At 44.6% G+C, this 144179-nt stretch overlaps 1 protein-coding gene across 1 annotated transcript; it reads right to left on the bottom strand.

The window, feature by feature from the left end:
- Positions 1 to 89621: 89621 nt before the first annotated feature.
- NOL12 (nucleolar protein 12) lies at positions 89622 to 124870 on the bottom strand. Its single transcript, XM_040408271.1, has 7 exons — positions 124817 to 124870; positions 121156 to 121262; positions 117048 to 117153; positions 113081 to 113129; positions 95939 to 96081; positions 94031 to 94116; positions 89622 to 90946 (listed from the first exon to the last, which is right to left on the bottom strand). Exons 2-7 carry the CDS (start codon positions 121218 to 121220, stop codon positions 90778 to 90780), a joined length of 618 nt encoding a protein of 205 aa, XP_040264205.1. The 5' UTR covers positions 121221 to 121262; positions 124817 to 124870; the 3' UTR covers positions 89622 to 90777.
- Between the last annotated feature and the right edge of the window lie 19309 nt (positions 124871 to 144179).

The raw sequence follows: 144179 nt of genomic DNA, 5'->3' as shown, positions 1-144179 counted from the left end.
AAATATATACCCATTTCAATTATTTATTTTTACCAGTAAAACCAATATAACATCTCAACATTCACAAATATACATTTCTGACATTCAAAAACAAAACAAAAACAAATCAGTGACCAATATAGCCACCTTTCTGTGCAAGGACACTCAAAAGCCTGCCATCCATGGATTCTGTCAGTGTTTTGATCTGTTCACCATCAACATTGCGTGCAGCAGCAATCACAGCCTCCCAGACACTGTTCAGAGAGGTGTACTGTTTTCCCTCCTTGGAAATCTCACATTTGATGATGGACCACAGGTTCTCAATGGGGTTCAGATCAGGTGAACAAGGAGGCCATGTCATTAGATTTTCTTCTTTTATACCCTTTCTTGCCAGCCACGCTGTGGAGTACTTGGACGCGTGTGATGGAGCATTGTCCTGCATGAAAATCATGTTTTTCTTGAAGGATGCAGACTTCATCCTGTACCACTGCTTGAAGAAGGTGTCTTCCAGAAACTGGCAGTAGGACTGGGAGTTGAGCTTGACTCCATCCTCAACCCGAAAAGGCCCCACAAGCTCATCTTTGATGATACCAGCCCAAACCAGTACTCCACCTCCACCTTGCTGGCGTCTGAGTCGGACTGGAGCTCTCTGCCCTTTACCAATCCAGCCACGGGCCTATCCATCTGGCCCATCAAGACTCACTCTCATTTCATCAGTCCAGAAAACCTTAGAAAAATCAGTCTTGAGATATTTCTTGGCCCAGTCTTGACGTTTCAGCTTGTGTGTCTTGTTCAGTGGTGGTCGTCTTTCAGCCTTTCTTACCTTGGCCATGTCTCTGAGTATTGCACACCTTGTGCTTTTGGGCACTCCAGTGATGTTACAGCTCTGAAATATGGCCAAACTGGTGGCAAGTGGCATCTTGGCAGCTGCACGCTTGACTTTTCTCAGTTCATGGGCAGTTATTTTGCGCCTTGGTTTTTCCACACGCTTCTTGAGACCCTGTTGACTATTTTGAATGAAACGCTTGATTGTTCGATGATCACGCTTCAGAAGCTTTGCAATTTTAAGAGTGCTGCATCCCTCTGCAAGATATCTCACTATTTTTGACTTTTCTGAGTCTGTCAAGTCCTTCTTTTGACCCATTTTGCCAAAGGAAAGGAAGTTGCCTAATAATTATGCACACCTGATTTAGGGTGTTGATGTCATTAGACCACACCCCTTCTCATTACAGAGATGCACATCACCTAATATGCTTAATTGGTAGTAGGCTTTCGAGCCTATACAGCTTGGAGTAAGACAACATGCATAAAGAGGATGATGTGGTCAAAATACTCATTTGCCTAATAATTCTGTACAGGGTGTATGCAAATTGCTATTATAAAAACTTAAGCAGCAACTTTTCCAATTTCCAATATTTATGTAATTTTCAAAACTTTTGGCCACGACTGTATATCTAGAAGACCTCCAAGGGGACAAAGAGCATATATTTATACCCCTTGATAGGTCTGGTCTAAGATATCAAGTTGTGACGCTTAGACACCACACAATTCCCAACAGTAAGGCCTCTTTCACACGAGCGAGTGACGTGAACGCATTGCACCCGCACTGAATCCGGACCCATTCATTTCTATGGGGCTGTGCACACGAGCAGTGATTTTCACGCATCACTTGTGCGTTGCGTGAAAATTTTGCAGCATGTTGTATATTCTGCGTTTTTCACGCAATGCAGGCCCCATAGAAGTGAATGGGGCTGTGTGAAAATCGCAAGCATCCGCAAGCAAGTGCGGATGCATTGCTTTTTTTACGCACGGTTGCTAGGAGACGATCAGGATGGGGACCCGATCTTTATTATTTTCCCTTATAACATGGTTATAAGGGAAAATAATAGCATTCTGAATACAGAATGCATAGTACAATAGGGCTGGAGGGGTTAAAAAATATATATATAATTTAACTCACCTTAATCCACTTGTTCGCGCAGCCGGCATCTCTTCTGTCTTCTTCTTTGAGGAATAGGACCTTTGATGACGTCACTACGCTCATCACATGGTCCGTCACATGATCCATCACCATGGTAAAAGATCATGTGATGGACCATGTGATGAGCGCAATGACGTCATCAAAGGTCCAAAAGAAGAAGACAGAAGAGATGCCGGCTGCGCGAACAAGTGGATTAAGGTGAGTTAAATTACTACGGCCACACTAGAGCAGGACACACCACCTAGAGTGGCCGGCGTCTTGATTGCTTGTATACCCTGCTCTATTCAACTCCTGATGTTCCACCCCCTGGTGGAGAAACGTGTAGAGCGGTTAATAACTAGAGCAAATGTAATATAGACAGCGAGGGACTATGCTCGTTAGCTTAGCCAGAATCAAACTGAACCATCAATGTAGATCAGGGCTAGGTTTGCCAGTCCAATAGTAAGCATGCGGCCAGCTTCTTACTATCAATGAGTGCTTGTGTTGAGTTATGCATGTGGTGAATAGGGTCATCCAGGGAAGTTGGGGGCAGCTTGATCGTGGTTATTGTGAGCCACCTGGGATCCACTGCACAGTGCCTCCTATCCCCAGCTACCTACAAGTGTATAACCACAAACAATTGGGTTGACTGTGGGAGCTCCTTTGGGGGACTAGCTGATGCTTGATTCACTTCAGGATCATTTGCTAGCACCTACATCAGGTGTGACAATCAGCAAAACAGATTGTTCAGACCTATTATCTCCTCACCGCTCCCTACAGTAGTATCACCCACTGCACTCCAAGCAGGTCACTGTGTTATTGCTGTGACATAGGTCCTTACTGGTGGTATTAATACTTACCTACTCCACCAGGGTATGCACATATACACAGTGGCAGAGCTTTCTTTTAGTGGTGGGAATTGTGGTGTCTCAGCCTCACAACTACTGTTGAGCGAAGCGAGCTTCGGATGCTTCCAACTAGTATCTCAAGACCCAAGCCGAGTTCGGTTTCAAGTTTTAAAGTTTAAATCAATTGTGCTCGGATCGGCTCATGCTGAGAGGGTACCCTACCTAAGCCTATACTCCACCCCCCCAACCTAGAAGCAGCAGAGTTATGCCGGAACTGCTTATCGAAGGGTAGCCTAAAGGGGGCTACCCCAATGATGAGACCTGAAAGAAGGGAGGGCTCCTGGGTGGGTTGAAATCGTTCGAACCGACAAGTGGGGGGAGGAGGGCCAGGTTTAAATAGTGAACGCCCCGCCTCCCCTCACACAAATGCGGCACTCTTAATTGCCTACCACTTGTGCTCGGATCGGCTCATGCTGAGAGGGTACCCTACCTAAGCCTATACTCCACCCCCCCAACCTAGAAGCAGCAGAGTTATGCCGGAACTGCTTATCGAAGGGTAGCCTAAAGGGGCCAAAAGAACCATGCATAGGAGTTAGAAAACTTGATAACAGAAACTACAGACCAAAACTCGAAAGCCAATGATATTTCGTATAAGGATCCGGGATATTACGTATGGAACACACGGAACTGCGATGACCCAACCGTTTGATGACATGTACTGGCACCTTATGCATGGACGCCGCGGCTGCCGCGCCCATGCGGAAGGAATGTCCTGTGATCCAGCGAGGACCGACCCCTGGACCTGTCAACTAACCTGAATGTACGTAAGAAAGGCCGCAGTGGTTAGCCGGGCATTGCCTAGTTCGAGTACGGGAGAACATGCCGCTTGGACTAAATACTACGCAGCCAAGCCTCCAAGGCCTGCACCGGACACCATCTGCTGTCCGTGGGAAAGTATCTGACCGCCACTGGTTGCCCCGGCCGTGACGTCTTGGACGAGGCCAAGGTGAGGACATAGATGGACCCGCGCCGGATGAGCTGACCTTTCCGCAGGCACCCAGCCAGCGTATTGGTGCCCATGAGCTCGCCTGACCTGAGGAATCCATGGAAGGCCAGGTACAAGGCTGTTTCTACTAGAGCGCTAACCTGTGGCCCGAACGGTTTGCCCCTGCAGTTTGCCTGTCACGGCCTGAACAAGCTACCGGTAAATGGCTGACGCCCATGTCGTTTCACAACAGACATTTTGCGCAAACCCTTCAACGCCGCTTTGATCGGGTGGGCGGAGAAGAGTGACGGTAGGTCCGGATGTAGCCTGCACCAATGGTGCTGAATACCTGCCATGTATAGTTAACAATGCTATAGGACAGGTTTAATTGAGAGTGGCAAAAACCCCGACAAAGCCCAATAGGTGAGTGATAGGTCCCCAGCCAGCGGCCGGGTAGGTGTTCTCATATATCTGAAACAGGTGCCAAGCTGTCTTGTAAGCCCTCAGAGTATTACTGGCCAAGGAATTGGCCATCAGTCTCTTAGCTATGGTGAGATGGGAGACTAGTCCCAGCGCAGCTGGGCCTGGTGAGGAATTTTTTTTTTAATTTATTTTATTTTATTTTTTAATCTCCATGCGTGAGAGACTCTAATGGCGGAGTCCTGTGTGTAAACCTAAAGCGGAGAAGCCATGCGTGAGAGACTAATGGCGGAGCCATGCGTGAGAGACTAATGGCGGAGTCATATGTGTAAAACTAAAACGGAGAAGCTCTGCGTGAGGGACTCTAATGGCGGAGTCATATGTGTAAAACTAAAACGGAGAAGCCATGCGTGAGAGACTCAGATGGCGGAGTCATATGTGTAACCTAAAACGGGGAAGCCATGCGTGAGACTCTAATGGCAGAGACATATGTGTGAACCTAAACGGAGAAGCCATGCGTGAGAGACTAATGGCGGAGTCATATGTGTAACCTAAAACGGAGAAGCCATGCGTGAGAGACTCTAATGGCGGAGTCATATGTGTAAACCTAAAACGGAGCAGCCATGCGTGAGAGATTCTAATGACAGAGTCATATGTGCCAACCTAAAACGGAGAAGCCAGGCGTGAGAGACTAATGGCGGACTCGTATGTGTAAAACTCACACTGAGAAGCCATGCGTGAGAGACTCTAATGGCGGAGTCATATGTGTAACCTAAAACGGAGAAGCCATGCGTGAGAGACTCTAATGGCGGAGTCATATGTGTAACCTAAAACGGGGAAGCCATGCGTGAGAGACTCTAATGGCGGAGTCATATGTGTAAACCTAAAACGGAGAAGCCATGCGTGAGAGACTCAGATGGCGGAGTCATATGTGTAACCTAAAACGGGGAAGCCATGCGTGAGACTCTAATGGCGGAGACATATGTGTGAACCTAAACGGAGAAGCCATGCGTGAGAGACTCTAATGGCAGATCCGTATGTGTAAATCCAACACGGAGAAGCCATGCGTGAGAGACTCAGACGGCGGAGTCATATGTGTAAACCTAAAACGGAGAAGCCATGCGTGAGAGACTCTAATGGCAGATCCGTATGTGTAAAACTAACACGGAGAAGCCATGCGTGAGAGACTCAAAAATGTATATATTATTTTTTTTTTATTTTTTTTTTACCACTTAAGCAGCTCTCGTATGGGCACAGCTCTGAGTACGAGCATGAAGAGCATGGTATAACGCAGATCACCTGCACGGACTAACTAACATCCTGTGCCTAAATAACCCCCTTGGAACCTTATGTACGGCTGGCAGCAGGAAGCCAGCCACCGCCTATGATCTGCTCCCCCTGACCGAGCCTAGTACTCCTTCCCCTGATCCCTGCCTACCTAACGGCACGGCGGCCCGTGCCAGACTTTCTTGAAGATGAGGAGCCTTACCCCCCAGCCGCGTGGGGAGCTCACGCTGCTCCCTGGCAGAATGCACCAGTGCGGGAGGGCCGACCTACCGCCGGCTGGACACTCGTACCGCGTGGGGAGCAGCGCCACTCCCTGGCAATGTGCACCGGATCAGAGGGAGCCCTTCCTTTACCGTGGGCCCCGGCCCCTGCTGGTTTGAACCGTGTGCCGCGTGAGGAGCCGCACAGCTCCCTGGCATTGTGCGCCGGTGCGGGAGTGCCCCCCCTCACCTAGGGGCTGGTTATTGTGACTGGAACCCGCTGGGAGACTGAAGCCTAACTGGACCTACCTGTGACCGTGAAGGCTGACCTCCCAGGCCATGGCTGACCCACGTGCGTAGTCGTGACGCAACTATCCGTAGATGCCCACCCAGTGCCTGTAGTTAACGGGAGTGCGACCGAGTCTGTGGATGTGACCGACTAGCCCCTATAGTCGTGAGGGGACCCTACATCGAGAGTAGCGGTAACGGACCATCGCCTGTAGACGTGGTAGTATTACCTCATGAGTCTGTTGACATGAGACTAATGCCTGCAGTCGTGGCCGGTCTTAATAATGAGTCTGCAGTCGTAACGGATTTGTGCCTGCAGTCGTGGCAGGGCTTTAGAGCGGGTCTGTAGTCGTGACAGACTGATGCCTGCAGTCGTGGCAGGACTTTATAACGAGTCTGTAGTCGTGACAGACTGATGCCTGCAGTCGTGGCAGGGCTTTATAACGAGTCTGTAGTCGTGACAGACTGATGCCTGCAGTCGTGGCAGGGCTTTATAACGGGTCTGTAGTCGTGACAGACTGTTGCCTGCAGTCGTGGCAGGGCTTTAGAGCGGGTCTGTAGTCGTGACAGACTGATGCCTGCAGTCGTGGCAGGGCTTTATAAGGAGTCTGTAGTCGTGACAGACCTGGCAAAGCAACATTCCTATCTATACCATTATTATAATTTTTTCTTTTTTTCTTTTTTTCTTTTCCCCCCCACCAAAGGCCACGACTGTAGGCGCCACCCTGTAAGAGATGCGCCAGAGGCCTGGACATAATAGTCCACCATCCCCCGTCCCCCAAGCCTATGCAGGAGAAAAGAGGGGGTTGGCCCCCGCATGCACCACCCCTGACTCACCTGGCGGCCATGACAGCCACGAACCCCACAGTATCGTAAGTTAGCCCACCACCTGTGAACCTGAATAACCAAGAACAGACGTGTGAGTGAGCGCACGCCAGCTGGGCGACACTTCACTCATGCCACCGCTCCCTAGCTAACCACCGGATTATTGTGACTGCGCCCGAACCAACCCGCTGACTGACCGTATGGGCTTACGGGCGGCCCGGCTGCGTGCGCAAAGTGACGTGGCCAGCCCCCCTCCTTGAAGCCCTCTTTATATTTGATCCTTGAACATATTCCAAATTTTATTTAAATATTTTTTTTTTTTTATACTCCTGCCTTAGTACCTAGCCACTGTGCCTGAGCAGAGGAGCCCTGCACCTGGACTGCAGTACCAGTATGGGCCTGTAGGTGTCGACCATCCCCCGCCCTCTCTCAAGCCAGGACCTGCTGGAGCGCAGCAAGCCAGTGATTCCCTTCTAGGTTAGAATTAACCATTGAAATCATAACTTGTTATACAGTGCACATGTCTGAGTATCTGCTTATCTTGTCTTGCCTGAGTTTGGCGCAGTAAAGAAGACGAGTTTATTCTGCAGCGGATTCCTAGACATGACTGAAAGTCACATAAGCATGTCCACCTTCACTGCCTCGCTAATTGTAATTACCAGGAGACCGTGCATCAGGATCGGCTGTGAGGGATTTGCGCTCCGCCATGTGGAACATTGCATCCCGTGCCCACCGCTATCGACTATTTGTACAGGGAAAGCCGCGGCGTATTAATCGCCTATAGGTTTCGGCTTCCGTCCCCTGATCCTGCAGCTGGACCTCCGCTTACTGATTGCAGCTAATGAATAGACCCCTGTGTGAGCGGACGGCGTTTTCCTCTACGGCGGAACGTTCTGATACGGGAGTGAGTGATATATAACGCTGCGTCGTGGAGCCGACGGCCGGCGTGACCGATGCTCAGGGTATGCGAGCGGACGTCGTGACCCGTCGCTGCTGAGCCACAGGTGAGGGGTGCCTGCCTGGGGGACGCTGCATGTGGGAGCGGGGGTGCTTAGCGCAGGGCCTGGAGCGGATCGGGGTGCCTGTCTCGGGGTGCCGGAAGCGATCGGGAGTGCGGGCAGTCTCCAGCGCAGCTGGGGACCGGCGGCACGCTCGGCAGCCCCACATGTTATACATAGCGAGACGGGTGTGCAAGCCACCCTGCCTACCTAATCACTGTAGCGACGAGCTCGACGCAGCCGATCCCCCGATCCTCCAGTGACGCATGCCCTTCTCTGGCACCAACCCACAAGCCGATTCGAAATCGTTCGAACCGACAAGTGGGGGGAGGAGGGCCAGGTTTAAATAGTGAACGCCCCGCCTCCCCTCACACAAATGCGGCACTCTTAATTGCCTACCACCTACCAAAGTTATTTAACGAAGTCACGCGTGACTTCCTGAATAACTTACTTCGGCTCATCTGAGCAATCTAATATTGATGACCTATCCTGATTATAGGTCATCAGTATATATGGCAGGACAACCCCTTTAAGTTTGTGCATTGTGTAAAAGAGACAAAAATGCAATATTGATTCTGCCACTGGGTTTAATTGGAAGCTCATAAGCTAGGCATATGGCAACCCAGAAACAATTTGGAAGAGTTTATCAAACCCCACATTGGGGCTTCAATAATAGTATAAGGCCTCTTGTAAAAGGCCTCTTGTATAAGGCCACATTGGGGCTTCAATAATAGTATAAGGCCTCGGGAAAATGTGCGGGTGCGTTGCGGGAACACCCGCGATTTTTCCGCGCGAGTGCAAAACATTGTAATGCGTTTTGCACTCGCATGAGAAAAATCGCGCATGTTTGGTACCCAAACCCGAACTTCTTCACAGAAGTTCGGGCTTGGGATCGGTGTTCTGTAGATTGTATTATTTTCCCTTATAACATGGTTATAAGGGAAAATAATAGCATTCTGAATACAGAATGCATAGTAAACTAGCGCTGGAGGGGTTAAAAAAAATAAAATAAAATTTTAACTCACCTTAATCCACTTGATCGCGGCCCGGCATCTCCTTCTGTCTCCTTTGTTGAATAGGACCTGTGGTGAGCATTAATTACAGGAACAGGACCTTTGATGACGTCACTCCGGTTATCACATGATCCATCACCATGGTAAAAGATCATGTGATGACCGGAGTGACGTCATCAAAGGTCCTGTTCAGTAAAGGAGACAGAAGGAGATGCCGGCATCGCGATCAAGTGGACTAAGGTGAGTTAAATTATTTTTTTATTTTTTTTAACCCCTCCAGCGCTATTTTACTATGCATTCTGTATTCAGAATGCTATTATTTTCCCTTATAACCATGTTATAAGGGAAAATAATAATGATCGGGTCTCCATCCCGATCGTCTCCTAGCAACCGTGCGTGAAAATCGCACCGCATCTGCACTTGCTTGCGGATGCTTGCGATTTTCACGCAACCCCATTTACTTCTATGGGGCCTGCGTTGCGTGAAAAACGTAGAATATAGAGCATGCTGGGATTTTCACAAAACGCACAAGTGATGCTTGAAAATCACCGCTCATGTGAACAGCCTCATAGAAATGAATGGGTCGGTATTTAGTGCGGGTGCAATGCGTTCAACGCATCGCATCCGCGCGGAATACTCGCCCATGTGAAAGGGGCCTAAGGGTTCCTACAGGGACAAATTGTCTGGAATTTTTGACCACTAAAAAAAGGTATGTAAGTCTGGATGGTGTTTATTTTTAGTGTTCTTTATTTCTATAGAGAAGCTGGAAAAATGACAAAAATGTCATAGTTTCAATATTTGCACTTAAAAAAACACCACCTATTAGGAAAAAAAACTCCACTAGGGAAAAACTGTTCTGTGTTCTGCATTTCATAATTCCCACAGACTTTCAGTTAACATTTGGAGCTGATGTTTTTTAGCCAGAAACCACAGGTGCAAGAAACAACTCAGTGCGGAAAAATTTGACAAAATATGAGTTAATCCACCCTAAATGATAAAAAGGATAATATTAATACTGTAATACAGTTGCTTGAGTAAGGGCGAATCCAGCCCAAATTTTTTTTTATTTTCATAAAAAGTCTTCAGCACCATCTCTGGGTTGCAATATTCCTTCAGTGATCTTTCACCGGTATCATTCTCATGAACGTAAAGACTCCTGCCCGTATTGCAGACCACAAACAGCGGGTCCGCAATATACGTGCACTGGCCGCGTGCACTCCGTGCTATGAAGCCACGAAGTGCTTCCTTGGGTTTTCAGGTCGTGCCTCTGCACCTTAAAAGATAAGACATGTCCAATCTTTTACCGTATCTTGTGGATTGTGGACCCATTCAAGTCAATGGATCCTCATCCGCAGCACGGAGTGCATGCGACTGGTGCCCGTGCATTGCGGAACGCTATTTGCAGTCTGCAGCACAAACAATGAGCCCTTACATTTATGTGCATAAGCCCAAAGTCAGATGAAGGGCATAAATTGCTTTTAGGCCAGTATCAAACAAGTGTGTTCACTGCATGGAACATGCTTCACTATTCCCATAGTGAACTCTGCTCCTTTGACCTGAATTCATGGCATTATGTTCACTGTGGGAATTCATGCTCCCACACTAAGGGTACTTTCACACTAGCAGCAGGACGGATCCGACAGGCTGTTCACCCTGTCAGATCCGTCCTGCCGCTATTTTGCCTGACCGCCACTCCGTCCCCATTGACTATAATGGGGACGGGGGCGGAGCTCCGGCGCAGCATGGCAGTGCGCGGCGAGAGGCCGCTGGACTAAAAAGTCGGACATGCAGTACTTTTAGTCCAGCGGCCTCTCGCCGTGCACGCGCTGTGCTGCGACGGAGCTCCGCCCCCGTCCCCATTATAGTCAATGGGGATGGAGCGGGACGGAGCGGCGGCACGGCGAAATAGCAGCAGGACGGATCCGACAGGGTGAACAACCTGTCGGATCTGTCCTGCCGCTAGTGTGAAAGTAGCCTAAGCAGGCTTCACGCAGGTGTCACAGATTGTTTTTATTTTTACATGTTACAGTGCTTTGCATTTTTTTGTTCCTGTTTTTTTTTTTTTTTGCTGGCATCTTTTTTTTATTTATTTTTTAGCATTTTTTAGGCAAAAAAATGCCTGCTCCAGCACAAATCTAAACATAGATTCTCTTTTTTACATTTTGGGATGCTTTGCATTTTTTTAAGTTTTTTTGTTGGCATCCTTTTTTAGCATATTTTAGGGAACAAAATGCTAGCTCCAGCACAAATCTAAAATGTGCCATTAAAAAATATAAAGAGGGGGAAAAAGAAAAAAAGGCCATTGTGCTAGGTAAGTTACATTCATCAACAGCAATTTGAAATTGAGTAAAATTAGAGAGACAAGTGGGAAATGCAGAATAAAGGAAATACACCCAAAACTTGTTTCAGCCTGCTAAGATTCAAAACTCAACCTTTGGAAAGAAAACTCCAAACATAAGGCACATAGGAATGGCTGGAGAACAAGAATTTTATGCCCTGATCAAACTCTGACTGCATTCTAATAGAGATCTGTATGTGACACTGCTTTAAGTCCTTCACATGTGGCAGATGTTTTTTTGCAGAATTTCTATGACTGAAAATCAGATCCATTTATATAAATGTGCTTTGTAGAAATCCATGTGTTTGATGCCAAAAGATCAGCTGCATGTGAAGGCACCCTTACACACCATGAAATTGGCTCGAGTGTATTTTTATGAGCTAGTTTTTTGTTTTGGTCACCTGTGGTTTTTGTGGGATTTTTTTTATTTTTATAATTATCAATTTTTATTGTTTTGTCAGAAAGAGCAAATTGTACATATTATTATATTTCAAAATATCCAACACAAGCATATGTTCAATATTCATAGAAATAGGTTGTAGACATTATTCTTGAATGATGACAGTCATATAGTGTAAATCAAAACACTGAAGGGAGAAACACTATAACCATAACAACGGTTAGATATGGGTTAGTCTATGTTAAATATTGTATCATGTGTAGTACATGTGGTAAATCACAATTCTTGTATTGTAGTGGGAGAAAAACAACATATCAGGATTGATCAAGAGAAATTCCTGTAGCTTTTCCAGGGTGACCATATTTGGAGGAAGGTAGATCTCGTCCTTGTTTCCCAATGTGAGATTTCCTCGAACCTATAGATCTGGTCAACTTTGTTGATCCAGTGATCTATCTTTGGGATCTCAGTGGAGAGCCAGTGTGTAGGCAGGAGCATTCTGGCAGCAGCCAGTAGAAAAGAGAAGAGAGAAGCCTTGTGTTCTTTTGTTCCAGCTACTCCCAGGGAAAGTAGGACCAACTCTGGAGTACATGGAAATGCGGTTTTGCAAATTTGGTTGCTGAGCTTAATTATCTCAAACCACCATGATTTGATAAGATCACAAGACCACCAAATGTGGAGGTACGTCCCTTTGTCTTTGAGGCATCTCCAACAAATATCTGGAGACGCCGGTTTATAGCGGCAGGTTTTATCAGGAGTATTATACCAACGGAGGAGAATTTTATAACTATTCTCCTGAATACGGATGCATCTAGATAATTTATGTGGCGCTAGTAGAATCTTTGCAATTTCGGGGGGCGAGAAGGTCTTCTCTAAGTCTCTTTCCCAAAGGCCCAGAGCAGCTAATTTGGGGGAGGGGGGGGATGTCTTCAGGGCCCTATATATGGTTGAGATTGCTTTGAGGGGGGGTAGTAGTTGACTAAACAACTTCTCGAACCAGCTGACCTGTCTTGTTTTTGTGGGATTTTTTTGAGCTTTTTTTTTTTTTTGCAAACCTTTGGGACATTTGAGAAAAATCCTATAAAATTGTCTCAGTTGCACTCCACTACTGACCTGCCGTAGCGGGTAAAAATAAATCAGAATGTGATTGTTTGCCTGTGCTAGATACAGCAAGTGCTGTGCGTCACTTTCATAAATTCTGCGCATTGACTGATATTTCTACACAAATACAAATGTGAGGAAAATCTTGAATTAGTCTTGTGGATAAATCGAGGCCAGTGAGTCTTACCACTAGTGTTCTTTTCATGGTGTTTTCCCTATAGTAAAGATGTTGTCAAAACACCTGGAAAACATCCAAGAGCTACAGCATTCTGCGTAAATTAATATAAGCCAGAAAGACTAAAATAGACACCTAATGAACATCACTAGGAACAAAAAGTGCTTTTGTCTTAAAGTAAGACATACAATAGCTGGTATAGAGCTACACAGAAGTGTCTATCCCTGCACCACATTTACCATCCGGCTTGATCCCCTGAGATACATCTGGTGCACCATCTATAAAATTAGTAAATCTGGGCCAATATATTACAACCTCGTACAAGATCACACTGCTCACAAGTAATGTAGGGTGAAGCCATAAACTGATAAAGTACGTGCTTAGAACCTGGCCACACACATGCAGTGGGTACATCCAACATACAACCAAAACATTTGTTTGGCCGACATTTCTTTTGACTCCCTATAAACATGCACGTTCAACAGAGAGTGCACTTCAGTAATAAGGCACTGGCATACATCTCTTGCAGCAGCTAATCCACTGCAGAGGCAAAGTATTTGGCGTGTTAGAACTTAACACGCCTGATCCATCTTTCCTCCGACATCTGCTGTCAGGTGGCAGTCAGTAGGCCCTCAGACTTATAGGACCGCCGGCTGTTCCCTTTTTGTCTTCTGTATTCATCCTGGTGATTAGATCTAAATTTTGCTTTTTCTACGACATAATCCAAACCAGTTTTTTTGGTGGAAAATCTCTGTCTCTCTCATGCTGATTTGTTGAGACTAGTCTATTATAGGGTTTGGTTAAGCTAATTATCAGATAATGAAGACAAAAGACATGAGAGCTGAATTCATGTGTTCTTACATGGCAGTTTTACATTCTATTTCATAACATGGTCTTGAGCACGGGACCCCAGTCTATGACAACTATATGTCCTAATAGGTTACAGGAAAGGGGTTGATCTCATGAGATAACTACTTTATAGGGGTTTTGCCAAATATTAACATTATCCCCTAATACGGGGATCATCAGGGTCATCATAGCTGAAGCTTCTAAACTTAAGAAGGAACGTTCTAAAGTATAGTCAGATCTAAAGTATAAGCTTTTACATTTGGAACTAGCTATTCAAAGACAGCATTCATTGTACCTCATCAAAGCCATTAAAGACATTAAGCTTCCTTAGTGACCTTTCTGCAACTTACTGAGAAAAATTGGAGTTGCACCCTAGCAAAATTCTATAAATTAGCCAACAAACCGGATAAATGCTTACTGCCAGAATGCACACACGTCAATGACTTAATACTGTTTATCAAATTGAGAAAGCGAGAGGCCAGGTTACTTCTAACCCGTTAAAATTTATCAGCAGTTTTATGCTTTCTATCAAAAATTATACTCACCCCCTGTTGCTGACATAAAGTCTGTTCTCAAGGCATTACCTGTTCCAACATTATCATCATCCGATGCAGAGTTTCTTAATTGCGCTATTTCTGAGAAGGAATTAGGCTCTGCAATGATGTCCTTAAAAAATTGTAAATCACCGGCCCCAGACGGATTTTAAGCAATGCATTTTAAAAAGTTTAAGGACAATTTGCACGACAATTAAAATGCTTATGCAATTACCGTATATTCTTCCAGGTGGGCGGTTGCCTCCAGACAAACCCACTTCTTTAATTAGAGTGATTCCTAAACCCGATACGGTTCCCATCTCAATGTTGGCCTAAATTTTTTTACATCCGTTTTAGCTAATCGCCTTAACCGTTACCTCTCCACTGTAATACATTCTGACCAGGTGGGGTTGATCCCGGTTCAGCAAGCACTGGGTAATGTGCGTAAGGTGTGTAATATCATTCAGTGGGCTAATACAAAATTTCAGCCTATCTCATTATTGGCCTTGAACATCGAGAAGGCTTTTGCTAGCCTTTCTTGAACTTATTTTTACCAAGTGTCACGGGGTTCCGAAGGTGCACTCGGTCCCCCATTGCCCGCAGAACTGTTGCTTAGCTTTTGGAATGAGGTTCTGTGTTTGACCTCATTCCCAGGGCGGCTTTACTAGCTGGGTGGCTCCCTGCTCCTAGTCTGCCTTGAGCGCCGAGCTGATCACTCGGTGCTCGACTGGTTGGTCTGTCGGTCATGTGACGCTGGCCACGTCACATGACCCTCACTCCCCACTATAAATACAGGCAGCCTGCTGGCTACAGGTTGCCTGTTAATTTCTAGGTTCCTGGCTATTTGTTGGACTACTGAATATTTACCTGATCCTGTTCCCTGACGATCCTCTGCCTGCTCCTCCTGTACTGCGCATACATCCTGGTATTGTGACCTCGGCTCCCACCAGACTACTCTCTTAGGACTCCTCTTGTACTTCGCTACTCTCCTGGTATTTGACCCCGGCTTCTCCTGACCATTCTTTGCTTTATCCGTTGTACTGTGTAGCTCTCTTGGTTCTGACCCGGTCCGTTCATGTTCCGTATTTTGTCTTGTCTGTCTTCCCTGCACATATCCTAAGTTAGGGACTGCCGTCCAGTTGTCCCCTGTCATCAGGACTCGTGAGGCAAGTAGGCAGGCCCAGGGGTGAGGGTGGAGCGCAGTGGTCACTACCCTTCCCCCTGTGTGTGTGTGGACGTGACCGTTACAGATTAACAGGCCCAATAACCACTGTATCATGAATCCTCTTACTACCCTGACTGACCATGTCTCTAACTTGACACAGAGGGTGCAGGAGCTAGGAGAGAAACTCTGTTCTTGTGAGTTAGGGCAAGGTTCTTCCACTCCTCTGTCCTCCAGTCCATATTTTGAACCCCAGATCAAGCTCCCAGAACCCTTTTCTGGAGACCGGAAGAGGTTTCTCTCCTTTAAGGAGAATTGCAAACTCTACTTCCGTTTGCGCCCCGTGTCCTCCGGTCCCGAGAGCCAACGCGTGGGGATTATCATTTCTCTACTACAGGGTGATCCCCAGGACTGGGCATTTTCGTTACCCCCTGGGGCCAGTTGTCTAACTTCTGTGGAGGGGTTTTTTCAGGCCCTGGGTACCCTCTATGACGAACCAGACAGGGCCCTGGTAGCCGAGACAGCTCTTAGGGCACTGGTTCAGGGCCATCTCCCTGCGGAGGAGTATTGCACCCAATTCAGACGGTGGTGTGTCCCCTCAGGATGGAATGAACCAGCCCTGAAGAGTCAGTTTATGTCTGGTCTATCTGATAATTTAAAAGATCTATTGGTCAATTACCAAATTCCTGAGACCTTAGAGGAGATGATGACCCTAGTTGTCCGACTTGACAGACGAGTTAGAGAGAGACGACAAGAACGACAGTTCTGTTCTCAGATGGTGGTCCAGCCAGAGGCCTTTTCCAGGGACAACACTGAGGTCTCCACCGAGGAACCCATGCAGGTTGGCATGACCCGGGGTAATCTTCGTCGCAGATGCGGAGAGTGCTTCTACTGTGGAGATCCTGGCCATTGGATCAACAAGTGTCCTAAGAGGGATCTCTCTGACAAGTCTTCTAAGGCAAGACAACCTAAAGACCAGGTACACCCTGATTTTTCTAAAGGTAAGCTTTTGGTACCCATAACAATTTCTCTGGGGGTTAATAAGTGGCCAAGTAAGGCCTTTATTGACTCCGGTTCAGCGGCCAGCTTTATTGACTTTGAGTTTGCTTGTAAATTGGGTATTCCAATGTTTGCTTTGCCTACACCTATCCATGTCATGGCTATTGATGCTACTCCCCTGATTGGTCGTACGGTAAGGTCATGTACCTCTGAAATTTCTCTGTCCGTGGGTGTGTGCCACTCTGAGAGATGTTGTCTTCTAGTCCTGGAGAACCTACCGGTTGAGGTGGTACTAGGGTTGCCTTGGCTCTGTTTACATAACCCCACAATTGATTGGTCCAAAGGAGAGTTGGTGAAATGGGGACCTAAGTGTGACTCATGCTTGTCCGTGGTCCAGGCTGGGGTTTCAGTAAGGTCTAATACATTACCCTCTGTTATTAAGGAATATTCTGATGTGTTCTCGTCCCTTACTCCAGAGGTTCTACCCCCCCATAGACCTTATGATTGTGCCATAGAGCTAATTGAGGGTGCCGAATTTCCTAAAGGTCGAATTTATAATCTTTCAGGGCCCGAACGCAAGGCTATGGAAGATTATATTAAGGAGAGCCTTGCTAAAGGGCATATTAGACCTTCAGTCTCTCCTATGGGAGCAGGGTTTTTCTTTGTTAAAAAGAAGGATGGTGGTCTTAGGCCTTGTATTGATTACCGGAGATTAAATAAAATCACTGTCCAAAATAGATACTCTCTCCCATTGATTCCGGATTTATTTAACCAGGTTTTGGGGGCAACCTGGTTTTCCAAGATTGACCTGAAAGGGGCATACAATCTAATCCGAATCAAGGAGGGAGACGAATGGAAGACAGCGTTCAATACTCCGATAGGATACTTTGAATATCAGGTGATGCCTTTTGGACTCAGCAATGCCCCAGCTGTGTTCCAAAACTTAATGAACGATATTCTTAGGGAGTTCTTAGATAAATTTATTATTGTCTATCTTGACGACATTTTGATATTCTCTCCTGATTTCGAATCTCATGTGTCTCATGTCAAACAAGTATTAGAGGTGTTGAGGGAGAACCAGCTATCCGCTAAGCAAGAGAAATGTGTCTTTGGTGTACAGGAGATACTGTTTCTAGGGCATGTTTTGACTCCTCACGCCTTTAAGATGGATCCCGGTAAGGTTTTAGAAATTAAGGAATGGGTAAGGCCTTCATCCTTAAAGGCTTTACAACGGTTTTTGGGTTTCGCTAATTACTACCATAAATTTATCATGAATTTTTCTGTAATTGCTAAGCCATTGACCGACCTTACTAAGAAAGGGGCGGATTTGGAAAATTGGTCTACCAAGGCCATTTCTTCATTTGAAACATTAAAAAAGGCATTTAGTAGCGCTCCCATTCTGATCCAGCCTGATCAGGAGAGACCTTTTATTGTGGAGGTGGATGCGTCCGAGGACGGCGCAGGAGCAGTCCTTTCACAAGGTCCTGCTAGCCTCACTAACCTGAGACCGTGTGCCTTCTTCTCTAGGAAATTCTCTCCCACGGAGAGAAACTACGACATAGGGAATAGGGAGCTGTTGGCCATTAAATGGGCATTTGAGGAGTGGAGACATTTTTTGGAGGGGGCAAGGCATCGAGTAACTGTTGTCACTGACCATAAAAACCTAATGTTTCTCGAGTCCGCTAAGAGGTTGAATCCCCGACAAGCCCGATGGGCTCTGTTTTTTACCCGTTTTGATTTCTCCATTACGTTCAGGCCGGGAAGTAAAAATGTGAAGGCAGACGCATTATCTCGGAGCTTCCATGCTTTTCAACCCACTGAGACGCCGCCTGAATCCATCCTACCAGCAAACATCTTCTTAGCGGTTCTAACCCAGGATATCTCGGCTCGCATTAAGGCTGAACAACATCTGGCACCGGCATCCACCCCAACAGATAAGTTGTTTGTTCCCGTACAATTTCCCGTACAAAAGCTGTTGGGTGAGTGTCACGATTCTGCCTTTTGTGGACATCCGGATATTGAGGGCACTAAGGATCTGATTTCTAGATCTTATTGGTGGCCCACTCTGACCAGGGATGTCAAGTCCTACGTGTCAGCCTGTGAGGTTTGTGCCAGGTCTAAGACACCTAGGACTCGCCCTGCTGGTAACCTACGACCCCTACCCATTCCCAGTAGACCCTGGTCCCATATCTCGATGGACTTTATAACTGACCTACCGCTGGCGGAGGGTAAGACTGTGGTTTGGGTAGTGGTCGATAGGTTTAGCAAGATGGTTCATTTCATTCCCCTGTCTAAACTTCCGAATGCTAAAACCCTGGCGTCTATTTTTGTGAGAGAGATTGTTCGTTTACATGGCATCCCGGAAAATATTGTTTCGGACAGGGGTGTGCAGTTTGTGTCCAAATTCTGGAGGGCCTTCTGTCAAAGATGTAAAATTTCGTTGTCTTTTTCTTCCGCCTACCATCCTGAGAGTAATGGGCAGACTGAACGCCTTAATCAGTCTGTGGAACAATTCCTGAGGTTGTATGTTGCCGATGACCAGCAATTATGGGTCAAATTCCTTCCGTTGGCTGAATTTGCTCTGAATAACCGTGTCAATTCTTCTGCTGGGGTCTCCCCTTTCTTTTGTAACCATGGTTTTCATCCCCGTTTTCATTCTGGGTCGTCCGTCTCCTCCTCTAACCCTGAAGCTGATAAACTCTCCTCCGAACTGTGCACAGTTTGGGCCCGGGTTCAATCGAACCTAGAAAAGGCTCAAAGTTCTCAAAAACTCAAGGCCGATAGGAAACGTTCAAGGGGGGTGAACTTTCAGGTTGGGGATAAAGTATGGTTGTCCTCCAAGAATCTATCTCTCAAGGTAGCTTCTAGAAAATTTGCTCCTCGTTTTATTGGACCATATAAGATCACGGAGGTGATTAACCCGGTATCATTTAGGTTGGAGCTGCCCGAGTCATTCCACATTCATAATGTGTTCCATAAATCTCTACTTAAAAAATATTTTGAACCGGTAGTACCATCGAAAGCCTCGCCTCCGCCGGTTCTTGTTAATGATGCTGTCGAGTATGTGGTGTCTAAAATAGTGGATGTCAGGAAGGTGCGTAATTCCTTGCAGTACCTGATTCACTGGAAGGGGTATGGACCTGAAGAGAGATCTTGGGTACCTGCCAGGGAGGTTCATGCTCCTAGACTTGTTCGTAAATTTCATTTAGAACACCCTGAAAAGCCATCGCCTGAAGTCTTGGGTCCGGTGGCCCCTCGTAAAAGGGGGGGTGCTGTCACGGGGTTCCGAAGGTGCACTCGGTCCCCCATTGCCTGCAGAACTGTTGCTTAGCTTTTGGAATGAGGTTCTGTGTTTGACCTCATTCCCAGGGCGGCTTTACTAGCTGGGTGGCTCCCTGCTCCTAGTCTGCCTTGAGCGCCGAGCTGATCACTCGGTGCTCGACTGGTTGGTCTGTCGGTCATGTGACGCTGGCCACGTCACATGACCCTCACTCCCCACTATAAATACAGGCAGCCTGCTGGCTACAGGTTGCCTGTTAATTTCTAGGTTCCTGGCTATTTGTTGGACTACTGAATATTTACCTGATCCTGTTCCCTGACGATCCTCTGCCTGCTCCTCCTGTACTGCGTATACATCCTGGTATTGTGACCTCGGCTCCCACCTGACTACTCTCTTAGGACTCCTCTTGTACTTCGCTACTCTCCTGGTATTTGACCCCGGCTTCTCCTGACCATTCTTTGCTTTATCCGTTGTACTGTGTAGCTCTCTTGGTTCTGACCCGGTCCGTTCATGTTCCGTATTTTGTCTTGTCTGTCTTCCCTGCACATATCCTAAGTTAGGGACTGCCGTCCAGTTGTCCCCTGTCATCAGGACTCGTGAGGCAAGTAGGCAGGGCCAGGGGTGAGCGTGGAGCGCAGTGGTCACTACCCTTCCCCCTGTGTGTGTGTGGACGTGACCGTTACACCAAGTATTGAACACCATGGGAATTTTGGGGGCCTTTGTACATTCTTTACAAGCCCCAACTTTCACCCGTGATGCTAGGGAGGCTGGTCACTGTTGCAGCCTGCTATTGGATGCAACCGTCCCAACCCCCCCCCCAAAGCTGGATGTTTTGATCCACGCGACAGGGAGATGCAGCGGTGGCTGTGCAGGGATCTGGAGTGACGCGGGTGCCAGGGAGCGGGTAAGTATGACCTATAGGAGGGACCCAGTCATTGTGGGAAGAATTTTTAGAATTGGATAACCCCTTTAAGTTACCCACAAATACTGCAGTCCCTATTAACATTAGTCGAGGCACACAATATGGTTGTTCCCTTTCCCCTGCCCTTTTTGGTTTAGCTATTGAGCCATTGGCCATTATGATTCGTACCAATCCAAACATTGCAGGGGTAAGGATTAGGTCACACGAATATAAAGTAAATCTTTTTGCAGATGATATGCTTCTTACTGTTGCGAGACCCTTAACGACATTAACTAATCTATTGGATCATTGTATCTGTTTGGTCGCTTCTCTGGACTATGAATTCATACTGCTAAATCAGAGATTTTACATTGCAATACCTCCTCTTCAGTTCATGATTTACTTGCACTTATAGGGGTTCTCCAGAAATTAAAGAAATGAAAATATTTAAATATTATTTTATAATAAATATAACCACAAATACCTTTCATTACTTAGAATGGCTTGTTTAGTCTAGGGAGCAATCATCAAGCGAAATATCAGTACACACAAAACCTGTCCTAATCACACAGCAGGACAAGTTACTTCACCACAATGAGCTATAGTGCTGCCTCGTCCTCCTCTCTGCTCTGCTGGTCAGTAGTGTTGGGCAAGCATGCTAGGCCAAACACTTGTTTGGCTCGAGCATCGCGATGCTCGGCACATCGCGGTGTTCGGCCGAATACCGCGTATACTCGAGCGCAATGTTCGATTCTCCTCCCCGCGCGTTTGTTGGCTGCTACGCAGCCAATAAACGTGCAGGTAAGTGCTCCCATTCACTGTAATGCCGTAGCCATGTTGGCTGCTGACATTACAGTGATTGGCTGGCCAGAATGCGTCATCGGGTGCTATATAGCACCCGATGACACGTGTTCGGCTCAGTATTAGTCAGGGAGAGCTGGAGAGCAGAAGGGAGAGATAGTGTAGGGATTGAAATAGCAATATTTAAGTTTTTATACTTGTTATATACCCAAAAGCAATATATATTTTTAGCGCAACCTGTGCTAAATTGCTAAAACTTTTTAGAGACCCAAAAGTCCTTTTAAGGAATATAGTTGTATCTGGCAGCAATATATATTTTTAGCACAACCTGCGCTAAATAGCTTGCAATTGTTTGGGTGCTGCAGACAGCGACTGTCACGGCCTTTGATTTGCGCTGTGATACTGTTGCCACACTTGCGTTGCCCGCGGCAACGTGTTGCTGTGAGAGCATGCGGTGGCAGTGTCTCGGCCTTTTGGATGATTGCCGTGACATGGTTGCCACGCATGCTGTTGCCGGTGGTAATGTGTGGCTTAGTTTGCTTGTGTGTGCACTTCCCCTTTAAGTGGCTTCCTTCCTCTGTCTGGTGTTGGAAGGGTTAACCCCCTTCCTAGTGTTTTGTGAACACTGGGTTTATGTGTTTGTGGGTGTGGCTGCTTGGGCTATTTAGTCTCTGCTGGAAGCCTGTAGCTGAGTGTTCCTCCAGGCTTAGTGTGTGCTGGTGGTTCACTGCTCCTGGCTTTAACGTCTTTCCAGTGAGGGCCACCCTTGTGGTCATAGATGTTCTATGTTATCCCGGTGTCTCTTTCCCTTCCTGTCCTTATTTGGATGGAGTGGGTTATGTTCAGGGTGTTTGTATGTCTAGTTTGGTGTTACATGTCTGGAGGTGTTTGGTGTCCAGCATATTTGCTAGATATTCCCCTGTCTTGTTTTTTGCAGCTATGGGTGCACAGGTTCCAGTCAGTGTGTCTGTGGCAGGTAAGTGTGTTATTTGTTTCGCTTATCTGCCATCTCCATAGGCTGTATGTGTTCCCCTCTCCTTGCAGCTTGGCCAGTGGAGACTCCTGTTCGTCTGTGTTGTGGAGGAACAGGTCGTCTTTACCCTGCTCCTAGTCCAGGGATTTCCTGAGGGTTAGTAGGGCCCCGAGGTTCCGGAGTATGAGCCCTCCTACCATCTGGGTTGGCTCATACGGTTAGGAGTCAGGGCCAGAATTAGGGACGCTGTAGGAGGTGACCTGCTCCCTTATTCCTCCTCCTGGCCTTGTTGCTTCCAAGTTGCCTCCTCACCGCACGGTGGGGGGTTTCCCCCACTCCCCACCGTGACAGCGACATTATCTGCGCTACATCTCCTGTCTAACGTGTGCTCAGCCTAAATATATCTGTGACATCCAGTGTACTTTTTCTGTAGACGGTGTCCGCTGCGGACAGTTACATTACCTGCGCTACCTTCTCCAGTATAAAGTTAGCGCATCCGAAATATCAGTGACATTCACTGTCATTTTTTTCGCCGCTGGTGACAACGACATTATCTGCGCTACATCTCCTGTGTAACGTGTGCGCAGCCTAAAAATATCTGTGACATACAGTGTACTTTTTCTGTAGATGGTGTCCACTGTGAACAGTTACATTACCTGCGCTAAATCTCTAGTATAACGTTTGCGTATCCGAAATATTAGTGACATTCAGTCACATTTTTTTGCTGCTGGTGGCATTACCTGCGCTACATCTCCTGTATAACGTTTGCCCATCCTAAATATCAGTGACATTCATTTAGTGTCATTTTTTATTAGGCGGTGGTGACAGCGACATTACTTGCGCTATACCTACTGTTTATCGTTTGCGCATCCTAAAAATATCTGCGACATTCTGTGTACTTTATTTGCGCATACTTGCAAGCAGATATACCATTTAATATGCGCAAGGCGAGCAGTAAGGGACGGGGAAGTTGCCGTGCAGCTGATGGTGCACGCAGAGGCCGTGGCGAAACCGTGCCTGCTGCCAGAGAACAAGAAACAAACTCATCCATGATACCTAGCTTCATGTCTCAGTTTGCAGGGCGGCGCAGGACACCACTCTCGAAGTCAGACCAGTGTGACCAGGTGGTCGGTTGGATTGCAGCAGATAATGCTTCCAGTCGGTTATGCACCACCCTGTCTTCCACAAGTCCAGTCTCAGTAGCCAAGAGGCTGGTCAACAGAATCCTCACCCTGATCCTCCTTCCTCCCACCATGGAGTGTCTTGGCAAACAAGTAATACCACACTCTGATATTCCGAGGAGCTCTTTTCATCGCCATTTCATTGATTTGGCCCTCTCGCCAAGCCCGCTTCAAGAGGGACATTAGGAGATCTTGTGCACTGATTCCCAAACTCTTGAGCATCCACAGTCAGAAAAAGATAACGGTGGGGAACGGCAATTAGCGTTTCACAAGGTGGAGGATGATGAGGATGAGACACAGTTGTCAATAAGTGAGGTTCTTGCTAGGTCAACAAGTCAGGAGGATTACCAGAGTGAGGAAGTGGAAGAGGAGGTGGTGGACGATGAAATCACTGACCCAACCTGGGAAGATGGCAAGCAGAGCGAGGACAGCAGTACAGAGGCGGAGGGATCCGCAGCACCGCAACAGGCTGGAAGAGGCAGTGGGGTGGCAAAAGGGAAAGGGCGTGCCACACCAAACAGGCCCACAACTGTTCCACGGTACACCCTCTTACGAAAATCTCCCTTGCCAAAGGGCTGGTGTTCCGCTGTTTGGCACTTTTTTGAGGAAAGTGCGGACGATAAAAGAATTGTCATTTGTAACCTGTGCCATACCAAAATGAGCAGGGGCATGAACACTAGCAACCTCACCACCACCAGCATGATCCGCCACATGGTATCAAAGCACCCTAATAGGTGGGCCGAAACGCCTGGGTCCACAATCAGTGTCTGCGGGTCACACCACTGCATCCTCTTCCCCTGTGTTACGTGCTGGCCAATCCCCTGTCCAAGACACAGGCCCAGATGCCTTCCCCATGCAAATGGACCTTCGCAAGCACCATCAGCTAGCACATCCACTTCTGTGTCCCAGCGCAGTATACAGATGTCTATACGCCAGGCCTTTGAATGAAAGCGCAAATACCCAGCCACCCACCCACAGACCATAGCATTAAATGTTCACCTTTTCAAATTGCTGGCCCTGGAAATGTTGCCATTTAGGCTTGTGGACTCTAAGGCTTTCCGCAGCCTGATGGAGACAGCTGTCCCGTGGTACTCTGTCCCCAGCCACCAATATTTTTCACAGTGTGCAGTCCCAGACTTACACCAGCATGTGTCCCGTAACATCACCCGTGCCCTGACTAACGCAGTTATTGGGAAGGTCCACTTAACAACTGACACATGGACAAGTGCTTTTGGCCAGGTACGCTACATTTCCCTGATGGCACACTGGGTGAACGTTGTGGAGGCTGGGAGCGAGTCGTAGCCTGGGATGGCACAGGTGCTACCGACGCGGAAGGATTGCGGGCCCTCTTTCCATCAGGGTTTCCGCCACCACCTACGTTAGTGGCTGCAACCTCCCCTTCTCCTCCTCCACTTCCACCTCTGAATTATCATCTTGTAGCACCAGTCAGCCATCAGTGTAGACCTGCAGTGGGGAAGCGGCAACAGGCCCTGCTTAAACTGATTTGCTTAGGTGACAAACAGCACACATCCGCAGAGCTGTGGCATGGAATAAGGGACCAGACTCTCGCCACTCAACCTACAACCAGGCATGGTTGTGTCTGATAATGGCTGTAACTTGGTGGTGGATTTGAAGCTCGGCAAGCTCACACACATACCATGCCTAGCCCACATTTTCAACCTAGTGGTTCAGCGGTTTCCCAAAACCTACCCCAATTTGCCTGAGCTACTGGTGAAGGTGCGCCGCGTGTGTGCCCATTTCCGCAAGTCATCGACAGCTTCCGCAGGTCTGGCAACGCTGCAGCAGCGCTGGCAATTGCCAGCTCACCGACTGTTGTGCGACGTGAGCACGTGCTGGAACTCCACGTTCCACATGTTGGCCAGGCTTTGTGAGCAGCAGAGGGCAGAAGTGGAATACCAGCTTCAACATGATCATCGCCTTTCCAGTCAGCTTCCGCTCTTTACAAGGGACGAGTGGGCATTGATGTCTGACCTCTGTGAGATTTTACGCAAGTTTGAGGAATCAACACAGATGGTGAGCTGCGGTAATGCTATTATCAGCGTAACCATCCCACTTCTGTGTCTACTGAAACGCTCGCTGCTCACAATGAAGGTGGACACTTTGCATGTGGAAGAGGTGGAAATGGGGGAAGAAAGTACACAGGGTGATAGCCAGACCACCCTCAGTTCGTCTTCTCAGCGCGAAGTGGTAGAGGAGGAGGAGCAGGAGACGGTTGCCTCCTCTACAGAGGGTAGTACCCATGGAAGTTTTATTCCATCTGTTCAGCGTGGATGGGTAGAAGAGGAGGAAGAGGATGAGGAGATTGAGAGTCATCCTCCTGATGAGGACAGCAAAGTCTTGTCTGTTGGGACTCTAGCACACATGGCTGACTTTATGTTAGGCTGCCTTTCCCGTGACCCTCGCACATTGTACGCATTTTGGCCAACACCGATTACTGGTTATTCACCCATCTCTCAATCCTGTGGTGGAGAGGACAAGAAAAATGGTGCAATACCAGAAGGTCCTTGTGGAAAAATTGCTCCAAAAATTTCCAGCTAAAAACGCTGGCTGCAAAGTACATAGTTCCTTGGCCAACCGAGGAGGGGAGACAAGGGGAACACACAGCAGTTCCAACAGAGGCAGGGCAACACTCTCCAAGGCCTGGGACAGTTTTATGACACCCCGCCAGCACCCTCAACCTGATGCGCGGCCTAATGTCACAAGTAGGGAAAACTTTTGGAAGATGGTGAAGGAGTACATAGCAGACCGTGTCACTGTCCTCAGTGATCCCTGTGTGTCTTACAACTATTGGGTGTCCAAGCTAGACACGTGGCACGAACTGTGCACCCGAGCATCCCGAGGTGTTCTACTCGAGCAACCGAGCACTTTGGTGCTCGATCAACACTACTTGTCAGGAATCATGGTCCTGAATACAGATGAATCTCTGTGGGAATGGAGATGATAAGGAGGCATAAGAGGCGGATGAGGTGTGGCTAATGAGCAGCAGCACTTGTTTACAGTCTCCATTATCACAGCCTCACATTACCACAGTCTGTCCTCTCTGTACTTCATGTCTCCTCATGAACTAAATTCCCCAGAGATTCAGCTAAAGTTCTTATCAGCTTTATCCAGGATCATAATCCCTGACAAGTAGGAGAGGAGGAAGAAGATGAGGCAGCTCTTTACCTCAGTGTTGTGAAGTAACTTGTCCTCATGTGTGATCAGGACAGGTTTTGTGTGAACTAATGGGACAGCTGCCATTTGTTTCCCCTGATGATTGCTCCACAGTCAAAACGAGCCATTATAAATAATGAAAGGTATTTGAGAATATATTTATAATAAAGTAATATTTAAGTATTTTTATTTTCTTAATTCCCGGAGAACCCCTTTAACTTTGGTTTCAAAGACCATTATCTTCCCTATTTAGGGTTTAATTTACTAAAAATCTCTTGACTCCATTTTTAAATGGAATTATGTCCGCCTCATCCCTAAACTCTGCCAGCAATTGATTACCTTTAACTTTCCAACTCATTTGTGGATTGGCAGAATACAGAACGTCAAAATGGTGACATTACCTCGAATACTGTACTATTTTGACTCACTTCTTGTATCAGTCAGAGGCTCATCTCTCAAATCCTTTCAGAATTAAATCTTCCCATTCACGTGGGTGTATAAAAGACCACAAATATCCAGGTCTGTCATTCATTTACATAAGAGAGTGGGTGAATTTTCAGTGCCTCATTTATATAAATATTATTTAGCAGCTCGGCGATCTCAATTAGTACCTTTCCATGTACTCCCCAACCCCCCACAGCAGGTTATCTGACCTATTGATGCTATTAACTTTTATTTGGTCTCCTGATACCTCTTTAGGGGTGTTGATCCCTTGACAGACGCCATGTTGGTGACTTCCTGCTTAATTCTAAGCTCATGTCCAGAGCATGTTTTCCTTCTACTCACTGGACTTTTTATAGTTACTCAAGTCTTCAACTTCTTAACTTCCCTGATCCCAACAAATTTCTCTGCATAATACACAATATGCGAGCCGCCCTGCAAATACAGAGCCCTAAAGAAAGGTATCCTTTCCCTTATTTATTCTATTTTAACTTTTCCACTTTCTGATACCAAGTTATTTTTTTTTTTAATCTGTAGATTTTTATTAGCACAGAATGTGCGGGTTTTCAATAGTATAGAAAAAAAAAGAGGAAAAACATAAAATGGTACAGCATAGTTCAAACAGAGTCATTTAGCAGACCGTCAAAATGGGAATAAGCACAAAAAACATCACGTGCAGTAGTACAGGTCCCATTGTTATACCAAGAGATGTAACACATAAAACTCAGGACAAGGGATAAGACAACTGACAGAACACAAAGGGAAAGGGACAGGTAAGGGGGAATAAGAGCAGGGATGGTAGGGGAGGGGGAGAAACCATTAGGGGGATGCCAGGTATGTGTCCCAAGGTAGCCATATCACTTGGAATTGTTCCACAGTGTTGTTAGGAGACGCGGTAAGACATTCCATGGACCTGAATTCACGGACCCTGGCTAGAAGCATGGACTTGGTGGGAGGGGTAGTCTGTTTCCAGGATTTGGCGATCAGGGATTTGGCTGCAGTGCAGAGTGAGATAAACAGCCTGGAGGAGTACTTGTTCAACCCCGGAGGTGGTAGGTTAAGTAAATAGACCTTTGGGTCTAACGGTACGGGGGATCCAAAAAAAGGGAATGAGCCACATTCCTCACCTCCCCCCAAAATGGGGTGATATTGGGGCACGTCCAAAAAATATGGTACAAAGAACCCAAGTCGTTCAAGCACCGCCAGCAGGCATACGGAACAGTGGGGTTTATGGAATGTAGGAGTGCAGTGGTATGGTGCCAGTGCATTAGCAGCTTATACTGCGTATCTTTATACGTGGTGAAAATAGATGACTGGGCTACCCTATTCCATACAGTCTGCCAGGCACTGCGAGAAAGAGGTGATCCACGGGTGGTAGCCCATTTATCCATATATGCATGATGTGGGATCTCGCCCTCCGTGGATGTGGCCAAAAGGCGGTAGATGAGAGAGATCAGGCCCCTTGACCCGGTGCCTAGTCGGCACAGACGCTCAAATGGGGTAGGGAGTGACACCTTAAGCGAACCAAAAGTAGTGCTCACATAGTGAAGAACCTGGAGGTAGTGGAGTCCCTCCGTCGCCGGTACTTTTAATTGGTCCTGAAGCTGCGCAAAGGATCTCAGTGTCAGAGTAGAAGCGTCCACATTGTCCGCCAGGTGGAAGAGACCCAATGACGACCAAACCCGGACCATTGGAGCGGTTAAGCTGGAGGGAATAGCTGGGTTGTAAAGGAGAGAGATCATAGAGGAGTGCTGAGAGGCTAAGGCAAATCGGCTGTGGCAGGTGTCCCATATATGTTTGGTAAAGACCATAGGCCCCAGGAGGGGCGTGTGGGGGTCCGTTACCATAGCAGGGTGTTCGGATGAACCGAGGCAATCCAGAGCTTTTTGATTTCTACCCATTGAGTGTATACCTGTTGGGACGCCCAAAAAGGAACGACACGCAAATGGGAAGCCCACCAGTAATAGTGTATGATATTAGGGACCGATAGGCCACCTCTATCCGTGGCCGCGAACATTACCTTGCAGGGGATGCGGTGACGTTTACCTTGCCAAATGAAGTCGAGAATGGCCTGTTGGAGGAGGCGTAGTTCTGACATAGGGATTCGTACTGGGAGTGTCTCAAAGTAATAAAGCAATTTTGGGAGGAGGGACATCTTCACTGCTGCTATGCGGCCAAGCAGCGATATGTATAGAGGTTTCCATTTTTCAAGGAGGGTCTTAAGCTCACGAAAGAAGGAAGGGAAGTTACTGGAGTACAGTGAGGCATACGTTGGGGTAATTTAAACCCCCAGGTACTTCAGCGTGGTATCCGACCATCGGTAAGAGAAGTTGCTCCGGAGCAATGTTAGATCACAGGCGGGTATAAGGACCGGTAGGGCCTCTGTCTTAGAAGCATTGACCTTGTATCCCGAAAGGTCGCCGTAGTGAGATAGGGCCTTTTGTAAGTTTAGTAGTGTAGTGTGTGGAATGGTTCGGGTGAGGAGGACATCGTCCGCGTAAAAGGGAGATCTTAAATTGCTTATCCCGTGCTTTAAGTCCCTGAATGTGGGGGTTCAGTCATATGTGTGCTGCAAGGGGTTCTATACATAATGCAAAAATAAGCGGTGAGAGTGGGCAGCCCTGATGTGTACCATTAGATATATTAAACGGGGTGGAGGAGCTAAAGGGCAACTTGACAAGCGCCCAAGGGGCTGAGTAGAGGCTGAGAATGGCTTGTAGAAAGGGTCCTGTGATACCCAAGGTTCGGAGGGTTTCGAATAGTAAAGACCAGTCAAAGGCCTTCTCTGCATCCAGACTCAAAAAAACAGTGGGGGTCAAGGTACGTGTCGCCACATCTATCAGATTAACAATCCGGCGAGTCTGGGGAGCCACACATTCAGGCGAGCAGCGAGAATACAGGGGAACATTTTTAGTTTGGAGTAGTAATCATGAAAGCATCAAGCAGTCACATCAGGGTGGTATTGGGGGCAGCCAGCTGTGTCCTTTACTGCCTGGGGAGCACGCTTGGAGGCAGCGTCACGTAACTGACGGGCAAAGATAGTGTGGGCTTTATTTCCCTTCTCGTAATATCGCTGCTTGGAATAAAGCAGCATGCGTTCCACAGTATGCATGGTGGCATCCTTTAGTTTTGCGCTGGTCTCCACTAGCTCCCGGAGAAGGGAAAGGCTTGGCTTAAAGCTTAATCGGGACTGTAGCAAAGTAATTTGTGCCGTGAGTTCCCGAAACTGGAGCGTTCTGTTTTTTTTAAGTCACGAGGCCAGTCCTCTATATGACGCTGCAGCTCGCGGAGCCCCGCAATCTGTGAGGACACCGAGGTGTGGAGTTGAGAGACACAGAATCATGTAACTTCGTGTTCTTTCCCTAGTGTCTCCACCCCGGTGGCAATAGAGTGTAGGTTGCGTCGAACCGCGTAGATTTCAGAGCAGCATGTTGCGATGACCTCTGTAAGTCCCCTTTAGTGGGCAGCTGGGAGAACATGAAAGCCCAGTCCATGGGGGAGGACCACTGTAGGTGTCGTGGTCAGAATATGGGGAGTGTGTAGGGGTAGCATACCACTGCATGGAGGGGGTAGTCCCTATGTCATCCTCAAGGTCCAGAGAGGAGAGGGGGGCAGGGGGCACTGCCACCGGGGGTCCCCTTCTGCAGGGAGAGAGCACTGACCTGAGGGGAGGCCTCCCCCGCTATCGGCGGTCCGCCACGTGCAGGCATCTTGGGTGCGGGATTTTCCTGCTGGGCCCATGTCCAGAGCGGTGGTAGAGAGGCTGGCTGGTCTCTACAGCCATGATGATCGGCGCTGGATGCTCCTGCGTTGCCAGAGGGTCTTCCGCCTCGCAGTCCCATACCTCCCTGCAGCGCTGAGCGAGCGCTTCTGCAGGGGCAGCCAGGTCGGGCAGAGTACATGGAGGCTCGCTCTGACCTGAACGCAGGATGAAGTCTCGGAGCGTGCCTCGGTGAGTAGGGGTCCGGAGGAGGTAGGGCCCCTTGTGGGGGCTTCTTGGGAAGTTTCTTGCCCATGTGGGGGTCATGTAGGCTCAAGGCCCCTAATGTTGCGGCTTGGTGGCGGAGCTAGGCCCTCACGCGTCCTTCTCCATGAGCTGCTAGACCACGCCCCCTACCAAGTTCGTTTTTATGCATGGCTGGGAAGTGGATTTGGGGGAGACCCTCACACTGGAGCAATGGCATGAGTTTTGTTGAATAACCAGCAAGGAAAGCTGGCAAGTAACCCTAATGGAGACTTCTTTAAAGTAACTTTATAGAGTATATATGGTGCCTTCTAGATCGCACCCTATTTATCCAATGGTTTAATTAACATACACCGTCAGTTGCAAAAAATTCTTGTGTGTCCTGCATTTCATATTTCCTGTAGACTTTTAACATTTGTTGCTGGCACTAAAACAAATGAAAAAAATGCCACTAAAACCACAAACAGGCACAAAAAGCCATGAAAACCCTGTCATACTGATGCCATTTAGTGTCATTTGACCTCTAATGATAAGTAATTAGTTATAACCTTAGTCTATAATGGTGAAACCTGATTTGATCTAAAGAATAATTAAAGGGGTTGTCCACGGTATTTATATTGATGACCTAACCTCAGGAACACCCCCACCAGTCAGCTGTTTAAAGAGAAGGCAGCACGCCGTGCAAACACAGCCTTCTCTTAATTGTTTACCTGCTCGCTGTCACAACCACAGCGTCAAGTGTATAGGAACAAGCAATCCCTTTGAAGTGAATGGGACGACTTAGGTGTAATTACACCTGCTCACCACTTTGGTTGCGATGGCGAGCAGGTAAACAATGAAAGGAAGGCTGCGCTGGCACGGCGTGTGGCTTTCTCTTCAAACAGCTGATCAACGGGGGTACCGGGTGTCTGACTCTCGCCAATGTGATATTGACGACCTATCCTTAGCATCCCTGAGGAAGGAATACGTCTATTCCGAAACGCGTCGGAGGAATCCTGTACCTGGGAGGCACCTGTAGCTAACAGAGTGTGATGTCACACGGAAGCTTCTCGCTCCCTTGGATACAGCAGTGTAGCTCCCCCGACGTGTGCGAGCTACCGGCCAGAGCACATGTGAGCTAGAAGGAGCAGAAGACTCTTCAGCACATCAGGTCACCAGAGGAAGGGCGGAAGGAATCTCGCCCTATACAGGACTTACAGTACAGCAAGATTGGCAAGTACCCTCAGTATTACATATATACTATATTCCACATTGCCTATGTTTCACAGTGACTATCTAGGGCTCTGATAAAAGATTATCCTATGTTCTATGAGGCATCACATTACACATGACTTTACTAAAGGCCATTTGCGCGGGCTCACAATTATATAGTGTTTATCCTTAGGATAGGTCATCAATATAAATAATGTGTAAAACTCCTTTAATGAAGCATTCTTCTTGCCTATGCTTTAAAATAAAAATAACATGCAGAATTACCTGTTTTTGGTAATGAAGATCTTCTACTAAAATTTCCAGTGTGGCCCACATCAGCTACACTCCTTTGAAATGACTGAGTGGGAGAGGTACTTTGCTTAAGATTCAAAGATGACACTCTTTTCTGTTGCTCCCTGAAAGTTGATGGAATTCTTGGCTGTGACCTGGCAGGTGATGTGCTTCTTAATGGAGTTCTAGCAGGTGAGGTGGACCCAAGATGAGTCCTGTCAGGAGATGTGCTTCTTGGTGGAGTTCTAGCTGGTGAAGTAGACCTAAGATGAGTTCTGGCAGGAGATGTGCTTCTTGTTGGAGTTCTAGCTGTGGAGGTAGATCTAAGATGAGTCCTGGCAGGAGATGTGCTTCTTGGTGGAGTTCTAGCTGGGGAGGTAGACCTAAGATGAGTTCTGGCAGGAGATGTGCTTCTTGGTGGAGTTCTAGCTGGTGAGGTAGACCTAAGATGAGTTCTGGCAGGAGATGTGCTTCTTGTTGGAGTTGTAGCTGGGGAGGTAGACCTAAGAAGAGTTCTGGCAGGATATGTGGTTCTTGGTGGAGTTGTAGCTGGGGAGGTAGACCTAAGATGAGTTCTGGCAGGAGATGTGGTTCTTGGTGGAGTTCTAGCTGGGGAGGTAGACCTAAGATGAGTTCTGGCAGGAGATGTGGTTCTTGGTGGAGTTGTAGCTGGGGAGGTAGACCTAAGATGAGTTCTGGCAGGAGATGTGTCCCTTAGTTGTGTTATAAAACTGGAAGCACATTGTGTTCTTGCAGGAGAGACACTTCTTTGCTGTATTCTGATAGGAGACTCACATCTATTATGTTCTTTCACATATGTCGCGGTCCTTGAATAGTACTCTGTAGGAGAATTTGTTTTCTGTTGGGATTTTGAATATGAAGATTCACTGTGCTGCGTTTTTAAAGGGACTGAATTCTGTTGCAAGGTCCTAACAGGGGAAGAGCTTCTAAGTTGAGACCTTGCAGAAGAGCTTGTTTGTTGGTATTGTAAAGGAGAAGTGCTTCTTTGCTGGGATCTTACAGGGGAAGAACTTATTTGATGGCATCTTACAGGAGAGAAACTTCTCTGTAGTGATGGCACAGGAGAGGAACCTCCTTGAAGGAAATTTGCAGGAAAGGAACTCCTCTGCTGAGACCTTGCTGGTGAGTTACTCCTTGGCTGGGACTTTATAGAGGGAGGATTTTTTGGTTGGTCTTTTACAGAAGTGACAGATGTGAAGCTTCTATGTTGAGACCTTGTAGGGAAGTTTCCACGATTTCCTGAAAACTGCATTTCACCTTCTGCTTCAAAAATTCCAGACACCTCTTCATAGATATTTTTCAATCCCCAACCCTGAAGAATACAATAAAACAAATAGTAAGCCAAAATATAAAATTGAATTGTAGAAGAGAAAGTTAATGTGAATGCATAATGTGAAAACTAAACACACAGATCGTATGAATAGGTTGTAAGGTTATATTCACATGCAGCAGATTGGTTGCAGGAATTTCTGGGACTTTCCCATTCATCTAAATGGTGCATGCATCCATGTGCTTGCCACCAAAACAACATTCAGATGTTTGGAACTGATTTTCAGTCTTAGAAATGTCTGCAAAAAATCTCTGTGTGATTATACCCAATTCTGCAGATATACTCAGTCCATATACACAATATGAAGAAAAGTATTGGAACACAGCTCTTAATCATTGAATTCAGATGTTTTATTCAGTCCCATGGCCACAGGTGTATAAAGTCCAGCACCTAGCCATGCAGTTTGCCTTTACAAACTTGTGTGAAACAATGCAGTTCTAAAAAGCTTAATAAATTCCAGCGTAGTACTGTAATATGAGGCCACAGTTACAAGTCAGTTCATGAAATTTCTTCCCTTCTAAATATTCCACGATCAACTATGAGTGGTATTATTACAAAGTCGAAGCATTTAGGAACCACAGCAACTCAGCCACAAAGTGGAGATCAATAACTACAGAGTTAATCTCCTCTGGCTTTAACATCAGCACAAAAACTCCCCCAAGACTTTTCACAGTGCCAAATGTCAGATAGGGTGGTATGCTGGACTCTGGAGCAGTGGAAACGTTTTCTATGGATTGATGAATCACACTTCTCAGGCAGTCTGATAGAGGAGTCTGGTATTAGCATATGAAAGGATAAGGCCCCTTTCACACGAGCGTCATGTTTTTGGGCCGGATGCGTTCAGGGTGCGTTCAGTGAAACTCGCACTATTTTGCAAGCAAGTTCAGTCAGTTTTGTCTGCGATTGCGTTCAGTTGTTCAGTTTTTTCCGTGCGGGTGCAATGCGTTTTGATGCGTTTTTCATGCGCGTGATAAAAAACTGAAGGTTTACAATCAACATCCCTTAGCAACCATCAGTGAAAAACGCATCGCACCCGCACTTGCTTGCGGATGCAATGCGTTTTTCACGCAGCCCCATTCACTTCTATGGGGCCAGGGCTGCGTGAAAAAACGCAGAATATAGAACATGCTGCGATTTTACGCAACGCTCATGTACACAGACCCATTGAAATGAATGTGTCAGGATTCAGTGCGGGTGCTATGCGTTCACCTCACGCATTTCACCCGCGCGGAAAACTCGCTCGTGTGAAAGGGGCCTAACACTACCTGCCTGACTGCACTGTGCCCGCTGCAAAGTTTGGTTGACGATGGATAATGCTATGGGGTTGTATTTCAAGGTTGACCTAGGCCCCCTAGTTCCAGTGAAGGGAAATTTTTGCAGGGTGAACTGTAGTTTTATCTTGTTCAAAATGGGGACAAGGTGAACATAAAAATGGCGACACGTAGATTTTTTTTTTTTTTTTGGTTACAGCTTTCACCATGCATTAAAAAATATTTTTCTATTTTAATGGTTCTGGCATTTTGGGATGCGGCAATACCTGTTATGTTTATTTTTTATTGTTTATTTATTTTTCTATGTAAAATTAGGAAAGGGGGGTTATTTGAATTTTTAATGCTTTAATGGTTTTTTTTATTCTTTTTTTAACTTTTTACTCTCTCCACAATAACTTTTTAGTCCCCTAAGGAGACTGGAACCTGCGATTTCCTGATCGTTTGTCCCGTACACCACAATAGAATACTGAGCAGGCCATTCTGAGACATTACATGCAGAGTTGTGCCTTGTGCATGGCTTTACAGGCAGTTAACCATTAAGTCCCCAAATCTTTGTGGTAACCAATAAGAGCCCTGCGGTTCCATTGCGGTGGTTCATATCAGAAAGAAGTGGGAGCCTCCTTCCTCTGCCCAACCCCAAAGATGGCACGATCGCTGTTGACTGTGGCATCTGAGTGGTTAAATTACCAAGGTTGGCATCATCGCCGATCCCAGTCATTGAGGCTTGGTGCCTGCTGCATTATGCAGCCAGCACCTGCCATATATGGAGCGGGCTCAGTGCAGCAGCCTGCTCCATACAATCCCTTAAGAATAATGACATACATGTATGTGATTTTGCATTAAGAGGTTAATGCCTATGGATTTAGATGTAATATGTAGGTGTCCCAAAACTACAGAGAACAAATGAGTTAATTTCCTGCAGAACTGTTCCATCCTCTGCTGGAGATCGATGGAGGGATGAGGCTTAATGATCACTTGGTAATACTGCAGACAGGACACAGCAGGGAGGCTGCTGCTTCAGCCAGCTGTCTTACAGATTGTCACAGGACAGTGGGGAGGAAGAGGGGGGCATGGCTGATATCCTGGGACACAGAGATTTATTTATACATTTCTCAGTTTTAACTTTTAATATGAGACAGACAAGGACCGAGGTAATGAAATATTTCATATTTTTCTATACATTTTCTATGTTTAGTGTTCCTTTAGGAGGCATAATGTACACTGAGCGTTTTCCTCATTCATTGGGTAATCAGAGTTGCATTTACACTGTAGTATCATTGCTAACGAGCTTTACTAATAACGCTCATTAGCAATAATCTGTTCAATTGTTAGCCTGTATAATGGGTCCTTAACTGTGTGACTGGTACTTTCACTTTGTGCCGGTCATCTAATAACCCTTAACTACTAAGAGGTCATAAACACTCATTTACACTGACGAGCAAAAGGGTAACAATGTTTTGAACTTTTGACTTTCAGACTCCATATCTCACATCCACTACAGCTTTGAACGTAGGACTACCATCATTTTATAGACAAGCATCTTGGCTATCTCATACATAAATTGGACTTGCAACTATTTAGCATATGATTTGTTATGCAGATTCTTGTCATGTAATTGCATTGTTATTGTATTGCTCCTGGTGGTGGAACAATCTTTTTCTTCTTATATACTACAAATTACAACCTGTTCTCACATTCCCTAATAGCTCAGTGTGTTATTAGGTTGATTACCAAGCAAAAGGTTGCTCGTTCCAGGAGCAGCCATGAAGAAGATTTCCCAAGAAAAGAGAAACAGCATATGGAGTCAAAAGTTCAAAACATTGTTACCCTTTTGCTCGTCAGTGTATTCTTAGAACTCCTTGCACAAACCATTACACCACCAGCAGCCTGAACCATTGGCACAAGACAAGATGACGTAAGCTTTAATGTTCACTGTAAATTACATGTTATTACATATATTAAGCTTTTATAATTAGAATAACATTTCCATATTTTCTATTACGATTTAGCAAATATCAATGAAAATCAAATTTTACCGTAGAACTAATTTCATCTCTGGTGTCTGTGCAAGTCACATGGGTGACAGAAAGGTTTTCCCTCCATCTGAAAATAAATATTAATCATTATATCTAATACATACATGATACTGTTACTATTATTTCTGATACAGGCATTGTGAGAAGCTAGAGCTGGGAATTAGCAGATAAAGAGTAGCATTTCAATTTGTGTCGGGTATGGAAACATTAATAAATTGGTATTAAAATTGTGTTTAGCAACCTTCCTTTTCACTGTGTACCATTAGACACGTATATGGACTGCACACCGGTTCATACCTGTCTGAAAATGAAAAAGAAATATATACAGCATTGCCAACCTGAATTTTTCTTTTTTTCTGGACAACTAATTCAAAAATCAACATTTTTCATTGACAAATTGGAAAATCACCATGAATCATAAAGATTATACGCAATCCATGTCTATACTGTAGTTTAATATACTGCTATGACTGCAGTCATTAATGTGAGCCATAAAATGATGCTAATTACCATAACAATGACCTGCTCAAGTACCACCGCCCTCAAGAAATCATAGACGCTGAAAAAAGTGCCCTGTTTATATGGACTGTCCAGGAGTTTCTGGATGGTTGGGAACCCTGAATATATAGTACATTCTGTAAGGCCTCAGGAGGATGTATGAAGACACACAAAGCAGTACAGAACCATAGACACCCTGTGTGCGGCCCGATTATGACGTTATTGTACCCCTTTGCAGGTGAGAGAAGTTCTGTGGCACCGATTCACTCAGATGCACGTACGTAATATCAGAGGTACACAGAGGTACAGTAAGACGCCTTACAATTGGGACCTGTATTACAGCTCCATACCACTTGGAGGTTTTACCAAGCTATAATACCTTTGTGTGCATGAACCCTTGGTCTTTGTAGTTTATAGGATATTTCTAATGACTATTAATGAAAATCCAGGAAAATGTTGCTCTTGGTTTAGAACCTCACGTCAGTCCTTTGCAGGTCAGCTCATGTTGTTTGACCAGTGGCATTTCAGGTGTTGATCTAAATCAATGTTCTCAGACGGTCATCTATAAAGTGGACTTTTTGTCATGAAGTATACCTTTTGTGTCGCATGATTCAGAGCATGGGAATAATAGAGGCATAATATACTGATGCATAAGTGATGAGCGTCTCCTACAATGGCTTCCTGAGTAGCTTGCATTGCTATGACTCACCTGTCCTCTGCATTCCTGTTCTTCTCCCAGGTGTACAGTTCACATTGAGGTGATACAATGCATAAAGGGTTGTTGGGATCACAACTGTCTGAAGATGCAAGCACATCAAAATACAAGGAGTGGAGCTCGGAGAGGTCTGCAGAGCCCTGCATGTAAGCAGAACGTGACGTGAGACCCATGATTCTAATACAGCAGATTTATGAGCTAAAACATTTCCATACCTTATGTCTTGTACAATAAAACTGTTACTTGTGGAAAAAGTCCTGTGTACTTACCTTTCTTTTCATTCAGTTATGTCTCATGCTACCACCAGCTATTCTGACTTCTATTAAATCCAAATTGGACGAAAGCTGTAACTTAGCAGAATTGTCTGCTTTCCAAACGTAACATTTTTTTAAGTAGTCACTGATATTTTACACTTTACAGGAAAGATTCAGTGAGGCATAGTGAGAAGGGTAGGGTTCCCTGACTGTGGAGGATGCTCTGGGTGATTGGGTGACACAGAAATTACCCTTGTGAGGGCTGATGTCACACACCTGGATGACTCACTGTCCTTACACAGAGCCTCATTCAGTCGTCAGTGTTTCACGGACGTGTGCTGTACGTGTTCTCCATGGACAGCACACGCCCCCATTCATTTTAATGTGTGTAATCACACATTAGTGTTTTACCATGATCCGTGGGTCCGTGTTTTTAGCACGGATGCATGCTCTATTTTGTTTGTGTTCACTTTTCCATCATGCCCATTATAGTCTATGGGGTCCGTGAAAACCACGGATGCAACGCTGATGCCATGCATGTTTAAAACGTGTTTTACGGATCATTAGGAAGAGATGCTTTGAAGATTATTTTTCAGCTGTTGTGTCAGTGAAACACGGATGACACACGGACAGCAAAAAACTGACACATGGACCCAACACGGATCCATCACGGACATCTTCACTGAGACATCACTGACCACCTTTTCACTAGTTTAAGCATGGACACGGACATCTGAATGAGGCCTTGTTCATATTTCCGTGTCAGTGTCACATCCGTTAAAAAAAGCGTACTCTTTTCATCCGTGAAGGATCGGTGGTTGGTCTTTGTGTCCGTTTTTACTATCCGTGTGTCATCCGTAATTCACTGACGTTGCTCAGCTGAAAATTAATTTCCAAAGAGTCTTCTATTAGTCTTCAGTGAAAAACGGACACAACACGGATGTGTGCCAGTGATTTTTATGGACCCATGGACTTCAACAGGCGTGCTTGGTCAGCATCACGGATCAAAGTAGTTCATGTCTCCGTGATTTTTTTTACTGACCCACGGTCATTAAAAAAAAATACTGAAACGTGAACATAAACATTTAAATCAATGGGTACGTGTGCTGTCCGCAGAAAATGTGGAGAGCACACTTCAATGAAAAACGGAAATGTGAACGAGGCCGGAGGCTTTATCTGCACGGCTCAGCGGCTGGATTATGCCCCCTGCTGGGCTGTGTGCTGACCACTATGTGTGACAGCACCCATGGGCGTAGCTATAGGGGGTGCAGAGGTAGTAGTCGCTACCGGGCCCAGTAGCTTGAGGGGCCCCAAAGACCCTTGTGCCACATAAGAAGACACACAACGCACTGAGGGAAGGGGGGCCCAAGCTGAACTCTTGCACCAGGGCCCATGAGCCGTTAGCTACGCCCCTGACAGCACCCTTATAGGCTGGGTAATAGATTGCGTTATCACGTAGTTGTAACATGCCAAGCAACCAATTACCGCCACAAAGCACATATTTTACAGCAAATGGCCACACCGTTTTCACAGGTGAAATGCTTTATGCTAAAAAAAGGATTTCACATTTAAAAACCATGAGGGGCAGAAACTGCATTGCAAAACCACTTGAATTTGGAATAGACATGTGGGGTTTTGCATGTTGACCGCGCAGCAGATAAGCTACATGTGAATGCTGCCATAGACTATCATGTGGACAAGTGAAAAATGCTTATAGTGGAAAAACTCCCTTAAAGGGCATCTGTCAGCAGATTTGTATACCTATGAGACTGGATGATCTGGTGCAAAACTGCTTGGCAGCTGAAGGTATTCTGACTCCGATTGTTGTGATAGCGATCTATCCCTTTGTAAGACATCTATGCCTGGCTTGTATAAGCAGATATAATCACTGCGGACAATCCTCATCAGATAGCTGAACTCACCAATACCGTGTTCATCCACAAAGTTGCTTTATTCTGTACATTAGACAACAGGATACAGCAGAATGAATAGATCTCAGTATTATGAGGTCATAAGATGATACTTTCTTTAGCGTACCATGAAGAATACATGTGTCCCTGTTACATGTGGCCTGTTAGCTGCATCCATGATACAGGAAGTGCTGTACTCCAGAAGAAGGGTTGGAGCATTGCAAACAAAGGAAATCAGTCATAGATCTCAGGGAAGGGAACATAGAAAAAACAAGTGTATTACCAAAAAAGGCCACCATAGAAATATCCATAGGAAATGGTTCAAAGAATAAACTATATAAATTCACATCTATATTAATGTAAATATTAACTGTGTAACAGCATACTCCCTGTCTGGCATTGTAAATGTCACTATTTACACCATAACAGTAGTTATACAAATGCAAATAAACAACAGTGCAATTTGCTTTGATATCTGAAGACCTGAAAGACATAAAAGAGAACATGCATATAATGCAACAACTATAATGTAAGGCTTCAAGTTGTATTAAAGTTCAAGACACTTCCTTCTTGAAGTCACAGGTAGGATCCAGCAGCAAATGCAAGCAAGTTCATTCTCCAAAGGGCAAGAGCAGAATAAGTTCTGTGATAGGTCTGATGAAAGTCTTTACAGTCCTTTGTCTTGCAACTTTCACCTCCCCCTTGCGTACCTTACCATCATCACTAGGAACGCTCTTTACAATTAGTCCCATAGGCCACTCGATTCTTTCGGCTTGCTGGTTCTTGAGCAAAACGAGATCTCCAACTTGTATGTTAGGGTTCAGACATTGCCATTTCATGCGGTCTTGCAGAGTAGAGAGATACTCCATCTTCCAAGGATTCCAGAAGCAGTTGGCGAGGTGTTGTACTCGCTTCCACTGGTCGTAGCACAGATTTCCTGCTTTAAAGGGATTCTGTCATGACATTTGAGGCCTATAACCTAAACATATGGCCAGGTCCCTACTAATAACCTGAATCCGAAACTGTCCTTATTAAATGTTCCTGTGGCTCTATTAGCACATAAAACAGGTTTTTATAACCTGTCATTCACCTAACTAAGGTGCCCAAGGGGACGTCGCATCATACAGGGTGCCCGGCTGCAGCCATCTCCGTTTGGTGCCCAGCCCCGCCTTCCCACTAGAAATCACCGTTCTCCCTTTCTATAGAGCCGCCTTCCTCACCTCAGCGCTGCCTCCCTCACCTCAGCACCGCCTCTGAAATCATCCGCTCCCTCAGCCAGATCCCGCGCATGCGCACTAGGTATAACCTGATGCACCCATCTGGACTCCTGGCAGTGGCCTCACTTTGCTCAAACCTGCCTTGACCGCCCTATTGCAGCCATCCTCTCACAGCCGCACAGGATCTGGCTGAGGGAGCGGACCATATTAGTAGGGACGTGGCCATATGTTTAGGTTATAGGTCTCAAATGTCATGACAGAATCCCTTTAAAGTTTCCAGGTGAAACAGGACCCAAGCTTCTGGGTAAGCAGGGTAGCTGGGGTAAGGATAGTTGGGGTCTCTGGATCTGTAGACACTGGAACAAGTGGTCTTGAATTGATTATGGCAGATGCTTCTGAGAAGATGTGAAGCTCTTTTCTCTGACTTGTAGCAAGGGAAGCTGAAGTGTAGCAGCGTGGTATACAGATTCCATCTAAGGCATGTAGATATTGTTTCCAGGACTCCCACTTTGAAAGCTTGTCTGATGGCAGTGGAAGGGCCCCAATCTTTAATAGACTCTGAGAGCTGTCTAAGTAAGGCTTTACCTTGTATGGTGATAGGAGCCAAAAATCCCACTGGATCGTATAGGCTGTTCACCACTGACAGAACACCACGCTTGGTAAATGGCTTGTCTGCAGAGCTGACTTGAAAGCCGGAGGTGTCTTTTAAGTCCCACCATAGGCCAAGACTTCTCTGTATAGGTGGCATGTCCATTCCCAGATTTAAGTCTTTAAACTCTGTGACATGATCACCAGGTTGAAGGGCTTTTATAACAGCAACACTATTTGAGGCAATCTTGTGTAGTCTGAGGTTAGCCTCAGAAAGCATACCTTGTGTTCTTTGGAGCAGGTCTATGGCTTGTTCGTCTGTTGGAAAAGACTTAAGTCCATCGTCAACATAATAGTCTCTTTCAACTAAGTGTCGAGCATCCGCGCCATACTCCTTTTCTCCATCAAGGGCAGTCTTTCGTAAACCGTATATTGCAACAGCGGGTGAGGGACTATTTACGAAAACATGTACCTTCATGTAGTATTCAATAATCTCATTGTCCATGTTGTTGTTATGGTGCCACAGAAACCTTAGGAATTTCCTATGGTCTTCGCGTACAATGAAGCAATGAAACATTTGCTCAATATCAGCAGTTATGGCAACTGGCTCTCTTCTAAACCTCATAAGTACACCTACAAGGTTGTTGGTTAGATTCGGGCCAGTGAGAAGAAAATCATTTAGGGATACGCCTTGATGCTTGGAACTGAAGTCAAATACTATCCTGATTTGTTTTGGCTTACGTGGATGATACACTCCGAAGAAAGGCAGGTACCAGCACTCATCGTATCTTTGATACATGATTTGAGACAGGGCTGGAGGTAGGTAGCTGCTGTGGGTTATCTGGAAGTGGAGTTGAATGCATAGCAGTAACATGTCTGTCGCTACTGCATTCTGTGCACTTGATGACAACTTTACAGTCTTTAGCAAAATGGCTATAAGAAGCACAGCACTTGTAGCATATTCCAAGTTTCTGGAGAATCTCCTTGCACTCTTGTAAAGTCTTTGCCCTAAGCCCACTACATTTCTTAAGAGGGTGAGGCTTCTTGTGAATAGGACACTGACGATTAGGGTCTTTATCCCTGTCACCCACAACGCCCTGATCAGTAGGTGAGAGTGTGAAGGGTGAGATCTCGGTCCTTTTAACAGATATTGTTCTATTAAAGTCTCTACATTTAGCTGCTGTGTTATCATAACTTGATGATGATGAGGATGAAGCAGGCAAGTAGGGTTCACTGAAGCTGGGATCGTTTCTCTTCCAGGCTTGATCACTAATGAACCTGCACAAGTATGAGAATGGAGGAAAGGATACGTTATAGTCTCTTTTGTACCTTGAGCCCTCTTGTGCCCATTTCTCTTGCAGGCCGTATGGCAGTTTAGACACCACTGGATTGACACCATGAATGAGCGGTGTCCAGGGAGCTTAGTCCAGGTAGACGTGGGTCTGTTTTTGCCAACTCTAGCTCCATGAGGAGGTCACTTAGATCTTGAAGCTTGCAATAGTCTTTGTTCCCTATTTTTGGGAAGTTTTGCAGTCTCTTCAATAGACCGTTTTCTATGGCTTCAGAGCTACCATAGGCTTGCTCAAGTCTTGCCCATGCAGCAACAAGACCTGCATTTGGGTGGTCATTATGTACTGTTCTCAGACTTTTAACACGATCTGCAGATTCTGGTCCCAGCCACCTTATGAGCAAATCAAGTTCCTCCTTAGCAGTAAGGTTGAGATCAGCAATAGCAGCCTTGAATGTTGATCTCCAGGCCCTGTAGCTTTCTGCACAGTTGTCAAACCTGGAGAGGCTGGTGTTAATGAGTCATTCAAGTCTGATCTCTCACTCTTTGGTGCCAAAGTAACTTGTGGAACCCCTTGGGTGTGAAAGTTCTCTGGTGATATAGGGTGAGGTTTACCAGGGTAAAATGATGTTGCTTGAGAGTTTAACTGTGGTGTAGTCTCTAGGGCTTGTGCTGGCTGTGGCTTGAGCTGCGGCTTGTCACTGGAAGTCACCTTGTTGTTAGCATGAGTTGATGTGGTTTGCTGCGTAGATGTACTTTTGTTGTAGACTTGAGGCTTAGGCATATGGAGCTGAGAGGTCTTTGTGTTGAGAGTCAGAACAGTGCTGTTAGTAGGAGGTACAGGAGATGACTCTGTATTTTTGAAAATGTTATGCTTTAGTACGTATTCACTGGTGCGTTCAACTAGATCTTCCAGTTCTGCTGGGATAAGGTAGTCTGAATTAGTACTTTGTTCCATTGCTTTTTCAAGGACTTTCAGCCTTGCTAGGGAAGCTGCTTCCTCCCCTTCTATTTGCAGAATCTTTATTTGCGAATCTGCCTCTTGCTTTGAGAGCTGTGCTTTGAGCCTCCATCTCGGCTTGATGAGCTCCTCTTTGAGCTTCCATCGCGGCACAGCGAGCTGCCTTGTGTGCTTCTATCTCTGCTTGATGAGCTACTCTTTGAGCTTCCATCTCAGCATGCAGCTGCCTTGTGTGCTTCTACCTCTGCTTCTTTTCTGGTAAAAGAGCTTTGCGCTTTTTTTGATTCCGCATCAACGTGGGCCTCTATTAGCTTGTCGCTTATTGTTGAACTTCTGGAGCGAGAGGATCTAGAAGAAGTGCAGTGTGCTTGGTTGAGGTGAATCTGTGAGATCTGGTCTCCTGTAGTTGAGTAATGCGGAGCTCTGCCTTAAACTTAGCATTTTGCACTGTGAGATACCGTTGTTGGTTCAGTGCATTAGTCCTGGTCAGTTCTGTTGAAGAATCCTCTATATTAGAGTCCTGCAAGAAAGCTGAGTATTTTGCAGACAGCCGCTGGTAGCGTTCATATGCAGAAAATAGGCGATCTATACAATCTCTTAATTCAGCTGGTTGATCATTAAAGGGAGTCTGTCATCAACATTTCACCTTTGTAACCCTTCCCATAGGTTTCTAGCATCCTTACAGTTAATAAAAACGTTACCTTTAGCATCAATCCTAGACTTATAAAACCGGCAAAAAACATCTTTGTAGCATATGCAAATGAGGGCTCGCAAGTTATCCTCGTAGGTGCCCTGCTAGCTCAGCCTTTTCTTCGCTTCCCCCCGCCCCTTCCTTCCCTCCGCCCGCCCATCCTTTCCCTCTGCCCGCCCATCCTTTCCCTCTGAACGCCTATCTACTAACTTGTTGTTTCGCCGAGATCCTGCGCACTCAGTCCGTCGGCCGGCGCATGCGCACTGCGATGCCCATTCCTTGTACGGCATCACGAAGCCGGCGCATGCGCATTAATTACTGTGATGCCGTACAAGGAATGGGCATCGCAGTGCGCATGCGCCGGCCGACGGACTGAGTGTGCAGGTGCGGGATCTCGGCGAAACAACAAGTTAGTAGATAGGCGGTCAGAGGGAAAGGATGGGCGGGTGGAGGGAAGGAAGGGGCGGGGGGAAGCGAAGAAAAGGCTGAGCTAGCAGGGCACTTACGAGGGTAACGCCGCCCCTGGGCACTTGCGAGCCCTCATTTGCATATGCTACAAAGATGTTTTTTGCCGGTTTTATAAGTCCAGGATTGATGCTAAAGGTAACGTTTTTATTAACTGTAAGGATGCTAGAAACCTATGGGAAGGGTTACAAAGGTGAAATGTTGATGACAGACTCCCTTTAAAGTGTAACAAAACTGACATGCAGTGTGAGGTTCTGACCCATAGGTCTTACAGATTACTGGAGAACTCATCTCTAGTGGCTTCAAAGTTTTCTCTGAGTTTCTGTGTCGGTTTTATTGTATGTTTGGGTCTTACACTCTGTTCGGTAATATCTGCAGAATCTGCTCCCTGTACGTCTGCCGGTTCAGAGGCATGATGTATCTGCATTGGTTAGGCTATAAGAGTGTTCAGAGTCTTGTCTAGACATTTTTCTATGGTTTTGCGAAAAATGGTACTGTCTCTTTAAGAAGATGAACAGCAGCTTAGACAGGTGAGGTAACACAGTTCAATTTAGAGAAACAGTTTTCAACATTCACGTGAAATGTAGTAAGCTTGTGCGACCATATGCTTTCACAAGATGGCGGATAGCACTGAGCTTAATTGCAGATTAGGCACACACATACTGTATACGCAGCAGGCTGTAGGAATTCTATGCATCTTTTGACTATTCTGACTCCGATTGTTGTGATAGCGATCTATCCCTAGTGAGACCTCTATGCCTGGCCTGTATAAGCAGATATAATCACTGCGGACAATCCTCATCAGATAGCTGAACTCACCAATACCGTGTTCATCCACAAAGTTGCTTTATTCTGTACATCAGAGAACAGGATACAGCAGAATGAATGGATCTCAGTATTATGCGGTCAAAAGATTATACTTTCTTTAGCGTACCATGAAGAATACATGTGTCCCTATTACATGTGGCCTGTTAGCTGCATCCATGACACAGGAAGTGCTGTGCTCCAGAAGAGGGGGGGAGCATTGCAAACAATGAAAATGAGCCATAGATCTCAGGAAAGGGAACGTAGAAAAAACATGTGTATTACCAAAAAAAGGCCACTAGATGGCAGCATAAGACTAACCATAGAAATATCCATAAAATGGTTCAAAGAATAAACTACAGTATATAAATTCCCATCTATATTAATGTAAATATTAACTGTGTAACAGCATAGGAGGCATCTGTGTTGGTCCCATGTTCATGAAAATAAAGTTTTAATATATGAAAATGAGCCTCTAGGAGCAACAGGGGTGTTGCCATTACACCTAGAGGCTCAGCTCTCTCTGCAACTGCCGTGCCCTCTCCACTTTGATTGACAGGCAGAGAAAACATCATTATGCCTGACCCTGTCAACCAGAGTGGAGAGGGTAAGGCAGTTGCAGAGAGAGCTGAGCCTCTAGGCAGGGATCAGCAACCTTCGGCACTCCAGGTGTTGTGGACATATGTTCAGCTGTTCTTGGAACGTCTACAGAAGTGAATGGAGCATGCTGGGAGTTGTAGTTTCACAACAGCTGGTGTGCCGGAGGTTGCTGAATTCCTGTTCTGGGAGTAAAGGCAACACCCCTGTTGCTCCTAGAGGCTCATTTTCATATATTAAAACTTTATTTTCATGAACATGGGACCAACACAGATGCCTCCTATGCTGTTACACAGTTAATATTTACATTAATATAGATGGGAATTTATATACTGTAGTTTATTCTTTGAACCATTTTATGGATATTTCTATGGTTAGTCTTATGCTGCCATCTAGTGGCCTTTTTTTGGTAATACACATGTTTTTTCTACGTTCCCTTTCCTGAGATCTATGGCTCATTTTCATTGTTTGCAATGCTCCCCCCCTCTTCTGGAGCATTGCTCCTAGAGGCTCATTTGCATATAATAAAATATCATTTTCCCCAGCAATTCGGGCACATATGAACATGGGACCAACACAGATGCCTTCAGCTGCCAAGTGCACATGTAACAGGTCAGCCAGTTTTATAGGTACAAATCTGCTGACAGATACCCTTAAAATTGTGGGGGGCTACTTTTTATGTGATACAGTTTTGAGAAAAATGTTTATCAAAGGGATATTAAAATTAAGAACATTTAACACATATCCACAGAACAGGTGATAAATATATGATCACTGGGACCCCACTGGTTATGGGACTGATGGAAACAGTCAAACGCAGTACTTGACTGTCTCCATCAGCCCCGAGCTATGAATGGAGTCACAGCGCTATGCTATGTGCTGTAGTAAGGGTAAAAATCAGATCCAGAGCAGTATGCCAATGTAAGATTTGGCGTAAAAACATGCATGTGGCTTGTTAGATAACTTGTAATCACATTGAAGAAAATTTACTTAAGACCAGCATTTCATACTCCTGGAAACCTCACCGATTAGCAGTTAGCCTCCTCCTACTATACCAAGCATAGCGCTGTACATTGTATAGTAACTGTAGTTGAGCTGCACAAAGGCCATGTGACTGTGGGATGACCTATCCTCAATATTTAAATCCTGGAAACCCAATTTAACCCCTTCCCCACCAGTGCCGTAATAATATGGCGCAGCGGGACGTGACTTGCCGCCCAGCGCCGTACTATTATGGCGGGCTGATCGGGCGGGTGCAGGAGCTGCGCCCGCCCGATCAGCGGCAGGGGTCCGGCAGTGACTGATAGCCGGACCCCTGCTGTATGCGCCGGCATCGGTGAAAACACCAATGCTGGCACATTAACCTTTGATGTGCCGCGGTCCGCGCTGACCGTGGCACGTGCGATGCATGGGGAGGGAGGGAGGGAGCAGCCATCGGTCCCCGCGCTGTTGTGACGGGGACCCGATGGTAGGAAAGGCAGCCCGATGCCTTGCTTAGGCATCGTGGCTGCCCTCCCTCTAAGGCCTCATGCACACGACAGTTGTTTTTATCGGTCCGCAAAATGGGGTTCCGTTGATCCGTGTCCGTTTTTGTTTCTGTGTGTCTTCCTTTATTTTTAAATAAAAATGAAATATTTTGACTCAATTTTACCACTGTCATGAAGTACAATATGTGATAAGAAAACAATCTCATAATGGCCTGGATAAAAGCGTTTTAAAGTTATTACCATATATAGTGACACATGTCAGATTTGCTAAAAATGGCCTGGGCAGGAAGGTGAAAACTGGCCCGGGGTTGAAAGGGTTAATATACTCGCCAAATTAAGTTTTAATATAATTATATATTTACTATAATGATGACAATTAACACTGTAATGCTGTATTGTTTATTCCTCATAGGGACGCACAGAAGCCCTCGCCATTATAGCAGTAATATTTACCATCATGTGAAATGCCCTAACATGTACTTTTTGTGTGTGAGTGTATAGGTATTCTACAATCGGCAAAGAACATTTCGGGCCAAATTTATCATTAGCGCAAGTCAAAATAATGGAGTGAAAAAGTAGCAGTTTTTTACGCAATCGCTAAAACTGCGCAAACATTTGCGACTTTTATTGGCTCTGCGCTATGCTCGCCAGTTTTCTGAAAGTGGGCGTGTTATCCTATGTAAATTAATCTCTAGACAGATTTACTATTGCGACAATTTAAAAAGTCACAAAAAATTGCGCCATTCTACTCTAGTGAGGACCATGCTTATCTTATGCGACTTTTTTTTTTTTTTTTTAAACTCGTTTTATTAAAAGAGAATGACACAAGTATGGCATACATGTAGCAATGTGATGGCCCACGCAGGGGCGCCTCAGAAATACCAAGAAAACAGTGATACATAAAGACATTGACATTTATCAGGACTCTAGCATGTAAAAGGACATGTTTTTAACCCTGACAGCATACAATATTCACAGAATAGACAAATCACACACATCAATGCTCCAACATTAACATCAGTGATAACAGTGCTATAAAGTATCTGAATATTGATTCGAAGATCAATGTGACCCGTCAGCCGTCGAGTGCAGACGCGATGAGTGTAAGGTGAGAGGAGAGGCACACCAGTCGCCCCAGATTTTATCAAATTTTTGTGGACACCCCCTATGCTTATACACGATGTTCTCCATGGAGACTGCGTGGTTCACAAGAGTGAGCCATTGTCCCTTCGAGGGGGGGGAATCTCCCATCCATCTTATGGCAATTGCCTTTCTAGCTAGAAATAGTGTTTCCGCTAAGAAAATTCTGTGGTAGTGTGACCACGACTCTTCATCAATGACTCCCAGAATGCACATCTTGGGGCATAACGGCAATGTCACAGGAACCATAGTTGCGAGGACCTCCAGAACTGAAATCCAGAACTGTCTAATGAACTCACAATCCCACATCATATGCCAAAAATTGGCTCCAACGGCATCGCATCTATGGCACCTGGAGTGGCTAATCCTGCCCATCTTTTGAAGTCTGGTGGGCGTGAGGTAGCTACAATGAAGGATAAAAAGCTGGATCATCCTATTATTTATAGAGGGTGATACCTTAGTCAGAGCTATTAATGCCTCCTCCCAATCCTCAGAAGACAAAGATGGTATTAGCAACTTCCATCTGTCTTATGCGACTTTTTAGAAGAACATGCAACTTTTTCGTAAAGACGTGCGACTTTTGTAAAGCCACTTACTGAAGGATAAACTGCTACCGTCAAACCACATTTATCACAGTATTAATAGACCATTAATAAATCTGACTTAGCCAAAAGTGACTTTGGACATATGTAAAAGTGGAGTAAAATGTAAGTGTAATGATAATGATCTTTCAAACACTTTCACATTTTGCACACCCAGAGAATGGAGCATATTGGTTCACAAAGTCATACTCTTAGGCCTTTTTCACATGGGCGTTGCGGGAAAAGATTTGGGTGCGTTGCGGGAAAATGAGCAATTTTTTTCGTGCGAGTGCAAAGCGTTTTAATGCGTTCTGCACGCGCGTGAGAAAAATCTGCATGTTTGGTACCCAGACTCAAACCCAGACTTCTTCACAGAAGTTCGGGTTTGGGATCGGTGTTGTGTAGATTTTATTATTTTCCCTTATAACATGGTTATAATGGAAAATAATAGCATTCTTAATACAGAATGCTAAGTAAATTAGGGATGGAGGGGTTAATTTATTATTATTTTTTTATTAAACTCACCTCATCCACCGACACATTCTATATGTTTCTATACCTCATCCACTTGTTTGCGCAGCCCAGCTCGTCTTCTTTCTTCTTCTTTGAGGACCTGGGAGGAAAAGGACCTTTGGTGATGTCACTGCGCTCATCACATGGTCCATCACCATGTGATGAGCGCAGTGACATCACTAAAGGTCCTTTTCCTCCCAGGTCCTCAAAGAAGAATAAAGAAGACGAGCTGGGCTGCGCAAACAAGTGGATGAGGTATAGAAACATATAGAATGTGTCGGCAGATAAGAACCATTTGGCCCATCTAGTCTGCCCAATATACTGAATACTATGAATAGCCGTTGGCCCTATCTTATATGAAGGATGGCCTTATGCCTATCCCATGCATGCTTAAACTCCTTCACTGTATTTGCAGCTACCACTTCTGCAGGAAGGCTATTACATGCATCCACTACTCTCTCAGTAAAGTAATACTTCCTGATATTACTTTTAAACCTTTGCCCCTCTAATTTAAAACAATGTCCTCTTGTAGCAGTTTTTCTTCTTTTATATATTCTCTCTTCTTTTACCTTGTTGATTCCCTTTATGTATTTAAACGTTTCTATCATATCCCCTCTGTTTCATCTTTCTTCCAAGCTATACATGTTAAGGTCCTTTACTCTTTCCTGGTAAGTTTTATCCTGCAATCCATGTACTAGTTTAGTAGCTCTTCTCTGAGCTCTCTCCAAAGTATCAATATCCTTCTGGAGATATGGTCTCCAGTACTGCGCACAATACTCCAAATGAGGTCTCACTAGTGCTCTGTAGAGCGGCATGAGCACCTCCCTCTTTCTACTGGTAATGCCTCTCCCTATACACCCAAGCATTCTGCTTGCATTTCCTGCTGCTCTATGACATTGTCTGCCTACCTTTAAGTCTTCTGAAATAATGACCCCTAAATCCCTTTCCTCAGATACTGAGGTTAGGACTGTATCACTGATTTTATATTCTGCTCTTGGGTTTTTACGCCCCAGGTGCATTATCTTGCACTTATCAACATTAAATTTTAGTTGCTAGATTTTTACCCATTCCTCTAGTTTTCCTAAATCCTTTTCCATTTGGTGTATCCCTCCAGGAACATCAACCCTGTTACAAATCTTTGTGTGATCAGCAAAAAGACACACCTTACCATCGAGGGCTTCTGCAATTTTGCTGATAAAGATATTAAACAATATGGGTCCCAGAACAGATCCCTGAGGTACCCACTGGTAACAATACCATGGTCTGAATATACTCCATTGACTACAACCCTCTGTTGTCTGTCCCTCAGCCACTGCCTAATCCATTCAACAATATGGGAGTCCAAGCCCAAAGACTGCAATTTATTGATAAGCCTTCTATGTGGGACAGTATCAAAATTCTTACTAAAGTCTAGATAAGCGATGTCTACTGCATCTCCGTCATCTATTATTTTAGTCACCCAATCAAAAAAATCTATAAGATTAGTTTGACATGATCTCCCTGAAGTAAACCCATGCTGTTTTTCATCTTTCAATCCATGGGATTTTAGATGTTCCACAATCCTCTCCTTAAGTATGGTTTCCATTAATTTCCCCACTATTGATGTCAGGCTTACTGGCCTATAGTTGCCCGATTCCTCCCTACTACCTTTCTAGTGAATGGGCACAACATTTGCTAATTTCCAATATTCTGGGACGACTCCTGTTGCCAGTAATTGGTTAAATAAATCTGTTAATGGTTTTGAGCTCTTTTAATAGCTTTGGGTGTATCCCATCAGGCCCCTGTGACTTATTTGTATTAATTTTAGACAGCTGACTTAGAACCTCTTCCTCTGTAAAGACACATGCATCAAAAGATTCATTAGTCTTCTTTCTTAACTGAGGTCCTTTTCCTTCATTTTCCTTTGTAAAGACTGAACAGAAGTATTCATTGAGGCAGTCAGTTAGTTCTTTATCTTCTTCCATATACCTTCCTTCTTTTGTTTTCAATTTTGTAATTCCTTGTTTTAGTTTCCTTTTTTCATTTATGTATCTGAAGAATGCCTTATCGCCTTTTTTCCCTGACTGAGCTAATTTCTCTTCTGCCTGTGCTTTAGAAGCTCTTATAACTTGTTTGGCCTCTCTCTGCCTAATCTTATGAATTTGCCTGTCATCCTCATTTAGATTTTTTTTTATAATTACTAAATGCTATCTTTTTGTTTTTAATGATTTTGGCCACTTATGCTGAGTACCACAGTGGTCTCTTCCTTTTTTTGCTTTTACTGACAAGCCTAATGCAATTTTCTGTTGCCTTCAATAGTGCCACTTTTAAGTAGTCCCATTTCTCCTGGACTCCAATGAAACTGTTCCAATCTGATAGGGACTCGTATACCACTAATCTAATTTTAGAAAAGTCAGTTGTTCAAAAAACTAAAACTTTATATTTTTTTGGTGTGACTCAGTCACTGTACTTATAGTAAACCACACTGACTGGTGATCACTAGATCCCAAGCTTTCCCCTACAATAATATCAGATAGCAAATTCCCATTTGTGAATGCTAAATCTAAAATGGCCTCCTTCCGGGTTGGCTCCTCAACTACTTGCTGTAGAGATAATCCCAGTAGGGAATTTAGAATATCTGTAATCCTGGCAGAACTAGCTATTTTGGTTTTCCAGTTTACATCAGGAAGATTGAAGTCTCCCATAATGATAACTTCCCCCTTCAATGTCATTTTAGCTATTTCCTCAACTAGTAGTAATTCTTTGACTTGGCTGAGTTTAATTATTGTTTTTTATTTTTTAACCCCTCCATCCCTCCATCCCTCCATCCCTAATTCTGTATTAAAGGGGTTCTGCAGCCATATAGGCGAACTAGGCGTTCGCCTAGGGCGCCGGCCTGCTGGGCTCCCCCTGACTGGGGCTGCAGCCTCCAGCGCCGTTACATGGGGGCCAGGAGGTGGAGGTCCTTCTTAAATATGGCAGAGCAGGCATCTGCTTACCCTGATGGCAGGTGCCTGCTCTGCCAGTAAATTACCGGAGGAGAGGAGCCGGGCGGCAAGGGAGGCTGTTCTAGCAGCTCCCCACTCCTCTCTCGTGCACCCTCTGTGATGCCGGAATATGACGTCATTCCGGCCCCGGCATACTAAACTGCGTGCTGGAGGACTGAGGAGCTGCACCACACTGGACCCCAGGGAGGTGAGTGTTTAACTGAGTGAGTGTCTGCCTGTGTATTTATGTCAGTGAGTGAGTATATGTATGTCTGTCTTTCTGTCAGTAAATGTATGTGTGTCTGTCATTGAGTGTCTGTGTGTGTATGTCAGTGAGTGAGTGTATGTCAGTGAGTGTGGATGTCTGTCGGTCAGTAAGTGTCTGTGTGTTTGTCAGTAAGTATGTGTATGTTTGTCAGTGAGTATATGTGTGTGTTTGTCTGCCAGTGAGTTTCTGTGTGTGTGTGTTTCAGTGGGTAGGTGTATGTCTGTTAGTGAGTGAGTGTGTGTGTCTGTCAGTGAGTATGTCTGTTAGTGAGTTTCTGTGTACGTCATTCAGTGAGTGTCTGAGTGCGTGTCTGTCTGTCAGTGAGTGTATGTGTGTCTGTCAGTGAGTGAGTGACATGAGGGGGAGGCAAAATGGATCTTTGCCTAGGGCGGCAAAAATCCTTGCACCGGCCCTGATCTCGACTAGTATTAACTGACCTGGGCGCGGCTAAACTCCGTTCACTTGAATGGCACTTAGCCCCGCCCAGGCCAGTTGATACTAGTCGTGACGTCACTGGGCAAGTGGTAAACAGTGAGAACGCCGCGGCGCTGCTAGAGCGCCGCTGCCTTCTCACAGCTGATCGGCGGAGGTCCCGGGTGTCGGACCCCCGCCGATCAGATGCTGATGATCTATCCAGAGGATAGATAATCAAATCATCAGTTTAAACAAACTGCAGAACCCCTTTAAGAATGCTATTATTTTCCCTTTCAACCATGTTATAAGGGAAAATAATAAAGATTGGGTCCCCATCCCGATCGTCACCTAGCAACCATGCATGAAAATCGCACCGCATCCCCACTTCTATGGGGCCTGCGTTGCGTGAAAAACTCACAATATAGAGCATGCTGCGATTTTCATGCAACGCACAAGTGATGCGTGAAAATTGCCGCTCATCTGCACAGCCCCATTGAAGTGAATGGGTCCAGATTCAGTGCGGGTGCAATGTGTTCACCTCACGCACGGAATTCTCGCCCATGTGAAAGAGGCCTTAGGCTACTTTCACAACACTGTATTTTCAGTCGACAGTTTTCATTTTTGTGTGGCCGCAAAAAAATGCAGACAGCACATAGATGTCATCTGTGCGGCCATGACCCAAGTTATAGAACATGTCCTATTCTTGTCCGTTTTGCAGACAAGAATAGGCATTTTTACAATGGGCCCCACAAAAGTGAATGCGTCCATGTTTTCCGGATCCACGATTTTCGGACAGCAAAACACATACGATTGCGTAAATGTAACCTTACGCTGGGATCACTTGTTTTTTTATCAGTTTAGAATAGATCCCATAAGACGAAGTTTAAAGAATAAAAACAGACTGAAAAACAGCAAGGGTAAACCCAATTCAGACATTGCTTTAAGGTGCAGTTAAAGATTTACAGCCGCACTCTCTGAGTACACTATTACCCAAGAGGAAAAACTTGTGTTAAGGTAAATGACGCACATGACTACGCAGGTGATATGTCTTCTTATGACCGTGAGATACACAAAAAAATTGATCATCAAACTGCAGTTACGGCTACACGGGTAGGAACATGACATAACCACATCTCCTGTACACAATAGAAATCTACAAGGAAAACTTCTAAGACTATTCCATGTAATATCCGTAATCCTCCATTCTTGCAGTCCTAGTTATATATTGTCCTCATTGCTCCTTCTTCACCTGTTTCTCATAGTGAGATTACCTTGTACTCATGTCTTAGCATTTCCCAGGCCCTCATTATGACAATACAGCACAAATACTGCCCCTCTCCCCCACCGTCCCTCCCGCCAGCCCATGCCATACCGCTTATTGATGCTTCCAATAACAGATGGACCCCTCGGATTAGCGGCAGACACACAACAGGTAGCAGTAATGTGACCGCTTTGGTGACAGGCAGATAATGTGACTGTAAGCAGACTAATGAATAAATAAAGGGGCCGAAAAGAGACAGACAAACTTAAGAAGGGGGGAGGATTGCCCGCTCAAGAGGAGGTCCTGGATTATTAACCTGTATCTGACTGTTAATACAGTGCTAATCTGCATTTATTGGAGCAGACCTGTCGTTAATACCCACCTAGGACAATGCATTGGACTACAGATATGGCACATGTTACGGACTGCACAGCGCTGAATATTCCGTACACTTCTTCTCCTACAGCCAGCGTATACTCACCAGGCACTGTATACATCTGTAATACGATGGAATGTATAACGCACAGTTTGTATGAAAAGTATTTAATTAAAAATGTAATATGCTGCCCTAATTACAGGATATATTATATGGACATGCCTGCTGCACGTAGTAAAGCCTCATTCACACATCCGCGTCCGTGCTCAAATCCGTGAGAAGGTGGTTAGTGAAGCTGTCGGTGAAGGATCCGTGTTGGGTCCCTGTGTCACCCGTGTTCTACTGACCCTGAAAAGCTGAAAAATAATTTTCAAAGCATCTCTTCCTAATGATCCGTGATACACGGATGCAACACAGATGGCATCTGTGTTGCATCCGTGGTTTTTACAGATCCATAGACTATAATGGGCGTGATGATAAAATAGAGCATGCATCCGTGCTAAAAACACTGATGTCTGAATACACACATTAAAATGAATGGGGATGTGTGCTGTCCGCGGAGAACACTGACGTGTGAATGAGACTTAGAGCTCATGCAAACAAACATATTTTCTTTCCGTGTCCGTTCCGTTTGGGTTTTTTTGCGGACCGTATGCGGAACCATTCATTTCAAAAAAACTGAAGTTACTCTGTGTGCATTCCATGTCCGCTTGTCCATTCTGCAAAAAAATAGAACATGTCCTATTATTGTCCGCATTATGGACAAGGATAGGACTGTTCTGTTAGAGGCCAGCTGTTCCGTTCTGAAAAATACGGAATGCACACAGACGGCATCCGTATTTTTTGTGGATCCGTTTTTTGTGGACTGCAAAATACATACGGTCGTGTACATGAGCAATTAATGAGTGTATTCATGGGAGAGCGCAGCCCCACATCTGCTCCCACCTCCGTCACCTTTGAACGCTTGTATCCAAAGAGCCTTTATAATGATTGGGGATTGTGTTATGGTCTATTTACCAAATGGCACCTTTTTCTGCTCCGTTCGGTCGAGGGTTTATATTCGCACATAGCAATCACGGTAATGACCACCAACATGTGAATAAGCCCTTTTACATGGTGAATTAACTAGCAGCTCACTAATCATCTGAAACCTAACATGTGAAATGTTATCTTCCTTCCAAGAACAGAACTAGTCCTTCCTCATATAAATGTTTTATTGTGTCAATAAAATGATGGAACACATTCCAGTAATTCCTGGAATATCAGAGGAATGTGCTGCACTATGATGTGTGGTATACAGCTGGGATACATCCAAACAGCAAGGGCGGCAAAGAGCCCGGTGTCTGACTTTTGCCAATTAATGAGCGCACTTGCCTGGTGAATTATTCATTGGGAAAACCCTGTAATGTGACCTCATGTCATCTTTGTTCCAAAGTGCTATTCCTGAAAAATGTACGTGCTAACAGCAGTCTGCGGAGCTTTCCTATTGCAGACCGCAGTGCAGTGCCAGGTGATCGCCAGGCAAGGCTACAGTATGCCCAGTTATCCGTTAAAATCAGCATAAAAAATAGGAAGTCTTTGTAGAGAGTTTTCCCTATCCACTGTATGTAAATCCACCATTTGGACCATGTACAGATTATGCTTTGTCTCCTCTAAGGCCTTATTCATTCTACATGAAAAATGGCCGTCCTTTCAGAACCACTGCATGTGGTCTATGTAATTTATAAAACATTTATTCTTTAAATGGATTGTCAATACTGTCTGTCAAAAAATAAGACATTTTCACGGCCCAAACAGCACCCTTACAATTTAACGTCTTTTTTCAGAAGGGCATCCATGAAAAAAACACTGTGAAAAATAGACCATTTTGTAGTTTTTAACAGCTTTTTTTCATCACTGTCTTAGGAATACAGCTTTAGGGCTCATGCATACGATGGTATGTATTTTGCAGTCTGCAAAACACGGCTCTGCAAAAAATACAGATGGCGTCCATGTGACATCCGTGTTGCATCCGTTTTTTTAAGGATCCATTGTAACAATGCCTACCTTTGTTCGCACAGTGGATAAGAAGGACATGTTCTATCTTTTTTGCGGAATGGCCATGCGGACATATGGAAACGGAATGCACATGAATTCTAGAGATGAGAGAATCTCTCACAAATTCGATTCGGCCGGTTTGCTGTATTTTCCGAAAAGATTAATTTGATCTGAATTTATTTGCAGTGAATCGCGTTAAAAACAGCTATTTCCCGGCTGCAGAGAGCCTGTATAGTGGTGTAAAACACTGTGCCTTGCAGTAACACCCATAGGGAGTCTACTGTGGTAGTGAAACAATACTGTGAGTCAGTATGACATGCAGATGACAGGCGTTGCTCTTAGAATCACTGCACACTTCACTTATTTGGGAAGTTACAGGGCCAAAATTGACCAAATAACTCAAGTGTCAACTCAGCCTTACAGGTCGATGTTAGCGTCAGGTATAAAGAACCGTGCAGAGGCCCAAGATGCTACTGTAGCGTGAAAGAGCGCACTCCTTTTACACTGTCGTCAGCTGATTCCACATAGATGTCTACAGAACCTGTTCTATTAAATGCTTATACAAGTAGAGCCCCCCTGACAGAGTGGAGAGGGTGTCAGCAGTAAGTATGTGTTGACGTCACTGATTATTTTGCCCTTCCTCTGATCCGTCAGAACAATAACCCCCCAAAAAACAGATCCTGTCTGTTGAGCATCTGCCTTCACTCGGTCAGCATTTAGTCAGTATTTGGCCAGAAGTGGATCCAAAACAGAGATGACACGTGAATGGAATATCTGCATGTCTTCTGTGTTTTGTACCCACTCCTGCTTTTGGCTACCAAATCATAAGCCAATTCCGATGGTACCATATACAGGCCTTACAGCTGCTACACAGACAGGATCCGTTGTGCGTCTCATTTTTCCTTCCTTCTGACAAATCAGAAAAAGGGTCAAATAAATGATGATGTCAAACAGCCCAAAAAGGCAAAATAGTGGCCAAGTCATGGAGTGGGGAGGGTGGGAGAACAGCATGGGAAGTCCACAGAGTGGCCCAATGACATAGTGTTGAGGTAGAAGCAGCATGAAGAGACCACAGACTGTCTCAGTGACATAGTGGGGAGGTGGCAGCAGCAGCAGCATGAGGAGACCAGAGAGTGTCCCATTTACATAGTGTTGAGGTGGCAGCAGCATGAGGAAGCCATAGAGGCCCCAGTGACATAGTGTTGAGTTAGCAGCAGCATAGGGAGGCCACAGACTGGCAAGGTGACATAGTGTGGAGGTGTAGTAAACTTCCACTGGACTGAAAGAGTCGAGTAGAGGGGTGGACCATAGGCACAAGATCGCAACCAGAGATTTTCGATATAATCAGTTTTATTGAGACAACGCATTTCGGGGTTCTGTGGACCCCTTTATCAAGTCTGTAGAGATGCTGAAGATGACGCTGCGATGCTCCAGGCGTGCAATGTCAGCACGTGGGGCGCCCGGGTGGTGACGCCCCACGTGCTGACATTGCACGCCTGGAGTATCGCAGCATCATATGCAGCATCTCTACAGACTTGACGAAGGGGTCCGCAGAATCCCGAAACGCATTGTCTCAATACAACTGATTATATCGAAAATCTCTGGTTGCGATCTTGCGCCTATGGTCCACCCCTCTACTCGACTACTCCAGTTCAGTGGAAGTTTACTACATTTGTTGACCTGGACGGCGGCCTGGCCCCCGCCAAAGGAGATTACGGATGAAATCGGCATCACCAACCAGTCACCTTCAATCACCCCTATTTGCCTTTATTGTAGTTGCGCCCAATTTAGGTGCAACCAAAACAGGTGAGCATAACTAACCTTCCTGTACTTGCAGGCTACCAGTGCTTGACATACTCACCCTATGAGCGCCTTTTTTTTCTTGTGGCCACTATTTGCTATAGTGTGAAGGTGGCAGCAGCATGAGGAGGCCACAGAGTGGCTCAGTGACATAGTGTTGAGTTAGCAGTAGCATGAGGAGGCCACAGAGTGTCCCAGTGACATAGTGTTGAGTTAGCAGCAGCATGAGGAGGCTACAGACTGGCAAGGTGACATAGTGTGGAGGTGGTGGCCGCAGCAGCATCAGGAGACCACAGAGTGGCCCAGAGACAGAGTTGTGAGTTGGCAGCAGCATGAGGAGACCACAGAGTGGCAAGGTGACATAGTGTGGAGGTGGCAGCAGCATGAGGAGACCACAGAGTGGCACAATGACAGAGTGTGGAAGTGGCAGCAGCAGCATGAGGAGGCCACAGACTGGCAAGGTGACATAGTGTGGAGGTGGCAGCAGCAGCATGAGGAGGCCACAGAGTGGCACAATGATAGAGTCTGGATGTGGCAGCAGTAGCATGAGGAGGTCACAGACTGGCGAGGTGACATAGTGTGGAGGTGGTATCAGCATGCGGAGCACAGAGCCATGACAGTGGAACGAGAGGGCCCGGTCAGACCTGCGAGAGGATGGACGATGGCGCAGATAGGCAGCAGCCAACTGACTACATAGGATGTCTCTATAGTAGTTCAGTTTGTCCTCCCTCTCAGTGAGTGTAAAAAAGGCCCCCCATTTTGGACCGGTAGCGAGGATCCAACAAGGTGGAGAGCCAGAAGTCATCCCTTTGCCGAATAGTGACAATTCGGCTGTCACTACCCAAGCAAGTGAGCATGCAGTGGGCCATTTGCGCAAGGGACTCTCTGCCTCCATCTCCACTGCATACTGCCACGGTGTGCCTGGGTCATCTGCCTCATCTTCCTCATCTCCCTCTTGCTCTTCCGGCTGCTCCTGCTCCTCTTCTCCTGTCACATGTGTAGAAAAAGCACTAATTTTGCTACAAATTGCTTGTGCTCCAATGTCCTCCTTCTCCTCCTCCTCCAGTTCTGCCCCCACAGGGCTCATGTAGCCATAAGATGTAGGCGCCACGTCTTTAGTCCCCTGACCAGACAGATTTACCAGCATCTGTTCCAGGATATGAAACAGGGGAATGACATTGTTCATCCCATAGTCCTGGCGACTGACAAATAACGTGGCATCCTCAAAGGGCCTGAGCAAACGGCAGGTGTCACGAATGAGCTGCCACTGGCTTACATCAAAGTTACACAGGGGAGTACTCCTGTCCGCTTGGATCATCAAGAAATCGTGTATGGCCTTTCTCTGTTAGTATAGTTGGTCCAACATATGAAGGGTGGAATTCCCGGGTTATTCATGAGACAAGTGTCACAATCCATAGCGTGGATCCCTTAACCAAACATGTCTATTAGGTTTGTTTCCCTTAACGCCAAGGGTTTAAATAGGCCGTATAAAAGATAGTTGCTTTGGAAAGAAGCCGAGCTTCTCAAAGTTGATATCCTGTGTATCCAGGAAACCCATTTTGCTAAGGGTAAGGCTCCTAAATTTCTGAATAAGCAATTCCCCCATATATTTTGCACCAATTCTCCTTTCAAAAAAGCAGGAGTATGTATAGCTATAAAATATTCGGTTACATTTCAATGCCACAAAGTGACAGAGGACAAGAAGGGAAGGTATCTGGCGCTACAATGCACTATCAATAATAATTTTACTTTGATCTCCTTCTTGGACACTACATCTAAGAGCAAGAGACTTACATTCGGCCTGAAGACATGGTTGGGCCGGGAAGATCTATACGATATATATGGAGATGTGCTCATGCGGAGGAGAGGGTCTATACGTTCTACTCCTCTAGACATGGAATATATACCAGACTAGACATGTTTCTTACAACAAAATGGGCACTTGCTGGGGTAGAAGCGTGTACTATCCATAACCATCACATGGTAGGATCATGCCCCAATCTCAGTAGTATTCCGTACCCCTACCCATCCAGCTAATACATATGTTTGGAAATTAAATACATACATTCTTTCGGTATCTTCAGTTAAAGCTGCACTAAAAGACAAACTCAAGGAATTCTTCATACTTAATGCGCCCACCACCGGTGACCCTTTCCTATTGTGGGTTATCCATAAGGCCTACATAAAGGGTCTGTTGATACAACATACTTCTCATCACAACAAAACCCGTAGAGACAAAACTGTAGCTCTTCTAGACAAAATAGCTAAACTTGAATCTCAAAAAACAAAATGGCTGCACACCGTTATATATACAAACAATAGAGCTAAGAAATGGGGTAATTCTAGATAAAAGTGGTACAATACCGACTATAAATGAGTAATGGAAGCTTTTAGCGCACATACGTGTCGGGCCCATCTACCAGGCGTCAAGGTGGCTTCCGCAGATGGGTCCCTAGTAGAGTTGAGCGAACCTGAACTGTAAAGTTGGGGTTTGTACTGAACTTTAGGTTTTTCGGCACCCGGACCCGAACCCGAACATTTACGTAAAAGTTTGGGTTCGGTGTTCCGCGATTTTTATGGCAATTTTTGAAAGGCTGCAAAGCAGCCAATCAACAAGCGTCATACTACTTGCCCCAAAAGGCCATCACAGCCATGCCTACTAATGGCATGGCTGTGATTGGCCAACTGCAGCATGTGACCCAGCCTCTATTTAAGCTGGATTCACGTAGTGCCGCCTGTCACTCTGCTCGGATTAGTGTAGGGATAGGCTGCAGCTTCTGTGTGAGGGAGAGATCAGGGAGAAATCTTATGAAGAACTGCTTCTTTACTCAGCGATCTACAGCAAATGTGTTTTGTGGGTGCAGTGCACAATTGTTTTAAGCCTGCCCTGAGCCAACTACTACTGAAAACAAACTTTTTTTCCTCCAGTTAGTCAATATCAATACATAATCGGCAGCCATTTTATGCAACGATAGTGCACCAGCACAGGATATCTGCAAGTCCATAAATACTGCTTTGAGACACTGGGGTTAAAAAAATACTTTTTTTCATATAGTGCACATCTAGGATTATAGGTGCATAAGTGAGTGTCACATTTAGGCCAGAAATACAGCTTTTTGCTTACTGGGGTTAAAAAACCCTCTGATATACCGCACATCTGGGATTAGACGTGCATAAGTGACTGTGAAATTTAGGCCACAAATACGGCTTTTTGCTTACTGGGGTTAAAAAACCTTCTGATATACTGCACATCTGGGATTAGACGTGCATAAGTGACGGTGAAATTTAGGCCACAAATACGGCTTTCTCATACTGGGGCATACTGGGGTGAAAAAAAAACCATCTGTTTCATATAGTGCACATCTAGGATTATAGGTGCATAAGTGAGTGTCACATTTAGGCCAGAAATACGGCTTTGTGCTTACTGGGGTTAAAAAAAACCTCTGATATACTGCACATCTGGGATTAGACGTGCATAAGTGACTGTAAAATTTACACTTTTATCTAGAATGACCCCATGTCTTAGCTCTATTGTTTGTATATATATATATATATATAACGGTGTGCAACCATTTTGTTTTTTGTAATTATGTTTGCTTCATGGATATGCACCTGTGATTCTGAAGGTTTTAGTCTAAATTTTCTTGCAATATATTGAGGGTAGCGCCTCTTTTAGACTGAACACGCCCATCTACCTGGGACTTCTGAGCAGAGTACGTTTGTAGCTGGTTCCTACACTGCCCTGAATATTGTAGGCTTAAGTAAGTCCAAAGTGAGGCAGTATATTTAGTGCTAGGGACCCATCTGCGGAAGCCACCTTGACGCCTGGTAGATGGGCCCGACACGTATGTGCGATAAGAGCTTCCATTATTCATTTATACTCATTTATAGTCGGTATTGTACCAATTTTATCTAGAATGACCCCCATTTCTTAGCTCTATTGTTTGTATATATAATGGTGTGCAGCCATTTTGTTTTTTGTAATTATGTTTGCTTCATGGATATGCACCTGTGATTCTGAAGGTTTTAGTCTAAATTTTCTTGCAATATATTGAGGGTAGCGCCTCTTTTAGACTGAACACGCCCATCTACCTGGGACTTCTGAGCAGAGTACGTTTGTAGCTGGTTCCTACACTGCCCTGAATATTGTAGGCTTAAGTAAGTCCAAAGTGAGGCAGTATATTTAGTGCTAGGGACCCATCTGCGGAAGCCACCTTGACGCCTGGTAGATGGGCCCGACACGTATGTGCGATAAGAGCTTCCATTATTCATTTATACTCATTTATAGTCGGTATTGTACCAATTTTATCTAGAATGACCCCCATTTCTTAGCTCTATTGTTTGTATATATAATGGTGTGCAGCCATTTTGTTTTTTGTAATTATGTTTGCTTCATGGATATGCACCTGTGATTCAGAAGGTTTTAGTCAAAATTTTCTTGCAATACATTGCGTGCAGAATTATTAGGCAAATGAGTATTTTGACCACATCATCCTCTTTATGCATGTTGTCTTACTCCAAGCTGTATAGGCTCGAAAGTCTACTACCAATTAAGCATATTAGGTGATGTGCATCTCTGTAATGAGAAGGGGTGTGGTCTAATGACATCAACACCCTATATTAGGTGTGCATAATTATTAGGCAACTTCCTTTTCTTTGGCAAAATGGGTCAAAAGAAGGACTTGACAGGCTCAGAAAAGTCAAAAATAGTGAGATATCTTGCAGAGGGATGCAGCACTCTTAAAATTGCAAAGCTTCTGAAGCGTGATCATCGAACAATCAAGCGGTTCATTCAAAATAGTCAACAGGGTCGCAAGAAGCGTGTGGAAAAACCAAGGCGCAAAATAACTGCCCATGAACTGAGAAAAGTCAAGCGTGCAGCTGCCAAGATGCCACTTGCCACCAGTTTGGCCATATTTCAGAGCTGCAACATCACTGGAGTGCCCAAAAGCACAAGGTGTGCAATACTCAGAGACATGGCCAAGGTAAGAAAGGCTGAAAGACGACCACCACTGAACAAGACACACAAGCTGAAACGTCAAGACTGGGCCAAGAAATATCTCAAGACTGATTTTTCTAAGGTTTTATGGACTGATGAAATGAGAGTGAGTCTTGATGGGCCAGATGGATGGGCCCGTGGCTGGATTGGTAAAGGGCAGAGAGCTCCAGTCCGACTCAGACGCCAGCAAGGTGGAGGTGGAGTACTGGTTTGGGCTGGTATCATCAAAGATGAGCTTGTGGGGCCTTTTCGGGTTGAGGATGGAGTCAAGCTCAACTCCCAGTCCTACTGCCAGTTTCTGGAAGACACCTTCTTCAAGCAGTGGTACAGGAAGAAGTCTGCATCCTTCAAGAAAAACATGATTTTCATGCAGGACAATGCTCCATCACACGCGTCCAAGTACTCCACAGCGTGGCTGGCAAGAAAGGGTATAAAAGAAGAAAATCTAATGACATGGCCTCCTTGTTCACCTGATCTGAACCCCATTGAGAACCTGTGGTCCATCATCAAATGTGAGATTTACAAGGAGGGAAAACAGTACACCTCTCTGAACAGTGTCTGGGAGGCTGTGGTTGCTGCTGCACGCAATGTTGATGGTGAACAGATCAAAACACTGACAAAATCCATGGATGGCAGGCTTTTGAGTGTCCTTGCAAAGAAAGGTAGCTATATTGGTCACTGATTTGTTTTTGTTTTGTTTTTGAATGTCAGAAATGTATATTTGTAAATGTTGAGATGTTATATTGGTTTCACTGGTAAAAATAAATAATTGAAATGGGTATATATTTGTTTTTTGTTAAGTTGCCTAATAATTATGCACAGTAATAGTCACCTGCACACACAGATATCCCCCTAAAATAGCTAAAACTAAAAACAAACTAAAAACTACTTCCAAAAATATTCAGCTTTGATATTAATGAGTTTTTTGGGTTCATTGAGAACATGGTTGTTGTTCAATAATAAAATTTATCCTCAAAAATACAACTTGCCTAATAATTCTGCACTCCCTGTATATTGAGGGTAGTGCCTCTTTTAGACTGAACACGCCCATCTACTTGGGACTTCTGAGCAGAGTACATTTGTAGCTGGTTCCTACAGGCGGTCCACATGCGGTGGGGCTGCTCCCCCAATGTAAAACACGCTACAGTGTTAGGGGTTGAGCCGCTCCTCTAGTATTGCCACTATATTTCTGTGTTTTTGTCTGGTTCCTACACTGCCCTGAATATTGTAGGCTTAAGTAAGTCCAAAGTGAGGCAGTATATTTAGTGCTAGGGATCCATCTGCAGAAGCCACCTTGACGCCTGGTAGATGGGCCCAACACGTATGTGCGATAAGAGCTTCCATTACTCATTTATAGTCGGTATTGTACCACTTTTATCTAGAATGACCCCATTAATTAGCTCTATTGTTTGTATATATAACGGTGTGCAGCCATTTTGTTTTTTGTAATTATGTTTGCTTCATGGATCAAGTCTGTGATTCTGAAGGTTTTAGTCAAAATTTTCTTGCAATAAACTTGAATCTCAACACAAAACCACTAAATCCGCACAAATTTTGGAGCAACTACAGAAAGCCTGGATGGCTCTAAAAGAAGATCTAGAGTATACCTTTGATAAATCCACCAAAGCCCTAAAGCTCTTTTACTACAGCTCATACAACAAGGCTAGCAAACTAATGGCAAATAGAGTTAAGGCAGCTAGAGTAAAGGCCGGAATAGCTTTTTTACAATCTAAAGGGAAAAAGGAACAAATCACTAATCCTTAACTCATAGCCGATGAATTTAGTACAAACTACCACGGCCTTTACAATATAAAAGAGGATATTAGTGTCTACCAACCAACGCCCCTTGAAATCAACAACTTCCTGCAGTCAATCAAGCTCCCCTCTCTCACCAAAGTCCAAGCCAACCAAATGGATAACCCCATTACTGCCCAAGAAATGATATATGCCATAAAAGAACTCAAAAGGAATAAAGCACCTGGACCTGACAGTTTCACGGGAGAATATTACCAGGCTTTCATGGAATATCTAACACCACATTTGAATAATGTTTTTAACTCAGCTATGCTTCAAGGGCAACTCCCAGGTGAGATGCCCAAAGGGACCATCATCATCCTTCCCAAGCCTGGGAAAGCGCCCACCAAACCAACAAACTTTAGGCCAATATCTTTGCTTAATGCAGATGTCAAAATATATGTCAAAGTGTTAGCAAACAGATTATTACCACTCTTGCCGTATCTCATTAACAGAGACCAGGTAGGGTTTACCAAGGGAAGACAGGCACCAGATAGGACCTGGAGGCTTATTAATCTTATTCACTGGGCTGACAAAAAACGATTACCCTCTGTACTTCTTTCGTTAGAAGCAGAAAAAGCGTTTGACAGGGTTAATTGGGAATACGCCTTCACTGCCCTTAATCACTTTGGGTTTGGTAGGGCTATCATTAGTGCGATGCGTGCTTTATATTCCAATCCATCTGCACATTAGTTAATGGTATTATTTCCAAATCATTCACCATTACTAACGGTACAAGCCAGGGATGCCCACTTTCCCCTTTATTGTTCACTCTGGTGATGGAACCACTAATAGAACTGGTGAGAAAACATCCTTCTATCACTGGTATCTCGATTCTTTACCAAGAACATAAGGCTACTTTCACACTTGCGTTCAGAGAGGATCCGTCTGGTGTCTGCACAGACGGATCCGCTCCTATAATGCAGACGTTTTGATCCGTTCAGAACGGATCCGTCTGCATTATAGTTAAGAAAAAATTCTAAGTGTGAAAGTAGCTTCAGACGGATCCGTCCAGACTTTACATTGAAAGTCAATGGGGACGGATCCGTTTGAAAATTGAGCCATATTGTGTCATCTTCAAACGGATCCGTCCCCATTGACTTACATTGTAAGTCTGGACGGATCCGTTTGCCTCCGCACGGCCAGGCTGACACCCGAACGCTGCAAGCAGCGTTCAGGTGTCCGCTTGCTGAGCGGAGCGGAGGCTGAACGCTGCCAGACTGATGCATTCTGAGCGGATCCGCATCCACTCAGAATGCATTGGGGCAGTACGGATGCGTTCGGGGACGCTTGTGAGCCCCTTCAAATGGAGCTCACAAGCGGAGCCCCGAACGCTAATGTGAAAGTAGCCTAAAATAAACCTTTTTGCGGATGATGTGATACTCCTCTCAAATCCAAGTTCTTTGCTTAAAACTGTAAAATAGGTACTTTCTCTTTTTAGTAAAGTTTCTTATTACAAGGTCAATGTCCACAAATCACAAATGTTAGCTATACAATTACCCCACAAAGAAAAATTACTTATCTCCGAACAATTCCCATACCAATAGGCAGTCACCTCAATCTCATATCTAGGCATTCAGCTCACCGCATCAACTTCGCAGCTAGTGAAGGCAAACTTTCCTCTTCGTATCAAAAATCTGGCTGTAGAATTAGACAGATTGACAAAAAATTTGCTAAGCTGGATGGGTAAGATAGTTCTGTACAAAATGCTAATTCTACTAAGCATTCTTTATGTTTTCCCCACGTTGCCTATCCCTCTTTCGCGCTCGATCTTCCTTTCACTCCATTCACAGATGACGTCCTTTGTCTGGCGGGGGAGGAGACTGACATTGGCGTATTCCCTGATGACAAAGGCTAAACACAATGGAGGTATGGGACTTCCAGACCTAGAACGATGTTATATAGCCTTCTTATTGGACTAGACCAAACATTGGGGAGAGGAAAATAGCCAAAAGATATAGCCTGATCTGGAGGCAAAGTTGACAGGGGTGACACGCCTAGACGTATATTGGGCCTAACGAGTCATAATCAGTTATGCTCTAAAACAGTCCCTCCGCCAGTAATAGCATCTTTTAATACATGGAGAACGGGGTGCTCCGTAGTTAAGAGTACAGAACCTAGAATTAAGGCCCGAGTACAGTTGGAAACCTTAAAGGCATATTTGCCAGATCTCGCTATTGACCGATGGGCAGACAGCCAAATAGTATTTTTATCAGATATTTACAAAAGTGAGATGTTGATGTCATTCCATCAAATTCAGGAAACATTTCAGTTGCCTGGTACAGAGCAGCACACATTTAATAGAATAGCATCATTCCTTGCCTCTAGAATGCCACCAACAGTTGATACCCGTACAATTATGAATTATCTATTGAATACTAGAGGTGGCACGCAAAACAGTGTCTTCCACAAAAACTCTGCAATGTTCGCATGGGAACAAGACTTCTCTATAAAGCTATCAGAGACAGCTTGGCGGGAAGCTATCCTCTGGGCACACTCATCTACAAAGTGCACTACACATTGGGAACAATACTGCAAACTGCTTTTACATTGGTACTACACTACGGAGCGGTGGGCACGTATATATCCCAACGTTTCGCAAAAATGTTGGAGACATTGTGGTCAAAATGGCTCTTTGTTCCACATATTCTGGAATTGCCCAAAACTCAAACCCTTTTGGCAGTCAATTACCAAACTTCTCCAACAAATGAACCCTTTGCTAGTTTAACTCCCCCCAGAAACAGCCCTCATATTAATTAATATTGAATCCTTTCCAAGCCAAGTCAGAACTATCATGTGTCATTTATTAAATTCTTCAAAACTCGCTGTTGCTAGACATTGGAAATCCCTCTTAATAACGTCTATAGCGGAGGTACAATCTATAGTGCACCATAATTATATATGTGAAAGGGTTCTAGCTTGCCAAAGTGGATCTACTTTGCATTCTAAGTGGACACAATGGATGAGATTACATAAAGATCTCCAAGAACCTAGATCCATTTAATATATTTTTATTTATATATCCTATACCTGGGCGTAGATATTATCAGTATTAGGCCTCATGCACATGACAGTATTTTTTCACGGTCCGCAAAACGGGGTTCCGTTGTTCTCGTGATCCATTTCCGTTTTTGTTTCCGTGTGCCTTCCTTGATTTTTGGAGGATCACCAGACATAAGTCAAGTTTGCCTTGCAAATGATAGGGAAAAAACGGACGCGGACGCGGAAGACAATCTTGTGTGCCTCCGTGTTTTTTCACGGACCTATTGACTTGAATAGGTCCGCGAACCGTTGTCCGTGAAAAAAATAGGTCATATTTTTTTGACGGACTGGAAACACGGATCACGGACGCGGAAGACAAACGGTGCATTATCCGAGTTTTCAACGGACCCATTGAAAGTCAATGGGTCCGCAGAAAATCACGGAAAACGGAACAACGGACACGGAACACAACAACGGTCGTGTGCATGAGGCTTATAGATATTAAAGCTTAGATACACTGCATAGCTAAGTCATCATTGGTTATTGGGATAAAATCATCTCTATGTTTCTCTAAACTTATGAGGATAATTTGGGAAACTTATCCTATGTTCATGATTACACCTTAGTTTGAGTTCATATCTGTTTTAATGGGTTCCTTCCTTTTGTACAGGTGCATAGGTACAAAGACTATGATTCTTGCTGATAGCATAACGATATAATTGCTACAACTGCTTTATTAAACAATAATTTCGTGGGATATTGCTAATTTTGTCCATTATCAGTGCTGTTTTTGAGTAGAATATATTGTTGGACTATGATTGTATCAAAAATTGTACAACCCTGTTCATATCTGTATTAATGTGTATATGAAAACCCAATAAAAATTATTTAAATAAAAAGGCTTTAGAACATATAACTGCACCGCACAACGGCTAATAAGACATAGAAACATTTCCAAGTAATACACCCTGTTACTGGCTGTATCACACAGCACTTGCAGCCCAATTAGGGATGAGAGAATCAACTTCGGATGAAACATCCGAAGTCGCTTTGCATAATACTTTGTTTGAATACTGTACGAAGCGAGCGCTCAGTATAGTATTAGAATGAGTTGGCTCCTATGAGCCGAAGTTATTACTTTGCGAAGTCTCTTGAGACTTTGCATAATAACTTCATAAATCAATTTCTACTGTAAAAAAACAGTTTTTTGCAGTAGAAATTGATTTATGAAGTTATTATGCGAAGTCTCAAGAGACTTCGCAAAGTAATAACTTCGGCTCATAGGAGCCAATACATTCTAATACTGTACGGAGCGCTTGCTCAGTACAGTATTCAAATGAAGTATTATGCGAATCGACTTCGGATGGTTCATCCCAAGTCGATTCGCTCATCCCTAACTCCAATAACAAGAAAGGTTTGCAGGAATTACAGAGGTATCATCTATTGCAAACTTGAAAGCAGCAGTATAATGGCAATTTGGATCCACAGTCAGTGCAGCAAGGAGTAATAGGATTGCTCCTATTACCCAGGCTGTAAACTCCCCTATTGGACCCTGTTCGGCTTCAATACTGTGGAATAATTCCTCCCTATTTTTTCCCTACACTTCTAATGATCTTTCTCTGAACTTCTATTCAGCAAAATAAAAGTTTTAAGTCTTTACTAGCACTTTCCCTAGCTCCTGCTAACGTCTCTCCCTGCACTAAGTACACTGGAAAATGGCTGAATCCAAGATGGCTGAGGCTATTTATAGGGCTGTGACATCATAGGGCTGGCTGGCTGTTGATTGGCTGCATGCATGGCATTGTGGGTGGTCCCTCGTTCCCAGAGTTCTTTGCTCCCTGTCCTAACATGTGAGCAGCTATTTTTGTGAGCAGAAAAAATGTGACTCGTTACCATGAAGCGTCAGGAAATTCGGATTCGGTGCGAATCAAATTTTTCCTGAAATTCGGATAGAATTCCACTTCGTCAACTTCGATTTGCTCATCTCTATTTCATTTTTGTCTTTTTGCGGACCCATTAACGTAAATGGTTCCGCATACGGGGCGCAAAAAACCCCAGAACGGACACGGAAAAAAAATAAGTTTGTGTGCATGAGGCCTTAGCGTGTAACCTGGCAAAAAGCTCCCAATGTACTCACAAAGTGTGTCTATTAGGCTTCATTAACCCAAAAAAGGCCAAAAGTGTGTTCTTTAGGACTCTGGCAAGGTAAAAACCACACTACTCCATACAATAGTATCCTGTAAAACAGGGTTGGGGAACCTTTTTGCTGCCGAGGGCCATTTGGTTATTTGTAACATCATTCGCGGGCCATACAAAATTCTCAACTTAAAAATTTGACTTCTATATTTGGTAAGTTACAGTAAATGCGCTTCAATTAAAGAAAATCTAGAGTGCTGTATTTTTGCAGCACAAAATGGCGCCTGCTCTATTCAGCATTTCCTAGCACTTTCCCTAGCTCCTACAGCGCTCTAGATTACATAGAGTACAGGCGCCATTTTGACCACACATAGCAGTCTAATTTTTAAGTTCAGAATGTTACATATTTAGTTCTTTATTTGGCATTAATGGCAGGAAGCTCATCCCAGGGGGGTCCAGAGAGGGGTTCATCCAGCTTTCACTCTCTCTGCCTTTGTCCCCTTCTCAGCCTCAGATCTGCCCCCTACATCCATCAGCCTCAAATCAGCCTCCTATCAAACCCCCCAGCCTACATCAGCCTCAGATAAGACTTTCATCACACCTCCCAGCCTCAGATTAGACCCTTATCACACCCTCCCTGGCTTCAGATCAGACTCTTATCAGACCCCCAGCCTCAGATCAGACCCCCAGCCTCAGACCAGACCCATATCAGACACTGATAAGAGCCTCCCCAGCCTTAGATCAGCCCCCCACAGCTTTAGATCAGACCCTCATTAGACCCTCCCCTAGCCTTAAATCAGACCCCCAACCTCAGATCAGACCCTTTTCAGCCTCAGATCACACCCCATCAGACCTCCCATCCTCAGATCAGAGCCCCATCAGACCATCCCTAGCCTCAGATCAGCCCCATCAGACCCCCCAGCCTCAGATCAGACCCTCATCAGACCCTCCCCAGCCACAAATCAGCCTCCATCAAACCCTCCCCAGCCTCAGATCAGCCTCCATCAGACCTCCCTGCCTCTGATCAGACCTCCAGCCTCAGACCAGACCCAGATCAGACCCTCATCAGCCGCAGATCAACCGCAGATCAGCCGCCATCAGAACCCCCAGCCTCAGATCAGATCCCCAATAGGCCCCCCAGCCTCAGATCAGACCCCCAATAGGCCCCCCAGACTCAGATCAGACCCGCCCCAGCCTCAGATCAGACCCCATCAGCCCCCCAGCCTCAGATCAGACCCCCATCAGACCTATCATTAGCCTCAGATCAGACCTCAGATCAGACCCCCATCAGACCTATCATTAGCCTCAGATCAGACCTCAGATCAGACATTTACATTAAATAAGTAAATGTACCTTTCCAGCTCTGGACGGCGCTGCCACTTGGCAGATTCACTTACTCTCCCTGGTCTTCTTCCCGCCGCGCTGTACTGTGACCTGACAGCGCACAGCGTCAGGTCATAGTGCGCGTCTGTGTGCACTACGTCCTGACACTGTACGTGTCAGGACACACAGCGGGGCCGGAAGAAGCCCAGGAAAGGGGAGGACAGCCAGTGCAGTTCTCACCTTCCTGTACCTCCCACACGCTTCCACAATGAAAGCGGTCATTAGCATTTCACAATATGTTCTGGCAGGGGGAAGGCCACATGAAATGATCCAGCGGGCCGCATACGGCCCTCGGGACGGAGGTTCCCCACCCCTGCTGTAAAAGAACATTTTTGCTTAGCATGGCAGCCTGACAAGTGACAAGGTTTTCCCAACATAAAGATCAAACATAGGCCATTAACGTGATGTGAACAGGGCTGACAGTTTTTTTTCCCTAATAGTGCTATCAATAACAAGCAGGGGGCAGGAGGAAAGCTGCGTATCAAGTATACATTTGGCTCCTGTGGACCTGGTTATGTACCAGGATGGGGTCTGCCAGGGGGGCTTGGCCATTGTATTTAGATATAAGGTAGCAAACTTGGTGGCAGGAAATCCTGCAGTAGCTATAATTCATTCTCCATAATAAGGATGACTTTCCAATAAACTTTTTAGTAGATTTTCTCACCATTACTGGTCTGACCCTTTAAAAATAAACATTTATACCGTTGGAAGTAGTAGTCAGTCATCTGTCTTTTAGAGGCATCAGCAGGGTTAGGAAACGACTATATACTGTGGGTTGCTGCTGTGGATTTGCATGCGGCAAAGTGAATGAAATTTTAAGAAATACCATCCACACGCTACGAAAAAAAATGATGCACACGGCTATGTTTTTTGGTCCACCAAAAAAATGGATAACCCTTCATGTATGTTCTGTACTTCCACAATACGGACATGCTCTGAACAGCCACATGGATCAGCAGAAAATACGGATGTGTGCATGGCCCCATAAGAATAAACAGGTCAGTGTTATCCCTAATCAAAATGCGGCTAGCACACTGAAGTGGTAAGCTCTAAAACGGTGCGGAAGTTAAACCCACAGCATGCCAATTTGTGCTGCAGATTTCACTCTTTTCAATGGATAAACTGAGACCTGCATGTGAATTTTACTGGGAAAACAGCAAAATCTGCAGCAAAACTTCTGCCGTGCACCTAGCCTTTCTGCTGCCTGAGGCTAAAACTGAAACCGCGCCCCCCAATGCCACTTTCTTAATCTAACTCCTTTGCTACAATGAAAGCGCTCATTGGCCATGGCCCTTCTGCTGCCCCCCTCTTGCCCCTACCTGGTGCTGCCTGAGGCGATCGCCTCACCTGGCCTCATTGGTGGTGCGCCCCTGCATGTGGGGCTGTGTGGTCACATGTGGCAGCTCTGCTGCTTTCTGCCAAGAAAAATCTGCAGGGAATCATCCAATATTCGCAGCAACATAATATGTACTGAATGGGGCTGATTTTGTTGCAGAAATCCTTGCAAAAATGCTGTGGATTTTAAGCCTATCTCTGCATTGCAAGAAGTGGAACATGCAGCAGAAATCCACAAACACAATAGACATGTAGTAGATTTAAAATGTATTTTGTTGAGGAAAATGTCTGCAGCGTTCAAATGAGATATGTGAAAATCTCATCCACTTTGCTGAACTGTAACCGCTTGTGTGGCTGTAATCTGAACTATAATCCACTGCCTGTGTGGCCGTATCCTATAAATGTATTGAATAATTTGGTTGAACTTCCTCCTGGACTTGTCAACCAAACAGCAGCTACCTTTCCTATAGGACACAGCACAGGGGGGCTTCTAGCCATTTTTGCTCTCAAGGTAATGGTTTTTCTACCCTCTTCATATATTAGAAAATCCATTGTCAGATTTTCCTCCCTTTAAGTTACTAGGGGAAAAAATCTGAAAATGTCAGAATGAGACCATGCGTTATAAAATCCTAAAACCTCCAAAGCCATGTTCACACAGTACATTCTATGCATTAACATATACGTTTCTATAAAGAGATGTCCTAGCAAGGTCTCAAAAGAAAGCTTAATCGCATGATTCATACTTTGAAGCTCTGCCTACAATAATAACAGCGCTATTTCAGGCCACCACATAGGCTTACTGCTTACTGAAAGACTTCTACATCTTTTAATTAAACACAACTTTTATAATTACAGTAATCGTACCAGTTTTATTACAGTGAGCCCCTGAGGAGCCAGAGCAGAGGATGGGAGTGGTAGTGGCCCTGATTAAATGCTGTGTCACGGTGTACTCCCTCAGGCCATTGCTCCCTAGGGATCAGTGCAGTGGAAAGAAAGATGTCAAAGAATAAGCCTCTCTTTACAAAATATAACTTGTAGTACTTCCAGCAGTAGTAGGTACAAACTGCAATTTCCAACCTTTAGATGATTATTTACGGTGGCTGGCAAAGTGGCAGTTTATGGCACCTCTGATGTGGTCTTGCTGATGTCCCCCTCTCTTTTGAACTTCTGGCTAACAGCTCTAAGCTAGCACTTACTGTGTGTCTATAGGTGTCCACTGTGTAATGCAGGCTTTAAGTTGGCCTGGCCTGGATATTATTTAGGTGATGGGTGTCTTAACCATCGTCCCTCATCTGCAGCAGGGTTTGTTAAGCTGTGGCTTGCTGGTAAACTCTGCTATCTACGTTGTAGCTTTTCAGGTCTCCTGGTGTTCTTGCGGTCTCTCTGGAGTAGTGGTCTCATAGATGAACTGGATCTCTAGTCCTGCAGGCCCTTGTAGTGGGAGCAGATGGACGTGCTCCCTCACTCCAGTCTTGCCAAGCTAACTCTCTCTCCTGACAGAAGGTTGGACCAGCCCACTCCTATCAATGGGGGTGGGGGTAATGGAGTGGTTAGCTCAATTCCTAGTGCCACCCATAGGCCATCTGCTGCTCTAACAGTGCATAGCATGTCAAAAACCTTACAACGTTACATTACAAACCCAAACTGTACAAATACCACTAAGTCTGGGGTACTGCACTATGATGTGGTTATCTTTCCAACCACAACCCCATGTACTGCAGAGCAGTTCCAATCTTCTCTAGCCTGGGTAAGAACAGTGGCAATGTTTATCCTAATCTTTCTGGTTCATAATTAGAATGGCAGCACTATAGCAACACAAGGGTACGACCACATGGCGCGATTGTGTGGCGCTTGTTACACGCCCTCACTGCATTTGAGTACTGAGCGGTTGTACACCCATGGCCAGCACTGTGAAAGAAATGTCTATTCTTGTCCATAGCTGCGGAAAAGCTCAATTTTTTTCCCAGAACGGAACGGAAGTGCTGTCCTCATCTTTTGCAGCCCCATTGAAATGAACGGGTCCGCCATTTTGCGGAACGGATGCAGACGTGTGAATGGATCCTAACTGTGCGAATTGTTACTTAAAGGGCTTTTACATTATGGGGTTTATTACTACTGTGGACACTATAAGGGGCATTAATACTAGGAGGGGCACTATAAAGCGGCATTTTCTCTACTGGGACACATTTTGGGGCTTTTATTAATACTGGAGGTGGGCATTATTACTACTGGGGTGCACTATGGTGGCCTTTATTATTACCGTGGGTGCTGTAAGGGAGCATATTTGCTACTGGGGCACACTGTGGGGGCTTTAATACTACTGGAGCACTATAACTGGGGGCATTAGAACTACTAGAGGCACTATAGGCGGGCATTACTACTACTGGGAGACTATGTGGATATTATTAATTCTGGGGCACAATGGGAGACATTATTAATATTGGGGGCACTATTACTTCTAAGGGCACTCTGGGAGATAATTATTATTATTGATGGGACTTTTGGGAACACTATTGCTGAGGGCACCCTCAGACCATATCAGCTTAGCACTATTTTTGTAGGACACTATGTTTACGACACTATTACTGTCCGGGGCACAATTTGCTGTGTGCCAATAATTAAAGGGGGCACAATCTGTGTGGTACTAGTGTTTTCAGGGAGGCTTTCTGCATTATAGTATTGGGGAGTACAATGGGCACAGTACTGAAGAAGGCAGGGTTGGGTGTTCAGATGGTGGGAGGATGATGGAAAAAGTAGGAAACTAAGATGTCTGTGTGCCAAAGTCTGCAGAGATAACACATGGCTGAAAAAGCCATCATGGTGGTCTGGTCTGAATGGAGAAAATGACGAAAGATAACATCTACATTAGAGAAAACGTCACTGGATGTCATGTTTGGTATTACAGAATGTAATTTAAAAACTAATAGTCATCCATTATGGGTCCCAATGTGGTGTCTGTCATTTTGACAGGAAAATTTGTGCTGCATGATGTGCCTTTTTTGTGAAATCTGAAGGGAATGCTGTCACAGGCTTAAAACCAAGCCTTAAAACCAAGCCTATTACAGTGGGATTAGAAAAACCTTATTTGGTTATTTCACACTAACGTTTACATAAGCGGCTGGAATGCCGTCCGGCCCCATTAACTATAAGGGGGATCCAACAGAGATCCAGCCGAAACCCGGCAAATATGCCAAGGATCAGCTGGACAAATACCATGGTTTGTGTCCGGCCGATTCCCAGCATTTATGCCGAAACAGCCTGCTGAAAGTGTGACACTGGCCTAACATTTATAACCATTTGCTTCCTTGGAGACACTCGGTTAAAACATCTTGTCGATAGGAGGTACTTGGCATGAAATGGTTAAGAACAACCGCATGCTCTGTGTACATAGAGATAGATATCACCTCCCCTGTGAGCAATGATATCAGAAGTAGCAGAAATTTATAGCTATAAATTGCAAATTTTACTGAATCCTTTCCCACAAAACTATATATCAATCTGGTCACCTTCTCCTGCTCTATAACATGCTGTCTGCAGAGAAGTAATATTTTACTATGTTTAACTTCACAGATAAAAAAATAGGCCTTTTGCTAGCCGCTCATGAGCCAGCCATTAGCTAAACACTCGTTCATCTGACAGCCAACTCTTCCGACTCCTCCATACACACACATGCTTGATTAGGCAATGAGTGCATGCGTCCTGAATGTGGATGGGAAAAAAAATCTAATGTAAGACACAAATGGCATCAGCTTAAAAGGTCATACCAGACATTGATGGAATATCGCTAGGATATGCCGTCAATGTCAGATAGGTGCGCTTCCCACCTCTGGGACCCACTACATAATGGGGCCCCCAAAATGAAGGAGTGTGCACTGAGCATGGACTTCACAATCTATTTATCAGCATCAGATTATTTTTTTAATCCAGAGGAGAAAAAACCAGACTGGTTTGAGAGCTGCATTTATACGAGCAGGCAAATAACGCGAGTTTGTGAGCGTTCGCGTGTTTGATTTGTAAGTGTGTGTTTGTATTAAGTGTTTGACTTTAAATTATGTGACTTCAGATTCAGGGACTTCTGGAGGGGACTACAGTAAGTTACATTCTTATCACTGCACTATATATACAATTTATTCTCTTTTCTTGCGTAATCCCCATTTAGTTTGTGTTCTGTTATTGACAGCGCAGTCCAGTGCACATCTTGTCTAATGTATGCAGTCCTGGAACAGTCGTTTAAGGGTGCATATATATGTTCAAAATGTGAGCAAATTGCCCTTTTGGAATCGCACATCGAGTATCTAACCAGGCGACTTTCAACACTGAGAATCGTTGACAATTTGGAAAAGAGTTTGCTGCTCACTGAGCAAGCACTCTATGGGGTAGATGTGGGGGAGGGTGGTAGCGAGGAGGAAAGTGAGGTAGCTAGCTGGGTAAAAGTTAGAAAGCGGGGTAGAGTGAACAGTGCCAGGGAGGCTAGCCCTGATCTGACACACCCCAACAAGTTTGCACGGTTGGCAGATGAGGGGGATGTCAGTTCAGGGAGAGCACTGCTGCAGCCGGACACTTCCTCTGCCAGTCAGGGGAACATCAGCTCCAGTAAGCAGGGGACCAGGACAGCATGTCAGGCCAGACAGGTGCTGGTAGTGGGAGACTCAATTATTAGGGGTACAGATAGGGCAATCTGTCACAAAGACCGAGATCGTCAAACGGTGTGTTGTCTTTCTGGCGCTCGAGTTCAACACATCGTGGATCGGGTTGACAGATTACTGTGAGGAGCTGGAGAAGATCCAGCGGTCATTGTCCATATCGGAACCAATGACAAAGTTAGAGGTAGGTGGAGCGTCCTTAAAAATGATTTTAGGGATTTAGGTCAAAAGCTTAGAACAAGGACCTCAAAGGTAGTATTTTCCTAAATACTACCGGTACCACGAGCCACACAAGAAAGGCAGTGGGAAATTAGGGAGGTTAACAAGTGGCTTAAGTACTGGTGTAGGAAGGAGGGGTTTGGGTTCCTGGAGAACTGGGCCGACTTCTCTGTTGGCTTCAGGCTCTATCGTAGGGATGGGCTGCACCTCAATGGGGAAGGGGCAGCTGTGTTGGGTGGGAAGATGGCTAGAAGAAGGAGGAGTGTTTAACCTAGTGACTGGGGGGGGAGGGAAATTACATTATAGGAGGGGAAGATAGTGCAGATAGAGACCGGGGCAAGGTAGTGGGACTGGGGGAGGAATGGAAGGTGGGACTAGAACAGTTCAGAAGGAAAAGTGTAGGGTAAAAAATATACATAAACCTCTCAAATGTATGTATACTAATGACAGAAGCCTGACTAATAAAACTGGGGAACTGGAATTAGTGATGTGTGAGGAGGACTATGACATAGTGGGAATAACTGAGACATGGCTGGATGATAGCTATGACTGGGCAGTTAATGTACAAGGTTACAGTCTGTTTACAAAGGATCGCCAAAACCGGAGAGGGGGAGGGGTCTGCCTTTATGTAAAGTCCTGTCTAAAGCCCACAGTCCGAGAAGATATAAGTGAGGGACATGAACATGTGGAGTCACTGTAGGTAGAAATACATGGAGGCAAAAACAATAATAAATTATTATTAGGAGTTTATTATAAACCACCTAATATACCAGAGTCCACAGAAAATCTACTACTAAACGAGATCGACGAGGCGGCAGATAATAATGAGGTGGTTATTATGGGGGACTTCAACTACACAGAATTAGACTGGGAAACTGAAACTTGTATATCTCATAAAGGAAAAAGGTTCTTGGCAATAACCAAAGACAAATACCTTTCCCAACTGGTTCAGGACCCGACTAGAGGGACGGCCATACTGGACTTCGTATTAACCAATAGACCTGACAGAACAACAGATGTGCAGGTCGGTGGACAGCTGGGAAATAGTGACCATAAAGTAATAACCTTCCAATTATCATTCAAGAGTGTTTCATCAGGGAGGAACAAAAATACCAAACTTCAAAAAAGCTACATTTAGCCAACTAAGAGAGACCATAGGCCTAACTGGGAAAAAGTCCTCAAAAATAAAAATACAGCCACAAAATGGGATATTTTTAAAAGCATCCTAAAATCTAATTGTGAGAGGTACATATTTTATGGGAATAAAAGGTTAAGGAACAAGAAAAAAAACAATGTGGATAAATAATACTGTAAAGAAAGCAATAAATGACAAAAAGAAAGCATTTAAATCACTAAAACAGGAGGGTAGCGAGGAAGCACTGAAAAACTATAAGGAAAAATATAGAATATGTAAAAAACAAATAAAAGCAGTCAAACTAGAGACCGAGAGACTAATTGCCAAAGAGAGCAAAACTAACCCTAAAATGTTCTTTTTTAAAAAACTTTCAAGTTTTATTTTTTCCAAATTAAGTAAAGAAAAACAGTAATCATTAAAGACGTCACTTATAAAAGTCATTGACAAACATAGTACATGTATCTGACATCTGTGACATACATCACATTCTTACATAGTCACTAAAATAAAACAGTAATTTTAACAAATCCAGATCTTGTGATCCCTCCATGAGGCGTAGTATATCTTATCCACTCAAAACCAAAGTATGAGTAGCATTATAACCCAAATATATATATAAGTCGTGTCATTATACAGCTATTCATTCACCACTTCTCCCCACTGCTTTTAATAGATTACCGATCACTACAAAGCCACCGATGGGATTTTAAATGCAAACGAGGAAGAATTCCATATTTCACATCTTTTAAGTGTTTGTGAGTGCTCCATATAAGAACCTGCATATATGTATTCATGTTGCATATATTGGTTCACTAAAGGGATCCAATCCATTAGCTTTGGAGTAATCGGCAATTTCCACGAGGTAGCAATAAGCTTCCTTGCTGCTGATAAAACTCCCATTATGACTGGTCTGTGAGTGTAAGGCAGTTCGCCTATCCCAATGGATAAAACAGCTAGTGAAGGGTTGAGAGGAATTGGGGAACTCGCCACTGATGAAAGAAGATTAAAGACCTTTTCCCAAAACGGGTGAATAGTAGGGCATGACCACCACATATGCATTAAAGTTCCTCTTTCCCCACAAGCTCTCCAGCAGCTTGGGCTATAGTTAGGATCTATGTGGGCTTATACGAGCTGGAGTCAGATACCATCTAAGCTGTATTTTCCTATTTTGTTCAATGTGGTTGATACACTTGGAGTTAGCTGTCGTCCAATGAAAGGCATCCTTCCATTCCTCAACTGTCCAGGAACACGCAAATTCTTCCTCCCACTTCTCCATAAAGCCCAATTTGGTTTCTAAAGCAGGGCTCAAAGCTTGGTATGCAATAGAAAGTCCTTTCCCTTGACACTTTTGGATGTTGAAATAACTACTAAAAGGGGGGGCTCCTAGACAGCTGACCAAAAGACGACCTCATCTTGCTCAACATATGTCTAATTTGAAGGTATTGATAAAAACAGGAGTTAGGGATGGTGCAAAGTTTCAAATGTTTTTATACTAGAGTCATCATATATTTGCTCCAAACATAGTATACCAGCCTTCTCCCATTTGACCAGCGAGAGGGCCGGTATTCCATAAGTAAGTGCAACTAACGGGATTTTGGATCTCGTAGGAGAGAAGAGCTTCCCTTTTTCTATACAATGGCACCAGGTCCATACTGCGGCTCGCATAGTTAAGAGGGAGGGTGAAACCTTTGGTGCTTCCAAGAAAGGAATGAGCAGCAAGGAAATCTGGGAGAGAACCCTTTTTTTTTTTTTTTTTTTATAAGTGGACTCCAACTCTAACCACCTCTGACGTGAGGAAGGTGATCACCACTCTTTAGGGCTCTTTCACACTTGCGTTGTTGTGTTCCGGCATAGAGTTCCGTCGTCGGGGCTCTATGCCGGAAGAATCCTGATCAGGATTATCCCCATGCATTCTGAATGGAGAGAAATCCGTTCAGGATGCATCAGGATGTCTTCAGTTCCAGACCGGAACGTTTTTTGGCCGGAGAAAATACCGCAGCATGCTGCGCTTTTTGCTCCGGTCAAAAATCCTGAACACTTGCCGCAAGGCCGGATCCGGAATTAATGCCCATTGAAAGGCATTAATCCGGATCCGGCCTTAAGCTAAACGTCGTTTCGGCGCATTACCGGATCTGACGTTTAGCTTTTTCTGAATGGTTACCATGGCTGCCAGGACACTAAAGTCCTGTTTGCCATGGTAAAGTGTAGTGGGGAACGGGGGAGCAGTATACTTACCGTCCGTGCGGCTCCCAGGGCGCTTCAGAGTGACGTCAGGGCGCCCCACGCTCATGGATGACGTGTCGCATGGATCACGTCATCCATGCGCATGGGACGCTCTGACGTCATTCTGGAGCGCCCCGGGAGCCGCACGGACGGTAAGTATACCGCTCCCCCGCTCCCCACTACTACTATGGCAACCAGGACTTTAATAGCGTCCTGGCTGCCATAGTAACACTGAACGCATTTTGAAGACGGATCCGTCTTCAAATGCTTTCAGTTCACTTGCGGTGTTACGGATCCGGCGGGCACCTCCGGCAAATGGAGTGCACGACGGATCTGGACAACGCAAGTGTGAAAGAGGCCTTAGTTTGCTCAGTGAGGTTCGCCTTATAATACCGTAATAGGTCTGGGACACCCAATTCCCAGTCTTTTAAATTTGGGTACAAGGCTCGCTGGTCCACTCTAGGAGATTTATTGCCCCATATAAATTTTAGGAGGTCTGTCTGTAATAAACGTAGTGTTTTAGAGGGAATAATAAGCGGTATACATCTAAACTTATAAAGAATTTTAGGTAATCTCATTTTGACCACAATAATTCTGGCTATCCAGGACAAAGTGCAGAGAGTACTCAGTATAGTCCGCTAACAATTCCGTTCTCAGGGTAGAAATGTTACGTATCACTAAGTTTTGCAGTCGAGACGTTAAGAGAATCCCGAATCGCAAAGGGGAGTACATGTGATTTAGTGATATTCAGTTTATATAGGGAGGCTTGTGCATACTCCTGCAAAACTGTTATGACTTTTGGAAGAGAAATTTCTGGACGTGTGAGATAACATAACATCGTCTGCATATAGGCCAATTTTATGTGATATGTCCCCTATTTGTATTCCCGTAATACGGATTCTTTCTGACAGGGGTTCCATTACCAACGCAAACACTAATGGTGATAAAGGGCAGCCTTGTCTGGTTTCATTTGTTATATTAAAACTCTTGGAATAAAAGCTAAATGCCGAACCCGGGCTGTTGGAAAGGAGTAAAGGTTTAGGATAGCGGACAGAATAGGGCCATGGAACCCGAAACGACTCCATACCTCTGCCAGAAACCCCCAGTGCACCCTATCGAAAGCTTTTTCCGCATCTAGAGAAACAAAAATCGGGGGTGCACCTGAGGCCTCATTCATTCTACGAGTTACATCTCTGCATTGACGATCTGGAATCAAACCAACTTGGTCTGGGGATATTAATTTAGGGAGGAGAGGTTGTATCCTTAGGCCCCTTTCACACGGGCGAGTTTTCCGCGCGGGTGCAATGCGTGAGGTGAACGCATTGCACCCGCACTGAATCCGGACCCATTCACTTCTATGGGGCTGTGCACATGAGCGGTGATTTTCACGCATCACTTGTGCGTTGCGTTAAAATCGCAGCAAGCTCTATTTTGTACGTTTTTCACGCAAAGCAGGCCCCATAGAAGTGAATGGGGCTGCGTGAAAATCGCAAGCATCCGCAAGCAAGTGCGGATGCGGTGCGATTTTCACGCACGGTTGCTAGGAGACGATCGGGATGGGGACCCGATCATTATTATTTTCCCTTATAACATGGTTATAAGGGAAAATAATAGCATTCTGAATACAGAATGCATAGTACAATAGTGCTGGATGGGTTAAAAAAAAAATAAAAAAAAAAAAATAATAATAATTTAACTCACCTTAATCCACTTGTTCGCGCAGCCCGGCTTCTCTTCTGTCTTCATCTGTGAGGATAAGGACCTTTGATGACATCACTGCGCTCATCACATGGTCCATCACATGATCCAGCACCATGGTAAAAGATCATGTGATAAGTGCAGTGACATCACCATAGGTCCTTTTCCTCACAGATGAAGACAGAAGAGAAGCCGAGCTGCGCGAACAAGTGGATTAAGGTGAGTTAAATTATTATATTTTTATTTTAACCCCTCCAGCCCTATTGTACTATGCATTCTGTATTAAGAATGCTATTATTTTCCCTTTATAACCATGTTATAAGGGAAAAATAATACAATCTACACAACACCTAACCCAAACCCGAACTTCTGTGAAGAAGTTCGGGTATCAAACATGCCGATTTTTCTCACGCGCGTGCAAAACGCATTAAAATGTTTTGCACTTGCGCAGAAAAAGCAGCTTAGGCAATAATTTTAGGTCATTATTTAATAAAGAGATGGGCCGGAAGTTTGATGGGCTATCATGAGACTTCCCTGGTTTAGGGCTCTTTCACACTTGCGTTGTTTTGTTTCGGCATAGAGTTCCGTCGTCGGGGCTCTATGCCGGAAGAATCCTGATCAGGATTATCCCAATGCATTCTGAATGGAGAGAAATCCGTTCAGGATGCATCAGATGTCTTCAGTTCAGGACCGGAAAGTTTTTTGGCCGGAGAAAATACCGCAGCATGCTGCGCTTTTTGCTCCGGCAAAAAATCCTGAACCCTTGCCGCAATGCCGGATCCGGAATTAATGCCCATTGAAAGGCATTAATCCGGATCCGGCCTTAAGTTAAACGTCGTTTCGGCGCATTACCGGATCCGACGTTTAGCTTTTTCTGAATGGTTACCATGGCTGCCGGGACGCTAAAGTCCTGGTTGCCATAGTAGTAGTGGGGAGCAGTATACTTGCCGTCCGTGCGGCTCCCGGGGCGCTTCAGAGTGACGTCAGGGCGCCCCACGCGCATGGATCACGTCATCCATGCGCATGGGGCGCTCTGACGTCATTCTGGAGCGCCCCGAGAGCCGCACGGACTGTAAGTATACTGCTCCCCCGCTCCCCACTACTAGTATGGCAACCAGGACTTTAATAGTGTCCTGGCTGCCATAGTAACACTGAACGCATTTTAAAGACAGATCCGTCTTCAAATGCTTTCAGTCCACTTGCGGTGTTACGGATCCGGCAGGCACCTCCGGCAAATGGAGTGCACGACGGATCCGGACAACGCAAGTGTGAAAGAGCCCTTAGGGATTGTTGTAATAATGGCACCTAACATTTCTTTAGGTATGCTACCGGGAAGGAGAAATGCATTGAAAAGCCATCTGGATCTGGGGCTTTATGCTATTTTAGGGTCTTTATAGCAGTATCTACTTCCAGTTCCGAGAAGGGGTAATTAAGCAACCTTAGGTCTTGAGGGGTAATACTTGGGAGAGACACTGAGTCTAGGAAATTCGATATGATTTGTAAGGTAGGTCGTGGAGTGGCGTTATCATTTTGTAGGTTGTAGAGAGAGCTATAATAGTCCGCAATATCGATTGGGTGTGTAGTCATCACACCATTGCTCTGCTTCATTGATTCAATACAGGAAGAAGCTTTTTTTTTTTAAATCTACGCGCCAGCATAGCTCCAGCTTTATCTCCCAAATGATATCGTTTTGCTTTTGAACGGGATAGAGAATAGGAAAGAACGAAGTTGAAAGCATAAGGCCTCTATCACACGGGTGAGTTTTCCTCGCGGGTGCAATGCGTGAGGTGAACGCATTGCGCCCGCACTAAATCCTGACCCATACATTTCTATGGGGTTGTGCACATGAGCGGTGATTTTCACGCATCACTTCAGCGTTGCGTGAAAAATGCAGCATGCTCTATTTTGTGCGTTTTTCACGCAATGCAGGCCCCATAGAAGTGAATGGGGCTGCGTAATAATCGCAAGCATCCGCAAGCAAGTGCGGATGCGGTGCAATTTTCGCGCATGGTTGCTAGGAGATGATCGGGATGGGGTCCTTTACCCAGGTCCTGAAGAAAGAAGAGAAGCCGGGCTGCGCGAACAAGTGGATTAAGGCGAGTAAACATTTTTTGATAATTATTTATTTTTTTAACCCCTCCATCCCTATTTTACTAAGCATTCTTAATACAGAATTCTATTATTTTCCCTTATAACCATGTTATAAGGGAAAATAATACAATCTAAACCAAACCCGAACTTCTGTGAAAATAAGCAAATAACACCATATCAGCACGGCTTTATGAGGGATCGGTCATGTCAAACTAATTTAATCAGTTTCTATGAGGCGGTAAGTTCTAGACTTGACGGCAGCGAATCAATGGATGTCGTATATCTGGACTTCTCCAAAGCATTTGACACTGTACCACATAAAAGGTTAGTATATAAAATGAGAATGCTCGGACTGGGAGAAAACGTCTGTAAGTGGGTAAGTAACTGGCTGAGTGATAGAAAACAGAGGGTGGTTATTAATGGTACACACTCAGATTGGGTCACTGTCACTAGTGGGGTACCTCAGGGGTCAGTATTGGGCTCTATTCGCTTCAATATATTTACTAATGATCTTGTAGAAGGCTTGCACAGTAAAATATCTATTTTTGCAGATGACACTAAACTGTGTAAAGTAATTAGCACTGAAGAGGACAGTATACTACTACAGGGGGATCTGGATAGATTGGAGGCTTGGGCAGAGAAGTGGCAGATGAGGTTTAATACTGACAAATGTAAAGTTAAGCACATGGGAAGGAATAATGCAAGTCACCCGTACATACTAAATGGTAAAACACTCGGTAACACTGACATGGAAAAGGACATAAGAATTTTAGTGAACAACAAACTAAGCTGTAGAAACTAGTGTCAGGCAGCTGCTGCCAAGGCCAATAAGATAATGGATTACACCAAAAGGGGCATAGCTGCCCGTGATGAGAACATAGTCCTACCACTTTACAAATCACTAGTCAGACCACACATGGAGTACTGTGTACAGTTCTGGGCTCCTGTGAACAAGGCAGACATAGCAGAGCTGGAGAGGGTTCAGAGGAGGGCAACTAAAATAATAACTAGGATGGGGGAACTACAGTACCCTGAAAGATTATTAACATTAGGGTTTTTCACTTTAGAAAAAAGACAACTGAGGGGAGATCTAATTATTAGGGATCGACCGATATTGATTTTTTTAGGGCAGATACCGATAATTTGTGAACTTTCAGGCCGATAGCCGATAATTTATACTGATATTCTGTGAAGTTTCATTTTTGAAAAAAAAAAAATTCCTACACACATCTGCTGAAAATGAATATTTTTATTGTTAAATGTGTAGTTTTTTTTTTTTTGTAAATCTTTTTTTTTTTATTTATAATATTTTGGTGTTTATTTTTTACTAACTTTTAACCCCCTTAGGGACAAGAACCCTTGTCCTATTCACCCTGATAGATCTCTATCAGGGTGAATAGGACCTTACACTGTCCCTGCTGCTCTGTGCATAGTGCACACAGCAGCATGGAGCTTACCATGGCAGCCAGGGCTTCAATAGCGTCCTGGCTGCCATAGTAACTGATCAGAGCCCCAGGCTTATACTGCTGGGGCTCCGATCGGAGGAGGAGGGGACCCTGTGGCCACTGCCACCAATGATTAAAACTGGGGGGGCTTGGGTGGGGGGCACACTGCGCCACCAATGTTTTTAATACGGGGGTGGGGGGGTGCACTGCGCCACCAATGAAGATAAATCTCTCATTTATTCATATACAGGAGGCGGGAGCTGGCTGCAGAATCACATAGCCGGCTCCCGACCTCTATGAGGGGTAGCTGCGATCCGCGGCACCTGAGGGGTTAACTACCGCGGATCGCAGCTACCGCTCATAGAGGTCGGGAGCCGGCTATGTGATTCTGCAGCCAGCTCCCGCCTCCTGTTCAATTTGAATGAATAAGTGAACATCATTGGTGGCGCAGTGGCCACAGCCCCTCCCCTCTTGTCTTCTCTCCTCTCATTGGCGGCAGCAGCATCACAGGGGGAGGGAGACACTGCTTCCTTCTCCCCTGTGCTGCTGAGGGAACACGGAGAGCGCTGAGAGCAGCGCGATCTGTGTTCCCCATACGTTATCGGAATATCAGAAAAATAGATGCCGATAACGGTCAAAATCCTGAATATCGGCCGATAATATCGGTAAAACCGATAATCGGTCGATCCCTACTAATTACTACGGTATGTATAACTATATCAGGGGTCAGTGCAGAGATCTCTATCATCTATTTTTCCCCAGGACTGTAACTGCGACAAGGGGACATCCTCTGCGTCTGGAGGAAAGAAGGTTTGTACACAAACATGGAAGAGGATTCTTTACGGTAAGAGCAGTGAGACTATGGAACTCTCTGCCTGAGGAGGTGGTGATGGTGAGTTCACGAGGGGCCTGGATGTATTTCTTGAGTGTAATAATATTACAGGCTATAGCTACTAGAGAGGGGTCATTGAACCAGGGAATTATTCAGATTGCCTGATTGGAGTCGGGAAGGAATTTTTCCCCCTTAGGCTCCATTCACACGTCCGCAAAATGTGTCCGCATCCGTTCCGCAATTTTGCGGAACGGGTGCGGACCTATTCATTCTCTATGGGGACGGAATTGATGCGGACAGCACACAGTGTGCTGTCTGCAGCCGCAATTGCGGAGCGCGACCCCGATTTTGCGTCCGCAGCTCCGCAAAAAGATAGAGCATGTCCTATTCTTGTCCGCAGCTTGCGGACAAGAATAGGCATTTCTATGGGGGTGACGGGCTGGTGTGTTGCGGACAAGCAATTTGCGTCCGCAACACACCATGGACGTGTGAATGTAGCCTAAAGTGGGAAAAATCGGCTTCTACCTCTTTTTTTTCTGGATCAACTTGCAGGATAACAGGCCGAACAAATATCTTTTTTCGGCCTTATATACTATGTTACTAGGTGGACTCTCAGGTGGCACCTGACAATACAGTGGTGATGCAATAGGTTATCGCTGAAATCTTATATTTTTTTCAGCTATTTTTATTTAAACATCGCATTTTACAAAGGTTCATAAGGCTGAGTAAAGACATTAAGAGCCCTATCAGAAGGATGATATTTCTGTCTGGGTGCTGTCCAAGTTTAGAACGGACAATACCTGGACTGAACACTGGCCCATTCAACTCAGTGGGTATATTCACATGAGTGATTCACAACATGTTCTAACTTTGTCAGACTGATTCCTTCAAAAAAATGGCTCTGCGGACTGTAAAAACTCAGTCATCAGTTGCCTGAAAGGGACCTAAAAATCTTTGGTTTGGGAATTACTTGTTGATGACAACATTTTAATAGTAAAGATGAGATCATCATTACACATGAACTGGGCTGTACAGAAGCAACTGTAAAAAAAAAAAAAACAATTACATGTAATACAGGTGTAGATCCAATAACGCAAAATGAAAATTCCTATAAGGACCACAGAAAATGTGAAATTTACCATGTATGCTCATGGCAATAGGTAATCACAAAGCACCTAAGGTGCCATCCCTGTAAACCGACAGCAGCAGAGGGTCATGTTTACAGTGGCGGCTGTTAAATTATACATGCACACCAGTGACATTATCTTCACTGCATGTGCCAGACGCAATCCCTGAATATATAAATGTGCTGTGTCCAAAGATCTAGAACATAATCTAACATGAGCCTGCAGACATCATTCCCTGCCCTCTACCGGTAATGACCGATCAATATAATAACCAGCACTTCTTCCCTGGTCAGTTACCTGCATCGTGGGACTGGCCTCTCCTGTCATACACATTTTGCTCCCATCTCCCAGGTAGCCTTTTAAACAACAGGTCACCTCCCCCTTATTCATCATTGGTTACAGAACAGAGAACAGGCTGAATAACCAACAACGCAGTGACGACAGATGAGAAAGCAATACAAGAGCAGCACCGCTTACACAATATATAAAAGCTTTACTATTATATTCTCTGGTGTGACATATAAAACGTTGATAATATAACTCAAGTATTCTGTGTCGAATTCTTATCAATGCAGAGTAGTCCTAGCTGCAATATACACCGATTCTTTATAAAGACATCTGGAAATTCGGACTCCATGAAGGCACGTCTCCATAGTATGAAGTCTGTGTGTGGATGATGCTCGATATACAGCTTACTCTTTGTTTCTTCCAGTTTGGCCAGTTTGTCTCCTACGCTGAGCTTTGCTTGTACGTCCAGTTGTTTTGGCTGTGGGTTGCTTTTTGTCCTGTAACTTTTGTGGACGTTTTTTGCTGGATTTACGTTGACTGCGAGCATGGAGAGACTTTGTGAGACTGCAGATCCTATGGAGACAAAATTGAATTACCAGTTTACAATGGGATAAAATTACAAAAAGGTGTAAATACCCTGCCGCTCCTGTGCTGATTTTTCCGTGGTTCCCTGCTGGCCTTTGTTTACCAGGCTCCGGTGATGGCATGTTGACAACCTCGCCAAATCGAGAGCGGCAGGGGACGAGGGAAGCGTCGGCTCAGCAGCAGCAAGGGATTGGTAAAGAGAGTATTACTCCTTTTGCTACCTAATACCATTGTCAGCTTTTAAAAAAATATCAAAGTTGGAAGATCTTTCAATGTTATAAGTAACACAATATAGCAAGTGATATACTTAACAGCTTATAAAAACAACTGCCTCTACACAGCTTTTGAATATTATAGGAGCCTCCTGTGTGTCTGTAAGTGTGATTTCCCCCTCCTTATCTATTCAGTAAGCTTCGGGGCTGAAAACAAACATAGTGGAAAGGGAATCACATCACATCACAGCAGTACAGTGCTGGCAGATTTTACAGAAGGGATACGCCCATAGCTGTGCAATTGAAAAAATAAAATAAAAAACATTACGGAAGGCCAAAAAAAAAAAAAAAAAAAAAGTTCTTGACAGTTATCCCAAAGCATTATGCAAACTTTTTTTGTAAACTTAGGAACGCTTTAAGGCTAGAGTTCTATGACAACTTGTGGATACCCAAAATTAAGGTATAAGAGGAATGAGGGCCCTGCTCGCAAGAGCTTACAATCTATGAGGAGATGGGGTGACACAAAAGGTAGAAGTGATAGTTTTGTACAATGGTCCAGCCATATTGGGAAAATAGGGGAGTAGATATAAAACTGCATGAGCCGGTCACCAGCCAATATCTGTAGTGCTTCTGGGTGCAGTGGAGAGTTTGGTAGAGGATCAGGTTCAGGAACTGATGATAAATGGGCCATATAAAAGGAGAAGAGTTAGATCAGTTGTGATAGGCCACCCTAAAAAGATGCATTTTTAGGGGGCACCTAAAAACGGTGTATATTGTGATTTAACCTAATTTCTTGGGGTAGGTCATTTTAGAGCAGAGAGAAGCCTTGAAGCCATGAGTAAGAGGTCCGGGGTTATGGTGGATGTCAGTTGTAAATCATTTACAGAGCATAGAGCATGGGTAGGGTGGTAGACGGATGAGAGAAGAGATGTAGGGGGTGCAGCACTGTTAAGACCTTTGTGGGTGAGAACGAGCAGTTTAAAGTGGATTCTATACTTTAAGGGGGACCAGTGCAATGCCTGGGGCGTGGGCATCCGAGTAGCAGGCAGTTAGGGGACCCTGGCTGCTGCATTAAGGATAGATTGGAGAGGGGAAAGTCTGGTGAGGGGGAAACCAATTAATATTGAGTTAAAGTAATCGAGGTGGGAATGGATCACGAGAGGGCAGTGTCCATTAGGCAGATAAGATTAAAGCAAGGTGAGTAGGACATGGTGGTCTACAGTGTCAAAAGCTGCAGGGAGGTCAAGGAGACTGAGCAGATAATAGTCACCGTTTTTGCATTTTGCTGTCAGGAGGTTATTTGTCACTTTGGTGAGGGCAGTTTCTGTAGAATGTAGGGTGTGGAAACCAGATTGTAATGGATCAAGGAGCAGAGCAGAGAGATAGTGGATGAGGCAAAAGTAGACAAGACACTCCAGGAGTTTAGAGATGAAGGGAAGGTTGGAGACTGGCCTGTAGTTAGTTGTGCAGGACGGGTAAAGAGAAGGTTTTGGTTAGTTTTTTTTATAATGGAGCAATAAGAGTGTTTGAAAGGAGTGGAAGATACCAGAAGAGAGAGGTTGAAGATTTTGGCGAGGGAGAGAGAGACAGAGACTGGAGTAGGTGTGAGTGAATGGGGTCAGAAGTGCACGTAGCAGGACGAGAAGAGAGGAGCCTGGAGAAGTTGTCTTCTGTGACTAGGTCAAACGTGGATATTGAGCCAGAGGATATCCGGGGGAGGGGGATCAATGACACTTAGTGGCTGGGAGCCGATTTCATGCTGGATGCTTTCTATTTTCTCTGTGAAGTAGGCGGGCAGATCTTCAGCACAGAGGTCTGACTTTAGGAGGGAGTGAAAAGTGGTAGAGGTTTTTTTTTTGTTGTTAGACAGTGAGAAAATTAGGGTAGTGAAGTAGGTCTGTTTGGCAAGGTGATGGGCAGAGTGATAGGTTCTTAGCATGAATTTGTAATGGATGAAATTTTCGGGTGTGTGAGTTTTTCTCCATAGACGTTTGGCACTCCTGGAGCAGCGCCGGAAAGTTTGGCGGTGTAAGCCATAAAGTACAGAATTCACACCAGGGAGTCACAACAGTAAATCATTCCTACAGAGGGCAGAAATGCATCATGATAATAAGATTCTCAACACTGGAAGCATTACAGCAATTCCCGATTACAGATCTACAGCCAATCCGACCATTATTTTCCAACTCTCTCTAAAGAGCACATGCAACTATTTTCAGCAGCCAGTATTCTGTATATATGAAAACATAACAGCCTTGCCTGATAAGGGTCTGTAGGGAATTACATTACCTTCCAGCTGTTCAACCACAAACAAGAATATCCTTGGAGGAATGGGCAATACAACAGAGTAGGTCTTAAAAATGGTAAATGTAGATCAAAATGGTTTCATGCCTCCCAATTAACTTGTACAGGAGTTAACCAATGGGACAACCCTGTTCTGCTACCACATTCCTCATGACTTGCTGATCAGGGGTGTGTGCGTGCGTGTGGAGCAGAGAAAATGCAGACATTTGGTGGCTTTTAACCCTTGCCGATCGAGGGGGGACACCTATCAGTGCCACTTTACTGTATTCCCTAAACCCTTATGACATTTGGCAAAGCAGCAACACACGTGTTTGACATGGGGCTCTTTTCAGAAGTTTTATTTTTGCTATACAGTGCCAACTCTCTCCAGACTGGTTCACCAGTTCCTTCATACATATTAAAATCAGGGATTGCAAGAGATATTCTTATCTTTTCCTTACATATTCAACCTAATGGGCAATGGATTTATCCAGGTATTACATGTCATGTTTGCCTGCTTTGCCCATTTTAGGTGAACATATGGCATGACACGTGTACATCTCTGACAAGTCTTTACCTCTTTGAAAGCAGCGGTTCTCCAGATTTTTTGGGTAGAGAATGTGTGGATTTGGACTGTTGCTCATCGTTTTCCTCAACTTCCTTCTGTAAAAAAATACACAGATCCACCAATCAGTTTTAGTCTCCATTCACACATCCGCAATTCCATTCCGCATTTTGCGGAACGGGATTGCGGAGCCATACATTTCTATGGGACCGCATGATGTGCGGCCCTGATCCGGAATTGCGGAACCACACTTCCGGGTCCGCAATTCCGAAAAATAGAACATGTCCTATTCTTGTCCGCAATAGCGGATAAGAATAGGCATATTCTCCTAGTGCCGGCAATGTGCGGTTCGCAAAATGTGGAACGCACGTTGCCGCTGTCCGTGTTCTTAAACAGGCCTCGAGACATAATTTATGATTATATCTTAGCCGGTATCTCATCTGTGGACAGCTGTCTTAGGGCGACTGCCTTTCATCAGTGCAGAGCAGAGAGAACTGGCTAAACTGGATGAGAGGCCTTTGTCGGGATACAGGGGTACTATTTCTTCTTGTGGAAAGCACCTTTTTCCCCCAGAGGAGCATTGCATGGCCTATAAGACTATTTTCGCCTACTAGGTGCTCTCCACAAGGAAAAAAAAATACTACCCGCCAGATCCCAACAAAGGCCTCTCACCCACTAAGCTATTTTTCATTGCTATGCACTGAGGGAGGAGATTTAATCAAAACTGGTGAAAGGAAAAAATTGCTTAATTGCCCATAGAAACCATTAAGAAGGATCCTTTCATTCGTCAAAGCTTCTTTAGAAAATAAAAAGGATCAACTGGTGCAATCCTCCATGCATATTTTTCAGAGGATTTGTTGCAGATTTTGCAGTGGAATCTTTGGCTGGAATTTTGCCCTGCGTGGTCGTATCCATAAGGGTTAGGGATCGACCGATATAGATTTTTTAGGGCCGATACAGATAATTTGTGAACTTTCAGGCCCGATAGCCGATAATTTATACCGATGTTCTGTGAATTTCCATTTTTGGGAAAAAAAAAAATCCTACACAAATCTGCTGAAAGTGAATATGTTTATTGTTAACGTGTAGGTTTTTTTTGTAAATCTTTTTATCATTTATACTTAATATTTTGGTGTTTTTTTTTATTTTATAAACTTTTAGCCCCCTTAGGGACTAGAACCCTTGTCCTATTCACCCTGATAGAGCTCTATCAGGGTGAATAGGACATCACGCTGTCCCTGCTGCTCTGTGCTTTGTGCACAGAGCAGCATGGAGCTTACCATGGCAGCCAGGGCTTCAATAGCGTCCTGGCTGCCATGGTAACCGATCGGAGCCCCAGGATTACACTGCGCCACCAATGTTTTTAATACGGGGGTGGGGGCTTGGGGGCGCACTGCGCCACCAATGAAGATAAATATCTCATTAATTCATATACAGGAGGCGGGATCTGGCTGCAGAATCACATAGTTGGCTCCTGACCTCTGAGCGGTAGCTGCGATCCGCGGCACCTGAGGGGTTAACTACCGCTCATAGAGGTCAGGAGCCGGCCATGTGATTCTACAGCCAGCTCCCGCCTCCTGTATATGAATGAATGAGAGAGTTATCTTCATTGGTGGCGCAGTGGCCACAGCCCCTTCCCTCCTCTTCCTATCTATCTGTCTCTTCATTGGCGGCACCAGCAGCAGCACAGGGGGGAGGGAGACACTGCTTCCTTCTCCCCTGTGCTGTAGAGGGAGCACGGAGAGCGCTGTCAGCAGCGCGATCCGTGTTACCCATACGGTTTCGGAATATCGTCAAAATAGATGCAGATACAGAACGGTCAAAATCCTGAATATTGGCAGATATCGGTAAAACCGATAATCGGTCGATCCCTTATTAAGGGTCAATTATGTTGGCACAGAGAAAACATCATAATCATACCTCTATGATGCCAGGAGGTAGGAGGCCCACTCCGGAAAGATCCAAGTCGCTGATGGTCGTTACAGTTACAGTGTGGTTGGGATGATCAAAAATAACAGACTCTTTTTTAGATGTAACAAGCTGCTCTATTTCATCTGCTTCCTCTGGGAAAATGTAAAAATAAATAAATAAATAAATAAATAAATGCTGTATGAGGGCTTGTTTTTTTTGCAGGACAGAACTGGGGGCCTTCTTCAGGCGCTCACCTGACATGGAAAACCAACCTCACCCAGCAAAGACATCACACACTCACTCTGTCAAATACTTGAAGGGGTTCTCCGGGAATGATTTAAAATGGCCATAAGCAGCCTGTCCTAGAATATGAGCAGGACTGGTTGCCTCCACTTGCAGAACTACCTAGGGGGTAAGGCCTCACTACACACTACAATGCGCTAAAATAGATGCCAATTATATGATCCAGTCATCCTCACTGAGCAGCATGACAGGAACACCAACGTGTAGTATGTGCAAGTGCCAGAGCGTAGTGTGTAGTAAGGCCCAGCTGCCATATTAAAAAAAAAAAAAAAAAAAAAAAACGGACACACACAAACACACTATCTTCAATGTAGAAGTACAAGGAGTCCTGGAAGAGATGTTATGGCCCCATAGGGTCTTAGAGACAGAAGGATGTCAGCAAGCCTACATCCACAGAAGATCTGTGTTTAGTTATCTCCAAGAAGTTTGGAACACCCTCCCTGCAGAGTTCCTTCAAAAACTGTGTGCAAGTGCAATTCATGTTGTCTTGAAGGGTAGTCACACCAAATATTGGTTCGATTTAGATTTCTCTTTTGTTCACTTCGCATTTTGTTAAATTGATAAAAATAAATGATTACTTTTTTTCAGAACATACTTACTTAGCAGCATTTTCCCCCACACCTACCTAAAACTTTTGTACAGTTCTGGACTGTCTGGCATTTTACAGATCAGCATGGCAGTTTCACTGATGAAAGACCTGTATTACTGAAGTACAGGGACTTACTGGCTGTCTTGCAGCGCCTCTATACAGTACTGTGTGGTACTACATGTTGGGTACTGCTCTTTACCCAAGACCACTCTGTAACCAATGTTTTTTTTGAGGGGCACAAGAAGTTTCTACCCAAGGATGATACTGGGAGTGTCTGAATACAGGGCTGAATGACATTTTTAGCCCTGCCAATTAAAGGGGAGTGGAGCGTGCACAGAGGAGATGGGCATTAGAATAGCAGCCCACCCGCCATTGGTGCTGGAAAGAGCTAATTAGCACAATAAATAAAAACCGTAATTTCCTTGAATCCACCATGACTGCTACACATTATTATATTTTTTTCTTTGAGTATTTCTTCATACTCCATATATGAACAATTAAGGGAGGGAATATACGAGCAGTCATGGGGGATTCAAGGAAAAAGAATTACCGGTAAGTCTAATTACGGTTTTCCATTTCATCCACCATGATGGCTACACATGAGAACTAACAGATTAAACGGTAAGGGGGGGGGGGTTTACTGGCCAAAAGTCAGATCTGTAGAAGCAGACATTTATATGATAATGCTTTATGAACGTATTTATACTTGACCAAGTAGCGGCCCTACAAATCTTGTCAAGAGATACACCAGCTTTTTCCGCTCAAGAAGAAGCCATTGCCCTGGTTGAATGGGCTCTAATGTTAGAAGGACTTGTAAGACCTATTAGGGAGTAACAGCAAGATATTGTGGTTTTTATCCAACGACCTATGGAAGCTTTGGAAACCTTTTTCCCCTTATTGGGTCCCTATGGAAATCAGAGACTACCTTTGGAAGGAAACCCGGATCTAATCTTAGCACTATCCTGTCAGGAAATAGTGAAAGATGGGGTTCTCCCCAGGAGAGGGTCTGAATTTCCCCCAGTCGTCTAGCTGATGTTATAGATACTAGGAACGCAGTTTTATAATGAGGTGTTTAATTGAAATGTCCGATATAGGGGTAAATGGAGATTTCATTAATCCTCTTAAGACCAAGTTTAAATCCCATTGAGGAACTTTTGGAGTTAAGGATGGTCTCAGTCTGGAAGCAGGTCTTATGAATCTTTATCCATCCATGATTGGCTAGATTTATATCATAGAAGGCTCCCAGGGCAGAGATCTGGATCTTTAGTGTACTTGGTCTAAGACCAAGATCTAACCACCTCTGAAGGAAATCTAAGATTTTCTGGATACATGGGGATTACATATCCAGGGGAAACTTCCCCCGACCAACTACAGTACCTTTTCCAGATTTTAAGGTAGATAGCTAGGAGGTAACCTTTTCCCTACTAGCCTTCAAAGTATTAATAACTTTGTCCGAGAGCCCCTTGCTTCTCAAGACCTCGCTCTCAGGATCCAGGCTGACAGTTTGAAGAAACTGGGATTCTGATGAAGAATTGGGCCCTGTGACAGAATGTCCCTTTGAAATGGTATTTTCAAAGGTTCCTCCAGAGCTAATTCCTTTAAGATGGAGAACCAGCTTATTTTGGCCCAGTAGGGAGCTATTAAATTTCAGTTACTGGGTCCGTTTTTTTCTGCAGGACTCGAGGGATTAGTCGATGACGTCATCAAGTACACCCGGAAGAGATTTATTATTAATAATCGTTGGTGGTATAGTGTTAATAACTGTAATTTTTATAAAATTATTTATTCCCATTTCGTTGGTGGTTTTTGTGGCAGCGATGCCGGCGTCTTCTCTTCCGGGTGTACTTGATGACGCCATCGACGCAGGCGCTTTGAGGATGGAGCGGTCGAGCGAGCTGCCGCCTCTCAGTGCGCCTGCGCCGATTGAAGACAGGTACGGTGCAGGCGCGAGATTTCAAATTCTAACAGCGCCAGCAGAGAACGATTCCCTTCCCTGGCCCTGTCAATCAACATGCCGAGGGGGCGTCATTACCATCGGAGGATGTGGCTGCTACCAGCAAGTAGCCGCCCTACTTGCTGGTAGCAAGGTAATTAGCATATTTTAAAAATCGATTTTTAGCAAATTCTACTGAACCAAAATGATTAATTTGCTTATGTATCATGAGATCGCACTATAGGGATTATTAGTAAAGAAAAAAAAAAAAAACGGTTTAATTGGGTGACAGAAACCCTTTAAAGAACAGAAGTTTCTTACTTTTGCATTCGTTTTTGAGGTGAACAGGTCTATATGCGGCAAACCCCATTTTCCGGAAATCTTCTGAAAGATTCTTAGGTTTAATGACCATTCCCCCAGGTCTAATGTTCCTTTGCTCAGGTAATCTGCCTCTATGTTTTCTGATCCCTTTAGATAGATTACTGTAATGGAAAGGACGTTCTTTTCTGTCCCCAAAATTTTTTTTTCCGCTCGCAGGCTCAAGCTCAGAGATCTTGTGCCTCTTTGAGGTTTTAAATAGGCGACAGTCGTGGTATTCTCCGAAAATATTTTTAGATGCTTTTTGCGTAACATGACTTTAGATACTTTTAGGGTTTCCCAGACCGCTCGTAGCTCTCTGTAGTTTGAGGATCTGTTTCTTACTTCGTCTGACCACTTTTCCTGCCAGCTTGAGGCCACTTTTGCTCCCCATCTGGAACAGCTTGCATCCATCATAATCTGTATTTCTGGCACTGTTAGCCAGGCTACTCCTTTTGATAGAGTCGTCCTTTTCTTCCACCAGTTTGAATCTAACTTTACGTGGTAAGGGATGCTTATCTGTTTGTCTACAGAGGATTGCTTTTTGTCCCAAATGCCTAGAATCCAGGATTGAGTCTGACACCATGTTACTGCTGTAATGCATGATGTTATCAGTCCCAGGATGCTCATGGCTCCTCTGATAGAGCACTGTTTCTGAGAAGTCTGGAAGTTCTTTATTTTATCCCTGAAGGACTCCATCTTTTCCTGTAAGAGGTAGGGGTGCACCGAAATGAAAATTCTGGTCCGAAACCGAAAATTCAGGATGCCCTTGACCGAAAACCGAAACCGAAACTGCCTTTTTGCCCAAATACTTTTAAAATACTTTTTTTTTAATGATTTTATTAATAATTCTTTTTCATGAATGAAATTCATCTGTGGGTGGCGCTGTTATGGAGAGGGGGATCTGTGGGTGGCGCTGTTATGGAGAGGGGGATCTGTGGGTGGCGCTGTTATGGAGAGGGGGATCTGTGGGTGGCGCTGTTATGGAGAGGGGGATCTGTGGGTGGCGCTGTTATGGAGAGGGGGATCTGTGGGTGGCGCTGTTATGGAGAGGGGGATCTGTGGGTGGCGCTGTTATGGAGAGGGGGATCTGTGGGTGGCGCTGTTATGGAGAGGGGGATCTGTGGGTGGCGCTGTTATGGAGAGGAGGATCTGTGGGTGGCGCTGTTATGGAGAGGGGGATCTGTGGGTGGCGCTGTTATGGAGAGGGGGATCTGTGGGTGGCGCTGTTATGGAGAGGGGGATCTGTGGGTGGCGCTGTTATGGAGAGGGGGATCTGTGGGTGGCGCTGTTATGGAGAGGGGGATCTGTGGGTGGCGCTGTTATGGAGAGGGGGATCTGTGGGTGGCGCTGTTATGGAGAGGGGGATCTGTGGGTGGCGCTGTTATGGAGAGGGGGATCTGTGGGTGGCGCTGTTATGGAGAGGGGGATCTGTGGGTGGCGCTGTTATGGAGAGGGGGATCTGTGGGTGGCGCTGTTATGGAGAGGGGGATCTGTGGGTGGCGCTGTTATGGAGAGGGGGATCTGTGGGTGGCGCTGTTATGGAGAGGGGGATCTGTGGGTGGCGCTGTTATGGAGAGGGGGATCTGTGGGTGGCGCTGTTATGGAGAGGGGGATCTGTGGGTGGCGCTGTTATGGAGAGGGGGATCTGTGGGTGGCGCTGTTATGGAGAGGGGGATCTGTGGGTGGCGCTGTTATGGAGAGGGGGATCTGTGGGTGGCGCTGTTATGGAGAGGGGGATCTGTGGGTGGCGCTGTTATGGAGAGGGGGATCTGTGGGTGGCGCTGTTATGGAGAGGGGGATCTGTGGGTGGCGCTGTTATGGAGAGGGGGATCTGTGGGTGGCGCTGTTATGGAGAGGGGGATCTGTGGGTGGCGCTGTTATGGAGAGGGGGATCTGTGGGTGGCGCTGTTATGGAGAGGGGGATCTGTGGGTGGCGCTGTTATGGAGAGGGGGATCTGTGGGTGGCGCTGTTATGGAGAGGGGGATCTGTGGGTGGCGCTGTTATGGAGAGGGGGATCTGTGGGTGGCGCTGTTATGGAGAGGGGGATCTGTGGGTGGCGCTGTTATGGAGAGGGGGATCTGTGGGTGGCGCTGTTATGGAGAGGGGGATCTGTGGGTGGCGCTGTTATGGAGAGGGGGATCTGTGGGTGGCGCTGTTATGGAGAGGGGGATCTGTGGGTGGCGCTGTTATGGAGAGGGGGATCTGTGGGTGGCGCTGTTATGGAGAGGGGGATCTGTGGGTGGCGCTGTTATGGAGAGGGGGATCTGTGGGTGGCGCTGTTATGGAGAGGGGGATCTGTGGGTGGCGCTGTTATGGAGAGGGGGATCTGTGCACTGTTATGGAAAGGGGATATGTGCACTGTTATGGGCATAACAGTGCACAGATCCCTTTCCCCATAACAGTGCACAGATCCCCCCTCACCATAGCAGTGCACAGATCCCCCCTCCCCATAGCAGTGCCATAGACCGATCCCCCTACCCATAACAGCCCCGGCCCTGCTGCTCACAGCATCACTCACTGCATCTTTATTTTACCTTACAATCGTGACGCTCCGGTAACAACTCTGCAGGCAGAGCGGAGGGCGGCGTAACGTCACTTACTCACGTGACGCACCTGCTCCGCCCACTTTATGAATGAAGGAGGCGGAGCAGGCGCGTCACGTGAGTAAGTGACGTTACGCCGGCCTCCGCTCTGCCTGCAGAGTTGTTAGTTACTGGAGCCTCACGATTGTAAGGTAAAATAAAGATGCAGTGACAAAGTAAACCGCCCGCCCGGCGCCCGCCCGCAGATGGTGGGTGACAAATCCCACACCCCATATTTTCGGCCGATATGTAACAATATCGGCCGAAGTGGATTAGGTGCATTTTCGGCCGATATTTTCGGCTGCCGAAATTTCGGTGCACCCCTAGTAAGAGGGATGATTGCTGGGATACTGACTCTAGCATTACCCCTAAGAACTTCCTTTTTGATGAATGGATTAGGCAAGATGTTTTTTACATTTAATCAACCAACCCAATCCTGAGACTTTTTGTAGCACGTATTCGGTCTGTCTGGTAGTTTCTAATTCTGAGTTCCTTACTACAAGGAATCGTCTAAGTAAGGAAAAATTTGTAGCCCTTCTAGTCTGAGGGGAGATATCATCTCTATGACCAGTTTTGTGAAGACCCTTGGGGCTGACGATATACTGAATGGTAGAGCGATGAATTGAAAATTATTGATTATGCCCTCTTTGTTTTTTAGCGCAAATCTGAGATATTTTTGTGACTTTGCATGGATGGGAAAGTGGTAGTAGGCATCTTTTAGGTCGACAGATGTCATATAGGCTCTCTTTTTGATTAGGGGGATGACTGACGAAATAGATTTCATTTTGAATTTCCGGTAAGTTATTAATTTGTTTAGACCCTTTACATTTATAATATTATGGAAAGAGCAGTCAGGTTTTTGGACTAGGAGTAATTTTGAATAGAAGCCTCTTCCTAGTTCTGATTCGGGTACTTCTATCACTACTCCTGATTTTTTGAAGTCCAGAACCCCGTGCCAAATTTTTGATAAAACGCTCTGACTGTGGGATGGGATTTTAAATTTTCTTGGAGGGGTTGAGGAAAATTCTATCTTGTAACCATATTTCACGATGTCTAAATCCCAGGGATTTTGGGTTACTGCTTCCCACTGGGTCAGGAATTTCCTCAACCTTCCTCCTACCCTGGAGTAATTGTTTTTCATTTTGTTTGTTCTGGGGATTAAGGTGAAAACCTCTACCTCTGCCATCTTTTTGATAGCTCCAACATCTTTTTTTTTCCTTTCCCCTGTAGGATTTGGACAGTGAACTAAAGGGCTGAAAAGGTTTCTTTTTATTTTGGGAACCCTTTTTCCTTGTCGGCCGCTTTCTCTAAGATTGCATCTAGTACAGGGCCAAATACGTATTCTCCTGAAAAGGGAATTGAGCACAATTTTGCCTTGGAGGTCCCGTCACCGCCCCAGGATTTCATCCATAGCGCTCTTCTGGCCGAATTTGACAGAGCCGCATTTTTTATTTTTTAATCAGATAGTTTTTTATTTGACTTTTTTTTTAAATCACTAAAATACAAAGAAAGAAAAAATTGTCTGCACAGTATACATGCAACAGTTGATAACAATAGTACCATAGCATTACATGATCGGCCAAAGAATTACTTCCATGAGTATGCAATATATCATCAGGCATAGCATAGGATATACATAAGATCAAGTAATCTAGTTACACAGTATACCCTGCACAAACAACATTTCCCATCCATTATAATTTATGAACATAGGACCAACCCTCCCTACCCAACTAAACTAAAAAACTCTGGAGTCCTATACACCCGGTGCAGTAAAAACAACTGGGACATACGCTGCCCCTCACAAACTGACAATTGCGGGGTGAGCGCTAGGAGCGACTTCCACTGCTCTTCTGAGATCGGCCCGACATCGCTCTCCCATTTAGATTTAATTGCTAAAACCTCTTGTTTCATTGACTTCACATATAAGTTCCTGTAGGTAGAGGATATCAGACCGCTCGAGGAACTGTTTGTAAGAAGTTGCTGAAACAACGGGACCATAGTGCATTTCAATGATACAGATTTAGCCTGTGTCTGAAAGGCATGCCGTAGTTGCAGAAATTGATAGAAGGTCGTGTGTGGGAGACCAAATTCAATTCTCAACTGTTTAAAGGACTTAAAAACATCAGCACTCTGTAGTTGACATAAATACCTCACTCCTTTGCGCTCCCAGGGTGAAAAGCCATCTAATTGGAATAGTTCAGGAAGATGCGGATTCCTCCATATAGGGGAAAACTGCGTAAACCCTTTTACTGATAACAGCGCCCGACATTTCTGCCAAACCTTGTGTATCATGAAAAGTGTAGGATGCCCCGAGAGCTTACCAACAATTCCACTATTTTCCAATAAAACCACCAGAGAATCGTGACCGATAATGTGCGCCACCAATCTGGCTGAGGCAACGTCTCCAGGAGTCCTCCCCATCCCCTCAACTGTTGCAGCTGTGCCGAGATGTAGTAAAGCCATGCATTCGGTACTGATAGCCCTCCCTCCTCTTTCCCTCTCTGCAGAGTGTCTAGTCTAATCCGTGCTTTTTTATGGCGCCAAATCAGATCCCTAAATAACCCATCAATTTTTATGAATATCCTGCGAGGAATCCATACCGGGGAATTATGCAATAGATACATGAGTTTGGGCATGAGAATCATTTTAAGAAGGTTACTCCTCCCAATTTCAGATAGCAGCAACTTGCACCAAGCCTTAATTTTATCCCACATTGTGATTAAGAGTGGCTCTATATTAAGTTTAATATAACTGTTAGGATTCGCTGTAACTATTATCCCCAGATACTTGACTTGATGCGCAATTTGCAATGGACTAGATTTGGGGACGAGAGTCACAGCAGATTCATCTAGCGGTAAGAGAATGGACTTATCCCAGTTGATACGGAGACCAGACCTATCACCAAATTCCCGTATAAGTGCCATGACAGGACTTAGACTGTTCCACATTACCTAAATAAATTAAAATGTCATTAGCGTAAAGGGACACTCTCCTCCCAAGACCCACAGGGAAACCCTCCAATCTTATCAGATGAGCGCAACAGGCAGGCAAGTGGCTCAATTGCAATAGCAAACAAAAGTGGGGATAGTGGGCATCCCTGACGGGTTCCTCTTCCCAATCTGAATGACTCCGATGTTCCCCCATTCGCCTGTATCCTAGGCCGAGGGGCCGTTGTATAACAACTGAACCGAGGAGATAAAGGTCCTCCCAAACCCCATGACTCGCAACACCTCCCAAAGATAGCTCTATTCAACACTATCAAAGGCTTTAGCCGCGTCCAATGAAAGGATGGCTCGACCTCCAACAGACTCAACTCTTCTCTGAGTATTAAGAAAGAGACGTCTAAGATTTACCGAAGTAAATTTGTCGGGCATGAAACCTGCCTGATCACTATGAATAATAGTGGAAATGACGGACTGTAGACGATTCGCTAAAACTTTCGCCAGAATCTTAATATCAGAGGTCAGTGAAATTGGTCTGTACGAGTCAGGGATCTGGGATCCTTACCAGGTTTGGGCAGGACCACTACGATAGCCTCTTTCATAGAAGCAGGAAGGTTTCCCGATTGAAGGGAATCATTAAAAACTGACAGTAAGTGGGGCATTAGGACCCTACTATACTTTTTAAAAAATTCTATCGGTAGTCCATCTATCCCTGGAGCTTTCTCATTGGGAAATGATTGTAGGGCCAATTCCAACTGCTTGAGTGTTAAAGGTCCTTCTAACCATGCTACACTTGCCGCAGATAGTCTCGGAATCTCAATCTCTGTAAGATAATTAGCTATATTGGTAGAATCCACCTTTAATTTAGTCCTATACAGGGATTCATAATAGGTGTGGAAAACTGACAGAATCTCCTCATCCGACGTGGCAAGAGAACCATCCATCCTCTGGATAGACAGTATTTTGGACGGTCCCTCAAATACTCACACCTATTATGAATCCCTGTATAGCTCTAATAACCCTTGCCAGTAGCTTACCAGAACTTTCCCCCGCCTCAAAGTACTTTTGTTTTACAAAAAAAACTGTGATTGTCCGCCGTTTGCAATATATGCTGCTTCAACCGCCTGAGCTGCTATAAGGGAGTCTTCACTTGCCCTATCAGGTGTATTTACAAACCTTTCTTCCGCCTCCACTACTAAAGCTTGCAGCTTTTTCAGGGCTTCACGAGATTTAGTTTTATGTCTGCTAATCTTCTGAATGTAAAGGCCTCTGGCGTACGCTTTGCAAGTATCCCACACCACACCCACTCGCCAACCCAACACTTTGCACAAAGAACTCTTTCAATTCCTCCATCATGCCATTCTCCCCATCTACCAGCTGTAACCAAAACAGGTTAAGTTTCCATGTCCCTTTCCCAGGGAGACGCCTAGTGCCCGGATGTTATTCTATAAAAATCGGGGAGTGGTCGGAGAGACTTCTAGGTAAGTATTTGATTTCCGCCACCAGCGACAGCACATCAGGTGAACCTATAGCTAAATCAATCCGTGACAGCGAATGAGGAGAACTAGAGAAACAAGAGAACTGACACACATTCGGGTTCCTCACCCGCCAGATGTCATGTAGGTCCAGTTCCCGCAATACACTGGCAAAATTAGAATCCCTACTTTCTCCCGACATCCCGCCCCTATCCAATGCAACAGAAGGGCAAGTATTAAAATCACCTACTATCAGTATAGGGCATTGGGGTAAATCCTCAACATATCTCATAATTTCTTTTATTACCTCACTGCTGTAGGGAGGAGGAATGTACACTGCTACTAATATAAAGGACCAATGATAACAGGTACAGTGGAGACAAATATACCGACCATTATCATCTATGTAAGACGAATGACATATAAATGGCAGAGATTTATGCACTAGAACACTTACCCCCCTAGAATGTGAAGAAAACATGGAGTGAAATGCGTGGCCAACCCACGGCCTTTGTAGAACCAAAGTAGTGTTAGTAGATAAATGAGTCTCTGACAGACAAAATATAGCAGGATGAAAGTGTTGTAGTGCCATAAACATCACAGTACGTTTCGTCGGATCACCTAAACCCCTAACATTCCACCCTATTATCTTAAGACTATTCGCCATAATACCACATAGTCTAACTGACATCCACGCACATCACAGCTATCATACACGTTGCCACTATATTCCTTATATAAATCGCTAAAGTACTTGGACCCCGCTCTATCGCTCAACCCACACATTGCCAGCCCCAAAAACTAACCCCAAAACAAAACAGCTAGTGGCAAGGATAGGATCCCTACCCTGAAAAACCAAACAAACAGGGCGAAAATATTTCCCTACGGTCGGATATATATTTTTATATATATATATATCAGAATATTTACCACAGGAAAACCAATCGGGTTACTTATGCTGACCTGCCCACATGTAAATCTGTAGCGTATTGAGTATAATCAAAGTGCATAAACATATTTAAACATTTTCAGGTGACATCCGCAGCTCGTCACCAGATTAACATAAGGGTCTATGGACCCTACATATAAAACTCAGATAATATAAACAGTAGGTCATAAGAACAGTAGACCGTAATGAGGAACGACCAATACGCAAAGCAGTAATATGCATTACATATCAAACATGTCCCTTAGTATATCCGTCATATCTCACGTGCTCCAACTCTAGGATAGACAGGACACTCATCCCACAGATGCCGAATTCTTCAACAAAGGCTCATTGGTGTCAATCCACTGTGCCGCCTCCAGGGGGGTGTCAAAGAAACAAACTTCTCCATGTGCCACTACACGGAGCTTGGCTGGATACAACATGGAATACGGGATTTGTAGATTCCGAAGGCGCCTTTTCACATCCAGGAACTTGACTCTCTTCCGTTGGACCTCTGCTGAAATCTGGATAGATCGCAATTTTACTTCCATTGATCAGTAGCTCCGGATGATCTCTTGCTTTCTTAAGTATATTGTCCCTGTCCCTGAAGTGTAGCAGCTTCATTAAAACTGGGCGAGGTGGTGCCCCTGGTGGCGGAGCACGGAACGGCACTCTATGCGCGCTTTCAATAGCAAACATCCTGGATAGCAAATCCTTGCCAAATTTAATTGTAATCCAATCTTCAAAAAAGGATACTGGATCAGGACCTTCAGCTTTCTAGGGGACCCCCACCAACCGGAGGTTGTTCCTCCTTGAATGATTCTCTAGATCGTCTGCTTTTGACTTCAACAGGGTTACATTGTGAATAACTCTGCCCAGATCTCTTTTAACAGGGGGCAATTGGTCCTCCACTGTACTCACTCTGGCTTCGACCTCAGTCATCCTATCAGTGACTTTTTTAAGGTCTTGACGGAGAAAGGATACACTTTCTTGCAGGCTTCCCATATTAGTAGTGAGAAGAGCAAGCGCGCTGTTGCTTTGCTGGACTGCCTTAAAGATATCTGTAGAAGTAGGCTCACCAGTATTTTTATCAGGCTGACCATGCTGTGTAGGCCGAGTACATAGAAATGCAGGGTCACTAGGTGGAGCTAGAGGAACAGAAGCTGAAGCTCCAGCCATCTCCCCTGCTTGTGAATGTTCATATTCAGGCCCCCATGTCGGTGACGCCGAGGATTTCTTCCTCACAGCTGACTCCCCCGATGCAGCCAGGGATGAAGCAGGCAGTTCAGATGGATGTATGATTGCAGCTGAACGGGCATATTTACCCAGGCGGGCCGCCAGGTCTGCGGCCCGCACCTCCGATGCGGCGCCATCTTGTTTGACCGGCGTGGACATGCCGGCCTCTCTTAGCTCCCTCTCCTTCTTGCCTGTGCGGGTCATGATGCTCTGTATAGGATCCGCACACTCTCCGATGCCCCCCAGTGAAATTCAGAGCAGTGGCGCTTACTGCAGATGCAGGATTCCTCAGGATTGCAGACGGCAGGTCAGGAGCTCCCCTCAAGCACGTCCGCTCACATGCCCAACCAGGCCACGCCCCCGACAGAGCCGCATCTTTAGCCGCGAATCTGACCGAAGCATCCGCCAGAAAAGCTGTGGCAGACCTAAGAAGGGGGATGGAGTTTAAGATTTCCTCTCTAGGAGTTTTGTTTTTTTATATGGTTTTCTAATTCGTTGAGCCATAAATACATGGCCCTAGCCACAGAAGTTGCCGGTATGTTGGTATTCACACCAAACATGGAGGCCTCCCAGCATTTCCTCAAAAGGGCATCTGTGTTCTGCTCCATGGGATCCCGTAACTGTAACAACTTTTGCCACATGAATGTCAATCTTTGGGGTCTCGTTAAAGATTTTAATTTCAGCTGGGTCAAATAACAGCCTATTTTTAAACTCCTTGGAGACTCCCAACCTTCTTTCTTATCAACATTCTTTTTATTGAGCAATATAAAGAAATGCATACAGGAATAATCCCATTATAGTACAGTATATGTAAAGGCATTAGTAATGTATACAAAAATAACATACTGTAGTACATTGCATGTAGTAACATTAGAATAAGATACACAGACCATAAGGATATTGGACCATAAAGGACCGCATTACTTAGTTGAAGACACTTGATGTGAAGTGCATCTGAACTTAGTGTTAACGGGGAGTTGAAGGAAGGGAGGGGAGGGGAGTAGGGGTATGTGAGGGACGGAGAAGTAGGAGGAAGGTTAGAGGCCTTAGGGAAAAAGGCCCTCCCGGACACTTATACTGTACATCTATTCCAGTTTGAGGCAGTGAAAGCTGGTGACACCCACGGGTCAAACGTCTGCTAGAATATTTGTTAACTCCCAATGTAAGTGGTCTGAAGGAGAAGGGCCTACCCGCTAGTCCAGTCAATAGGAGCACTTTAGCTGTTATCTAGGACAGATGATCTAAATGCTAACCACGGTCTCCATATTGTTAATTGCCTCTCATGCCGTCTGTCCTCCCAGCTAGCCAGTTCCTCCAAACTACATATATGGTCCACCTTGGTTATCCAGTGGGAAAATGTCGGAGGCTCTTCACTAAGCCATCTTTGTGGTATAAGTAGTCTCGCCGCAAGTATTAGGTGAGTAGCTAAATTTCTCTTAGAGGAGGACAGAGCAGGCGTAGGAAGCCAGAGAAGCACCAGTTCTGGAGACAGCAGAACGGAAGTGTTAGTTACCTTATTAATTGTGTCCGATATCTTCGCCCAATATGGGCGGATTTTTGGACAGGACCAAAATATGTGCGTCAGTGTGCCCGGGCCCTCCCTACATCTCCAACATTGGTCTGAGCTCCTAAGCCCCTTTAAAAACAATTGCTTGGGGGTTTGGTACCATTGTGTAAGTACTTGTATATGAGTGCTCTTGCACCCTGACGCAACGTGAGAAGCCATGAGAGTGAGTGTTTGCGGAGAATATCAGTTTCTGTAAAAATCCACATTTAACTCAGTTGCCCACGTCCTCCGGTATTGCGGTATCCCCGTAGGACCAGGGGTGTTCAATGATAGGTACAACATGGAAATTAGCTTACGTGGGAGAGTCTCAAGATTCTGTAATTTTTCAAACCATGTCAACTCCACCTTATGCTTTTTAATTGTCTAGTAGCGGTTTACTGACAGAATTAAACTCTATAGATTCCATAAAATTGCTGGATGCTAAGACACGGTTGAGCGGGTGGTGGTCAGAAAGAGCTCCAGAAGCTCCATCTAGAAATTCAGCTGTGGTGTACTTATGTCATTTATACCAGTGTTTCCCATCCAGCATGCCTCCAGCTGTTGCAAAACTATACCTCCCAGCATGCCCGCACAGCCAAAGGGTCTGACTGAGAAGGGTGCAAGGTCTGCTGGTATAGCCGGGGATGGGTTATTGAGCAAGCAATGGTCTTTGTTTAGCTGCCGGATGACCGAGACTGTACCCTTAAGTAAAACATGAGAGTGTAGTGAAGAGGAGTTCAGCCCCCATAGCCCAGCTCTCTGCGTCAGAGAGAGTTGGAACAATTCTAGATCGCTTCCTAGGGTACGGAAGTTAGGGACATGAATCTGTACCCATCTTTTCAAGTGGATGGCTTTATAATACAGATGGGCATCGGGAAGGGCAAAACCTTAGAATCAGTCTGCGATGTGCCGTTCTAGCCCCCCCCCCCAGAAATATACTAAACAATTTTCGGAGTTGAGATAAAAAGGAGGAGGGGGTGGAAGACGGGCAGCATCTGCATCACAGAGAATCTTTAGGCATGATAAACGCCTTCAATAAATTTACTGTAAAACACATTATTAGTAGGAAAAGCAAGTATCTCATGCCGGGCATGCCACTGCCACCAAGCAAAACGCAGCAAGAACCGCATGAGGGAACCTGAGATATAGCGCTTGCACCAGCTCTGCGCAAATGTACCCCTGGTGAGTGTCTGGAGGGGGGAGGCAGATATATGGCTATCGATGAGTAAAAGCCAACTTCCCCTGCAAAGTATGGTGGTCTATAGTAAACGATAAGGTGATATTGATATTAACCTAGCCCGAAGATGAATAACCTTTTCGGACAGAGGTTGACTAAGAGGGTAGAACCTCCGGTCCAAAAGGTAACTAAAGAAAGCAGTAGAATTAGAACAGAAACGTCTCAATGCAACATATACTTGCGCAGTGGGATTAGGGTGATGCGTTAATGACGGTTCAGAGAGACCGCTTCTGCGCACCCTATGTTGTTGCTGTCCACAAGAAAGGTTGTTCCCAGAGATTGTGCTCTAATGTCTCAAGGTCTAGGAGTGGTCTTTTTCCGTTAAGGCCTTAACCCATCTCTGTTTTTCTGGGAGGTCTGGTAATGGGACCCCAAGTCCTGCTGAGGGTAGCCAAGACCGCATGTCAAGTAAAGTGCTTTGAAGAAGCTCCCATGCTGCAGGTAGATCAGCGGGCAACTGAATCGTGCACCTCTTGCCTCCAGATGAAAAAAAGTGAGGCCAAAAGGGAATAGCCATTTGTACGGCGTTTTAGTAGCCCTCAGGCGGTCTGTGAGCGTCCGCAAGGCTCTCAGTTTGCTTAATGTGGAGGGCGCAAGGTCTTAAAACATGAGTATCTTGGCTCCTTCATATAAGAGATCTTTATGCTCTCTGGCTGCTTTAAGTAGAGCTGCTGTATCCACATATCGCAGCAGGCCGCACACCACATCTCTCGGCTGTTCACTGTCTTTTGGTTTTGGTATGAGCGACCTGTGAATGTGTTCTATACCGACTGCCCTGTTAGCTCCTAATAGACTGGAGAAAATGGCGTTTGCCGCTTCAGGTAGTGCTTCGTGGGGCGGCCACGCAGACGAACATTTTTCCGCCTGCTGCAGTTCTCCTGATCTTCTATGAGGGTATAGGCATTGTCCAGAGATTCCACATAAGCAGCGCTGTTGTCCCCCAGTGTGCGGTTGTGTTCCACGCAATGCCCTGTGCTTGATGTCACTTAATTTCAGTGCGGTCTTGCAGTATTGGAGCTAGAGCTGTCGACAAGGCTTGTTGCAAAAACTGGCGCGAAATGGGCGCTAGGTTGTTCAAATGTGCCCCAATGTCCTGGTCTGAGGAGACACAGTCAGCTCCTTCAGTGCCGTGCATCCAGTTCTCATGATCAGACGGCGCCATCTTACTAGAACTTGCAGCCGAGGGTCTCTTATTTAGATATTTCTCCATGTCCAGTGCTCCTCAGTCTTTTTTAGGAAGTTCTGGTTTGTCTCTGGGAATACACCTGCCAACTTTTCCCATTCTTTAACTGGCTAGGTTGCAAAATTGACCAGTTTGCAGTGTCACAAGGAGAGGAGCTCTCGCACATGCGTCCGACTCTGTAGGCAGTCAGGCTCTGCCCCCCTCCCAACCTTCTTTCTGTCCATTCGTCAAGGATCAGATCCTTAATGTTTTCGTTTATGGGGAATACTTTAGAATTTTTTCGCACGTAGTTCCTCGAACATGTCGTCCTGTACTGACCAGGGTTTCTGAATATCTTCAATACCCATGGTAGCCCTTAGTATTTCCTTTAGTCATCAACAATTTCCCCCTCTGACAATACATCATGTTCAATATTATGTCTAGAGGTGGAAGAGAGATAGAGATGATAGAGATGGAGATATGAGAACAGGCCCCCGCTCACAGGGACGAGAATCCACTCCTGTATTTTCCTATGCCCAGCTTTAGCCACAGGAAGGCAGAGGGGAAGGAATGGAAGAAAGACCACCCCTGTTCCTTAAAAGGAGAAAGTCTCTCTGCGAGGAGCCCCAAAGGAAACACTGATGGGTGAGAGTGGGTGGGGGCTTTTAAACTGTGTGTTCCTGCTCTTACAGAGGTCAATCTCATGTGTAGCCGTCATGGTGGATGAAATGGATAATGCGGCTACATATAAAGATAACTAGGGTATTGTTTTAATCATCATGATCAGCCCTACCTATATGCCTGGTTTAGTAGAGTTGATCATGTTAACAGAGGTTCTTTAACAAGCTTCTTACCTAAAGCCTCTTCTCTTTCCTTTAACATCTTCATGTATTCTTTGTGCCTCTATAATACAAAAAAGAAAGAAAATTGGTGACAGCTTGGGAGGAATGACCATCTCTCAGTTGAAGGATGCATCTCTTGCCTTCATTCACAGGTTTAATAACACTGTGGGGTAAGTATCACGCCAGTTTATTGGCACTGAAAAGTCATACATTTTTGCGCCAGCCAACTTAATGTAAAAATGTGTCACTATTTTGTCTGTCTACACCAGGGATCAGCAACCTTCGGCACTCCAGCTGTTGTGAAACTACAATTCCCAGCATGCTCCATTCATTTCTATGTAGGTTCTTAGAAGAGCAGAGCAAGTATGCATGCTGGGAGTTGTAGTTTCACAACAGCTGGAGTGCCGGAGGTTGCCTACCCCTGGTCTACACTGTGCTCATCACTTGTCAAGAAAATTAGGCAGGGCATGGGTGTAAGCGGCCCAATAGTGTTCACATTATTTACACTACAAAGTTACATCTACAGGGAGTGCAGAATTATTAGGCAAGTTGTATTTTTGAGGATTAATTTTATTATTGAACAACAACCATGTTCTCAATGAACCCAAAAAACTCATTAATATCAAAGCTGAATATTTTTGGAAGTAGTTTTTAGTTTGTTTTTAGTTTTAGCTATTTTAGGGGGATATCTGTGTGTGCAGGTGACTATTACTGTGCATAATTATTAGGCAACTTAACAAAAAACAAATATATACCCATTTCAATTATTTATTTTTACCAGTGAAACCAATATAACATCTCAACATTCACAAATATACATTTCTGTCATTCAAAAACAAAACAAAATCAAATCAGTGACCAATATAGCCACCTTTCTTTGCAAGGACACTCAAAAGCCTGCCATCCATGGATTCTGTCAGTGTTTTGATCTGTTCACCATCAACATTGCGTGCAGCAGCAACCACAGCCTCCCAGACACTGTTCAGAGAGGTGTACTGTTTTCCCTCCTTGTAAATCTCACATTTGATGATGGACCACAGGTTCTCAATGGGGTTCAGATCAGGTGAACAAGGAGGCCATGTCATTAGATTTTCTTCTTTTATACCCTTTCTTGCCAGCTACGCTGTGGAGTACTTGGACGCGTGTGATGGAGCATTGTCCTGCATGAAAATCATGTTTTTCTTGAAGGATTCAGACTTCTTCCTGTACCACTGCTTGAAGAAGGTGTCTTCCAGAAACTGGCAGTAGGACTGGGAGTTGAGCTTGACTCCATCCTCAACCCGAAAAGGCCCCACAAGCTCATCTTTGATGATACCAGCCCAAACCAGTACTTCACCTCCACCTTGCTGGCGTCTGAGTCGGACTGGAGCTCTCTGCCCTTTACCAATCCAGCCACGGGCCCATCCATCTGGCCCATCAAGACTCACTCTCATTTCATCAGTCCATAAAACCTTAGAAAAATCAGTCTTGAGATATTTCTTGGCCCAGTCTTGACGTTTCAGCTTGTGTGTCTTGTTCAGTGGTGGTCGTCTTTCAGCCTTTCTTACCTTGGCCATGTCTCTGAGTATTGCATACCTTGTGCTTTTGGGCACTCCAGTGATGTTGCAGCTCTGAAATATGGCCAAACTGGTGGCAAGTGGCATCTTGGCAGCTGCACGCTTGACTTTTCTCAGTTCATGGGCAGTTATTTTGCGCCTTGGTTTTTCCACACGCTTCTTGCGACCCTGTTGACTATTTTGAATGAAACGCTTGATTGTTCGATGATCACGCTTCAGAAGCTTTGCAATTTTAAGAGTGCTGCATCCCTCTGCAAGATATCTCACTATTTTTGACTTTTCTGAGCCTGTCAAGTCCTTCTTTTGACCCATTTTGCCAAAGAAAAGGAAGTTGCCTAATAATTATGCACACCTAATATAGGGTGTTGATGTCATTAGACCACACCCCGTCTCATTACAGAGATGCACATCACCTAATATGCTTAATTGGTAGTAGGCTTTCGAGCCTATACAGCTTGGAGTAAGACAACATGCATAAAGAGGATGATGTGGTCAAAATACTCATTTGCCTAATAATTCTGCACACAGTGTAGATGGCAGATTTTATCTTTTGCCGCACAGTCCTGACGTGGCAACATTTTAAGAGGAGTGCAACTTCATATATTCAATGCATCCTATGTCAGCGCAGCAATTGATTAAGACTGGTGTACTACATGCCAGTCTTAAAGGGGTTGTCCAGCTTTTAGATATTGATGACCTCTCCTTCCGAAAGTCATCAATATAAGATCAGTGTGGGGTCAACACCCAGCCCCCCCCCTCCCCCAATCAACTGTTTGCAACAGCTGGGTGCACCAGTAGAATGACAATTGATAGAGCCAGAAGCAGAACGCTCCATCCACTTTGCAGTTGCGGTGCTAGAAGCTAGCTTTGCCACCAGATTTCTGTTATTTTATACAGCAGACAGCCTGGGCTAATGTCTGCGATCAGCAATCACGCCAATATCCGACATTTAACCCCTCAGATGCTGTAGTCAATTGTGACCACAGCATTTGGTTGGTGAAAATACAGACGCCACACTCCTGCCCCGGTAACAGCTCCCCCTCTAACTGAAATCGGACAATCTGTTACCCTATAATTACGGGCCGGAGCCGGCTGGAGGAATATTCCAATACAGGCCTGCACTTGTACTTGGCTATCTCGGCAGACCCATAGAGTTGAATAAAGCGGCACTGTGCATGGGTTACCATTGCACTATTTCAATGGGTGAAAACAGGGCTCCTGTTCTTGTGATCGCCAGTGGCCCCAGATGTCAAACCCCCACCAGACACCACTTTTCTAATGGGACAACCCTTTAACTATCACTACTTCATTATAGGAGCACAGCAAAACTAACTACTGTCTATTGTTGCATCTGGACCCATGCTATATATGTTACTGAACTTCTTATGTAGATTACATCCAAATATATATGAATTGTGTTCAACGGTGGACACATGCTTTAAATCAGTGTTCTTCTATCTGTGGCTCAAGCAGCACAAGTGTTACCCATTCTCATCTCAAAGTATCAGTGTATGGGTGGGTAAAACATTCTTTAGGTTTGTTTTTTTGTTGTTTATTTATGGCCAAGATTCGAGGACTGCTTTGCCTGCCCCTGTGCCAAGCATCTCTGAGCAGGCCGAGATCATTCACCCCTTTTGTTAGGGTAGGTTCAGGAAGATTTTGTCCATGCCAAAATCCTCCACTTATCCCACGACAGAAACTGCTGCTGTGTGCTGCATTCCCTGAATTTTATGGTGGCCAGTATGGCACTATAAGAGGCAGTATTTAGTGTCCGGTTCCAGTCTTATAGAGATCGCCTTGACGCCGGCAGATGGGCCCAAATAATTTTGTACAAAATGTATTTGCCTAAGATCTCAAATTTACAAAATAAGCATAGCATTAGCACCAGAATATTTTCTACGACTTTGGTATTCTTGTACATTATTTGTGTTTGCAGAGTGCTGTTGTATTGTGTTTTTTTGCCTTTGTGATGGGTTTTCATGTGGACATGCTCTACTGGTCAGAGTAGTAACTGCGCCAAGAATGGCAAAAATCCTTGACCACCTGAACTGTGGCATGGCATCCTACTGAACACAGTGGGAGGCGGTTTCAGCACCAAATATGTGCCGACACACACACCCAAAATCCTCCATCTGAATCTTCCCTCAAAGATTTAGTGTTGTCTTTCCATAAACCCCAGATCAGTTTTTTAGGGAACTCTAGCTGGGAAACACTCAATTTAAGTATACATAATATGGCTTCGATTCCCAGGGTGACCACAGGTCTATGACTCAAACTTACTGCATTGTATAAGCCTAGGATGCTGTAAGTGCTGGTCAGCAGACCCGCGGTAGAGCCGGGAACTGTGGTCCTAACATGGACGCCAGAATCCATGAGGCCTAGAAATCAATAATTAACAGTTATCGAGTTCATGTCCTTCCTACCTCTTCTCTCATCTTCTTTTGCTCCTCTTTAATTTTGCGTTTGATCTCCTCCACGGCAGCTTTTCTCCTCTGCACTTTGCGCTTGTGAAAACCAGTCAAATATTCTCTAAAATGAAATAATGAGATTCGTGAAGGCTACCTGAGAAAAATCACACAAGCTTTAACAAGGAAAAAAGTAAATGAACTGTCCATGCCTGTAACAGGACAAAGTCTTGTATATATAGAGAACAGTACATTAGTTCTGTTACTGTTGTGCAGTACATTTACTATAGGCGTTGCTAGTTAGGCAGGTCTGTCATGAGACAATGATGGCAATCCTTCATGACCGTTAGGAAACGTCCTACCTGTCGCTGCGAGGAGCCTCCTGATGGACAGGTCCATTAGATCTTCACCAATGATTTTTTTAAACCACTGATCATTTGTTGCGATGTGAAAACTCCTTATGTGTAAGAACACTTAATAAATGGTAAAAGTGTCCTGCTTACCAGCCATACAGCCACATCAGCTTGAATCGGTAGCAATTTGGTGGCTATAGTATGGAATTTCTGTCAATACATTTCTTGAACACATTTTTATGATAGAGCTGTACACAACGTTTTGCATAGGAGATTTTCCCGCCCGAGGAATAAAATGGGAGACTCACAAACCCGGTCAATCGGCAAAACATTTTGCTCATCTCCAATGAAAGATGGGCTTTTGATACCTCACATTAAGGTTGGGTCTCAGCAATCCGAACCCCACCGATCAAACTTTTTGCCATGTCTCTATGACATAAGTTTTTTGAAAACTGAGCGACCCTTGTGGTATGCAATCCGTGGCTCCCAAGCTGAATGGAAAATTACAACTCCCAGCAGGTGCTTAAGGTCTACAACTATGGAATGCTGAGTTTTGTAGTTCCATAGAGAAGGAACAGCAAATTGTATTTTAAGTATTTCCAGTATGAAAAGGTGAAGAAGCAGATTCTATATTTGTTACATACAACATGTCTGCAATTATCATTACATTATAATATTACTTTCCAGTCCCATAATAATAAAGGGTGACATCACTGAAATAGGTAATTATAATACTGATAGTGGTAATACTAGGGATCCCTCACACCTGCTGATACTCAGAGAGCAGCCTTCTGTACCATGCGGTGTGATACATGTACATGACATATGTCTATGGCTCGTGCACAGTCACCCAGGCAGGAAAAGTGCTCTCCTTGTGGCAGTGATGTTACCTGTAGTAGGTACCGCTCATCTGTCAGTAACCTGGACCTGGCTGGGAAGTCCAGAGAACCAGACGTGAGCTCTGAACCAGCCGCCGCGCTGCCTCAGTAAACAGGATGTGGGTGGTGACATTGCAAGAAGACAGCACAAAAAAACTCTATAAGCTGAGAGGTTAGGCCCGCCATTGTATATACATCAACTGCACAGCACCCGACCAGCAGGAGCATCAGCAAGTAAAATATATAAATACATCTCTCTCGCAGGGAAATGATGAAAATTGAGCTTTGATCATATTTGGAGGTCAAGGATTTAAGAAGTGTTCTTGTGAACAATCCAAAATACAATGTAAAACAAAAAGATGTGCCTGTAAAAAAAAAAAAAAAAAAAAAAAAAAATACTTTGTAACTCGAGATGCCACAAATCAACAACGTGTTTTAATAAAAATGAATGAACTGTATTATTTACTAATTACATTCACTAAAAATATCCTTTTTGTTTTTAAAAATATCAGCTTAAGTACCTATTTCTTACAATATTATTACATTATCAAAAATATTAGACTTTTCACTAAAACAGTTAACCCCTTCAGGACACAGCCTTATTTCACCTCAAGGACCAGGCCATTTTTTGCAAATCTGACCAGTGTCACTTTAAGTGGTGATAACTAATTTCCAAGATTCAATTTCTCTACTTCTATAATACATAGTAATACCTACAAAAATAGTTATTACTTTACATTCCCCATATGTCTACTTCATGTTTGGATCATTTTGGGAATGACATTTTATTTTTGGGGATGTTACTTACAAGGCTTAGAAGTTTAGAAGCAAATCTTGAAATTTCTCAGAAATGTTCAAAAACCAACTTTTTAAGGACCAGTTCAGGTCTGAAGTCACTTTGTGAGGCTTACATAATAGAAACCACCCAAAAATGACCCCCATTATAGAAACTACACCCCTCAAGGTATTCAAAACTGATTTTTACAAACATAGTTAACCCCTTTAGGTGTTCCACAAGAATTAATGGAAAATAGAGATACAATTTCAAAATTTCACTTTTGGTAGATTTTCTATTTTGATATTTTTTTTCCAGTTACACAGCAAGGGTTAACAGCCAAACAAAACTCAATATTTATGGCCCCGATTCTGTAGTTTACAGAAACACCCCATATGTGGTCGTAAACTGCTGTACGGGCACACGGCAGGGCGCAGAAGGAAAGGAATGCCATACGGTTTTTGGAAGGCAGATTTTGCTGGACTGGTTATTTGACACCATGTCCCATTTGAAGCCCCCCTGATGCAACCCTAGAGTAGAAACTCCAAAAAAGTGACCCCATTTTAGAAACTACGGGATAGGGTGGAAGTTTTGTTGGTACTAGTTTCGGGTACATATGATTTTTTGTTGCTCTATATTACACTTTTTGCGAGGCAAGGTAACAAGAAATAGCTGTTTTGGCACCGTTTTTTTTTGTTATTTACAACATTCATCTGACAGGTTAGATCATGTGGTAATTTTATAGAGCAGGTTGTCACGGACGCGACGATACCTAATATGTATACAATTATTTTATTTATGTAAGTTTTACACAATGATTTCATTTTTTTTTAAAAATAAAAAATCATGTTTTAGTGTCTCCATAGTCTGAGAGCCATAGTTTTTTCAGTTTTTGGGCGATTATCTTGGGTAGGGTATGATTTTTGCGGGATGAGATGACGGTTTGATTGGCACTATTTTGGGGTGCGTATGACTTTTTGATCGCTTGCTATTACACTTTTTGTGATGTAAGATGACCAAAAAATGGCTTTTTTTTTACACTTTTTTTTACGGTATTCATCTGAGGGGTTAGGTCATGTGATATTTTTATAGAGCCGGCCGATACGGACAAGGCGATACCTAATATGTATACTTTTTTTTTTATTTACTTAATTTTTTCACAATAATGGCTTTTTTAAAACAAAAAAAATTATGTTTTAGTGTCTCCATATTCTGAGCCATATATTTTTTTTTTTTTGGGCGATTGTCTCAGGTAGGGTCTCATTTTTTGCGGGATGAGGTGACGGTTAGATTGCCCACCAAAATAGTACCATACGCCTTTTTGAGATGTAAGGTGACAAAAAAAAGTTTATTTAGCACAGTTTTTATTTTTTACGGTGTTCATCTGAGGGGTTAGGTCATGTGATATGTTTATAGAGCCGGTCGATACGGACGCGGCGATACCCAATATGTATACTTTTCCCCCCCTAATTTTTACTAATTTTTTTTTAATTTATTTGGGGAAAATGACGTTTTTGTTTATTTTTATTTGAAACTTACTTTCTTTTTTTCAACTTTCTCCATTTTCAGCATTTCCCTGCGACATATATACACACATCGACTTGCTAGCGGGCAGCTGGGGCGCTCACAAATACTGACATACACAGTGCCTGTTTTACAACCAGTCAGAGCTGTCAAGTGTGACCGCCCCTATGACGTCACTAAAATACAGGGGTAATTGAAAAAACTGTGATATCGCCATATTGTCCTTTCTTAAGGCTGGGTTCAGACCTGAGCGTATTTGATATGCGCGTTTAACGCACGTTTTTGTCGCGCGTTTTTATGCGCGTTTTTTGCAATAGTAAACGCGCGTTTGACGCGCGTTTGTGTGATTGACTGCAGTGTCCTATGGCCACAAACGCGCGTCAAAACGCCCCAAAGAAGCTCAAGAACTTGTTTGAGCGCAGGGCGTTTTTCAGCGCGTTCAAACGCGCTGTAAAACGCTCAAGTGAGAACCAGGGCCATAGGGAAGCATTGGTTTTCATGTGTTGAGCGTTTTACAGCGTGTTTGAACGCGCTGTAAAACGCTCAAGTGTGAACCCAGCCTAATAGTGTGGTATATACTGTAATTCACTACTTACCTTCTCTTCTCCTCGTCGAACACAAGCTCTCTTCTAGCAGCTTTCTTCTGCCTCTTTTTCCCCATTGTTCTACTTGTTAAGCAACTTGTACTTCCTCCTCAGACCAGCTACAATAGCATAATGAATAGATAAAAGAGAAAAAAAAAAAAAAAGAAATGGAAATTAAAAAAAAGGAGAAATTCAAAAAAGAAAAAAAAAATACAGAAATACATACAACAGAAGCCTTGAAATTACATTAAAGGGGTTATCCTATTACAAACACTTAACCCCTACTGCTCCATTCAACACTGTGGCACTGCTGGAGATAGCTGACCGTGTATACTTGGCTATCTCCAAAAGTTCACTAGAGCCAACGTTGTGCCATTCCTGTATTATTCTTGCTAGAAGTTGCCAGGAGTCTGCAGTAAAGGTACTGCTGAGTGTTACCAGTATCAGGTGTGTCTGACTCTGTCCAATCAGTAGTAATTGTAGAATGGGAGGGGAGAGAGAGAGAAAGGGGCGCACAATAGGATAGTACGTTCGAATAAATTGAATTATTGAAAAGAAAGAGCAAGGCTCACCTTATTGAGTTGTGCTAAGGATAGGCACAACTCTATTGTAGATATGAATGGAGTAAAATCCAATTCCACAGGGCTGCAGCCGCAGGTGAGATCTCTCCTGGAAAGGGGGTCCAATCCTCCAGAGAGTGCTTGTCGAGAAGAAAAGATGCTGCAATGGCGCAAATCCACTGGTGGAAACGGACATAAAACTTTGATCTGGATATTCCTTTTTTTATTTATTATTATTTAAAGAAAGTGCATAGCCATGTAAACAACGCATTTCGGGGACTAATAGTTCCCCTTCATCAGGTCCTGATAATGGGGAACCATTAGTCCCCGAAACGCGTTGTTTACATGGCTATGCACTTTCATTAAATAATAACTAAATAAAGAATATCCAGATTGAACTTTCATGTCCGTTTCCACCCGTGGATTTGCGCCATTGCAGCATCTTTTCTTCTCAATCAGTAGTAATGACTTTCCCCCTTGCATTACTTAGCAGGGATCAGGGGAGACAGATGCAGTGTGCGGCAGCCTCAGTCCTTCTGAATGATATGAGGCAACAGAACATTAGTTCCTATGGAGAGTCTGCCTGTGGCTTGACTCCATAGGAACACAGTGTAATCATCATAGACTCCAATGCTAATGCATTGGAGTGTATGAGAGAAGCAATCTAATGATTGCTTGGTATAGTTCCCTAGGGGCATCACTGGCAAAAAAAAGCAACAGCAGCGGTTGCCAAGCCCAATGGGAATAATCAATTACCCAAAATACAAATGGAAAAAAGGGTTGCAATTCCAAAAATAAAATAACTTTTATTCACCCATGTGGTACAGCGACGTTTCAGCTCAACAATAGAGCCTCTCTCAAGCCAGTCAGGCTATATATATTATTATTCATTTTTTAAATCACCCCTCCTTTCCGCAAAATGAACATACATAATTAAAAGAATAAACATCATGGGCATTGCCGAGTGCTAAAACCACTGCGTTATTACAATATTTATCCCATACGGCAAAACAAAAAATTTAATAAAAAAGATATAAAAATGTCATACACACTCTAGAATGGTATCAATGAAAAGTACAGATGGACACACAAAAAAATGACCCCTACAGCTCTGTACACATAAAAACTAAAAAAGTTATCAGGGTAAGAATATGGTGATGTAAAGAAAAAATAAATTTCCAAAGTTTTAAATTTTTTTCAGTATTAAAATGCAAGAAAAACTATACACGTTTGGTATCTTTGTAATTGTACTGACCAGTAGAATGAAAGTAACAGGTCAGTTTAACCACATAGGAAACTGTAAAAACTAAACCCATGGCACAATTGTGTATTTTTTATTTTTTTTTATAATTACACCCCATTTGGAATTTTTTTCTCCCACTTTCCACTACTTTGTATGCAACTGTAAATGGTGTCATAATAAAGTACAACTTGTCCTGAAAAAACACAAGCCCGCAAAAGGCTATGTGAATGGAAAAATAACATTTTTTATGGCTTTGGGAAGGCTGAAAGTAGGGGGTTAAAGAAATGTTATATTATTATAATTGATGACTAGGGATTAGTGTTCAGTGAACTTGTGTTTCAAATTCGGCGTACAAGGTTCGGGATAGCTAAGAATTCTGTTATGGATTCCGCTACCACGGACCATGACTTATGGTCCGGGTTGCGGAATCCATAACGGAATTCTTAGATAACACGAACCCTGTATGCAGAATTTGAAAACACAAGTTCGCTCATCCCTATTGATGACCTGTCCTCCACCGTCTCCCTTGCAGCAGTGGTTCAGGGCAGTTACAGCTTCTCCCTCCCGGTTTAGTTACCCTGCACCATCACTACAAGGGAGACGGCGTGCAGGTAAACTGAAGAGGAGCACAATTCTTTACACAGCTGATCAGCAGGGTGGTCCTGGGGATAACTCATCAGTACAAAGCCACTGCACAACCCCTTTAACTACTGAATGACCACTGCAGCTCACAAGATGGCATATTACCTAATGAATGAAGCGCTACAAAATGTCAGTGTAGTCCTAGAGGCGATTTTACTACACAGCGAAGGCTGTGGCACAATTGTGTTTCTTTAATTCCTCAGGATTTTAATACTGATGACCCATCCTTAGTATAGGTCATCAGTATCAGATCGGTTGGGGTCCAACACTCAGGAACCCGATTAGCTGTTTAAGAAGACACCGGCGAGTACATAGCGGCTGCTAGCGCACTCCAAAGGGGCTGCACTGCGATACCAAGCACAGCCGCTATACAATGTACAGTTCTGTGCTTGGTGAGAACGGAGAAGGCCGTGGTGCTCACAGGAGTGCCGATGCCTTCTCAAACAGCGGATCGGCCGGGGTCCCGGGTGTCGGACTCCCACCAATCAGATACTGATGACCTATCCTGAGGAAAGGTCATCAGTATTAAAATCCCAGAAAACCCCTTTAATCATCTTCCTGCTTTCCAGTATACTACACCAGTGATGGCTAACCTCTGGCACTCCAGCTGTGGTGACACTACGACTCCCAGCATACTCCATTTCTGTAAAGTTCTGAGAACAGCCAAGCAAGTGTGCATCTTGGGAGTTGTAGTTTTACCACAGCTGGAGTGCCGGAGGTTAGCCATCAAAGCCATATAGAATATTAAATGGAGCCATTAGAAACTACAAGCTGCTCCGCATAAAAAATTAAAAAACGCTCCTAAGGCTACGTAAATGGAAAAACGTTACGGCTCTCATACGGTTACGGCTCTCATACGGTGGGGGATAAAAAGTGAAAAATGAAAGAGAAAAAAATATATAAAAAATAAAGAAACACAGCACATGGCTGCAGCAAGAAGGAATTAAGGGTCGGTCCCTAAACTAACACTGCAGCTCCATTGGGATAGATCAATAGCTCTGTAGGAAACACACCCGGACTCTACCCATAAAAAGCAGATATCCTTATGGGAGCAGCAACTTCTCCTTACATTGACAGAACTCCCACAAACTATGAGGGAAGTAAACGGGCAGAACCTGCTGCCCCATGTACCAGGCTACAAGAAAGTTACAAGCAGGGGCCACTGGCTGGCGCCGGTTTGAGCGGTCACCGGTAGACCCTGTACACGGCAATGAGCTACGGGACTCACATGTATGCAGTATCCCAGAACAGGCAAGGCAAGTGCGCATGCGCCCGCTTAAGCTGTCCGGTCGCGTTTTGATGACGTCACTTTACTGCGCTGAAACGTCATTAGAAAAGGTAATGGCTAAATACTATACCCGATAAGGACCTGCTGACGTCACAACATCACGTGACATTCATAGATCACGTGGATCGGAAACAGTAGAGCCGCCCGCTGTTTCCAAATAGAAAACACTATAGCGATAGCGTCCCATTGTCGGGCGGGACCGTCTGATTGTCTGTGCGGGTCTAGTGTACAATGAATGTTTAGCTGTTTTATCTGGAGGCTGCTGCAGGAAACGTCCACACATGGCCGAACTACTAGGTTACCTGTAGAGAACATGCCTCCTGCCTATGGGGGGCAGGCTAATGTGATGAAGGCCATAGGGTCACTCATTTGTATGTGTACAGACGGCTTTCTGCTATGATGTTTTATGGCAGGGATCAGCAACCCCTGGCCCTCCAGCTGTTCAGAAAACTACTCCCAGAATGCTTCCTTCACTTCTGTGGGAGTTGGAAGAACAGCTGATCATGCTTGCATGCTGGGAGTTGTAGTTTCACAACAGCTGGAGTGCTGATCCCTATTGTATGGTATGTAGTTACATTTATTTATTTATTTTACAAGTGAAGTGCATTTCACTAGCTAAAAACCACAGCCGCAGCAGAAATGCACACTCCTGATGTAAACGTAACCACACGGAATACATAGGGTACAGCCATACGTAGGGTACAAACATACATAGGGTACAGACATACATAGGGCACAGCCATACATAGGGTACAGACATACATAGGGCACAGCCATACATAGGGCACAGCCATACATAGGGTACAGACATACATAGGGCACAGCCATACATAGGGTACAGACTTACATAGGGCACAGCCATACATAGAGTACAGACATACATAGGGTACAACCATACATAGGGTACAGACATACATAGGGTACAACCATACATGGGGTACAACCATACATAGGGTACAGACATACATAGGGCACAGCCATACGTAGAGTACAGACATACATAGGGTACAACAATACATAGTGTACAGAGATACATAGGGTACAACAATACATAGGGTACAGCCATATATAGGGTACAGCTATACGTAGGGTACAGACATACGTAGGGTACAGACATACATAGGATACAGCTAGGGGCGTAGCTATAGGGGGTGCAGAGGTAGCAGTCGCTACCGGGCCCAGGAGCCTGAGGGGGCCCAAAGACCCTTGTGCTGCATAAGAAGACACAAAGCACTGAGGGAAGGGGGGCCGAAGCCTTACTCTTGCACCAGGGCCCATGAGCCTTTAGCTACGCCCCTGGGTACAGCCATACATAGGGTACAGACATACATAGGGTACAACAATACATAGGGTACAGACATACATAGGGTACAGCCATACGTGGTGTAATTGCCACAGATATAAACAAACTCACCCACACGAGGCTGAAGTTGGTTTCTTATTCGTCCAGTTTCTTATTCACTGAAGTTGGTTTCTGATTCGGCGGGTTTCTTATACATTACTATGACAAATAAACCTTTTTTTTCTCTTATTCCTCTGCAGTAAATCTGTTTTTTTCTACATAAATGTTAAATATTATTTGTGAACAATCAGATTAATAAAAAAAATCTAGATTATTTGTGTTTTTACAAAAAAAAACGATAGTGAAAAATGGATGAAAAAATATGCATTTTGAATAAGTAACTGAGGAATTTAAGGGGTTAAACGCTGTTGGGCCACTGATCTAAGGGTGGAAATATAAAGAGTAAGGACCCCTCCATAACACCCAACTGTATCCAGCCTGGCCCAAACTGTGGATTGGCAAGAAAACAGGTGCCAACCTTGCCAACTATATACATTTTCAGCATTTTGAATAAGTAACTGAGGAATTTAAGGGGTTAAATGCCGTTGGGCCACTGATCTAAGGGTGGAAATTTAAAGAGTAAGGACCCCTCCATAATACCCAACTGTACCCAGCCTGGCCCAAACTGTGGATTGGCAAGAAAACAGGTGCCAACCTTGCCAACTATATACATTTTCAGCATTTTGAATAAGTAACTGAGGAATTTAAGGGGTTAAACGCTGTTGGGCCACTAATCTAAGGGAGGGAATATAAAGAGTAAGGACCCCTCCATAACACCCAACTGTACCCAGCCTGGCCCAAACAGTGGATTGGCAGGAAAACAGGTGCCAACCTTGCCAACTATATACATTTTCAGCATTTTGAATAAGTAACTGAGGAATTTAAGGGGTTAAACGCCGTTGGGCCACTAATCTAAGGGTGGAAATATAAAGAGTAAGGACCCCTCCATAATACCCAACTGTATCCAACCTGGCCCAAACTGTGGATTGGCAGGAAAACAGGTGCCAACCTTGCCAACTATATACATTTTCAGCATTTTGAATAAGTAACTGGTGATTTTAAGGGGTAAACGCTGTTGGGCCACTAATCTAAGGGTGGAAATATAAAGAGTAAGGACCCCATAATAATACTCAACTGTATCCAGCCTGGCTCAAAAAGTGGATTGGCAGGAAAACAGGCGCCAACCTTGCCAACTATATACATTTTCAGCATTTTTAATAAGTAACTGAGGAATTTAAGGGGTTAAACGCCGTTGGGCCACTAATCTAAGGGTGGAAATATAAAGAGTAAGGACCCCTCTATAATACCCAACTGTATCCAGCCTGGCCCAAACTGTGGATTGGCATTAAAATAGGTGCCAACCTTGCCAACTATACACATTTTCAGCATTTTGAATAAGTAACTGGTGATTTTATGTTTCAATGGTATTTATTAGGTTTTCACAACAATAAAGTGTACAGAATAATGTACTTAATACAAAGGACTTGGAGTCCAATTATTTGGACATTCCAAACAAATAAAATAAAAAACAAAAAGACATACATAAAATAAGACTTAAAATAAAAAAGAAAGCATCAGGAAATCAGGGGTAATAGACATATCGCTACAGGGTACATAGGTCTGGTGTCAGGAGGCGATCAGGAATAAGAGGGTTTATAACTGCACAACCACCCCTCAGTGCACAATACATCCATGATGATTATCAAAGCCCACGATAGAGGGAAATATCAATAGAGTGCGAAGAGGACGACCAGGGCTCCCAGACTCTTTCAAACAAAGCAAATGTATCTGAGCGGATAGCCGACAGCCTTTCAGATTGGTAAATCTTGTTGACTCTATCAATCACTGCTTGATAGCTCAATGACAAGGATCGCCACTGAGAGGCAATGTGGATTCTAGCTGCAAGCAGGATAAATTGGGTCAATTTAAATTTGGCATTTGTTAATTTCGACGGTTTGTCGCCAAGTAGTAAGACCGAGGGTGCGGGGAGGAGGACGCACCCCAGCAAAGATGAGAGCAAGTCACAGATGCGACCCCATAACCTGGAAGCCACAGGGCAAGTCCACCAGATATGGAGCATCGTGCCCTCCTCATCACACCCTCGAAAGCAAGTAGAGGGGACCTCTGGATAAAAGTGATGTAATTTGGCCGGCACTAAATACGTCCGGTGGAGTATTTTAATAGAGGTCTCTGCCAAAGTAGTTTGCCATGACCCTTTGGTTAATGTCTGGGAGCGCTGATGCCATCTAGATACGCTTGATTCTTCCGACAGATCCGCCTCCCACTCCAACATATATAGCAGAGTTTAGTGTCCTCTGGGGGCGCAGTGAGGATAGAATATATCCGGGATAGTAGACCCTGTTTATATAGAGAGAAGGACATTAGTCTTTCAAAAGGTGTATATTCAATCTTGTGGAGGCTAGTCTTCAGAGAATGAAGGAAGGAGAATACTCTCCGGACATTGAATTGTTCACAAGCTGGAGGGGTGAATTTCTCAATAAAGGCTGGCATAGTCAGTAATTTACCCCAGACTAGGAAATCCCGGAGGGAGCACAATTTTTTTTCAACCCACCATGAGAAGGCCCTAGACTGAAGTCCAGGAGGAAAGGCAGGATTGCCCCAAAGGCATTCCAAGGGGGATGGTTTGGATTGGAGAGCACGTTTGAATCTGATGGATCTCCATAGGAGCAAAGCATAATATGAGAGCTGGGATTTGGAGCGGAGAGAAGGGGGTAGAGTGGATGCGGTCCAAATGAGGGCTCTCCAGGAGAACGGGCCAATCAGCGACTGTTCAAGGGTCACCCATATAGGTTGAGCTTGCGCAGAAAGATGTGTCAGGAACAGTTGCGCTAATCTGGCTGCCTTGTAGTATTGAGCTAAATCTGGTACTGAAAGGCCTCCATGGGCCTTGTGACGGCACATTACCAATTTTGAAATACGAGCACGTTTATGGGCCCAAATAAATTTAAGGATGTCCGCCTGAAGAGCCCTTAGATCAGACGCTGGGATTGGGACAGGGAGGGCACGGAACAGGTATAGAAGTCGAGGGAGGACTACCATTCGCACTATATGTATCTTACCCACCCAGGACACTGGAAGGGACTCCCATGACTGTAGGTCTTTCCGTATCCGAGCAAACATGGGGAGATAGTTGTACTTATATAGGGTGTCAAGTGTTTTGGTCAGTGATACACCTAAATATGGGAGGAAATGTGAATTGTGTTGAAATGGGAATCCTCTTTGGAGAATCTCGGAATCCCGAGGGGAGACATTACTCAATAGAAGTTCAGATTTGGACTGATTAACTAGCAGGCCAGATGCAGCAGAGAAAGACTTGAGAACTGATAATAGGCAGGGAAATGAAATGACAGGATTGGTGAGTGTTAACAAAAAATCGTCAGCAAAAAGGCTTAGTTTATATTCCACACCCCCAACCGAGATCCCCTTTATATCCGGATGAGATCTGATCTTAATCGCTAGTGGTTCCATAGCTAAGGCGAAGAGGGCTGGGGAGAGGGGGCATCCCTGACGTGTTCCCCTAAAAATTGGGATAGATGATGGGTGCGAAGAGGGTAATTTGAGGCCTGCCTGAGGTGAAGAGTATAAAGTTTGGATGGCAGAAAGGAAAGGGCCTTTAATGTTAAAATGAGAAAGAGTCTGCCAGAGGTAGTTCCAAGACACTGTATCAAATGCCTTCTCTATATCCAGAGCTAACAGAGCAACTGGGGTCACAGTTCTGTTTGCCTCATGGACAAGGCCCAAAACCTTTCTTATATTATCTGGAGCCTCCCTGCCCGGGATGAAACCTGGTCTTTGTGAATCAGATCAGGGAGAAGTCTATTAAGTCTACGCGCCAGAATGGAAGTAAACAGCTTGTTATCTATATTCAGGAGTGAGTTAGGCCTATAGTTAGAAGGGAGAAGAGGATCTTTGTGTGGTTTGGGAATTACTGTAATTTTGGCCATTAGGAACTCGGCTGGGGGTGTGGAGCCCTGTAGCAAATGGTTACAGTATTTAGTAATGAAAGGGATTAATTGGTCTGAAAACTTTTTAAAATAAAGTGCTGTATAGCCGTCTGGGCCTGGGGCTTTTCCCAGTTTTAGGGCTTTGATTGAATAGGTCACTTCTTCCATTGTAATGGGGTTATTAAGTTCTACTAGTGCAGTAGGAGAGACCTTAGGGAGAGGGACGGATGAAAGGAAGTTATCAGTCCTGTTGTTGGGGTTATCATTGTGTTCTGAGTATAGCTGTTTATAGAAGGATTGGAAGGTGTCATAAATGATGTCCGGGTGAGTAGTAGTTCTACCAGTCCGTGTACGGATTTGGTAGACTAGATTTATTTTCTGCTTAGCCTTAAGCTGGCGAGCTAACATTTTATCTGGCTTGTTGGCATATTTATAGTAATAGGAGGAGGTCCAGCGGAGTGCTTTTTCTGTATTGTTGGAAAGTAGGGTGTTCAGTTGTGACTTAGTGTCCTTTATTTCCTTCAATAGATAAAGGGATGGGGTTTGCTGATGAGCTCTCACTAATTTAGCCAATCTAGACTCCAGGGTAACTTGAGCTGAAGACCTGTCCTTTTTAAGTCGCGATGCCACCTGAATGAGCTTGCCCCGCATGACGGCTTTGTGAGTCAACCACAGGTTCATAGGATCAGTGTCCGGCGTGTCATTCAACAAAAAGAACTGTTTAAGTCCATCTAATAGCGTATCAAACACAGCCGGACGGGTCAGCAATGACTCATTCAGGCGCCAGGCAGGAGGAGTACTAGAGTTATTGTTGAATGCGAAATCTGCTAATACGATATCATGATCTGACAGTGAGGACACAATATGTCTGGAGTAAGCTAGTGAAGGGAGACAAGAGGAGGAAGCTAGAATTAAATCAATCCGGGTGTAGAGTTGATGAGAAGGAGAATAGTAGGTATATCCCTTTTGGGGGCCATTGTGCTCCCTCCAGGAATCCGCCAAGGACAGAGATTCCATCACATGTTTAATTCTGACATTATGGGATAAAGGGCGCGATTGGGCCGGGGGGGCGGACCTGTCGAGAACCGGGTTGGGTACAAAATTAAAGTCACCACACCACAGTATCTTGTGGTAAGTGAGGGGTTCAATAATAGAGTGCATAGAAGCAAAAAAGGGAATAGGGTCTTCAGTAGGTGCATATACATTTACTATACATAGGATTTCTTCCCTATAAGTGCCTAGAAGAATGACATATCTTCCATTGGGATCAACCATAGAACTCTGTAAAGTAAAAGGGAAGGAATTACGCAATAGTATAATAGCTCCCCTACTCTTAGAAACATAAGTAGATGAATAGAAACGTGAATATTGCGGATGGAAATATTTGGGATGAGAGGTGGGCGTGAAGTGGGATTCCTGCAGGCAGATCACATCAGGCGTATGTTTAACATAAGTAGAAAAGGCCGACTTACGTTTTCTGGGGGAGTTAAATCCCCTCACATTATGCGAAAGTAACTTACACATGGCAGTATAACCAGAAGGATGTAGAGTTAGCCCATGCGATCCGCCACAGGAATGCCACCTCAGATCGCCACCTGAACACCAATGCAGCATATTCGACTCCCCTGACATATACAATGATAAAAACAAAAAGAAGGGTAAAAAAAGTAAAAATAATAAAGAATTGCAAACATATTAAAAAAATGAAATTAAGCCTAAATAGGCTTGAGAAGAGTAGGTGGGTGCTGTAGGGTGGGAAGAGGACAAAGTCACCCGACCCAACCTAAAGAACCCAAACATGGGGTCAAACATGACAGTCCTTCACGCCGAGTCCCTGTTAGATGATAATGATTGTAGAAATATCAGCCGGTAGTGAAGGGACCATAAAGGAAGGAAAGTGTCCTGCAACATTAGGGACAGGATAATTAGTATGGAGCAAAGTTGTTGGGGAAATAACAACAGATTGGACCTCAGAGCAGGCCGGGAGATCAGAAACAGAAGTCCTGAGTCTAAACAGATGGCGGGGAGGTCGGTTTCCGCGAGGATGAAGGTACCTTCGTCCAGATCCTGGCCGGACGTTGCGGTTCCGAGACGGCTTCTGGAGCAGGATCATGGTCACATGAAATTCCCGCCTTCCGGAGGATCTCGATTCCCTCTTTGGGTGAGTGGATTGTATGATCCCGGGAACTCAATCGGAATGAGAGGGAGAAAGGGAACCCCCATTTATACCGCACCTGAGCATTTTGTAAGGCCGAAGTCACCGGTTTCATGTCCCTGCGCCTGCGGAGAGTAGAGGGAGCCAGGTCGGCATATAAATGAACTGATGAGGGTACGCCGGGGAGTTCAGTGAGGTTGCGGGCGGCCGTCAAAATTAGGTCCCGAGTACCTGGGTGGTGAAATTTTAATATAACATCCCTCGGTAAGGCATCTGAGCGAGGTCTCCCTAGGGCTCTGTGAACCCTATCCATCAGGAGTTTTGCTGGTTCTATTTGCGGCAGTAGGGCCTGGAACAGCTCCGTCAAAGTGACTTGGAGATCAGTAAAAATTTTAGGTAGGCCCTTGATCCGGAGGTTGCCCCTCCTGGTTCTATTTTCCAGGTCCTCCAATTTGAGTTCCAGTGCTGTAATCTGGGCAGCTTGAGCTGATATATCTGCCTTGTCAGCATGTAGGGCGTCCGACAAATCGTCGGTGCGTGTCTCCAAGTCAGAGACCCGGGTGCCCAGGTCGTTAATCTGGCGGGAAAACTCGTCCACAGCTTGGGACAGTTCTGAGCGGAACAGGGATGCAATATTCTTATACAGCTCAGCCTGACCTGGGTCGTGTATGTCCGATGGCTGTGAGGCAATGCTGACCTCTGAGGACGCTGGGCTTCTGGGTGCAGGGGCCGGGTCCGCCATATTGCTGCGACCAGAGTTTCTGAAGAGCTCCGGCAAGGTCTGGGAAGGTACGAGTGTTCCCATCGATTTTGTCCTCCCTTTGTTGCGGGTCTTCATAGGGGTCCCTTTCATGTAGATTCAAGCCCGTGGAGCTGACGAATCAGCGCTAAATGTGGGGAAAGTTCGGCGCTAGGAGCAGAGCTCAGGGGAACACGGCCGCCATGCGAGCCTCGCGCATGCGCCACCCCGTAACTGCTGATTTTAAGGGGTTAAATGCTGTTGGGCCACTAATCTAAGGGTGGAAATATAAAGAGTAATGCATTTCTCTGGAAAAAAAAATAACATGTTGGGGGAGATTTATTAACACCTGTCCATAGAAAAGTTGCTGAGTTGTCCATAGCAACTAATCAGATCGCTTCGTTCATTATTAACAAGGACTCTACAAAATGAAAGAAGCGATCTGATTAGTTTATGTTCAACTCATCAACTTTTCCTTTGGAAAGATTTTGATAAATCTCCCCCGTTATCTGTAGGTCCATATATTTACAACAATACAATATAGGTCTTGTTTTAATCCACAGTTTGGGCCAGGCTGGATACAGTTGGGTATTATAGAGGGGTCCTTACTCTTTATATTCCCTCCCTTAGATTAGTGGCCCAACAGCGTTTAACCCCTTAAAATCACCAGTTACTTATTCAAAATGCTGAAAATGTATATAGTTGGCAAGGTTGGCACCTGTTTTCCTGCCAATCCACAGTTTGGGCCAGGCTGGATACAGTTGGGTATTATGGAGGGGCCCTTACTCTATATATTTCCACCCTTAGATTAGTGGCCCAACAGCGTTTAACCCCTTATATTCCTCAGTTACTTATTCAAAATGCTGAAAATGTATATAGTTGGCAAGGTTGGCACCTGTTTTCCTGCCAATCCACAGTTTGGGCCAGGCTGGGTACAGTTGGGTATTATGGAGGGGTCCTTACTCTTTATATTTCCACCCTTAGATCAGTGGCCCAACGGCGTTTAACCCCTTAAATTCCTCAGTTACTTATTCAAAATGCTGAAAATGTATATAGTTGGCAAGGTTGGCACCTATTTTAATGCCAATCCACAGTTTGGGCCAGGCTGGATACAGTTGGGTATTATAGAGGGGTCCTTACTCTTTATATTTCCACCCTTAGATCAGTGGCCCAACGGCATTTAACCCCTTATATTCCTCAGTTACTTATTCAAAATGCTGAAAATGTATATAGTTGGCAAGGTTGGCACCTGTTTTCCTGCCAATCCACTGTTTGGGCCAGGCTGGATACAGTTGGGTATTATGGAGGGGCCCTTACTCTTTATATTTCCACCCTTAGATTAGTGGCCCAACAGCGTTTAACCCCTTAAATTCCTCAGTTACTTATTCAAAATGCTGAAAATGTATATAGTTGGCAAGGTTGGCACCTATTTTAATGCCAATCCACAGTTTGGGCCAGGCTGGATACAGTTGGGTATTATAGAGGGGTCCTTACTCTTTATATTTCCACCCTTAGATTAGTGGCCCAACGGCGTTTAACCCCTTAAATTCCTCAGTTACTTATTCAAAATGTAGAAAATGTATATAGTTGGCAAGGTTGGCACCTGTTTTCTTGCCAATCCACAGTTTGGGCCAGGCTGGGTATAGTTGGGTATTATGGAGGGGTCCTTACTCTTTATATTTCCACCCTTAGATTAGTGGCCCAATGGCGTTTAACCCCTTAAATTCCTCAGTTACTTATTCAAAATGCTGAAAATGTATATAGTTGGCAAGGTTGGCACCTGTTTTCTTGCCAATCCACAGTTTGGGCCAGGCTGGATACAGTTGGGTATTATGGAGGGGTCCTTACTCTTTATATTTCCACCCTTAGATTAGTGGCCCAATGGCGTTTAACCCCTTAAATTCCTCAGTTACTTATTCAAAATGCTGAAAATGTATATAGTTGGCAAGGTTGGCACCTGTTTTCCTGCCAATCCACAGTTTGGGCCAGGCTGGGTACAGTTGGGTGTTATGGAGGGGTCCTTACTCTGTATATTTCCACCCTTAGATTAGTGGCCCAACAGCGTTTAACCCCTTAAAATCACCAGTTACTTATTCAAAATGCTGAAAATGTATATAGTTGGCAAGGTTGGCACCTGTTTTAATGCCAATCCACAGTTTGGGCCAGGCTGGATACAGTTGGGTATTATAGAGGGGTCCTTACTCTTTATATTTCCACCCTTAGATTAGTGGCCCAATGGCGTTTAACCCCTTAAATTCCTCAGTTACTTATTCAAAATGCTGAAAATGTATATAGTTGGCAAGGTTGGCACCTGTTTTCCTGCCAATCCACAGTTTGTGCCAGGCTGGGTACAGTTGGGTGTTATGGAGGGGTCCTTACTCTGTATATTTCCACCCTTAGATTAGTGGCCCAATGGCGTTTAACCCCTTAAATTCCTCAGTTACTTATTCAAAATGCTGAAAATGTATATAGTTGGCAAGGTTGGCACCTGTTTTCCTGCCAATCCACAGTTTGGGCCAGGCTGGATACAGTTGGGTATTATGGAGGGGTCCTTACTCTTTATATTTCCACCCTTAGATTAGTGGCCCAACGGCGTTTAACCCCTTAAATTCCTCAGTTACTTATTCAAAATGCTGAAAATGTATATAGTTGGCAAGGTTGGCACCTGTTTTCCTGCCAATCCACAGTTTGGGCCAGGCTGGGTACAGTTGGGTGTTATGGAGGGGTCCTTACTCTTTATATTTCAACACTTAGATTAGTGGCCCAATAGCGTTTAACCCCTTAAAATCACCAGTTACTTATTCAAAATGCTGAAAATGTATACAGTTGGCAAGGTTGGCACCTGTTTTAATGCCAATCCACAGTTTGGGCCAGGCTGGATACAGTTGGGTATTATAGAGGGGTCCTTACTCTTTATATTTTCACCCTTATATTAGTGGCCCAATGGCGTTTAACCCCTTAAATTCCTCAGTTACTTATTCAAAATGCTGAAAATGTATATAGTTGGCAAGGTTGGCACCTGTTTTAATGCCAATCCACAGTTTGGGCCAGGCTGGGTACAGTTGGGTGTTATGGAGGGGTCCTTACTCTGTATATTTCCACCCTTAGATTAGTGGCCCAATGGCGTTTAACCCCTTAAATTCCTCAGTTACTTATTCAAAATGCTGAAAATGTATATAGTTGGCAAGGTTGGCACCTGTTTTCCTGCCAATCCACAGTTTGGGCCAGGCTGGATACAGTTGGGTATTATGGAGGGGTCCTTACTCTTTATATTTCCACCCTTAGATTAGTGGCCCAACGGCGTTTAACCCCTTAAATTCCTCAGTTACTTATTCAAAATTCTGAAAATGTATATAGTTGGCAAGGTTGGCACCTGTTTTCCTGCCAATCCACAGTTTGGGCCAGGCTGGGTACAGTTGGGTGTTATGGAGGGGTCCTTACTCTGTATATTTCCACCCTTAGATTAGTGGCCCAACAGCGTTTAACCCCTTAAAATCACCAGTTACTTATTCAAAATGCTGAAAATGTATACAGTTGGCAAGGTTGGCACCTGTTTTAATGCCAATCCACAGTTTGGGCCAGGCTGGATACAGTTGGGTATTATAGAGGGGTCCTTACTCTTTATATTTCCACCCTTAGATTAGTGGCCCAATGGCGTTTAACCCCTTAAATTCCTCAGTTACTTATTCAAAATGCTGAAAATGTATATAGTTGGCAAGGTTGGCACCTGTTTTCCTGCCAATCCACAGTTTGTGCCAGGCTGGGTACAGTTGGGTGTTATGGAGGGGTCCTTACTCTGTATATTTCCACCCTTAGATTAGTGGCCCAATGGCGTTTAACCCCTTAAATTCCTCAGTTACTTATTCAAAATGCTGAAAATGTATATAGTTGGCAAGGTTGGCACCTGTTTTCCTGCCAATCCACAGTTTGGGCCAGGCTGGATACAGTTGGGTATTATGGAGGGGTCCTTACTCTTTATATTTCCACCCTTAGATTAGTGGCCCAACGGCGTTTAACCCCTTAAATTCCTCAGTTACTTATTCAAAATGCTGAAAATGTATATAGTTGGCAAGGTTGGCACCTGTTTTCCTGCCAATCCACAGTTTGGGCCAGGCTGGGTACAGTTGGGTGTTATGGAGGGGTCCTTACTCTTTATATTTCCACACTTAGATTAGTGGCCCAATAGCGTTTAACCCCTTAAAATCACCAGTTACTTATTCAAAATGCTGAAAATGTATATAGTTGGCAAGGTTGGCACCTGTTTTAATGCCAATCCACAGTTTGGGCCAGGCTGGATACAGTTGGGTATTATAGAGGGGTCCTTACTCTTTATATTTTCACCCTTATATTAGTGGCCCAATGGCGTTTAACCCCTTAAATTCCTCAGTTACTTATTCAAAATGCTGAAAATGTATATAGTTGGCAAGGTTGGCACCTGTTTTAATGCCAATCCACAGTTTGGGCCAGGCTGGGTACAGTTGGGTGTTATGGAGGGGTCCTTACTCTGTATATTTCCACCCTTAGATTAGTGGCCCAATGGCGTTTAACCCCTTAAATTCCTCAGTTACTTATTCAAAATGCTGAAAATGTATATAGTTGGCAAGGTTGGCACCTGTTTTCCTGCCAATCCACAGTTTGGGCCAGGCTGGATACAGTTGGGTATTATGGAGGGGTCCTTACTCTTTATATTTCCACCCTTAGATTAGTGGCCCAACGGCGTTTAACCCCTTAAATTCCTCAGTTACTTATTCAAAATTCTGAAAATGTATATAGTTGGCAAGGTTGGCACCTGTTTTCCTGCCAATCCACAGTTTGGGCCAGGCTGGGTACAGTTGGGTGTTATGGAGGGGTCCTTACTCTGTATATTTCCACCCTTAGATTAGTGGCCCAACAGCGTTTAACCCCTTAAAATCACCAGTTACTTATTCAAAATGCTGAAAATGTATACAGTTGGCAAGGTTGGCACCTGTTTTAATGCCAATCCACAGTTTGGGCCAGGCTGGATACAGTTGGGTATTATAGAGGGGTCCTTACTCTTTATATTTTCACCCTTATATTAGTGGCCCAATGGCGTTTAACCCCTTAAATTCCTCAGTTACTTATTCAAAATGCTGAAAATGTATATAGTTGGCAAGGTTGGCACCTGTTTTAATGCCAATCCACAGTTTGGGCCAGGCTGGATACAGTTGGGTATTATAGAGGGGTCCTTACTCTTTATATTTCCACCCTTAGATTAGTGGCCCAATGGCGTTTAACCCCTTAAATTCCTCAGTTACTTATTCAAAATGCTGAAAATGTATATAGTTGGCAAGGTTGGCACCTGTTTTCCTGCCAATCCACAGTTTTGGCCAGGCTGGGTACAGTTGGGTGTTATGGAGGGGTCCTTACTCTGTATATTTCCACCCTTAGATTAGTGGCTTAACGGTGTTTAACCCTTAAATTCCTCAGTTACTTATTCAAAATGCTGAAAATGTATATAGTTGGCAAGGTTGGCACCTGTTTTAATGCCAATCCACAGTTTAGGCCAGGCTGGGTACAGTTGGGTGTTATGGAGGGGTCCTTACTCTTTATATTTCCACACTTAGATTAGTGGCCCAATAGCGTTTAACCCCTTAAAATCACCAGTTACTTATTCAAAATGCTGAAAATGTATATAGTTGGCAAGGTTGGCACCTGTTTTCCTGCCAATCCACAGTTTGGGCCAGGCTGGATACAGTTGGGTATTATGGAGGGGTCCTTACTCTTTATATTTCCACCCTTAGATTAGTGGCCCAACGGCGTTTAAACCCCTTAAATTCCTCAGTTACTTATTCAAAATTCTGAAAATGTATATAGTTGGCAAGGTTGGCACCTGTTTTCCTGCCAATCCACAGTTTGGGCCAGGCTGGGTACAGTTGGGTGTTATGGAGGGGTCCTTACTCTGTATATTTCCACCCTTAGATTAGTGGCCCAACAGCGTTTAACCCCTTAAAATCACCAGTTACTTATTCAAAATGCTGAAAATGTATACAGTTGGCAAGGTTGGCACCTGTTTTAATGCCAATCCACAGTTTGGGCCAGGCTGGATACAGTTGGGTATTATAGAGGGGTCCTTACTCTTTATATTTTCACCCTTATATTAGTGGCCCAATGGCGTTTAACCCCTTAAATTCCTCAGTTACTTATTCAAAATGCTGAAAATGTATATAGTTGGCAAGGTTGGCACCTGTTTTAATGCCAATCCACAGTTTGGGCCAGGCTGGATACAGTTGGGTATTATAGAGGGGTCCTTACTCTTTATATTTCCACCCTTAGATTAGTGGCCCAATGGCGTTTAACCCCTTAAATTCCTCAGTTACTTATTCAAAATGCTGAAAATGTATATAGTTGGCAAGGTTGGCACCTGTTTTCCTGCCAATCCACAGTTTTGGCCAGGCTGGGTACAGTTGGGTGTTATGGAGGGGTCCTTACTCTGTATATTTCCACCCTTAGATTAGTGGCTTAACGGTGTTTAACCCTTAAATTCCTCAGTTACTTATTCAAAATGCTGAAAATGTATATAGTTGGCAAGGTTGGCACCTGTTTTAATGCCAATCCACAGTTTAGGCCAGGCTGGATACAGTTGGGTATTATAGAGGGGTCCTTACTCTTTATATTTCCACACTTAGATTAGTGGCCCAATAGCGTTTAACCCCTTAAAATCACCAGTTACTTATTCAAAATGCTGAAAATGTATATAGTTGGCAAGGTTGGCACCTGTTTTAATGCCAATCCACAGTTTGGGCCAGGCTGGATACAGTTGGGTATTATAGAGGGGTCCTTACTCTTTATATTTCCACCCTTAGATTAGTGGCCCAACGGCGTTTAACCCCTTAAATTCATCAGTTACTTATTCAAAATACTGAAAATGTATATAGTTGGCAAGGTTGGCACCTGTTTTCCTGCCAATCCACAGTTTGGGCCAGGCTGGATACAGGTGGGTGTTATGGAGGGGCCCTTACTCTTTATATTTCCACCCTTAGATTAGTGGCCCAACGGCGTTTAACCCCTTATATTCCTCAGTTACTTATTCAAAATGCATATTTTTTCATCCATTTTTCACTATCGTTTTTTTCAGTAAAAACACCAATAATGTAGATTTTTTTTTATTAATCTGATTGTTCACAAATAATATTTAACATTTATGTAGAAAAAAACAGATTTACTGCAGAGGAATAAGAGGAAAAAAAGGTTTATTTGTCATAGTAATGTATAAGAAACTGCCGAATAAGAAACCAACTTCAGTGAATAAGAAACTGGACGAATAAGAAACCAACTTCAGCCTCGTCTCACCCACACTCTGTGTAAAAAATCGACAGGTTTTTAATCCACAGGTTTTTGATCTATACTGGGGATTTCACCCTTTGTAGTGCAGAAGATAAAATCTCAGGTACCTCTGCATGTAACACATGGATTTTGTGGCAGATTAGTTGCAGGAGAATCCATAGGGGAAGCTCCGGTGCATGTGGCTGTTCTGTTATGCGGGACACCCCAGGCACATGACTATACAATGCACAGCTGCCAGGCCCGCCTCACACAGCGTGAACCAGGTGGTGCCAGTAAGCACAGTACAATGTCATTCAGAGACTACACAGCCGGGTTTGTGCTGGAATTTCAGATCCACAAGCTGCATGGACAGTCCACAACAAATTCCAGTCCAGTGCTAGGGGCCAGTTGTTGTCGTTTAAGGGCTTGTTCACATGACCGTGCCGTTTTTGGCGGTCCTCAAATTGCGGATCCGCCCCTGTCCCTTCCACAATTTGTGGAACGGAACAGGAGGCCCATTATAGAAATGCCTATTCTTGTGCGCAAAACGGACAAGAATAGGACAGGACTCATAATTTTTGCGGGGCCACGTAACAGAGCAACGGATGCGGACAGCACACATAGTGCTGTCCGCATCTTTTGCGGACCCATTGAAATTAATGGTTCCGTATGCGGAACGCAGAAAACGGCCCCTTTACGGAACGCAAAATACGTTCGTGTGAACGAGCCCTAAGGCTGAGTTCACACTTCAGTTATTTCTATCAGTTAGGCCCCCTGCACACGAACGTGTGCTTCCCGTTGTCGTATTGCGGACTGCAGTTGCGGATCCGCAATACACAGGTGCCGTTCCTTGGGCGTTCCGCATCACGTTCCGCAAAAAGAAAGAACATGTCCTATCTTTTTGCGGAACGGCCGGATCGCGGACCCATTCAAGTGAATAGGTCCGCGATCCTCTGCGGCTGCCCCACGGACTGTGTTCGTGCTTTGCGGCCTGGAATTTGCGGGCCACAGCACGACTACGGGGTGCACACGTTCGTGTACAGGGGGCCTTATTGTGAGCCAAAACCATTAGTGAAGCCTACTCAGAAATAAGATATAATGGAAAGATCTGCACCTGTTCTGTGTTTTTGACTCACTGCTGGTTTTGGCTTACAGTAACTGATGGAAATAACTAACCATCTATTCAGTTCCCCCGTTCTGATGGAGCAGCAGGTTGTGCATGCACACTGCCACTCCATTCATTCACTATGGGATTTTACAAAAGGGACAAGAATAGGACATGTGCTATTTTTTGGCAGGAGCCGCGGAACAGACGTGCAGATGTGGACAGCACACAGTGTGCTGTCCACGTCTTTTGCAGCCCCATTGAAATGAACGGTTAGTAACATAGTAACATAGTACATAAGGCCGAAAAAAGACATTTGTCCATCCAGTTCGGCCTGTCATCCTACAAGTTGATCCAGAGGAAGGCAAAAAAAACCCTGTGAGGTAGAAGCCAATTTTCCTCACTTTAGGGGAATAAAAAATTCCTTCCCGACTCCAATCAGGCAATCAGAATAACTCCCTGGATCAACGACCCCTCTCTAGTAGCTATAGCCTGTAATATTATTACACTCCAGAAATACATCCAGGCCCCTCTTGAATTCCTTTATTGTACTCACCATCACCACCTCCTCAGGCAGAGAGTTCCATAGTCTCACTGCTCTTACCGTAAAGAACCCTTTTCTATGTTTGTGTACAAACCTTCTTTCCTCCAAACGCAGAGGATGTCCCCTCGTCACAGTCACAGTCCTGGGGATAAATAGATGATGGGATAGATCTCTGTACTGCCCCCTGATATATTTATACATAGTAATTAGATCTCCCCTCAGTCGTCTTTTTTCTAACGTGAATAACCCTAATTTTGATAATCTTTCAGGGTACTGTAGTTGCCCCATTCCAGTTATTACTTTAGTTGCCCTCCTCTGGACCCTCTCCAGCTCTGCTATGTCTGCCTTGTTTACAGGAGCCCAGAACTGTACACAGTACTCCATGTGTGGTCTGACCAGTGATTTGTAAAGTAGTAGGAATATGTTCTCATCACGGGCATCTATGCCCCTTTTGATGCAACCCATTATCTTATTGGCCTTGGCAGCCGCTGCCTGACACTGTTTTTTGCAGCTTAGTTTGCTGTTTATTAAAATTCCTAGATCCTTTTCCATGTCAGTGTTACCGAGTGTTTTACCATTTAGTATGTACGGGTGACTTGCATTATTCCTTCCCATGTGCATAACTTTACATTTCTCAGTGTTAAACCTCATCTGCCACTTATCTGCCCAAGCCTCCAATCTATCCAGATCCCTCTGTAGTAGTATACTGTCCTCTTCAGTGTTAATTACTTTACACAGTTTAGTGTCATCTGCGAAAATTGATATTTTACTATGCAAGCCTTCTACAAGATCATTAATAAATATATTGAAGAGAATAGGGCCCAATACTGACCCCTGAGGTACTCCACTAGTGACAGTGACCCAATCTGAGTATGTACCGTTAATAACCACCCTCTGTTTTCTATCATTGAGCCAGTTACTTACCCACATACAGACGTTTTCTCCCAGTCCGAGCATTCTCATTTTATATACTAACCTTTTATGAGGTACAGTGTCAAATGCTTTGGAGAAGTCCAGATACACGACATCCATTGATTTGCCGCTGTCAAGTCTAGTACTTACCTCCTCATAGAAACTGATTAAATTAGTTTGACATGACCGATCCCTCACGAAGCCATGCTGATATGGCGTTATTTGCTTATTTCCCATAAGATGCTCTAACATAGCATCTCTCAGAAAACCTTCAAACAGTTTACCCACAACAGATGTTAAACTTACCGGCCTATAGTTTCCAGGCTCTGTTTTTGGACCCTTTTTGAATATTGGCACCACATTTGCCATGCGCCAATCCTGTGGGACATTCCCTGTTAGTACAGAGTCCGCAAATATCAGAAATAAGGGTCTGGCTATGACATTACTTAATTCCCTTAGGATACGGGGGTGTATGCCATCCGGTCCTGGCGATTTGTCTATTTTGATTTTTTTAAGTCGCTGTTGTACTTCTTCCTGGGTCAGACAGGACACTTTTAATGGCGAATTTATTTCAGCATTCAGCATTTCATCTGACAGTTTATTTTCCTCAGTGAATACATTGGAGAAAAAAATATTTAACAGCTTTGCTTTCTCCTCGTCGCTCTCTGCGACTCCCCCCTCATTACTCTTTAAAGGGCCGACACCTTCAGATTTATACTTTTTAACATTTATATAATTGAAGAACATTTTAGGGTTAGTTTTACTCTGTTTGGCAATTAATCTCTCGGTCTCTAGTTTGGCCGCTTTTATTTGTTTTTTACATGTTCTGTTTTTTTCCTTATAGTTTTTCAGTGCTTCCGTGCTACCCTCCTGTTTTAGGGTTTTATATGCTTTCTTTTTGTCATTTATTGCTTTCTTTACAGTTCTGTTTATCCACATTGGTTTCTTTTTGTTCCTTAACCTTTTATTACCATACGGTATGTACCTCTCACAATGAGATTTTAGGATGTTTTTAAAGATATCCCATTTTTTGGCTGTATTTTTATTTTTGAGGACTTTGTCCCAGTTAGTTAGGCCTATGGCCTCTCTTAGTTGGCTAAATTTAGCTTTTTTGAAGTTTGGTATTTTTGTTTCTCCCTGTAGAAACGCTCTTTTGAATGATAATTGGAAGGTTATTACTTTATGGTCACTATTTCCCAGGTGTCCCCCAACCTGCACGTCTGTTGTTCTGTCAGGTCTATTGGTTAATATTAAGTC

The sequence above is a fragment of the Bufo bufo genome, chromosome 9, assembly GCF_905171765.1.
Source record: "Bufo bufo chromosome 9, aBufBuf1.1, whole genome shotgun sequence".
NCBI classification, from domain to species: domain Eukaryota; kingdom Metazoa; phylum Chordata; class Amphibia; order Anura; family Bufonidae; genus Bufo; species Bufo bufo.
The sequence above is the reverse complement of the archived record's forward strand: the minus strand, read 5'-3'. Positions and strand labels throughout refer to the sequence as shown.

Excerpts from the sequence above, each read along its gene's own strand:
- NOL12 (XM_040408271.1), bottom strand. The coding sequence starts at position 121,220 with ATGGGGAAAAAGAGGCAGAAGAAAGCTGCTAGAAGAGAGCTTGTGTTC. Across the intron at positions 96,082-113,080 it reads GGAAAGAGAAGAGGCTTTAG|AGGAAGCAGATGAAATAGAG; the intron begins GTAAGAAGCTTG and ends ACATTTTCCCAG. Across the intron at positions 94,117-95,938 it reads TACCTCCTGGCATCATAGAG|AAGGAAGTTGAGGAAAACGA; the intron begins GTATGATTATGA and ends ATTTTTTTACAG.